The sequence below is a fragment of the Apteryx mantelli genome, chromosome 12 (genome assembly GCF_036417845.1).
Source record: "Apteryx mantelli isolate bAptMan1 chromosome 12, bAptMan1.hap1, whole genome shotgun sequence".
NCBI lineage: Eukaryota > Metazoa > Chordata > Aves > Apterygiformes > Apterygidae > Apteryx > Apteryx mantelli.
The window spans coordinates 6,864,683-7,008,861 of NC_089989.1; the positions used below are offsets into that span (position 1 = coordinate 6,864,683).

General features: G+C 43.0%; 1 protein-coding gene across 4 annotated transcripts; it reads left to right on the plus strand.

Moving 5' to 3' along the window:
• The first annotated feature begins 9,166 nt into the window (after positions 1-9,166).
• PHF2 (PHD finger protein 2) lies at positions 9,167-115,059 on the plus strand. Of its 4 annotated transcripts, none has more exons than XM_067303804.1 (22): positions 9,167-9,697; positions 64,059-64,144; positions 69,185-69,299; positions 75,403-75,563; positions 77,666-77,807; positions 80,485-80,671; positions 81,244-81,406; positions 82,890-82,977; positions 83,590-83,696; positions 84,999-85,090; positions 87,843-87,932; positions 90,631-91,002; positions 91,974-92,093; positions 93,378-93,496; positions 94,176-94,354; positions 94,574-94,647; positions 96,560-96,717; positions 105,980-106,257; positions 108,807-108,902; positions 109,882-109,991; positions 111,215-111,476; positions 114,677-115,059. In XM_067303804.1, the coding sequence occupies exons 1-22, from the start codon at positions 9,600-9,602 to the stop codon at positions 114,763-114,765; spliced, it is 3,186 nt and encodes a 1,061-aa protein (XP_067159905.1). In that variant the 5' UTR covers positions 9,167-9,599; the 3' UTR covers positions 114,766-115,059. The 4 variants fall into 4 exon arrangements, with proteins under 4 accessions (XP_067159905.1, XP_067159907.1, XP_067159909.1 ...); XM_067303806.1 differs by having other exon boundaries at positions 105,980-106,155; positions 108,828-108,902; XM_067303805.1 differs by lacking the exon at positions 9,167-9,697 and adding an exon at positions 62,912-62,979.
• Positions 115,060-144,179: the final 29,120 nt, after the last annotated feature.

Consider the following 144,179-nt stretch of genomic DNA (forward strand, 5'->3'; position numbering starts at 1 on the left):
CAGCAGGTGCCGGCTCAGCCGGGCGCTGCCCCTCTCCCTGCCAAAACGCGAGGGCGAAGCAGCACGCGAGAGCTTGGGGCCGTTTCTCCTCGTTTAACACAAAAGTAGGGGGTGTTAATGCCATGGAGACCTCGGGGGGTTTTGGCAGGAAAAGGTGCATTTCTGGAGGCATCGCGGGGTCGCAGTGGGCCCTGGTTTGGGGGTAGAGGCTCCCCGTGTATTTCGCAGGTAAATGGCGAAGGGGGCACCCCGGCTCCCGGCCGCAACGGCAGCCCGTCGCGCGCAGCTGCGCAGGCCAACACGGCGGCTTAAAAAAGCGTGACTGAATGATGGAAACGAAATACTAACCACAAATTGCGGGAGGCGCTACAGAAAGGCAGGAACGCTAGGAACAACCGACAGCGCCGAGTTTAACTCAAACCCGTTTCAGTATGGCATTCTTAATAAAATCTAACGTTTTGTGGCAGGCTACGCGACATACCAAGTGCCTGCCGTAACCGTAGGGTGGCAGCTGAAGCTCGCGGAGTGGCTCTGCAGGGGCCGGGGGAGTTTGCCCGTAAACGGTCACGTTGTCCTTGCTCCGCTCCCTGGTGCCACGGTGGCCGCTGGGTTCCCCGGCGTCTCCAGAGAGGCACCCGGCAGGACGGCCTTTTCTTTCCTTTTTTTTTCCTTCTTTCCCACAGGCCCCTCACTTGCCTTGTGTATCGGGGTAAAATTTTGGCTGTGCTGCAGTCAAAGGCAGTTTTGCCATTTGTTTCCAGGAAAGCAAAGTATTCCCTGAAAAGCTCCAAGTGTATCCCTATGTGTCACTTCTAATAAATCTTGTCAATGCAAAGGTCCTTTTGCTTTCTGTTTCCTTGCAGAAATCATATTTCTCTAATGTTTAATAATCACTTATGCATACGCTATCTTCTGCTCTGTAACAGACCCTCAGCAAAGAGAAACAGGAAAGTTATAAATATTTTGAAATTCTCTTTTACTTGGTGAAGTCCCGACTTCCTTTGCTTCACAACAAATGATCCGTCCCAGGAACCCCTAATAAAAAAGTGGGGAGGGCTCCATAAATGTGAATCACGCAGATGACAGTGATGGGATTGCTCTTATCTTTCTCCTTTATTCAGTTTTAGATCAGAAAAAAATCACAGGGATCATGATTTTAGTTGAGTTCAAATCCCAAATAACCTTTTTGCTTTATCTGATGCTTTTGTTTTTAAGAGGAACAGTGTTCGAGTAAGGCCTCGTTCTTGGCCCTTTTCCATGCTAGCAAAGTGCCTGTTTGGGTCAGGTGGTTGTTGATGGCACCTATCTAACCGGGGTTACACTGAGTTGTCAAATCTTGGCGTTTCGTTGAGAGCTTTGTAACTTTTTTTTTCCTCTTCCAACCCCCTTTCGTTCAGCCGCGTTGCTATATTCGGACTGCAGTTCGCTCACGGAGGAGCGCGTTGCTGGCTCTCCTGCTCCTGGAGGACGGCTCAGCCGTGTGAGGACGGCTTTGGGCAGGCCGGTCTTGGCGTTTCCAGGCCTCCGACCCGCGGCTGTCGGTTACAGTGTCGGACCTGCGGAGCTGCTACGGTTCCTTGAGACTCGGGGAAGTGACAAAAACGTTGGTGTTTTCTTTGCTTTTTAGCGTTAAGAGCGTGGGTCCTAGGGGGGGTCTGCTGAACCGTTCCCGTCACCAGCCGCTACGGTCCATAACCCTGTTCACCCCAAAATTTGGGAAAGTCGTGCTTGTGCCGCCGCCCCGCTGGCGGCGCGGGAAGCCACCGAGCGTGGCGGGGTCTCTCCGCCGCTGGGACGAGCGGACCCGGACGGCGCCCGGGTGCCCGTGTGCCTGTGCCAGCTCTGCCGCTGGCTTGCGCTGGCTGCGGCGCTGCAGCTGATTCCACCGGACAGCCCCGTTCAGGCAATCATGTAGCCGGTAAAGCCACCAGGCAAATGCATCTGTGCGTAAAACCAGGATTGTACCTAGACCTAGCTGCAGCTTACCTTTCTGGATAAATTGTGTCATGCAGCTGTCCCAAATGATCCTTACCAGGGCAGGTAAAATACTGCAAAGCGAAATGCAGAAAGAGCTTCATTCCCCACGTTCTCCCCCTGCTCTGCGACGCTGTAGCAGACTGCGACAGACGGCAGCTCGCGGCACGGCAGTGCGCTCTGGGTGAAAACAGCAAAACTGAGTCCAACTGCCAAGTTATGAAACCTCGTTTTCAAATGTTTATAAAAAACACTTTGCGTGAGGCCCCGCTGTGGCCTCATTACTTGTGTAACCGTGGCCAAAATCACTTTTAAAAAGAGCTTTTGGAAGCTGTCACCCAGCGTGGCAGGCAGTGTCGGCATGGGAGATGCTCCCAGTCCTGGAGCTGTGCCAGAAGGAGCCAGGGGCGCGCGGCTGGGGCAGGAGGCGGGGGCCTGTCCTTCCAGGAATCTGGCTTTTCCCCCCAAAAGGCAGCAGAGGAGCCTAGGAGCGAGCCTCCCCCAGGAGCCTCCACGGGGAGGCTCTGGCCCGGGCTGCTCCCAGCTCCGCGCGGTTGGCGCCTGGCACTGCCGCCGGGACACCGCAGCCCCTCGCTCCCGCTGGCTTGGCCGCAGCACTAGCCGGGATCGGGGGATTTGCCAGGGGGTCGCCGGATCTGCCCATCCGGAGTCACAGCCGTCGCATGTCCCCTGCCGGAGCCGCCTGTCGCTGCAGCAGGTGGAAGCCGGTTTCGTCAGGGCTTGAGAAAGCGGTGATGACCGGGGGATGCCCGGAGGAGGAGGGATGCGCTGGAACAGCCAGCCAGAGGTTTCCACTTTCAAACCTGGATGAACGCGGCCGGCGGCACCCGGGAGGCGACGTTCGCTCGCGGAGCCTGAAGAGGGCCGCCTCGGCCAGCCGGAGCGCGCCGGGAGGAGCCGGCGGCACAGCGCGCGGAGACCCCGGCCAAAGACACCAGCGGTCCCGGAGGAGGGGAGCTGCACGCCTTCCCCGTTCTCCGACAGCCGCTCCAAGAACAAGTCCCAAGCACCGGGGATCGCTGCTGCTGCATGCGAAACTCAGGCACTGAGCACATCATGAAAATAGTATTTTACATACATATATATATATATAGGGAAACAGCATAATTCCTGGACTGTTTATGCTCATGTTTATGTTCGGAGCACCTTGCATAAAGCAAAATTCACCTGATAATGCCCCTGCATTGGAAGGATATCCCAAGCGGCAGCTGTGGGCAAAATACAGGTGTTTTGTGTGACTGTAAGTGATTACTGACAAGTGGATGTCTCCCATCCAATGCCACTTAGCTCGGCTGCTCAGGGCTAGCGCAAGCTGGGTCAGAGGCGGAGGCGGAGAGGGGCCGTGCCGACGGGTCGGAGGAAACGCGGCAGAGCTCCCTCCTCGGCGGCCACTCGGCGCCGTGATGGCCCTGCAGGTTTGACGCTGAAGACGATGGTGAGTCCCACCTCACCGCTCCAGGGCCTGCTCCCCATCTTACCCCATCCCGTGGGGGGCCGCGGAGGGGAAAATCCTGCACCAAATCAGCCACGGCTGTGTTAGGGTCACTGGCCCCGTGGCGGGGCAACGGGCGAGCCATGAGCGCAGTAGCTGGGGGTCCCACGCTGCTGGGGCTCCCCCAGGCCACCACCAAAACCCACCTAGCCGCCTCCTCGTTACTGCTCCTCCGAGGGAGACTTGGGCCCGTTTCACTCCCTCGGCACGGCCGGGAGGCGCGCGGGATTCCCTCTGCCCTTGGCGCTGCGATCCCCGCCGTCCCCCCGCCGTCCTTGGGCGCCGGCGTGCAGCCTCCCCTGCTCCCGGGGGAAAGAGCTTGGTTAGCTGGTGGTTTGTGTTTGCTCGCTTGTTTGTAGGGGGCGAAGATGGGTTTTGCCTGCCTGCGTGAGAATCACGGAGCGAAAGCTAAGGTGAGCAGATGGGTTTTAAATATAGTATTGAGAGCAGCGAGGGCCGCGGCCCTTCTCCATCCTCGGCTGGCGGCGCCGGAGCTGCAGCTGGCTCCAGCCTTCCCGCGCAGTGCCGCTTCCCTGCGCCGTGCGCGGGAGCCCGTGGGAAAAGCCAGCAGCGGGAAAGCGGCCCGGGACGCTCAGGTGGGGAGGGGTACGGAGGACCTGCGTGGCGATGGCTGGGACGGCGGCGTGGGCCCCAACGCGGGGTCGGGGTCCCGGTCGGCGGGTCGCCCGCATTTTCTTTGCATTAAAATCATTCTGCTGACGGTTAAACGCGATGCAGTGTTACACACGCAACGTGAACGACGAGCTCGATACGCAGATAAGGGATGTGACTGGCTTGAAAGACGATGACCAGAATTACTACATTCAAAGAAATTTCAGAGTTTTTCCTAACGTTTATAAGCTGGTAGTTAAGATGAAGTACCTTTGTCTTGCCTCCACTACGCATCTCAAGACTAGCAGTTGCTTCTTACTCTACAGCATCATAGCAAAAACCTCCCTATTTTATTCCCTAGCGTTAACAACCATTTTTTATCTGCATGACCCGGCCTACCAACCCCTTAGCAGAAAGGGTCCCCCCTCCAGCAAACCGCCTCAAAGCTCCGCCAGGAAAATCGAACCGGCCCCTCGTCCAGCAGCGAAGCCTGGGCCCCGCTTCGCCGCTCCCCCCGAGATCCCAACGTTCACCCGCGGCTCTCCTTGGCAAAAGACGCCTAGCCAGCACGATACTTTGTGCCACGTGGGCTTTAAACTTCAGGAACACATTTAACGGAAATATTTTTATTGCTGAAATAAACATTTGCTCCTGTCACTGAGCTTAGTAAAATGTGACAGTCGTTTCACTACTTTACATCCTGCTGTAAAACGCAGACGGTAAACACTTGGAAAAAAATTTCTGTACCCAGTGTTCATTAAATTGTAGGAGGCTTTGGCTAATAAATGTATATACTTAAATGAACAACCATATTTTTCAACAGCTTGAACACAAGCAGCAAAATAAAACGTAGCCTCCTGCGCGCCTGCGGGGCCGGCGTCTCCAGGCCACGGCCCCGAGTGCGGCAGGACCCCACCGCCGCAGCTCCCGGCCTATCGCAACCAAAATCCTCTGTTTTCCGAGGCAATAAATTTACTGAATTACAGGAACTTTGTTTCCCCCAAAAAAATGCATCTGAAAATTTAATCTTTTATAGGAAAAGCCGCTAAACCCTCAGTGACATCGAATAGGAAGGGCAAAGTTCAGATTTTGTCTGTATACCCTGACAGATTCTAGCAACCTGCGATAAATACGGAAGTTTAATGTCAATATGACACCGAAGCCCAGCGAAGTAGCGTCCCCATGTCAGTGTCCTGTGTAACGGTAGATCGTGTGCTGAAATATAAGGCAGAAGAGAAGTGTTTAAGTGAGAAGCTACAGGTATGGACTGATAAACGCAAATTGTGTTTAACTGTTATGAACACGAAGTAAATTCTTAAACTTTTTAAAGAGGTAACTAATTCGCTATGCGAAAGGCCCTTTTAAACCGGTCTGCTTTTACAATTTTAACCATTTTACATTACAAATGCTGTTTACATTTTTGAACACCTTGCTTCAAACCGTGCACCTCGTTATTCCCGCTGCTGCGCTGGGCTGGCGTCCGGGGCGCTCTGCTCCGGGCCAGCGGGGAGCCGAGGGACCGCGGCAGCCGCAGCACGCGCCTTCCTGCTCCGCTTTCTTAGCTGAACCGTGTGTTTTTAGAAACCAAGCAGCAGTGTTCTGTGCTGGGGCAAATGGATCTAACCGACAAATATAATAAGGAAATGCGGTGTCAGAGGGGAAAACCGGGAAAGGAGTTCAGCTAACACCTCTCTTGTTCAGGCTGTTGAAGCTCACTGATCCCTGTGTCCAAGAGCATGTTTCGAGGTTGATTTCACAGACGGTTTCTCTGCAAACGTTTACTTAAAGAACAGATATGGTTGGGGGGGGGAGAAAGATAACTCAGCTTAGTTCTCTAACTGGTATAGAAAAAACTATGGGAAAAATGCCTCTAAAACTATAGAGCATCATAAAGGACCTTTTAGGACCACTACAGAGGAAATCTATAGGAAGAACACTAGAAAATAATAAGAAAAACCAGAAAAATCAATGAACGATAGCTAATCCTTCCCTCTGTGATGAGGACCAAGTCCAAGCTTTCCCTGTGCACGCCGGACTCGGGACCTAAGCCGTGGGTACTGTGAGCCTTCACCGCTTACGCTGGAGGAGCAGGTGGTGTTTCTTTCAGAAGCGCCTAAGTAATTCAGGAAGTCACAGGCAGGCAGCTCGGTGCTGCTAGGTCACTTCAACGCTTCGGAGAAATCCCGTCCCGCGGCGTGAGCTCCGGGGGTGCAGCCGCTGCCTGGCCCCTGGCACGCGAGGCACCCGCCGGGCTCCTTGCGCCGCGTTAGCGTCGCCTACCGCTAGGCCTGTGGGAAAGTCCTGCTCCTTCCTGCCCGCAACGTCTGAAATCACCACCAAGATGTTTTCCAGGTATCTGTTTGGGCCTTTGCTGCTGATTTTTCCAATTGGTTTAGAAATATATATTAAAAACTTGCTTCAAAATTTCAAAAAAGGTGACTCAGTGATCAAATCTATGTTACGTTAAGGCATCTCAGTTTAACTCCACCAACTCGCTCCTCCGTGACCGAGAGCAGCCAAGCGCCCTCCTGGCACGGCGTCTACACCTAACTGCTCGTGGAAAAGTTTGAACCATGAGACCAGCCCCAGCAGCTAGTTGCTGAACCTGCTAGCCCCTAGCAAAACGATGAACAAACCGAGCTGCCAGAAGAGAGCATCTGAGTCTTCCCGAATTCGCCTCAGTGCAGCGTATTGGCAGCGTTAGTCCTAGGAGCCGCCGGCACAGCTGAAGATACCCCGGCTGCCTTTGCAGGGGAGTCGGAGGCGTCCGGCCGCACCAGCAGCGGAGCAGCCTGCCGCTGCGCCAGCCGCCCTTGCAGGGGAGCGCCTGGCTACGCGCCGGCCGGCACAGCCACCCGTCGGTGCGGCCGTCAAAACCCCGCGGCGTCACGAGGCTTCAGCTCGCCCGTGGCCCAGCGGAGAGCTGCCGACACCTGGACTCTACGCTGCGCTCCGGAAAAGCGGCTCTTTGCAGGGAGATGCTCGTGGAGCTGGAAGGAAGGCCACGAGGATATAATTTCTCACAGATCATACGGGTTTGGCGTCAGCAGACCATAAAGCAATTGGGGGATGGAGAAAAGCACGGAACCCAGCGCGATGAGCTGCTACATTTGTAAGTGTTTCCATATCCTTTAAAATTAAAATACTGACTTTACATACGGAAGAAGGCACGCCAGGTTGCAGATACACGTCAGCAAACATACATTTATAGTGTGCAGAGAAGAAGCCAACTTCTGCAGGACTGTCCTATGCCAAAATGTATCGAAATATATGAATGTTCTGCATAAATCCATCCTGCAAAGCTGTGAGGATTTGACAGATACACTACGTTGCAGGGTAGTGAAGAACAGACTCTAGAAAGGTGTGTGTGACTTTTGTAATGGTTTCCTAGGCCTTTTCTCCTCCTCTTGCTCCACCCCCTAGACTTGCTCTTCTGCTTTTCGGGTTGGAACTCAAATCCAATAGATCAATTTAAACCTAAAAGAGGTCTAATTTTTGGAGAGTAGATGTCATTCCACTCAGCACGATGAAGAAAATAGGTTCCTTTGGGCTGTCTCAATATGTCACCCAAAACACCTGAGTCATTAGCTAAAACATAGGCCGATATTCTTATCCCTGCATTACCATGCCTTCAGCTGCCTATGTTGGAAGCTTAATTTTGCCCTCATAAGCATTCATTGGGACCAGAGAATGCCATTTCTGACACGAGCTCAAACGTACTTCTTGTAGCAGTGACCAAAGTCATTTCTATGGCATGGAAATTCAGTGGGCTACGTAAATAATTTGAATCTCTCTTCAATCATCCAAACAGATTCTGCTTATGCTGACAACAGCCTTATCTCAGTAGAAAAACTTAGCATTAAAGTTACGTGGACACCTGGGTTTCCCTTGTCCTCTACAGGTGGCTTCTCAGGATTTTTGCAGACCGCTGCAACAAAGCAGAGAAGTATCCATTTTTTCTTTTAGATTTAAGATAACAGAAGATGGTTTTTCCCTCTCAGATGCGCATCATTCAGAACACTTTATCCATCTGAACTGGCAGCCCCACACCAGCGGCGTCTCCCTCCGGGGCGGCTTTCTCAGCAGTTCCCCCACTCCCAAGGGGAGTGCGCGAGCGGTTATTGAACATGCTCGGGACGTACATCCCACCAAACTGCCCCAACGTGCTCCTGCTTTTCCGGCATCTTGGTGCTGAGTGGGAGGGAGGTTGTCCATGCGCAATCTCAGCGCAAGCTCGAGGGCTCCTCTTTTACCTTCGCTGCTGCTGTTCACTCGCCGCTGCCCAAGAGGAGGACGCCTGCGTCTGTGCCTATTTGCCCTCCTGGGCTACGCGGATGTCACGCTCCTAAGCAGCACTTTGCGTGTACGTCCAGTGCCCTATGGCTCTGATCTGGTACTTCGCAGACCCCCGGTATTTACTGGCATCTCTTTGGTGTAGTAGCCCTGTTTCTGTGGTTGATGCAGGTGGAGTTTGGTAACTTTAAAGGCAATGATACAATTGCATTGAAGAAAAAGGTATTTTTTCCTATGTTAATACGACTCAAAATACGTGCATTTTGTGCGTGTTCACACGCGCGTACCCCCTTCACCGCCTGTGCGCTGGGCGCGGGGGCGCTTAGTGCCGCGCGGGGGGCAGCGCAGCGCCCGCAGGCCGCGGCGCCGCTGCCGCGGGGGGGCCACGCGCGGCCGCCCCCACGGGCGCCCCCCCCCCCCACGCGCGGCCCCGCGCCGCGCCGCCGGGCCCCCTCGCCCGGGGGCAGCCGAGCGCGCCTGCAGGCCACTCTCTTTAAAAAGTCTCTCTTGGCGGCGAGGCAAAAAAAAAAAAAAAAAAAATTATATTAAAAAAAATATATCTATCTTGCAGGGAGTTCCCTCAGGAGCGGCTGCAAACCCCGCAAAAGCGGCCCCGGCGGCGCCGCGCCCCGCGCCCCGGCGCGCCGTGCCCAGCCCGCGGCCGCCCTCGCCTCCCCCTCCGCGGCCGCCCTCGGCCCCGGCCCCGGCCCCGGCCCCGGCCCCGGCCCCAGCCCCAGCCGAGGAAATATTACAATGTTGCAAGCTGACGTAAGGACATTACAAGGAAAGGGCTACATTTCGGAGTGTTTATGAAAAGCCTCGGTACTGTACTGTCACCAGGGGGCATGCAATATAATGCATTTCGCCAAACATTTTGAATAATAATCATTTAACAACAACAACAACAAAAAAAGCCCCAGTCCGGTCGGAGCTCGCAGAGCCAGAGGTACCATGCAGCCAAACTTTGGGAAGCCCTTTATTATTTTTCTGACATTGCTAGCTCGCCCTTGAGGAGCCGTAATTGCATTATCTGATTTTTTCCCCCCTTCTTTTCTTCCCCCTTCCCCCCCTCCCCGCTCCGTCTCTCGACATTGCAAATTTGCGTGCATTTTGGAAGGAGAAGCCGCAAAAGCTACCTAGCGGCAGGAGCCGCAGCGAGCCCTGCGTGCTTGCCTGGGAGTCCAGTGTTGTTTTGAAGGGAGCTAACATGGCGACGGTGCCCGTCTATTGCATCTGTAGGCTGCCCTACGACGTAACCCGCTTCATGATTGAATGCGATGCCTGCAAGGACTGGTTTCACGGCAGGTAACACAAAGAGATCGGGCCTTTTCCCCCCTTTCGCCGCGGTCCCCCCCTCTCGCTCGGTGCCTTTCGCCTCCTTTTCTCTCCCGGGCAGAGAGAGGGAGATGGTGCTGTTGGAGCCGCTGCTGTGTGCAGTTTTCCAACAGGCCTTTTTGGAGAGGAGGAGGAGGAGCCACTCTGCCCCCGTCTCCCTCTCTCTCCCTCTGTTGTATTTTTTTTTGTTTTGTTTTGTAAATTTTGCTCAATTCTCGGCACAAAGCTCTCCCCCCGGCCGGGGCTCCGGTGTCAGCGGGGTGGGGGGCTATTGTGCCTCCGGCGGGGCGGGGAGGCGCGGGCGCGGGCTTGCGCTCGCCGCGCTCCGGGCGGCTGCACCGCGCCGCGGCCGGGGCCGGGGCCGGGGTCGGGGCCGGGGCTCCGCGCGGGCGGGCGGCGCGTGTTTTGTGCCCCCCGGGCCCGGCCGCCGCTCCCCAGCTCTCCCCCTGGGCGCGGGGCCGAGCCGCGGCGGGCCGAGGGCCGGCGCTGGCCGCGGCGCGCCCGGGAGGGCCGGGGCGGCTGGGGCTGGGGCTGGGGCAGCGGCGGCGGCGGCGGGGCGCGGCGAGCCCGGGCCCCGGCAGGCGGCGGCGGCGGCAGACGCGGCTCCGCCGCCCTGTCACGGCGCTCCGACACCCGGAGCCGCGGCCCGGCGCGGGCGGGCGGGCGGCGCTGCCGCCTCGCTGGCGGGGTATCGCCCCCTTGCCCCCCCGGGCCCTCGCGGTGGCGGCGGCGGGGAGCCGCGGGGCGGGGGAGCCCGGGTGTTTCCCGTGTGACAGGGCTGCCATCGCCGGGCGAGCCGGCGCCTTAACCCTTGGCGGGCGGCGCGGCGCGGGGAGCGGGCGGGGCCGGGCCGGGGCCGGGGAGCCCGCCGCCCCGGCGGAGGGGGGGCGCCGCGCGGGCCTGGCCCGGCTCGGCGCGCCGCCGGCGGGGCCGGGGGAAGCCCCTGCGGGCCGCGGCGCCGGCGGAGCGCCTGCCCCGAGGCGGGGCGGCGGGGCCGGCGGAGCGGGGAAGACCCGCGCGCCGAGAGCCCGCCCCTGCGCCGGGCAGGGCAGGGCAGGGCAGGGCAGGGCAGGGATCCCCTCGCGCGGCCCCCGCGCCCTGCCGCCTCCTCGCGCGCGCGGGGCTCGCGCCCGGCCGGACAACGCGCGGCGGGCTTTCAAACCGCCCCAACGGCCGCCAACGGCCGCGCGGAGCCCCCCCCGCGCCCGCGGCCTCTGTGCGGGGCGCCGCGGCCGCCCGCCTGCCCGCCCGCCCCCGCGTCGCCGCCTCCGCGGGCCCGGGGCTGCCGTGCCGCCGCCGGCCGCTGGGCGCCGGCCGCCTGGGCGGGGGGAGGCGGCGGGACGCGGGCGCCGGGCGGTTCCGGGGGCGGCGGCGCGGGAGTTTGTTCGGGGTGGACAAAGGCGCGCTGCCGGGTTTCGTTCGTTTCTCCCTGAACCATTGTTATGGAAAGCAAGTGCGGGCGAGCTTTTGTGCGGGAGACAATAGGGGAGTGATCGCACTTGAGTTAATGCTGCGAAACTGAACTTCAAGAACACTTTTTTTTTTTTTTTTCCCTCTGTGAGAAATGGGAAAGTGAGTTCAAGCAGCGTGAGTGGAAAGCTGAGAATATTGCAATTACACAGAATTACCTGGGAAGCCGCTTTTAAACGTAAGCCTGCGAGAAGGCTGCGTGTCCCGGTGCCCCTGCTGTGTCCCGGCTAGGAGTCCAGGGAAGCCTCTGGTGCGGGAACTGGAAGGTGCCGAAGCCCAGAAGGGCGGCAGCGGCCTTGAAATACTCGTGAAAGGTGACGGCAAAGGAGGGGTCTTTGAGACTAGTAAGTCAGGGGAGGTTGGAAGAGTTAATAACCAGAGCTCTGATAACCTCGTGTCACTGCAACTCTCCGGAAAGGTGATACTGAGGGGTCACCTGTGGCTGAAGAGGAACACGAAAGGGGAAGCGACCTGTGCAGAGAAGTTTTCTTTGCATCTGGTGTTATGAAAGAGGACGAGGGAGCGTTACTGGCTTTGCAGCGGTTCTCCATGAGTGGTAAAGATCAGGTACTGTGAGGGATAAAAGTATAAAAGGTGAAATTAAAATCCAGTAAGCCACCTAGGTGAGTGCTATTTATGATTGGTATTCAGTGAGGTTAAACTGTAGCTCTTTCCTTTTAACCAGCTTGAATAAGTGCCTCAAAATAGTTGGTGGATGGAGGAGATGAATGCAAGGAGGCAGTCTGCTGTCGTTGCCGTTTGCCGATACCAGAGCAGGCCTGATATGGATTACTTACTTTCCCAAAAACTAATTGTATGCACAAAAAGCTGTTACAGAAACCTAACTGTAACATTAGGGTTGATATTCCAACTTTTTTAATAAAAGCTATTTAGAAATATGAAGCAAAATATTGAAATAAATAGTTCCGGAGAAAATGCTGGTAGAGGGGTAGTCTACACTTACGGTTCTAGACATATGTCTTAAAGGATGCACAGTTGCTCATATTTATTAAGACTTAGGTACAGGTAACAGGATGAGACTGATTTAGAGGCTTAAAAGAAGCTTGAATTATTTTACAGAATTTGAAAAATTAAGATTTTTATACAAAATGGTGGTAGAGTGGATTCATTCACGAAAAGCTGAGCAAAAAAAAAGGAGTTCAGCTTTCCATATACAGTGGTGACTTTTGATTAAAACTGATCAGAACTGGTTAGGCATAACTGGTCAGGAAATGATCTCTGCATTGTATGGACAGCTCAGTGACAATATCTCATGAACACACAACGAAAGGTATTTTATTTTGTGTTAAGAAGGGTCGGCATAGAATTGTAAATCTGTCACAGTATCTTAAAAACTGAGGGGGTGCCCTTTCTGCTTAGTTACAGAGAAGTTTCTGCTTAGTTCTTACAGAGAAGAATTGTGAAGAAAAATGAGAAGGATGAGACTTGTCATCAAGCCAAAAGTTAAAATAATTGTATCTGAGAAGTATGTTAAGTGATGTAGTAGAAAATGCCTTATACATGCCCCTATTTGATTTTCTTTGTATTATGGGAACTAAAAAATATTCAACAATAAATATAAATCAGGATTTGGTTATAGACTCAAAGCTCTGATGGTATTAATGTTTATGTAGATACTATACTGCAACCAAAAGATAAACAAATGTGCAAGACTAAACACTATCAAGGAGGCTAATCCAAATTTTAACCTTGTAATCATAATTAGGTCTTTTTAACATGCTATACACTGTGCTTTTCAGAAAAAAAAAAGTCATTCCTGTTTTATTTTTGTAGATGTGGGTCAAATGTTTACATGCTTCCTTTCTGACAGTAATTTCCAGATCTGTAAAGAGAAGTATTTCATGGGCTTCTTTACATATCAGTCACAATCTCTCTCACATCTGATGTTAGGTAACATTTCTGTGGCAGCTTCAACAGTTGCAAAGGTAAATTAATATTAGAAAAATATTCAAATTATGTTAAACATTTAATTTAATTTATGCACTTTAGAAGCTGGAAACAGGGAGATGGAGCTATCACCACATGACTGGTTAATGCTTTCCAGACTTTATTAAGTCTTAACTTTTAACTTAGCTTATTAAGTCTTAACTTTTATTATCTTTTTCAGGGAAGATTTCTTTTGTAAAGCAGTGTTAGATCTTTCTGTAGAAATCATTACTTAATCCTGAAAAACTTCCCAGTGATCACTCATTACTAGATCTAAAACTTTGTGTAGCACAGAAGATTATCCATCAGTGGGCTTTCTTCTGTTTCTTGGATGCCTCTCATCATTCTGGTTTTAGGACTGCACACGGTGATGTTACTGCATTAGAGTACATGAACTGATACATGGCTGATAAGTTTCTTCTGATAGACAAAGATCTGGCATCCATGTTGATTTTTTTAGGTCAGTAGCCTTTGGTAATCTTGCCCAAGTAGTGTTGCTGATACAAAGTGAGAAAGAAGCGGATGGAGTTTTTCCACTGTTAGCTCCATTCCTTTCTTTCTGGAAGTTTTTGGAGAGCCATGCTGCTATGATGCCATATGTTACCCAGGCATAAGAGACCCTTAGGCACTGCTGAACGATGGAGCCACCAGTAGGTTCAGAGAATGCCATTTTTGTGACTTCTTATTAGACTGAGTTTGAATCATTTCCATGCTTTCCTGGTGCCTGAGCAGCAAGAGGAGAGCAGCTTCAAGATGTCTGGAAAGGGTGGAGGTGATCTCATAGGGAAAATGAAAAAATGCTGAGGCAGATGATAGAGAGATTGACTCCTCTGTTAGTGAAGACTATACGTTCTTTGCCAAAGAGATTCATAGAGTTGGGACACTGTAGTGCAGCATTCCCAGGTTTTTCTGTTGCAGTGATTGTGGTGGGTTCTTCATCCTCCATAAACCTGATGAATGGTAATAAAGGGAAAATGTCATTTAGTTCACACAGGAGGTCTTAAAGCCTGTATTTACAGGATCGCAGTGGTCCCCACTAGTCTCAGTCTCTGAGTTTACTGTAGCCTGTTCTCACTAGGGATATTGCTGAGGACTACCTGAAATTTTAGATTAAGGTCTGGAACTCAAATGAGTGGATAAACCATTCAAGACTGACTTTTCTTTGCTGAGCTGATCATATATTCACTGCAGTAAACCCAGCTGCCCACTCTCGTGTTCACTGTCTGCTGCATATCCTACTGTGACCCCATCTCAACAACCCCATGTCTCCTAATATACTCATGAAGATCAGATGGCAGCTCTTCCTGATGAGCTGCGCAGAACCTGCCTCTGAACAACTGACTCATATCAACTTTAGGGTGCAAAATCTTAATTTTTCCCATGTTTGGTAGAGGTGAAAACCTGTATAATGCAGATACTGCACATCATTTTATGGATGGCCATTCGATGCTAGATGTTGTGTATTGCATGTCATTTAATGTATGCTGTTTGATGCGGATGTTTGGTCTAATGAAGTCCCACATAGCACCATTGCTTCTAGTCTCTTTCTTTCCTGCAAAACCCTAATGTTACTGCTCCCAGCTTTCCTAGCTCTTCCATCTTTCTGTTGTAATGCCTGTATGTTATGTGCTCGCCTCTTGGGCCCCTTGCCTGATTAGGAGTTCCTGGAGTTGTTCTGCATGTTATCCAGCGACAGGATTACGGGCAGTAGCAACAGTTGGGAGTCATAGGTGCCTCTCAGCTCTCCAGCCTATTGGTATGGGATGCCTGTTTGGATTTGGGGAGGGGAAGGAGAGGAAAGGAGGGAGTTGCATTATGTGCTCTGCGATGCAGAATCTGAGAATCGGCAGCTGCCCAGCCAGTCACTCTGCTATGTCATCTGTAGGCCTGGCCAGACAACTTGCTCCGTGCAGGCAGTGCTGCAGGCTAAAGGAAGTGTTTTCCAGGCCATGTACTGTGCAGGCTTGCTTTAGATTACATGAGACAAGATGGTTCACCAACTGGGTAAAATTGTTTGGCTAAAGCATGGTACACTTGCGCTTTTTGAATGGTACTGCCTTCTCATCTGCTTCTAGGTAATGGTGTTGGTCATGATCTGTGAAGTTTCATGTGGTTTAGATTTTGCCTGTTTCAGGGACACCCTCTTTTCCTATGGACCTTTGCTGCAGTTGAAAGCAGCTAGGGTAGTTTTGCTGACGGTTCATGAATGTAAACTCTTATATGTTGGAAAAAGTCATATTTACTGGCAAGTCTCTAACTAATAAACTCATTTATTATGGGAGTGTTACAGAGCCTAATATTCATGGCAAGACAAGCCCTTTTGTCCAAGCTGGTTCAACCAGAAATCAGTTCTCGATTATTTATTATAGCTGTAGGTTCAGAAAGGTAAATTATTTATTTTCTCTACAGTGAATATTTCATTAACAGTAGGTATAAGATGCAGCTGGTGTCATAGGATGGGATCATACAATCACTCACTAAACAAAATAAGAAGTATATTTATTTTTCCACCCCATGTATATTTAAACTGTGGAACGCATTGCCACAGGCACAGGTGACGTAAATAGCTTAGTAAAGTGTAAAAGGTTTAGTTATCTAAAAGTAGTTCATGCAGTTACCATAGCAGCATGAAATTATGGTGGCTGATAGTCAAGGTGCCTTGATGGACAAATGAACTCCAGCTGGATTAAGAAATGCACTTGTCCATTACGTTGCAAAACTAAAAACATTGTGTATGGGGGAGATGCTGGGATGTTCAGCATTTTCTTAAATACATCTGTTTTTGCATGGCAATGTCTAGTTCCTGTGTTTTATGTAGGCTTCTATCTTATCACCATCTTTGGCCAAATAAGAAAATTTGGTTAAAATTTTAGGATTAGGATAATCCTAAAAATGCAGTGCTGTTTGCCCTAGTATTATCTCATTGGAGGGAGCTACTAAGGTTTAACTGTACATTGCACAACCAGGAGTTCATTTAGCATGAGGAGTTTTGATAGGAAAAAGGTATTTAACTTTTAAAGATAAGTAAATATTTAAGTTTCAAAATTATTTCAAGATATCCTGAAGAAATACTCAACATTACAGTCTCGGTTATACTGGAAGCATCAGTTATACAGCGCACCTATTGTGAATAAGCCATGTTAATACAAATTAATACATATTACAATAATAAGTTAATGCATATGCCAGAATGCTTTTCCTTATGGATACTCTATTCCAGGAAAAAAAAAGCCATGCTGTTTAGGAATGATTTCATAGAACTCCTAAAACACACTAATTATTCTGGAATAAAGTATCTGTATGGACACCGAGTTGTAAGTTTGGAAGGTGAAGAAGTTCTGCAATTACAACAAAACTGTTACAGAATTTCTTCTGCTCAGGTTGAAATTCATGCCATTTTAGTTTTCCTTACAATAATGTTGCATGTGTAAGTTGAAAGCAGTTCAGAGAATTTAAGAACCTTTTCTCAGTTCAAATCCATTTGCTATCTTTTTTTTTTTTTTAAAACATCCAGAACTGCATAGAGATGGAAATACGTGGCATACATGTCCCAGGACTGGCGCTGGGTTTGTTGTCTTATATTATTGTATGGTCTCACAGAAATAATTAACACCAACTTCCAGAGTATTGGGAACCTGGCCAGATGGTAAAGCAAGTCAGTTTTGTGTGACCAGTCAGCGTTGTCATCTTGGTCCTCTGGCATGGCTAAATAAACTGCTGTTTCTACCATTTCATATCCTTTTGTGCTCTATAGAGAAACTAGCTTCATAGTGGAAAATATATGAGAGCTTTAGAATGCCATAGGAAACTTTCAGCTGACCTCCGCATCTCCTGGGCCATTACAATATCAACTGCAAGATTACTTTTCAGCTGTTTGTTAAAGTATATTCTCATTTTTTTATAGCAGGTTCTCAAATATGCAAGCATGCAGTTTTATCTTGCAGAGAAAAAATGCTAGTGTTCAAAACTTGCATTTTAACTTGTAAATTAAAAAGATGGATTGAATGCTTATCCCTAAAAGTTAAGTTTACTTGGAACCTGAGATTCACCCTTAACTCGGGCATGCTGGAGCTCTAGTGGTGACATCCCCAGGAAATGCACTTGGCACAGCACTCTGTCGTTAAGCTGTAGGCTTCATGTTCAGGTAAGGGTGCAAGGAGAAGTGGATCAGCTTCCTCGTAGTCGAATATTTTCATTTTTGAGTCTTCCTTTCTCTTCTGGAACCCTGCCCACGTACCAAACTGGTATTAAGTGGATGTTAATACAGGATCTAGGTCTACAAAGCTGGCTTTGAAGCAGACTGGATTTTTCACTCCTGATAAGCTCTGTGCTGTAGGACTCAACATGACTATTAGACAGATCTAGGTTTGCAATGCCTAAGTGTCTTGTATTTAAATTTGCTACTTAGAAGACCCCGAGGTTCCAGTTTGAAAAGGTGTTTAACTGAGACACTTTGAGTCTAGTTTTCAAAAGCACCGATTACTCCATTTGTTGCAAATAGGAATTTAGGGATAATGAGTGCTTAGCTGCTCTGAACATCAATGTTTTGATGTGTCAGCCCAGAAATCATGGAACCCCAAATTAATGGATGCTTTAGAAAATATGAGCCTAGGTAATGCTGAGTGTGGACAGGAATGTGAGAAGAACCGGCCTGCAAGTATGTTGTCTGACAAACTAGCAGCAGGCAGTAAGTATAGTCACAGAAGAGTGTTGTATATAAAGATTCTTTTAATATCAAAGGATTTTACAAGAGAAGGGATAAAATGTTATGAATATTAAGCACAATTCAGGTATAATTAAAAAGAAACATTTGAAAAAGAGTATAAATTAATGAGTGCTCTCCAGCAGCCTAAACCTGTAGCTAGACTGTATTTAGTGAGCAGTCCTGCACTCACCCAGGTGCCTGTTAAGATCGGTAAGAACAGGACAGCACCCTTAGGAGGTGTTAGGTTTTATTCAGAGAAGTTAAAATAATGTCATTCTTCAGGCAACAAAAATCAGTTCTGCATGCGAAGAGGGGCTAGTAACTGACCCACTGCTTTTTCCTTATTCCTAAATAGCTCCATAGTGAAGAAAATAGATTAAAAAAAATTATTGAAAAAATATCAAAGCAGTTTAACTACACATGGAGAAAAAGTGCTGAGCAGAAGAAGTATTCCAGGATCATTATGAGACTAAAAGCCATTATTTTTAACATTGCCTTAATATATTTTCTTCTCTTTCTAATCAATATGTGTTTTCCTATGAATGTATCTAGCTAAGTGTTTTGATTGTTATGTGAATGGAGTTGTTACAGTTCTGCTGTTCTCCCAGCTGCTGCAATTGTTTTATACGGGGGATACCTGCCTCAAGAGGTTAATAATGGGTGTACAGAACCTTTCATCAATAGAGTAGGTTCAGATCTGGCTACGTTTCTAGAGGTTCGGTGGCTAACGGCTGCTCTGGGGCCTTTGTGAGGTAAGCTGGCAGGCTAAGTCTTCTCATGGCTTGCAGAACAAATATACTTGCCAAAAAGCACCCTCAGTGAAGCCTACATTTACTGAATTCAGTAACAAAAGTCTGATTCAGAGCAACAGGGTCAGGACTGCACGTTGTTCTGAAAGCCTTGGCAAAGAGGCACCATGTTGACTAAGAAATGGGATGTGACTCCTTGACACTCATGGACAAGATAAGTGGTATGAAGGAAAGTTAGTGTAAGAAGTGTTTGCTTCAGTTCTCAGTATATCTACACTGAAAACTAATGACTGTGTTGGATATAACAGCTTGTAATAGCAGAAACGTAGGCTTCAGCATGGATTGTACAACTGCACAAGGACTCTGGGTAAAAACTTGGTGCCTGAAGCTGTGCAGCTGCCACAGTTTAAAGTTAGCTTTGGTCTGCCTTCATGAATTTTGGTCACACTCTTGGATTGCACTGCAGGCATATGCAGAGGCTGCTACAAGTCATGTTCTGTGCGTGAGTGGTTTGCTAAGGCTGTCAGTCTTTTGTGTCTTGCATGAACAGAACGTACTTTCACTTTCACAAGCAAATTATCTTTTTGCTTAAAGCTTTATTAGCAAAATTTTGTTGCACTTCAAAAATATATTCAAATTGTGTGTCACAGCAAATATAAAATCCCACTACTAGTTTTTTACTACTACTAGATATTTTACTACTACTAGATATTTTTATTACAGTATCATTCCAGTGAAAAAAAGTCCATCAGCTAAATGGCAGTAACTCCAGTTGTAATGACTTATTTTCCTGTTCAGCAGAAATTATTTGTATCTGCAATATTTTACAGTTCCTCAAAACATTTTATTAAATGTGGCTGTGTGACATTAAAAGCACGGTATAAAGATGCACGGTGGCAGTGCTAGAGACATTGCTGTGATATAGGTGTGCTAAGTCTCTTTGAAATCAACTGGATTTTTAACAGTAGCCATTTTTTGTGTCTGATCTGTGACATGGAACACAGTAATGCGTTTATATTAGAAATTCTTAGAATTGCTGGATCTGAACAGTAGTTCCTTTCTAATTGTTTTATCTGAAAACAGTAAGACTGTGCACAATCTATTTTAGGATATCATCTAGCCATTCACCTCCATTGTGTCTAAACACCTTCCATATAAAATATATTGGCAATAACAAGGTTTTCAGCAAATCTCATGAAATCTCTGACATTCTACTCTTTTTTTTTTCAGAGTATCAAAAAAACCCTGGTTAATTACTGTTAGGTAAACTGTGTATAATTTTATTTGCAAAGATGTAAGTGCTGAATTTGTGAAAAATATTGTAGACATTAACTGACATCAGCCGCAGATTCGTGAAAATAATACTTTAAAACAATACTTCCTAAACTAAGAACATGTGCAGTTCAGTCCTGTGTAATCTGGACAGTCAAATTCAGTCTAGGTTCCTTTGCAGATACACTGTACACAATTGTTGCTACACCTGTAGTTATGATGGTAATGTCATAATAACAGGAGATGCAATAAGCCTGCCTGTCTTGTTGTACCTGAAATCGTTCCTATTTGTTCAAAGGAAGTGATTTATCAACCACTCCAAATAATGGCTGAATAGTTTAGCTACTTATGAAAAAAATTCACTGAGGGACAGTGGTGTCCACTGTCTTCATGCTCATAGAGAAAGTGATTTGATCACCCTGCAACAGTTCGTCATTTATTCTGGTATTTTGCACTATCCATAGCTGGAATTCCAGCCTGGGGGTGTATTCAGAACACTAGTGGGTAATTTTCTCATGGCCTCAGAGAGTGAAAAACCCTTCCTATTGAGCTCTCACAGGCAGTCGATAGAGTTGATGTCAGAGGCTGAAAATGTGTGAAAGATACCCAGCAGCAGGCGTAAGTGGGGTTCCTCTCTTTGCTTCCTCTCAGACTGATCCTGAAAAAACATGGGTACCCACTTCTCCTAATTAGGCCATGACTTAGTAATGCACTTATGGGTGTGAACAGATTTGAGGGCAGTGAGTTTCAGCATGCAGTTATATGCTGAAAGTTGCTCAAGTAACAGGTGTAGGCCCTTAATGTATGGTAGTCAGCAGTTTTCAGTACTTTTACCCATTATTTTTAGTACACAGTCAAGACAAGCAGAAAATTAGTCAAGAATATACGCCAACATAAAAAGATAAGAACTTTAAAAAATAAAAATGTTCTGAAATTTCATATCACTGGTCACAACTGTTAAAATGATTTCTTAGAGCTAGGTAAGAGCACTTGTAGTTTTGGTTGCCTTCATGTTTCTCATGAATTGCTTGTGGTTTTCATTGCATTTTCCCCTTTTAGCAAAAAATGCAGTACGTTTGCTCTCAGGGATAGCAATTTTTCCTAAAGTTTTCATCTGGCAGACTGAATGGATGTAACAAGTGAAAAAAAATGTGGGATATTTCTGCTAAGAATCATTAGTTGTGTGGGGGTTTTTTTCTTTTTTGTTAAACCTCCTTTTTATGCTGTTAACGTCTCAATGGAAGGTGATGGAAAATTGGCAGGAACATTGTTCCTATGTCATACGTGCCATTCATTGGTCTGGAAAAGCTGGATATGGCCAAATTATAATGATTTTTAAAATACTTAGTTAATACATACCCATTATTTAAAAATACTGATAATCTTCCAGTGTTCCTTTGGCACAATTACTCCATGTTATGTGTGAATTGAATTGTAATTTCACTTGACTAGATGATGTCTCTGGATTTTATGGCTTTTGCACATGTAGTACAAATGATTATAGTATGCATTTGTGATTGTTCATGTGTATAGAAATATACTCATTAAATGTGAGCCATGTGGTTATGATTTACCCCTTTAGCTCAATTCTTTATTATTACTAATATGGTATAAAACAGTATCTCATTGTAGATTTCTAGCAGTGGGTACTGCAAAGTCTTCAGCATTCTGATGCCAGATACAACAAAGAATGCAAATGTTTTTCATTATGTTTTTGGATGAACGCAGAATAACATAGGACTACACGAAACAGTCAGTGATCATTATTCAGGCATACAATCCCCATAGCCAGAATCTAAGCAATATTGAATCCCTTCTTTTGAACACCTCACCAGAGTCTCTAGATAAAGGCAGGAGGGGGAAGCAGAAGGGCCTAAAATTCCGTTATTGTATAGACTGTATCTGAACACTGAGAATAGATATTCTGGACCATTTACTATATCCATTTATGATTCTCTGTGTTCAAGATCACTAAACATCCTTAAGTGCAATTGCAGCAGTTGCTAAGGAATATAAAATTAGAAGTGTATCTAGTGTATTTTTAATTTTTTATATAAAAATGCAGTTTACTAGCTGGAATTGACTGGGAGCAGGACCACTTGAACATCCAGGTCATTACAGACTACCATAGGTCCTTACAGACTACCACCAAATACTTCTGTCCCTGAAGTATTTTGCATGGAAATAAAGAATGCTGTTGTGGTAAGGAATACTGCTGGATACCTGAATGAATGCTAATTGAGAGCAGAATGGTAAACCTGTAGGACTATTAAGTATTATTTCCATTGTCACATCAGAAAAACTAAGTCACAGAAGTACCATCAAAAACAGTAAGACCGTCAGGATGACCAGATAACCTAAGACTGCTTTTCCCACTGTGGGTAATGTACCTAGAAAAGACAGCCATTGGCAATTTCTCAGCAATCTCATCTCGCTCATCCCTACCTGTTATGTATGAAACACTAAAGCTTATACTCTACCTTTAGTTGGTGACTAGGGATTAGTCATTCTAAAGACTTCATTAATTCCTGTTGAGGAGACAAGGCGTCTCAGTTAAGCTTTATTACTGAAAGTCATAGAGATGGTAGAGAGTGTTAGGGAAGATCTCCTGAAAAAGATGAGAATGCCATTTCCTTAAAACTCAACGCAGGACATTTTGTTCTAAAATGGGTGGCCTTATTCTTGCTTAGATAGTTGAGGAGAACTTGAAACACTGAGATTTGTTCTGAAAAGATCCTCTAAATTCAAAGCTTTTAATGCCAAAATAGTACTTAACAGTATTCTGGTCTGAACTCTTACACAGAATATTAACCAACTTTTCTTGCATCAAAAGAAATATGTCAGCTGAATTAAAGCACATCTAGTCTTGAGGAAAAGTCAACAAATCCTTTAGTGAGTTGTTCTAATGAGTTATTGTTCTTATTATTGAAAAAAATCACATTTAATTCCTGTCTAAGTTAGTTTAGCTTCAGTTTCCAGGCATTAGATCTTATTATTTTGTTGGTGGAGTTGAAGAGCCCTCTTTCTCACACAGATGCTTTCTAACATATTGGTGTCCTCCTGCTAAGAAGGAGACTCACCTTACTTCTTTAATTGCAAGATGATATAACTGTGAGTTCTGCTGAAGAAGTAGTTGAACATTCCTCCTACAGCCCAAGAAAAAAAATATGCTTAATTTTCCATTTCTCATACATAGACCTTTTTTTGACCATATTTCACTGAACATCTTCACATATCTTCCACTCAGAAATAATATTTCCCTTTTGCTTTGTTTTTTTTGCAGAATTTATCAGTCATAAGCAGCAAATGTTTGTTACGTGCATTTATCTTGTAAAGCAGCCAAATAGGGGTTTATTGGTTATTTTTAAACAACATAGTTCTGAAATTGTTTTTCTACCTTTTGAAATAATTTGTGAATAATAGCAGCAGACTGTGCTCTGAGTTTGTAGAAAGAAAAACCCTCTCCAATGTGGTAAACTAGCACTGATAATGTCAGGGTAAAAATATTTAGGAAAAGTGAAATCACTTGAAAGTAGGGGCTCATGATGTATTTAATCACAGCTACAACCTAGTAACTTTCAACAAATGTCAGCTGTGGAGAACATTTTATCATCGACTGCAGGAAAGTATTTTATATTTCTGGGTCAGTTTGAGTAGGTGTCCTGACTCTGAAGCCATACTCCATCTCTCAAAAACTGTCTGTCTTTTGGAGGTATAAAATATTGTGGTAGTTGGGGAAACTTATTTACTGTTACTGTTGTAATGGTTCACGTTTTCTAGTCAGTCTGTCCTCATGCTTAGAAGAAGGTAAAACTTTATTGTAAAACTTCAAAATACAGCAGGACACTCTAACAGTACTGTAGGAGAATAATCTTTCCTGAGCTCTACAAGAAGCATAACAGAACTATGAAGATGAGGTGCCCCTGAAATACTTTTTTAGTTTGTAAGAGGCCTGTGTAAGCAATTCTCTGGATTTCCAAAGAATTAAGAATAATAATGTAATTGCCTTCTTTAGAATCTTCTTTATTTATTCAGAAAAGAACGTGTGTCCGGATGTATAAAAATATGCAGCCCATTCCTTTCTGTATTGACTTTGTCCTCAAGTTGTGTTTTTAACACATTACAGACCACATCAGAAATAGTAACATTTTTTTTCATCCACAGTAGCATTTCACCCAATAATTTTATTCATAGTCTCCTATAGTTTCATTCATGTGTCTTCAAGCTTTTTTTTTTTTTTTTGAAAACTGTGTTATCCTAGATTACTAATGAAATCGATATATTTGTTGAAACTTAGGTTGTCTTTCCGTAGTAACTCCAGCTGTGGCCTTAAAAGATCTCGTAGACTAAGAAATGAAAGCTGAGCAGTACTCGGATGAGAGGCCCACAGTGTTGATAAAAATAGTAATGAGGATTCAGTAAATAACATGGTGCCTTTTGAGTCTGCATTGAACCAATTAGCCAGTGTTGTGCTAGAAGGAACTGTACTGTTGGAGGAGATTCCTCCGACTTAAACAGGAAGCCAGTGTTCTGACCACCTGTGGTCATTCGAGAACTTTCTGATGATTTGACCAGACTGAGTTTCGGAATGTTAAGTTCTGTTCAGTGGAGTATCCTAAAAGTTGTTTTTTTTTTGGGGGGGGGGGGCGGGGAGGACAAGCTATGCTTTTCTGTCTGTTCTCCTTGGTTCTTCAACATTCTCTTTGTGTTTCACACAACTGTGGAGCTTAAAGATATCCTGGAATTAAAATTGCTATGTAAATTATTATAGTCAGAACTCTGTGTTAAATACTTCAGCAGTACGAAGACATTTATATTTTTAGACATACTTGTTAAACACAGAGTTTAGTGCAGAGAACAAGGAGATGGGACTGCAAGATTTATTACTGGCTTTGCTCTTGATTTCCTCCTGATTTTCTGTCAAATCAGTTAACCTCTCTGTGGTTTGGTTTAACTCTCTGTCATGGATGCAATATAGGATATAACAGTGTTAAACAGTTATGTAAACGAGTCATAACACTGACTCATCTTACCCATAGGTTTGTAGCAAGTCCTGACTGGTTAAAACTTAGAAAGTGCTTTGAGCTCTGTGGGTAAAATGTCATTTGTACTTTTCATTAATATTTTAATTGGAATATATGACTTCATGAAGAAAATGAATAGCTTATATCTGGAAACGAAAGGGGAATGAAAGTTGTTCTGGAAGACATAGTCAGAAGAACAGAATCAAGAATTTGTTAGGAAGATCCGATAGAAGTGCAATGGTCTGCTTTTTGCTGGTTTTCATTTCCCTATGGTTGGTTGACCATCTGGAGTATTTCTGATTCTGAATTATACAGTCACTATTATAGCCATCTTCTTAGTCCTTCTTCTGTCTTGCATTGACTTGTACTGTGTGGCAAGTATGTCAGTGAACTTTGCAGTATTTTAATTTTGTAGAAGCCTGGCAAACTTGTCGTTGAATGAAATCTTCCTCTGTTATTTGGTATCTTTAAGGTAGAATGTGTGTCTTGAACATACTGTGCTACTTTGCAGCTTGGCAGTGATATGGCATAGCAGATAAGTGACAATCTACTGTGATTTTTCTGAGTATGTGTCAGAATAGTTAGCTCTCGTTATATATGCTATTTGAATCAACAAATCTGTGTACAAGTTATAGTTTCTAGAATGCTGCTATCATAATCTTGGGTAATATCATTTGCCTTCTCTTCTGTTTTTTTTTTGGTTTTCATTTTGAATTTCATTTTCACTCAGAAGTTACCTGATTTCACTTTATACATAACTCAAAGGTTTGTTTCTGATCAGCGTTGTTTTTCCTACTGCATATCCACTACTTGCTGTAACTGGGGAAAAATATATGAATTGGTTCTCTGGTCACGTGAAGCAATATTTTCAAGCTGAATGTGGTTAATTGTCCTGATTGGACACTGTAGGTATTGCTGTAAGATGGATGTTATTGTGTCAAATTCAGTTTTGATGTTTGCAAGCTATATCAAGTGGGGAGTTGTAAGAAAATTGGTGTCAGTATGGTGGTTATGCTACACACTCAGCAGAAGCCATGAGTTAAAATGCACAGAACAGCTTGAGGAAATGCTGTAAAGCTCAGTTTTGCACCAAGTTTATTTACTGGTAGTGTGCTCTGGTCCCATTTACAAATTAGGGCTGCTCTTAACTTGCATCACCTGCCCACAACAGTCAAGGACTGACTGAGCACTGGGACACGGAAGCTCTGTGCGCCTCACTGGAGGTGCCCTGAAGTGGTCTCTGAGGCCAGATCCTCTCACTGTTTGGCCAGGATCCACCAGCAGCATTGCACTAAGCAGCCTCTTCCTATGAGAGGTGCCTGTGATTTAGAAAAGGGGAAGGAGAGGCAGCGTAGCAGAACAAGCAGCCCGAAGATATAAATAAAGCTGTTACACTGTGTTTATAACTAATCTGCAAGATAACTATGAGGCTGCACACTGACTCTCCAACTACTTATGTCCCATATACAATTTATATCACTTTTTATAATACTGCTGGATTTTTCCATGTCAAAAATGTATCAATATTGCTGAAATTAATTTACTTTGATACTATTGGCAAAATTCTCCAAAGACAGTAATAAGCAGTAATTGTAATTGTTCCTTCATACTTCAAAAATGAAGGACAATTGGAAATTATCAATCCAGCATATCATTTGTAGTAAGGGATGCTCTTACCCATTATATTAACGAAAAGACAAGCTAAGCCTTGAAGTTTTTACTTGTTCAACCCTATGTTTTTTCCTGGGAAGCTTCCCTGAGGAAGGGGCTGACAGATAATGTTGTTGTTGTTGTTGTTGTTGTTGTTGTTGTTTACTAGTGGTAGTAGCCCAATGGGAGGCAGAAATGAGGCAGAACGAGCAAAGTTATCGTTTTATGCTTTAGTAACGGGAGATTTTTCAAAGATATTGGTAGTAAGTATAAATGCTGTTTAGAATAATTTTTTCTGCATTTTCAAGGAGAGAAAGTTAGAGAATCATGTTAGAAAGAAAGGTAGGCTTCAAGACTGTGTTGCCTGACAGTGCTTAAACTGAATTTAGTAGCAAGCAAGAATATATTATCTTTTCAGAGTCCCTCTGACTGCTGACAATCACAGTCCAAAGCTGCTGTCTGCTTCCTCTTTTTATTTGATTTTTTTGTTCTTTTTGAATTTTACTTTTCATTGCATTCCTGGAACTACTAAATTCTGCACAAAGCAGAACTGTTTACTTTAAATGCAAAACACGGCTAACATACTTACTGCAAGTGAGGGTCAGCTCCACTGGCCCACTTGTGTTCCCACGGAAGCCAGTGGCAAAATGCCTGCTGACTGCAACTGCAACAGATTCTGTCCTAAGTCCTGCTTATGCCACAGTTCTTCAAGGGAACAGGAATAGTGAGATTTAAACATCAGTGGCCAGTACGTGTGCAGATGTTTACGTCTGATTCCCTTGGAGATTACTGAGAGCTAAACATCTACTCAAGAACAGAGTTGGCTCAAGGAAAGTTGCCTACTCACAAATCTGCTATTATCTGCTAGTGTTCTGGAAAGGGCAGGACTACAAAAAAGCTGGAGTATTCCACAGTAGCTTTGGTTTAAAAGCTTGTCATATTGCAGCTTTTCAGGTCACTGCTGTAAGCAGACACCCAGAGCAAAGTAATTTTTCCACTACTGAGGGAGTTAGTCACTCTGTAGCTGGCTTCTTATTATGAAGATCAGCAAGAGTGTTTGTGTTAAAATACGATGCTTTTATTTTTGGAAAGTGGGCATACAGAGTAAACCTGCCTTCCAGCAAGAACCGTCCTGAACATTTTCATTTAATGAACTATAGAATTATCTAAGGGGAAAACCAAGCTGCGTGTGCTTGAAACATTCACTCTTTAGGTGTAAGGATTTTCCCTTTCAAGGAGAGGAAGGCTGAACTCTAATTTTGTATTGATAAGCCACAGGCAGGAAAAAGATATCAACACTTCATGTTGTGTTTGTAAAATGACATAAGAACTGTTTGGAGAAAAAGAGAAAATGTATTACTTCCCATCTAATAACTTAATAGCTTGGGAAATAAATGCCCTGGTAACATCTTCTTTTCATCTTCCTGCTATTGTTATATATGAATTCAAGTAAATATGCCATCTTGAAACATGCAATATAATTTTTAAATGTTAATTTTAAATGTAATTTTAAACATAAATAGAATTTTAATTGTGCATAGGTTTATGTATCAGAATGAAAACAGAATGTTTCATCTAAGACGTTGCAGAAAAATATCGGAACTTAAGTCACGTGGTAAGTGTTGTAGACTGAAAGAACCAGAGACTCCAGGTGTATGAACAACCAAATCCATTCAGTGTGTTTGTGGAGACATTTAATCCATGTCTCAAAATGTAACACAATTACATTTTTTACAGTTCTTTGGTAAATGGAAATCTGCTTCATAAATTGTGTGCAGTAAGTGTCAATTTGCAGACATCTGAATCAGTTGAAGCAAATAGCAATTTACTACAGCATAATAAAACATACATAACAATGTGTAATTTCAAGAGCGTTATTCAATTACTAATGACAGTGAATGTTATTGGCATTTTTAGGTCCTGTTACTTGTCTGTGCTCCTCTGCAGTTCAAAATAATGTGTTATTAAGAAATATTTAGGTGTTTCCATATCAGTTTGGAACAAATTAGTTGCATAGATGTGAGGCTAGCAGTTGCTAACACATTTGGAGTAATTTGTAAGTAGACTAAAAATTATAGGCAGCTGCCACTTGTGTTTCGTATTGAAAACAAATTAATATTTCTATTATTATTCACTAGTAATGGAATCATATGGACTTAAGGAAAGGGTTTTTTTGGAGGAAAAGAATCATTTTTAGGTAGTTAATTTTGAATTTTATTGATAAAATTCCATTTCAAATTTACTTTTTAAACTTCTACACCTTTTGTACTCTTAAATGACACAAACCCACATGAAAGACGTGATAAGGAAAGAGAAGAAAGAAAAACAGTATCTTAAATACTTCTAGCTGACTGCAGGATTAAGACTATTATGTTAAATGAATGCAACGTAATAGACACTTTTGAAGCTTTTCTTTTGCTTTCTCTCAAACTACAGAAAGTATCACCAGATTATATCTGTTCTGGCTGGCCAAGACAGACTTTTTAGCAGCAATGTCAAAAAGGGAGCGAAGAAAGGGAGGAAAAAAAAGCAGATATAGGAATATATTGACACACTAGGGAATGAAGAATAGGAAGTTTCTATTTTAAGAATTGCTTAGAACTTCATTTGGATAGTGATTGTCCATTTTAACTTAGGTTTTTGTTTTTGTTTTGTTTTAAGAAAGAGAAATGTTAATAGTGTAACTCGCTAATTACTGGTAGTGGCAAATGCTAGGAGTAATGATGGTCTGGCTGTCGTGGTCTTAGCTGATAGGCAGGTCTGTTAGTGCCGTGGGGCTGGTTTTGTCATCCTAGGCAAGTTGCCATGTATTTCCCAGAAAAGGGACTGCTACGTTGCTCTGTTTAAAATGCCTGGTTAAATCAAATTCTGATACTTACTTAATACATGGATTCTTTCTTCTGTGTAATCAAAGGAGGGCTCTGTCTGTTAGGTGTCTTGCCCAGAACCTTGAAAACCCCTAGGCAAACTTAACCCCTCGGCAAACTAACTTGCAGAATATTTGTATGTTACTGTGGACATTTGTTTAAACTTCAGCTTTACATGATGTTTAAGTCTTTCAAAAGTGTTTGGCATTGCCCTACTTCTCTATCAACTGCTACGAAAGTGGAAACTCCTGACATTTTTTTGGATCATTGCATGCTAAACCGTTTTGCAAATCCCATCCCGTGTGTTCATAGGTTAAATGACTGTGAACCTCTTTTCCCTCCTTGGGAAATTGAAATGCCAGTTGTTGCAGTCACTTTTACAGTCAAACAGCCTTTCTCACATGAGTAAGCTCCAGTTCACCTCAGTGTCATGTGAGTAGTAACACTGTACGTTTGCTGATTCAGGCTTTAAGATCTTATCCCAAAATAGCCCTTAAAAGAACAGTTTTGTAAAAAATAATGTAAGGTTAATTTATAGCAAATTAATTTTCTAAGAATCATTTATCAAATCCCTGAGAGCTTGCACTATTACAGTGTCTAATAGGCTACTTTTTTTTGCAAAGCATGATGTCTTTGGATGAGCTGCTGTTCAGGAAGCTGTAACGATTAACTTACTAGAATGCATTTTAATATGGTGTGTTGATATGTGCTCTAAAATTGTTGATAGACACAAAATAATGCAATACACAGAAGGCATTTGTTCAGCAGTGACTCTTTGGGACCTGTTTCAGTAAATAGAGATTCTGCTGAAGTCAGGAGGGAGAAAAGGGGTTCCAGAATCAAGCCCTGTAGTTTAGTGTAGTAATTATTATTTAAATATGCATGTGGGTTTGACTAGCTTTACCACATTGTTTACCACATATATTGTCAGTTGGGTATCACCAATAGACATGTCATTAGCGAGACATTTTTGTAGGCATGAATTTGTTGGCATGAGTACATCTGTTACATTGTCTTGTGTGTGAGAAAAATCCCCTTTTTTACTGTTTGTAGAACACAAAGCTGTTGTGAAAGAGCTTGTTGTGTTTTCACCTGTTGTCATGTTAAGCTGGGCCTTAGGTTGATAAGGGATTTACAGAGACAACATATTATTTATCACAACTTGTAAAAGTTAAACCTGTATCTTGTCAGCCCAGGAGAGAGACTAGGAGTACCAGTTAATCAAAGAAATATGTACATTCAGGAATGAGTTATCAAGTGGAGTAAATCATTATGACTTTACAGACATAAAAGATACCACTTTATACCCATTTGATGATTAATTTAAGTGCCTGATCCTCTGAAACCTGTTGGCTTTATACCTCTGGGCAGGGCAAATATTACTCGCATGTTTTTCTTTGTAAAGGTGCAGTTTTGCATAATTTTCTCTATCCCATATGGTATCTATCACACTGAAGTATATGTCCTATCTGCCGTATCAAAGGAGAAAAGATACCATCTCCGTAACAGATAGCTTCAGCAGTGTGTGGGCAGAACGATCATATGTTGCCATTCTAATTAGTAACTTTTGAGGTGAGTCTGCCAAAGGTGCAGAAAACTATACATGAAAGACATTCAGAGAGCTGCACAGATGTATGTGTACACATATAAAGCCAATTTACCATCTTGAAATAGGAATAAAACATGATAAATCTGTAATTAAATTATTTGAAACTGGATATTAATTTTTGGAAAAATGTGTTTGAAGTTCTGGAGGCTAATGGGATTCAGATACAAAAGCAGGTTATGCTACTGAACAAGAGAAAAGAGTCAAGAATGGTATGGGAGATTTCTGTTAATAAATTATTCAAAAGGACATTCTTAAATTGTATTGTTGATGGTTTGAATATAATCAGTTCTTCATAAACAGGAAAGTGAAAATCATTCCCTTTCTTTCTTCCCTCCTTGGTATACCATTGGTTCATTGTTAGTGTTTCCCATGTGGGCAGCACAGTTGGCTCAGATCATTTGCCATGCAAAATAGAGCATGAAAAAAGCAATGTCAGTCAAGACTACAGTGATTTATATATATATATGTACACATATCAAAATATTTATATAAAATTATTATAAAATTATATAAAGCTTTATATACATAAAAATACAAAAAGGGGTACTGTAGATGAAAATGAGAAACCAACAAAATGTTGATGTATATTTTTAAAGTAAGATCTTAGCATAATAATGCCTGTGGAAATTACAATTATCAGTTAACTCACATTGAAAAATAAGTAATATAAATGGTCTTTGCAATTAAAGTAAATCAAACATATATAGTACTAGAAATTTTATTCATGTATATTTTAGTACAGTGGTTATTGTTGAACAAAGTTAAATGATGTTGCCTGGGGCTTTGTTGTTGTTTAGTTTAGTTGTAGTGTGCTTATTTGCATTTATTTGTAGTTTAGTTGTACATGTATATCACACATCTTCAGTGTGCTCTTTCAGTATGTATGGCTTTGTAGATGATATGCAGAATAACTGGATTCTTGATTTGGTGGATAGATGGTTTGAATGAATATGGCAAACTTTATATTCCTAAAGTGATAGTTCTCTCTGCATATTACAGTGCAGAAAGGCTGCTGGATAAATTAGCACTTGTTTAAAGAGTGGTGACGTGGTGATATGGATGGCAAAGTGAAATGCTCCCTTTTGTGGTACCAGATTTGTGCACAAACACTTGAGGAAGTAGTACTCTGATCTCTGAATTGAAGAAGTGTTTTCTGAGGCTTTTAAACAGTTTCTTCAACCAGAGGGCAGAACAGCTATGATAATCATCAATAGTTTTATTCTGAACTGCTTGTGAAGCCTCAGTAACTCAAGTACCAAATCTTAGACTTGATGGACTCCTGTGTAGATATTTAATCCAGAAGAGCATATACTAGCATAACTTTAGCAGTAAAATTGCTCATACATTTCTCTGTATAAATGAGCTCTCAGACTGGTGTGCAGGGTTTTACAGAAAGAGGCTAAGAAATCATTTAATCCTGAGCCTCCCCTCAGTGAGATAAACACATTTGATTCAAACACATGTCCACTTTTCGGAGCTTGGTTATTTGTAAATCTACCTTTTCACGTTGTAAAAGGTATCCTCCCTGAATGCAAATGCAGATGAGGTTTACTCAGTTTGAAATCCAAACCAATTTTGTTATCTGTGCACAGGAAAATTATATGAATTCTTTTTTGGCATTGGGGAAAAAATCCTGTTTCTTCTCATGTTATTGACTCAAACAGCATGGAGGTTTTCTTTTAAACTGTCCATAGAAACTAAAACTTATTCCCCAGAAGAAAACAAAAGTGAGGAAGATCAGCCTGAAGCAAAGCTTTATGCTACTGAAAACGTGGGTGTTAAAATCACAGATAAGCAGGGTAGTTTGTCATAAAGCAAAATTTGTTGAAAATTTTATAACTGTACTATGGAGCAAGGATGTGCATAGCCATGCATACAGTCATGTAGGAAAGACCTTTCTCTTTCCTTCCTCCTCCTTTTACGTACATGTAGCTCACAATCCAGAAAGAGTGAGATGTACTTTAAAATTTGGTAAATACTTTTGTATACGGCTAGAGTTTAAATCATGGCGCTCCACGGGGGCTATGTATGCGAGACGGCTGTTTGTTTTACAGCGAGCACACCTTGCTGCCGAGCCAAAAGCAGCATTTCTGTCTGCTTCAGAAGCAGCTGTTGGCTCGTTTCTGAGCCAGTGAAACGAAGCTAGAAGGGCTTATGTGCATGCAGGAGGACTGTGGGTAGGAAATGAAACAAGGTAAAAGGAAAAAGATGTGGACCAAGTTTTTAATGAACTTAAATTACTACAGCTGGCTTCAGTGCAGCCAGGCCAATTTACATTTGCTGAAGGTGTGATCCGTGGGTATTTCAAATGAAGCTGGTGTTTAGAGCAGAGAAAGAATGCATGTTTTCAGTGAAAACAGTTAGATTTCTTTATCAGGCAGTCTTCCTAAACTTTTTTTGTTGAGATGCTTCTCTTGTTTTTTGGAATGTGTAGTTACTTGCTAACAGCTGATCAAGTCAGAGGGCTGGCAGAATGTAGAGGTGCATGAGTGAGGGCATTACTGGAAAGGTAGGGATGCAATATAGCTTTTGCACATAGGAATGATCTTCTTGTTAGTAATTCCAAAATACTTGATTTACATACTGTTTTTATAATTGTTTTTGTAAATAGCACTGCCTTATGGTTCAGTGTTTTGGCTGGAGAGTATCATAATGTATGTTTTCCTAATTCTGTTTTCAGCTGTGTGGAGTTTCCCTTTAAATTCATGTTGGTCTCATAATCACTAGGCAGAGCTGATCAACTGGAAATTTTCCTGCTGTTTCCTAAAGCTAGCAAGTTACTTTGAGACCCATCACAGAGTACTAATGGATGCCTTCCAGATACTGTGATTGCCTGTTATCTGCTAAGATCTAATGCCTGTATACTCTGAGAAACTGGCAGTATGTCAGCTGAAAGCGGAAATAAATGCTAACCTGATGACCAGTGAAACAGGTATCTCCAACAATAGCGTGTGCAATCTGCCTGTTGTTATCATCCAGCTGAACTGTGTCATGGGCTATTCGCATGATTTAGAACCAGGACAGCCACAGTGAAAGGGAACAGGGTTGCTCTGAGTACTGGTACTGATAAAGTGCAAGTTATAAAATGAAAATTACTAAGGAATAGACCAAACTGCTGATGTGAGTTTATAATAGGCCAATGTTATGGAGAATTTAGTAAGTCATAGATATTGCATGGCTAGTCTTACTTAGTCATTTTACTGTGGTGACAGGAGATTGTCGCAGTGATGTTTGCAATATGTAACGTTCATTTTGTAAGAAGAAACAAAATTAAAGGGTCATGGAAAGATTGCAGTCAATTTGTAAGGCTTTTACTTAATGGTTTATTTCCTGATGTTAATGTGTTTGTCTTTTAAAGTTAATCCCTAGAATCACAGAGGGCAAGAAATTCTCAATAAGGAATATGTTTTACAAGGTGGTGTTGAAATTGCTTTATGTTGCAGTACTGCATTAAAGGAAAAAAAATGATTAGTTCAGTCAGCTGTGTTGCACACAGCTCCCACTCCTCAGTTCTTGCTTTTAGGCCCTGCTTTTTGTAGTCTTCCTCCCTGATGTAGTTCAGCGCAACATCAGGGCTCTCCTAGGCAGCACTAGTGGTGAAGGCTGGCCTGCCTGACTCGTTCACAAAACTTCCCAGCCAGTACAGCACTCATTTTTTTCCTAGCCCAAAGCAGGGAAGGCAGAAGTGCAGTGTCTTCCTTCTCTCTCCTTAGACAGCTTTTGTGTTACTCAGCAATTTGCGAGATGGCATCCCTATTTATTTTTCATTTTTGAATGCTTGGGATGGCAAAGAAAGTCTGAGGTGCAATCAAGCTTTTTTTTTTTTTTTGATACTGTATTCTCTCAATGGCTGATTGGTATCTTACAGCCCCAGTTCAGACCAAACTTCTGAAGTCAGCTGCGGTACTCTGCACAGCTTTTGGGTACATTGAGGCTAGAGCTCTGGATGTGTCCGTCCTCCTTTTCCATCGTGGTTTGTAGCCAAAGTAAAAGTGGTGAACTTCAGTCCGTCATAAATAAAGTCTTTGCCTGTTAGCAGTGCGTGTCAGATTAAATTCTTGTGAAAACAAACTATGAAATGTTGTGTTAGACTTGTTCGTTGAGGCTGTGACCTTGAACTGTGGGGTTTCAAGAAGCAGAACAGTGCATTATTGCTGAATTTGACTTTCTGACTTTTGGCTTTTGGAAAATATATTTTTCTCTGGTGTGTACCTGTTCTAGGCAGGCCACTTAGCAGTATGATGCTGGCAGAAATTTTGATTGCACAATAACTTTAACTACTGTGATCCAGAAACCTTATTTATTTCTGTTTGATTGATTTACATTTTTTCAGAATATGTAATATTTATATGACAGTAATGTTTTGTTTCTGCTGAGGAACAAAAGGTGCTTGCTAATAATAGACACTTTTCTAAAGTAGTTTTGACCTGTACTCACTTAGTAAGCACTGTATTAATGAGAACAAATGAAGGCTAAATCGCAGTGCTTCCTTGTAAAGAACAGTTTATGCTATTTTTGTTACATCATTGTAATACAAGAATATTTTGACATTATTTTTCATAAGGCTGCATTGTCAAGCTTTTTAAGGAGGTACTGTAAATAGCACAGTTGACAAGTTAAATATCGATCAGAAGATGTATTGATAGGTGAACAGTGATTTTAGATGAGCTGGTTTAGTATGTAGAGAGAGACAAAAAAGTTGGTCCTGACCTCTTCGAAGAGTCAGCTCTGGTACCAGTGGTGTTTCACAGTATGAAACAGCGATTTCTCTTGTTGGTTATTTTAGTCATACAGTTATACATTCCTCTTAAAACCAGGTGTTAAGTATTGTGATACCTGCTTTGGGACAAGGACCTTCCTTCTGTTCTGTTTGTAGAGTGCCTAGCATAACAGGCCCCTGTCTTGTTCTGCTTGCTGTGCAGGAGGGCTAAGTTTATACAAGGAAAAGTGTTGAGCCACTAATACCATGGAAGTTTGATCCTATAGTAAAGCAAGAATGTATTTTTTCCAAAGACAGATTCCAGCGTGCCCATTGTGAACACTGCCACAGAATTACTATTGTTGCTAAGGCATTGTAACTAATAATAATTTAACAATAATGCTGAGCGTTCCTGTGATAGGACATAGTGACTGACAGTACACAGAGCATTCTTGACTATGGCCCATCAGATTGAGAAGCTGACATGCAGTTTGTGTCACATCACTTGCTATACAGCGTACAGGGAATGTGAGTTTGCGAGTACCTCTGCAGGCTAGCACTGACTCAGTGCATGCCATGGATATCAGCTTCTCAGGCTGTTCTTAATGCTGCTGTAAGAAAGAGCGAGTTAGGCTCTCAAACTGCATTCTCAAGGCACAGTGCCTTGTGACTGCTGTCTGCAGGCTCCAGTACTTTAAAGACCCACTAATACTACTTGCTGGAGTCTTGTCTTACTGAAGCAATTTGATTTTAATTTTAATTTAATTTCCTTTCCTATCCCATTCTGCACTAGGCAGAATTTAGCCTAAGGTTTTGAACATGTACATGAAAATGTGTAAATTGCTATTATTTTTTGTTTTCTGTTGCACTTGACTCTCAGCATTTATTACAAAGAGCACTTCATCACTTAATTATTAGCAGCTAGTAAATAGTGGCTTGTTTTGATCAACCCAACACCTAATTTCATGTAAAAGTCTTGAAATGTGTGTGCAGTTACATAGGGGATTTGTAGCTATCTGGACGTTGCCTACACAGCCGGTGGCAGGCTGGGAGCCTGAAGGAGGAAAGGGTGAAGGACAATTCTATGTGTGAGTCCAGTTTTGATTTATAGCCACTAAAATGGCAGAGTTTAAATCCAGATCAAGTCCAAAGACCAGTACTCAGCTTGCAGTTGGTATTTATTCACGTAAATCTCTCAATGACTTCAGTGGGAGTTTTGCTGAGGCAATTTAGTATTTGCCCCATTTGTTTGTGAGATCTCGGCCGTCAAGGAACTTTGTATGAGGAGTTACTATGCTGACAGAAATCTTATTAGGAGTATCCAGATCCCTGAGATCAGAATCTGCTCTTCATCAGTGCTGAGTGCAGTTTGGTGTCCAGATTAATTTGATCTGCCTTTCTATGTCAGTCCTAAAGGGAAAGGAATAGCTCAGTGTTGGAGACTGATGGATCAGACCAAGCAAAATGGTGGGGGGGCCATGCTGACTTGAAGAGGTCAAGGAGTTGCTGGCAAATGAGCGTTTGACTCAAGATAGAGGAGGCAAAATCCTTCCATGGCAAACAAAATCTTTATGTGAGGATCACAGGGTTGAAGACATTGTGCCTGCAAGGTGAATGTAAGACTGGGCCGGGTGGCACACTGATTACAACAACCAAAACTACATGGTTAAAGAATGTGAATCTGCTGCTTTGTTTAGGACAAAGTAAAATGGGTTAACTGCTGTTTAAAATGGCTGTCATTACATGAAATCACCCTTCACTGAAATACGCCAAGTTTCTCTTTCTCCCTACAGAACAGAAACACTCCTCAGATTCCAGGGCAAAATACTTCAAGCATATTTACTCTTTCAAAAGTATTTTCTCAAATGGCTTCCCGTGCTCCTTTCTGTTTCATCATTCTTGGGAGCTGAGTTGTTTTTGCTCAAACTCAGCTTGCATAGCACTATATAGTTTAAAGTCTTACATTGCAAAGATCTATGGTTTCTGGTGATTACTGGTCACAAATGTTAAAATAAACCCTAAAGTTGATGGACTGTAGAAGACCCAGATTGGCAAAGATATTTACTTACATGTGCTCTCAAATAAAGGAGAGAGCTGAGGAATCTGTACTGAAATGTGAGAATAGCTTTATGAGACCTTACAAATACATGTATTTACTTTTTACCATTTTACATCAAGTGTCCTACTGAGGTTAGGTCTATTGTGCTGAATGTTGTATGAGCAACTGGTAGAAGAGATTGTTTCCTCAACAGTCCCTATCGCCCAGAAGATGGTACCAAAGCAGAAGACGTTAATGTCATTTTTATGAAAATGATTTATGCACATGAATGCGGAAAGCGAATCCAGATCTCCAGAGTAGCTGGCCATTTCCTTATGATGAGACCATTTTTCTTTTCTGTAGTGTTCCCCTTTCCATGTTTCCTTAAAGAGTATATGCATCACAGATGCAAACAGGAGCCATTTGGCCAATGTGTAGGACACAAAGCCAAAAATGTTTTGGTTTTATATGTGTAGATACAAAACCTAAATTCAAACAGTGTCTATAATCATGTGTATAAACAAGTAGGCTGGGAATATTTAGAAACAATTTTCTTTGTGCTCACACAGGAGATGCAACTAGTGGAATAAAGAGAAACGCTTCAGTGCTTTCAGAGATTCCAGACTGGAAGAGCATTTTCATTACACAGGATGCTAATGAGCAAGCATTAAGCTCTTCTACCTGAACAAACTGTAATATGTTTCAGAGATAGACATCGGAATCAAGTTTCTTACTGCTCTTATCCAAAGTCTCTCAATGGTTTGTGGCCTCATCTCTAAGATCTTGATCAAGACTCTAAGGGATGAATTTAAGTGGAGGGGAGGACTCTTTCCATTAAGGATTTGGAAGCTGAGTTAGTGACTGTGAATACAAGTTTGATTATTAAAACTTGTACTTCACTACCACTTCTCAATGGTCTAGAATAAGTACATTTGCAGAGATGTCAGACTTTTTTCACTATTATAGATATGAGTATGTGTGCGGTTTTCATAGTATATTTCTCTGTATTGTCTAACATACCATATTTTAAAAGAGATGAATAGTGGCATCTAGGTGTTTGTTCTGTTGATGACCTGTGGGCCTGTTATCTTTGACTTTAGGTAATATTGACCTGTTTAGATTTAATGGAATTTGGATAAGGCCACTTTTGCTTATTTAAAAGCTAGTTCAGATTTTCCTTATTGGTCCTTCATGTCACAGTGCTATTATTGAGATTATTGCATCTGTGTCATGGCTAACTGGTAATCACATATGGTGAATGCTGTATCTTCTTTGCCATTAGTCACAGAACTGTGTGCAGCCAGGATGGAGAGGAGAGTTTGATGGAAAGGACTGTGTATTGCACCTGGATTTTAATGCAGTGTGTGTGGAAAGAGAGGTAGGTGTGCAGCCCACTAGCGCTCTTACCAGCCTTTTGAGAAATCCAGCCTTGAGTTTCACTCTTTTAAAAATACTGTGCTAAGAAAGGATTAGATTGAAAGATCTACACAGACACGCTTGAAACACTTTCTGCTGAGCAGTGTACCTGACTGAAGCTTTCGTGCAACACACTTGCACAAATATTTCTTTAGATGATATCAAAACACCATTTCTTTTGACAGTTCTGAAGAGATAGGATGGAAGATGATATGGCTGGAGTAGTCCAAATGCGAGAACTTCAACAAGGTCTTTAGACAAGAGATTGTTCTTAAACCCATAGTCATACAGTCCGTGAGCTCCTTCAAGACTCTGGCACTAAAAATGTTTAATAGCCACAAGCCAGTGGATCAAGCTTCTGATCTCTTCTATTCCTGGTACATAGCTTTACTTCAAATTCTTGGCACTATAGAGTGCCAAAAATGGTCTATCCAAGTATTCATTTTTAATATTATATCGCCTTTGTATTTTGTAGCAAAATAACATAGATGCTGTCACACTGAGACAGACCACTGACTAGGTTGGTAACTGTTTTGTTGGCATTAGCTAACACCTGGTGCAACAGTTGAAGATGAAATGGAAAAATGTGCATAAAGAACAGAAGGTAACTGGAGAAAGAGGAGCAGGGAGAGAAAGAAAAAGATAGAGAAGAAACACGTGTGCATATAAATTCTTTTTTCACACCTGCAGGCTATCAGCTTACATCTTACAGCACAAAGCTTTGTTGCCCTCATCAAAATCTTTTGTTGCATAGCTAAGATACAATGCAATGCTTTTGAATGCTTGTATAATGGTGCAGTCTGACAACCAGCATGTTTGTCTTTGTAACCTTCCACAGCTACCAGGTCATAATGAGCACTTCTAGGCTCCCTGCAATTTCCTTATGTCAAAGTAGCCCGTAAAAAATGGAAGTTTTATTACTACGTGTGGCCAGATCCTTTTGTGGACTAATGCCATTTCTTTCAGTTGAGTTACACAAAAAATAAATTGCCAAATAAGAGGATGATTTGGAGAGATGGGTTATTTTTATATTATTTGTTTAAATTACTTCTTGCCTCTTTGTTTTTAGTTCACTCTAGCTTTGCATTTTTTCCTTAAGTTTTGTTTATTTCTACTTTTTATCATTGCCTGTTTCTCTGTTCTTCCTCTTCTGGCTTATTTACCATATGCTTTTGGAAAATCCAGGAAGGACAAGGGGTGGAACAAGAATCACAACAGCTGTAAACACACAGGGCTGAGCAGCTTCTCCGCCAAGCAGGCTGCATTTGGCAGAGCCCCGTTTTCAGTGATGAATCCTTGGCACACTAACAGGTGTCTCCACATATGTCCTGCACTGAATGCAAAAAATGTGTGTGGCATATGGTTGAGAGTTTGACCCAGGCTGGAACTGCCAGAAGATGAGAGGGCAGTAATCAAGCAAAGAAACTCAAGGATAAACTTCTGAACTACTGTGCAGATTTGGGAAAGAAACTGAAATAATAAGGTCTAAATTCTAAGTGCGGCTGTATTTAGATGAGTCCCTTGATTTCCATTAGCACGGTCCTACATGACAGCCTGGTGTGACTGAGAACAAAATCAGACTCTGATTATCAAGTTGTCACAGGAAGATGATGAATTTTGGATATAGGTAGTAATAAGTTGCTGTGCAACAAAATGCATAACCAATTCTCTCCATGTTGTCTCTGGTAAAGGTGACCTTTACAAGGTATTGCCTTTGGTGTCAGCCAGATGACAGACATTACAGTCAGCTGGAATTGTATGACTAAACACTGGGGTCAGTTTTTAAGCCTTTAATTATTTTAAATTATATGAGAGTGAGATGAAATGGTATTTTTATTTCATATAAAATAACAAGGAGTCTCGTCTGGCACTTTTAACCCCCAGCTCTCCACCACCCCATTTAGAAACCTTCTTTTCAACCTAAACTTATTTGTGGCTGATCTGTTCTTATGACAGCATTGTCTTTTAGCGGTAGGAATTGAGAGAGCTGGGCTTGCTTCCGAAGTCTGCCACAGATTTTCTGCATAATTTACAGCAAATCGTTTTAACTTCCTGTGCCTCATTTCTCTGTCTAGGAGAAGGGGCTAATGCCAGCTCCTACCTCACTAGGATGCTGTGAGGATAAATGGACTGGTGATGATAAGGCATTAAGTAATGTGATGCACTGTGTCTCGTGACAGCAGATATTTCCTGAGCACAGCACAGTGTGGGCTCTTTCCTGCTCTGAGATGCCTTATACTAGATATGACCAAGCAATGTCATCTGATATTACAGTACAGAGCTGGAGAGTGCTACATTACCAATGCTCTATTGTGGTGACAAGGAAGCCAAGTGAGTCTCACTGAGCAACTTTTATATTCAAAGACTAAAATTTGACTAGTCTGCAACAGGGTTGCAGGGTTGTGATCAGCAGCATGATGTCCAGCTGGAGGCCAATCACTAGTGGTGTCACCCAGAGTCAATACTGGATCCAGTACTGTTTATCATCTTCATTAATGATCTGGATGATGGGACCGAATGCACCCTCAAGTGCATTCTGCATCTGCAAGTTTGCAGTGCATCTGCAAGTTTGCAGGTGATACAAAGCTGGTGCAGTAGCTGATACACCAGGTGGTTGTGCTGCCATTCAGAGGGACCTTGACAGGCTGGAGAGATGGACAGAGAGAAAGTTCAATAAATGGAAGTGCAAAGTGCTGCACCTGGGAAGGGATAACCGCATGCACCAGTACAGGCTGGATAGCAGCTTTGCTGAGAAGAACCCGGGGATCCTGGTGAACAACAAGCTGAACATGAGTCAGTAATGTGCCCTTGTGGCAAAGATGGCCAAAGGTATCCTGGGCTGCTTTAGGAGGAGCATTGCCAGCAGTTTGAGGGAGGTGATCCTTCCTCTCTGCTCGGCACTGGTGAGGCCACACCTGGAGTGCTAGGTCCAGTGCTGGGCTCCCCAGTACCAGAGAGAGATGCACCTGCTGGAGCGAGTCCAGCGAAAGGCCACAAAGATGATTTAAGGGACTGGAGCATCTGACATACGAGGAGAGGCTGAGAGCACTGGGCCTGTTCAGCCTGGAGAAGACAAGGCTCAGGGGGGATCTCATCCATGTGTATAAATATCTGAAGGGAGGGAGTAGAGAGGATGGGGCCAGACTCTTTTCAGTGGTGCCCAGTGACAGGATAGAGGCAATGGGCACAAACTGAAGTACAGGAAGTTCTGTCAACATAAGAAAACACTTCTTCACTGTGAGGGTGGTTGAACACAAACAGGTTGCCCAGAGAGGTTGTGCGTTCTCCATCCCTGGAGATATTCAAAACCCACCTGGACATGGTCCTGGGCAACATGCTCTAGGTGACCCTGCTTGAACAGGGGGTTGGATCAGATGACCTGCAGAGGTGTCTTCCAAACCCAACTATTCTGTGATTCTGTGAACTGCAGACAGCCAGGCCTTAAATGAAAAACAGTGCATTGTTGAGGTATCTCCACTGGAGAACACTGAGAATGCTATAGGAATGAATCTGGCCCTTGGCTTGAAGTTGTAATATCTCTGGTGTATTTACATTTATCTTAGTTAATACCTCCTCAAGGGTGCTTGTGTCTGACTAATGTGTCCTCAATGAGCCTCTGTCCCTAGTGGAATAAACCACGAGTGCTGTAACCTGGGCAACATCTCATCAAAGTTGTGACATCACATTTTCCTTCCCTAAATCAGCACTGTTTAGTTATATGCGACCCACTATTTTGTGTTTCTTTGTTTACCTTCCTTCCTCTATTGCTAGCAGCAGCAGAAAATTACACAGCAAACTCTGTGTTCTTCTTTAAGTATTAATATAATAGCTAGTGAGAGACGTGATACCCAAAGCATATGGAAAAATGTCAACTAGAAGGAGCCAGTTTGTGGTGTTTCCTTGGTCTGTACATTGCCTTAATGGGAAGAGATAGTTGGAAAATAACGTTCATTTTAAACTAAGCAGTAAGCCTCCTTCAAATTATATCTTAACAAAAAAGAGAACATCTTGGGTAGTCTTTGATTTAGATGCGCTGCATTTTAAATGTGTCCTAATTATAGTGCTCATCACTTAACATTAATTTAATGAACATCCTCATTTATAAGGACAAGTTTGGCAAATAGAAATTAATGCCTTTAAAGCCCACAAGTTTCCCAAAGGAAAAAATCAAAAGATCTGTGAAGAAAATGTAACCTTATTATTTATGACAAGGCAAAATACAAAATCACCTGCCATAGGTTTTTCTAAGTGGCTCAGGGACCCTTAACATATGCAGTTTCAAAAGCACTGATATGTGCTGCCAGCAGACTGTGATGCAGTTGCTGTTCTCAGCCCAGTAGCTAACTGGCAGGTGTCTGCACACAGGAATCGCTATCGTGGTGGGCGCTAATTGGTAGCCTCAGCTAGCGACAAATGCAAAATAGAGAAAGCAGCCAAGGTGGTTCTGGTAGGTCAAGACAGAAAACTGTGGGTTTTTTGTTTTTTTGTTTTGTTTTGTGTGTGGACAAAGGATTTTAACTTTGAGGTCTGTCAATCCAGCACCTTGTCAGAGCACTAAAACTATCATATAAAACTACCATTTGTTTCCTTTGCCCATACAAGATAGCTGATTTGTTGCTTCTCTGAATTATAATGGTTGTGTTTGGGTGTACTGTATTATTCAACTGTTTTTCATTCATGTCTAGTGGGGATTCTCTCTTTAAGATCCCTTGGGAACCTGGCAGAGCCTGAGTGGGCAATAGCAAATAGCGCACTGGCAAATGTGGTGTAAGAGGCCGGGTGTTCTTATTGCTCCATGTAGAAGTCTGCTGAATGGTAACTGTTGAAGTAGAACTTGTTTTGAGTAATGTTTAGTTTAAGGATCCAATCTTGCTTGGCACTGATTTGGTCTCAGTTGTCTGGATGCAATGTCAAGACCAGGACTTAGCTAATCAGCTCAGGAAGTTATGACAGTGGTTTATAAAGGCCTTATAAAGATAAGGACTGAAGGAAGACATAGTTGTTTTCTTGGTGGATCTTATGAAGTGTTTATAATGCATATCTCTGCTTTTATCATTTAGTTGCATGCTGATATCAGAACTGCTTATTTTTAAGAAACACAAGCTGTCAGATTGTATCCTGAAGCATTGATTTTGATATGCATGAAAGTTGGGTGCTCTGCTTACACCTTAAAACCCCCCTTTTGTCCTGAAATGTGTTCCTCTGAAGTTACAGGAAATCAAGTGATGGCCATAACAGTTATTTTATGAACCAGAGTGGAATAAGGGTAGATGATGGTAAAAATGAAGGGGTAGCATAGACTATACACATCCCTGCAACCCTCACAAATCATTCTGTTACAGAAGGCTTAGGGTATAGTATGGATCACAGCCTGCTCTTTATGTAGACTTCACTGGTGTGTAGTTGGATACCACAATGGCCATGCTTTCTGCCTAGTCCAGCTTGACTGAATTACTGTATTGCAGGCTCATTTTTCTCCCTAAATATGATCTGCAATATTTAGCCCCTTCTTATAGACTGAGCAACGTGAGGAGAATTTTCATCCTCATCATCCAAATCCCACCGTACAGTTATCCAAAGGGTGGAGAGCACAGCTGAGCTTTACACAAAGACATAAGCTTTGCCCTTTGGAGGGTTATGCCTCATACAAGTGCAACTCAGTAGAAAAATGCTGTGATTTAAGGCTTAGGTTATGCAAAGTTTCTTACAGCACTGCCTTTGAAGTTCTGTTTGAAATCAGTGATGAGTACAGTCAAGGGCTGCTTGAGTTTGGGACTGAGTCAATATCGGACAATAACTGATGTATCTGATGCTTTATCCTTGGATCTCGTCCGGCTTCCACTTTTACTGTGTCAGTCTCGGTACCCCCAGAGAGCTGGCTAGCTTGCAGGTTCCAACTGGAAAACTGTGTAATTAGCCAATCACATGGTCAGCTTGAATCCTTTAGTACAGGAGACAGTTACAGTGTCTGGAACAGTTTTAAGGTGTGAATCTACATTTTTATATCTTTCTGAAATACACAAACATAGAAATCTAAGCTGGAGGCAGCTTTTCTAAAAATTACCATTACCATCTAGATTTTGTCAGGAAATGCCCAGACTTGAAGGCAATTCCAACAAGAGAACAAAAATGTAGATCATTATTTACCTTTCACTTCTGCATGGCTTTGGGCATCTTTCAGTCATTGTACATCTAGAACAGCAGGTACTTCCCACAAGTAGCTCTTGTGAGCATAAGCATTTTGTGGCATTTTTTTCTTATTTTTCATGCATGAAATAGAGTTGTTTTCAGTTGGACAGAAATGTGATATTTGATCATCACAGGTTTTTTTTTTACATTTATGGCTAAACTTATTCTCAAACTAGGTCCAACTGACAGAACTGGGATAATGCAGCACAGCTGTTTCTTTGTTCTTAATTTGATGTCAGTGAGGAGGGGTGAGTCTGCCCTGTGGTATGACACTGTGGTGTTCAGATATATGTGGTTACATATGCCCGAGACGGTTACAAACAGTGCAATTAGAGGCACGGGCTGCTTTGCTGCACAGTTGCTGAAGCCATTTGCTCTGCTACACGCTGTGCGTCCCTTCTCCTGCCCTCGCCGCCCTGCTGCCGCTGTGGACTCCTGCTCTGCTGGCGCTGGTGCCTCCTGCCTCCCCTCTTCCCTGGCACGCTCAGCTCGTTGCCCGTGCACTGGTACATCGGCGCGCTTTTCATAACCCCTGGGGTATGCGTGTTAGTGCAGCAGCTGGGAGCAGCTGGGCAGGGAACCTTTCTCACATAGATGAACCTACTCTGTTTAATTGCTTCCATCTCTGTCATTCTTCAGTGTATTAGAATATTTTTGGTTTGTTTGCTTTGCTGTGTCTTGGTTTACAGACCAGCTACTGATAAGATTGTGGAAATTCTCCATTTCCAATGACAGACCTCCTTAGGGATTAGGTTATATTTTAAGGCCCTTTATTTTTATTTTTTTTACTCTCTGTGCAGACAAAATGGCAAAAGTCTTCATTTTTGCTTCTGATGAAAAGACATACCTTCTCTTGTCACCCAGGCCTAAGTATCAGCTCATCAGAGATAATGAGTGATTGCATTTCTAGTATTTACAATCTTGCTGACTAAAAATGAAAGATTAATCAATTAATCTTTTATCTTTTGCCTCTAAGCCTTGTCAGCAGTTCAAGTCAGTAAATATTGGAGTGAATGTGAGTCGGAGCTGGCCCTAGATGAGTCACAGTAAGCAGCTGAATCTGTCTGTCATCTAAATATATTATCTTAGACTTTTACACTACTTTCAAACACTGTAGCCTCTGAGCATCTCCCAAATAAAATCAAGAGCAGTTCTGTGGTAGACTTCATAGACTCTAGTTAGGGTCAAAACAGTGGCCATAGGAAAAATCTTTTGTGTCTGTCTACGTATGTTTATACGCATATGGCTATATTTGTGTCTCGGTAGGTCTCTTCTTTTTTGTTTTTTTGTTTGTTTTTTTGGTTTGGTTTTTTGTTTGTTCATTTCCTATCCTGAAGGGCCAGGTGATAAATCTGACAGATTCTGCTGTTGACTTCAGAGGATACAGATCTAGGGTATTTTATTCTGGAAACTAAAAGTGCCTTATAGTGAAATCAAAAAAGAAAAGATAAAATGATACAACTTAATCAGAAGCTAAACCAAAGGGAAAAGTTGTTTTGAATATTAATTTGACGGGAAGTAAGTGTAAGAACTTTCTCTGAAACTCAGGAAAAAGGTATTTTATATAGAATAAAGTATCCAGTTATGAGAAGACCTGGGACAGATCTGTTGACAACTGAAAAACAGTCTTATAATTGCTATTATTCTTTTAACTTGTCTCAGTACAGGAGTTCTTCCCTTTTTTATTTCATTATTCATATTTAGGTTTCTTTCTATTAATAAAACTTAAGCGGATACAATTTCAGCTCCCACATGCATAGAAAAGCATGGATTCGAAGAGCAGAAATTGACTCCAATGATTAATTTTTTTGTGTGTGAATTTACATTTTGCAAGGCGGTGTAAAATTTTTTCAATGAAAATTTTTACATTTAACTTACCTCCTTTTTGGAAGTTGCAATTGTCTTGTTTCTACAGTACCATGAATCTGGTGTCAGCCCCCAGAAAATAGGGCACAATAGGAAATGCACTTCTCGGAGTCTAATGCAAATTGCTATTTACATTACTGGATGAGGAAACTCTCATGTACAGTAAGCATGTTTCACAGTTTATGTTAATATTTTGTCGTCTTTGTCAGCTTCCTGTCTCCTTGGTACTGTTTTCATTTTTTAAATTTACCTGTTTTGCTTAAAGCAAAAGTGAGAGAGAAGATTACATCTCTGCTTGTCTCATGACCTATTTATTATTGCTTAAAAAAAAAAAAGGCAACAGAATTGTATTTCTTTGCTTCTTAGCTTCTCATGAAGTAGGAAACTAAGAAACTGCTCAGGTATTTGGTGGCAGGGAACAACTGCCAAAGCCCTGTCTCAGTCCCTTGCTACCCATTGCTAATATCAAAGTCAGGTTCACTGAAAAAAGTGCCTGAATCAAAACTGAGTTAGGACTTCAGAATCAGCATGGGCTATGCAGTGAAATGATTTACTGTCATGTACGCCTAAGCAAAGACCGCCACCTTTTACTCAGTGAATTTCTTGCCTTTTTGCAAGGGAATGGATCTTTTGAAAGTTAGAGCAATAATCAGTGACCTGTAGCAGGTTGAAATGAGCACGGAGACCCTTGCAACAGGATATTGAACTCTGTATTTAATAGATGGCTTTCTGCACTGCTCGTGAAAAGGACTGTTGTTTCTCTTGAAGGGCATCCACAGTGTTTGAATTGCTGCCTCAAATTGTGGTGAACATCTGACTTTAAAACACTGTTTTTTCCTGATGAAAAACTGGCATTCTTGGGTACTCTGGGGAAGGGAATGGGCCTTTGGAAGTCTAGAAACTTACCTCTGTCTCAAAGAGTACAAGCTTTTCTGACTGTAGACCCCAGGAGTGACTTCATCTATACTGCAGCCATGCTGAAGTGTAATGTAAGTTCATCACCAGCAGTAGTTTTAAATTAGCCAGCTTAAGTATGCATATAAGTACCACAGACTTCATCGCAGACTAGAGGCCTGTGTAAGTGCCCAGGGTCCTAGGCTGATTTCCATAGTTCATATGACCATCCGTGCTGTAGTAATTTCACCTTTTTTCAGTACCCGCTTGCAGTGGAGTCCTATCCTCTGTTATTGTCAACACCACGATAGCTGAGCTTAGCCTTTTTGCTGAATATCTAAAAATTCTCTGAGTGCCTTCATTTCCAGAATAACTTAAAAATCTGAAGTTGATGGATTTTGAAAAGTTATGTTGAGCGCATTCAGTATTCAAAGTTAAAAGTATTTTGGTTGGTTTGACCAATGTAACAGATGAGAAATGACTATGAATTGATTTATTAATAATTACACCTAAGCATGGTATGAATAAGTAAGAAGTTGTTATTGGATTATCATAATTTTTCAGCAGCTGTACTAATTTGGCTTCAGGGAAGGCTGTGGAAGAACCCAGGACACCTGACACACCCCAACGCACCCTTGAAAAATAAGAGGCAAGCTGTTAGCTTAAAGGATCCTCTTTCAGGCCATGTTTTGCCAGCTGAGGGCTTAGAGATAAACAGAGCTTTAACCCATGAAAATGCCTTCCTGAGAGCAGAAAGGAGGTGACTTCCAGGAGCTGCACAGAGAGAAGCTGACAGGGAGAAAGTTTCTTGGAGACTAGGGGTCTAACTGTCTGTTCCTTGATCCAGGGATAGAAACAGTTAAGGGAAAGATAGGCCTGCAGTCAGTTCTGAGGGAGGTTTATTTTAAATAAATACTTGCTTTCAGGAGGTTGTTTGGCCACTGCTTACTGTTTGTCATTGCTCCTGGAGGGAACAGAATTGCAGGTCTGAGCTTGCGTGAGGCTAGCTGAGCTAATGCTGGTTTGCAGGGCACAGCAGCCAAAGCACCAGGTCTGAGCACAGTGCCAAGCTGCTTAGAGATACCAGTGCTAGCTTGGGTGCTGGGAGTGCTACGGCTGCAGGCTGCAGAAGTGCCAGGTGCAGTTTTACTGAAGAGATAAAGAGGCTGTGGTTTCCCCCCTTCCCTTCTGGCTGGGGTGTGCACTCCGGTGTCACGATGCACTAGCAACCCTGTAAGCTGTTCTGCCTCCCCAAAGCTTGCACTTTGGGGCAGAGTTTGCCCCCGGATGCAGCGTTCCACAAGTGCAATCAGTCGTGTGGAGGAGGTTATATTAGCCTGGGCAGAGCATTTGCTAATGAAGCTATATTGTTCAAGTACTTGAACAAGCTGCATTGTGTCCTGTAAATATACTCTGAGAGAGTCATTTGATTCCAGCTCCTACAGAGAAGCAGTAGTTGGAGCTCCTGTTTTGAAATACAGCGTTCTCAGAAGAGGTCAGGAAGGCCTCCAGGTAAACTACACCTGCTAATTACATCACGAAGACATTCTGCAGGTCATAAAGTATGTGTGTGTGTGTGTGAATCATGATTGCACAAATATAAGCTTTAGGTTTAGGCAAATCCCTTAGATTCAGGTTGTTCAAAACCTCTAGTTCACAAGTTAAAATGTCTTTCTGGGGATAGTCTCTAACATATATCTAGAATCTGCTTTTCCCCTGAGTTTCCCTGACACTAAACACATTCATGTAAAGATTTGTTGTTCCTCGACACAATGGGAGTTTAAATACAGAACCAGGAAAATTGAAATTTTATGCAAGTCGATGTTTGTAAAATATTCTCTTAGCTCTTCCTCAAGGCCTTCTTGCTAACTGGGTGAGAACAGTGATATTGGCTGACTCCTGCAATGAGAAAGAATTTGGCATGTAAAGGAGAAAGAGCAGGGCCAGCAGCAAGGCGTGGACTGCGGGGTGACTTGTATTCAAATGCCAGACAGCTGCTGCAACGAAGAAACAATCTTGGACTGTACCAGGAAAACACTGTGAAATAAAGCTAATACAGCACAATTGTTAACTTCAAATCTTGATGGTTTCTTAGGGGAGAAAATGGTATTACGATGTCAAATGTAAATGTGACAGATTGTTGATAAATACAAAGTCTGCATTTTGTTAGGCAAACTTTATTCTACAGCTGTCATGGGGCCATGTAGTACCACTGTGAACATCCAGATTGAGTAGCTGAGGGCATATTTACACAGTTATGTTAAAAAATAGGGCACCATAATGTCATGTTTAGCTATGTTTGTGCCTTAACAGAAGTGCCAGTATTGTTGGAAGCATTGGTGGCTTTTTTAAGTTAGAGTTTTAAGTTTTGAGTTGCTTCTGCTGTCTTAGAATTTTGGCTGTCCGAAAACTAGATTGTTTCAAGAGACTGCAAAAGTTTCCTCATATCTTTTTGTGCCAGGTGTCTGAAAAAATAGTCTCCTAATTCAGAATGTTCGAGGGACCCCCCTGAAGTCATTATCTCTTTTTAATAGATTTTTGATTTAAGAAAAACAAGCCTGATGTCAGTAGGCTTAAATTTGCTCTAGGAAGGTCTGCAGGAAAATATATAGGACTCCACAGATTGGCAAACCACTTTTAAATAATTACATTAGTTAAACATGGTATTAAAAGAGATAAAAGTCATTTTCGTAACAGCTCACAGGGACTCCAGTCCTCTTTCCATACATTAAATATGTGAAGATGATGATTCTCTGCATTACTCCAACTGGGAGAATTGTACATTTGTTAAGAAAGGAAAATTAAATTAGTCTTGTGTTTGGTGCATTATTGAGTACTTTTTTTCCTTCCTGGGAAGTTAGGTTATGCAGGCTGGTTCTGTGGCACCCCGGAATGCCCCTGTGCTGGGTTAATTCCCAGCTGAGCTGTTAGGGCCATTTTTCAGCCCTTTGTGCCCCAGGAGGAATCCAGAGAGACCAGAACAGGATCCAGAATCTCACAATCAAAGAAAAGAAAAATGAAGCCAAACCTGTATAGTGCTTTATAAGGAACTTGGCTCTTGACCTGTGTGTTGCTGATCAGGTGAATAATTGTTTGTGGAGCAGTGCCCATGTCCCTGGGACACCATGCAGGGGGCTGCAGGGCTGCATCCCACAACACTGCTGGGATGAAGTAAGAAAACAGATGAATTGAGGCCCTCGTTATGATCAGAATAGACCCTTTCTGTTTCACTCCATTCTTAACTATGGGGTTTAGAGGAAGGTAGCTGCTTGTGAAAACAGGCCTGACCTTTAAAAAGGTTTTGTAAAAAAAAAAAAAAAAAAAAAAAAAAAATCTAGAGAGACTGGCATTGTCCATCTCCGGTGGAATGGAGATGTTTGAAAGATCTTTTAGTGCTGCTGCCAGGCATTTGCTGGGAAGCTTGCATCAGGCAAAACTACGAAAACTTTTTTTAGAACTTGGAATCAAGAAAAATGCCCCCTACTTCCTCCCGCCCCCCACGGGCTGGGTTAGCAGGAACTACTGGGCTTCTCCCCCTGCGGCAGCCATGGACATGATCTGCTGCCTAGGATCAGCCAAGGGCCTCAGTGACCATGTTCTGTGCTAGAACAGCAGTCCAGGACCTCACTGGGATCGCTTCTAGGCTTCTGTGGTGTTCCTTGCTGTGGCTTTCAGGCCTTCACTGTAAGTCTGCTTTTGTATATTTGGAATTACCTTGGCTTTTCTTTCTGCTCATAAAACAACTAGGAGGCTGCTCACAGACTGAAAGGTGTCAGGAGCAAGACTGATATATGCAAAGTTTGTTTTTCACCTGGTTGGTTGGCTGCATTGCAAAACTCACGGTCTCTGCATGTAAGTGGGATCAGCAATTTAGTAAGAATCAAACAGAAATCATTTGAAGAATATATAAAACCTAACACTACGGATTACAAGCTTCTGAGTTTAAATATCGCTAATGAAAATCAGACCTAGGCTTCCAAGTGGCTTCTGAGACGCTTTAAAAATTACACCCTTTATCTCAGTTTCACTCAGCTGCCTGCTTCAAGAGGAAAAGAAAATCCCTTCTTTTTTATATAGATTTTTACCATTTCTTTTGGGGTGAAAAATAACTATTTTTCTTCTAATATGTTATTTTTTAAGATAAAGTAGTGGTGTAGCATGTAATGCAATCTATTTTAAGGACTTGTCTACTTCCTGTAAATTTAAAAGAATCTCAGTTATGGTATTTTGAATGTAAGTAGTGGCTGAAAATGGGTTTTATGCATCTAAGCCACTGGAGTAGTTTAACAATTTATATCTATGTATAGCAGAAATCCAACCATTTACAAATAGTAACTCTTTGCAGAATGAACTAAACTTCTGTTTCCTTTGTAATGTCTTGATATTACGGAAATCACTGGGGAGTTCAGTGAATGGATCAGATATTTAGTGCTAAAAAAACAGGAAGTCTTTTTCAGCAACAAGTAACCTGCTAACAAAAATAACAACTGAGGACAGATTATCATTAATACTATTCAGTGTGATAGAGATGAAATTATTATACCTTAGAGCAACATATTCTATAATAGTCTCAGAGACGTAGTCTCAGTTGCTAAATATGATTTGTTTATGGTGTTTTAAAATTTGTTTTATGACTCAGGCTTGAACAATCTGGATATTGTTGATTGCATAAAATCTGTAATCCCATGAATGTAATTTAAGTTCTCAATGTCTGCTTTTGTTCCCATACCTACTTTTATTTTAACTCTCCTTGCAATTTGGAGTGCTCCCTCTGAAAAATGTTAACCCATGTTTTTAAAACTTTGATGATGATTTTTGCTCTCCAGAGAGTTCAGTGTGGGTTGGCACTTTCAGCAGGTCAGTAAGAGCAGCAAGCCACTATTTCAAGCAGCTTGGTATTTCACCTTGCTGGGGTTTGAAAGATTTATGTATGGACCTTTGCAACTATGTCTCTGTGATAAACAGGTAGATAGAACATAAACTTTAATGGCCATGCACTGCAGCGATAAGGTCTTCACACCAGAAATAGAGCAGATTTTTATCTCTTAATTCAGGAGGTGCTGAGCACCTGCCATAGCTAGTGATATCCATGCAGTCACTCAGTCATTTGCAATTAAAAAAAATATTATACACCTAGTTTAGTTGGCTGTAACACTTGTTTTTCAGGGAGGTCATGATTTCACTTACTTTTACAAATAGTTTTATAGAGGTCAAGTAATTCATGCTTTCTCCCAAAGGGCTAATTCTCTGATGCATACCACAACTGCAAACAAGTTTGGAGAAAAAATTGCAAAACATGTGGCTCAGTCAACCAAAGAGCAAAGTTTATCCAAGACACAAAACCTGTACAACTGGCTGAAGTGCAGGGATGAAGAAGCCGTGAGAGCAGCCCCTTGCTGTAATACAATCCAGTTTGCATTTCTGTACTGGACTGTAACACGGGTTTAGTCTGTTCTTCTTTTTAAAAAGGATGCCTACTTTATAAGCAAGCAATTAACTTCCAGTACAATGTGAACATCAAAAGGAGCAGGCAACACCCCCCACACCCCAGGAATTCCCAAGCAGTAAATAAAGTAAAAATGGATACATGTGCCACCCACAAGCCTCAGAGATGGCATTTCCCTCTCTGGGTGCTTTAAGGGGCAATAGGCTCAGGCTTTTCAAATCAACGGAGAAGCGTGTTTCAAGAGGAAGAACATTACTCGCCGTCCCTCTTGATCTCAACAGAGCGGTCCAGTTCATGCACTTTTCCTCATCAGAGCTTTGATACGAGTCTCGGAGGAAGCTGGTTCTGGGCTCTTCTGGGGTGCTGGCTGGACCCTACATCCCGCCTGGACGCCCCTTGCCAGTCAGTGCTTGTGCCTGATGCCCTTCTTATCAGGCGACTGAAGCATATTACGCTGCCTTTCCAGTCTGTGCATACTTTGTAGCAACACACGGCCGGGAGGAAGCTGCAGTAGCAGTGACAGGCAGTAATGTTTGCCTTTCTGCTGGGATAAAGCCTTTTATAGCATATGCTGTTGGCAAAACTTTCCTAATGTCATGCCTCCAGCCCCCAAGTACTTGAACGATTTTGTGGTTTTAATGGGCATGGCAAGTACTCAGAACTGTGGACGTTGTTAGAGTTACTTGAATACATGTCCTGTGTTGGTGGAGTATTCCTGGTGTATGCTGTATGTGCTTGTTTGTACCCTGGTGGCAATATTTGTTTGGACATTTCTCCTCTGAGGCACAGTCAAAGTTTGCCTGACCATAGTTTACATTCCCTTAGACACTACGAAATAACAAAGAGTCAGGCCCTGCTGCCCATACTGCTTGAAGCTTATCCTGGTCTTCTCTCCAACCTCTTGAATTTTAGGAACATTGTCAAATTTTGTAGAAGAGAAAAGAACTCCCTTAAAGATTAATAATCTTAGAGGTTAATCCTTCTTGTTTCAAATACACTGTATGTTTGGTTTAAAGTTGTTTTTATTGCCAGGAGGTTAGAGGATACAAACAGGGGCATTTTTTTGTTCGGTTCGCAAAAATAAAACATGCCAATGTTTGCTGCTCAGTGTGCTGCTCACACAGCACCACTCCTGGGCAGTGCAGGGAAATGCTGACATTGCCTGATGGGGCTGACAGGCAGCTGAAGTGTTCTTGGCCCTGCAGAAACCACCAACTGCACCAAGCTTTTGCTCCATAGAGGATAATCCCAGTCTGGTCACTTTGAGTTCCAAGAGGCACCTTAGTTTTGGGCCCACAATTTTAGAAATCCTAGTGTAAATTTTAGTTTGATTTAGTACCTGTGAAAGCATGTGGATTTGTGAAATGGTAAAGGATAATGTCACAAGGAAAACATTTATTTGTAAATTCTCCCAAGAGAACTTACAAGCGGTAGAGACTAACCTCTATAGCAAAAGATCTATGTGTAGGTAGCACTGCCAAGCACTACAACACAGATTCTCATCTTCAAAGTGCAGAGCAAATGTTAGTTAGTTATACTTACAGCAGCCTTTGAGGATATCAGGCAGGTATTAATATTACTGGTTTTTAGGTGGAGAAATTGAGTCAAAGAAGTTACATAATTTACCTGGGATTAAAGAGAATCATAACAACACGTAGAATACAAGATTCTGGTTCCTACTTCTGCTCTCATTTCATGGTACAGCATCCTGTTATCTCCGCGTTGCCATGGTGCGCTGCTGTGATCCCATCAGTGTCCCACTGACAGAAGCAGCCTGTCAGGCGTCCCCCTGGGTGCCCCCAGAACCATCTGACAAATAGGCGTAAGGTGGGGTGTGCTGCAGGCTCAGGCTGGGTGCAGGAAGACAGGTCAGCAGATGGCAATGTCACTACAGTCTAGAGGCATCAGATACTGCAGGGCACCGGGACGCTGAACCCATTAAGCTAAATCCTCCTCCTGGTTTGTTTTTAATTAATACATGGGAGACTAGAATATTGCAGATTTTCCTGTGCTTTGCGTGCCTTTATGTTTGCATGACGCTGAAGCTGCTGTCTAGTGTTATTCCTACCGGGGACTCCACAGATGCGCTTGTGTTTTGAAATGAGTTCTTTTCCTCTAAATTTATGCTTTCAGTGCACTAAAGGTGAGTATCTGTAAGAGGAACCACTTCTGCCTCCTGACACAAAATACTAGCTATCCAGTATATCTAGGATTCTCTCTCATTTAGGTCCTGATTCAACAAGGCACTTGTATTAGACATTTTGTCAGTTAGACCTTGTCTGACTCAACATGCATTGCTCTTCTACCATTGCTTGCTGTTGCATTTTCAAGTGAAATGATGCTTATATGTGTCTCTGATCCCCGAAATGACTTTTCAGCTCACTGTTTTACCTTTAACTGCATCTGACTGCAGGCTTGAGGTCTCAAAAATTTCTGTGTTTCATGAAAATAGATGGCTGACTACCTGAGCCAAATCCTCCTACTTATGGAAAGTCTTGTCTGTTTTCTCATTAGACGCCAGAGAATGTATATGGAAGAGCTCTGGTAAGAGTTCACCCAGTAACAACCACTGGAAAGACAATACATGAGACTAAGATCCATAGGACAATCCTTTTCACTAGTTTCACTGCTCTTGGAACTACTTGTTTCTTTTCCTTCTCTTCTTTTCTTAACATAGCTTGCCTCCACAATATTGGCTGTTACATTTCCAGATGCTATAATTTGAACACAAGAAACTACTGTCATTTAACACTGGCCCGTCTGCTAACTACTGTGTTAATTACCGTTCACTTGTCCTTAGATAATACCATCATTGTGTTTTTCATATTGTATTTTTCTTAGTTTGGCCTACTAATGACATAATTTGGCAAACAGAATATAACCTCCAGTATCAAAGTGTATGTTCAGAGCCTAGGATCATCTACTCTTTCATAGCTACCTCATCCCCCTGGTTCCTACTAGACCCTTCACCTTCTCAGACTTATCTTTATATCTCACGTGGTCTGAGCTCTCGGATTGGTGTTCTTTGCAGACAAATATGATCTAAATCTGCAGGAGCAAGGCCTATCTCACTGTGTGGATTTCCTTGATGACAGGTATTTAAAATAGAAACACAGTGAACTGAAATTACTGAAAATTTTGAAATTATCTTCTATAACCTGTTCTCCTTATGAAGATCTGTGCTGCCAAAAATGTATATGATGTTTCTTTTCTGAATCTGTAGCCTGGGAAATTGTTACAGAATCTTCCAGAGGAGTTGAAAAGTCCTGATTTTCCCACATTACCTACAGTTTGTTCAGATGGTGAAGGCTTTTGAAACTGGATAGATAAGTTAGGGGAAGAGCATCCAATCTTTCCTATAAATGACACTGTTGTTAAGGAAAAGTATTACTGTGCAACACATGATAAATGACTCATCAAGAAATTGCACCATTAGATGCCCTGTTGTTAAGAAATGGGGATGAGTTCAGGTTAACTACTAATTACTACCTTTATTGCCTATAAAAATGCCATGAATGCCTCTTCTGCTCTGTGATAACTGCCCACCTGGGTGTTTGATTCTATGTCCTCATCTGCTGAGGCTGAGCAGCCCTCTTGCTGCTCGAGAGCCAGCACCGGGCCCCAAGCGCTCCTGCTGCCTGCACCCCTGCCAGGCCCAGAGCAGACTGGAAAAGGGGCCCATCAGCAGAACCACTGACATTACCTCCAGCTTCTGAGAGGGTAGAGGAGGAATGTGAAATCTATCATTTCCTGAGACTTGATGATTCTTATTTAAAGCTGCAAGAGACATAGAGAGGTCGTCTAGTCTGTACCCCCTACCCAAAGGTACAGTTAATCTGAATTGATCTTGATAGGTATTTGCTTAAGCTGTACTCGGAGACCTTGAGGGGAGGTGATTCCACAGTCTTATTATGAGAATATTGCAGTGCCTTACCCTGTTTAGGAGTCCCTTGGGACTCTTGCAGAATGAGGCACAGGAAACGAATGATGAATGATACAGAAGAGTAAACTATTGAATGGCAGAGGAAAGGTAAGCAGGCAGCAAGAAAGGAGCATTGAGGATAAGAAGAGCTGCATTCTTAGGCTTCCACCTTGCCTCTGCTCATCGATTGTTTAACACACAACAAACTTTAGGAAAAGTGTTGACAGCCATTGCAGCCTTTCTCCTGTAGACTAGTATGGTTTAGTGCTCAGGTGTTTTGCAAGTCAGGAGGCTTTCCTAATGACGTAGAGCCCAAGCCTCTTCTAATTGATATTGGTGGAAAAAGCAACACTGACTTCATGGGAGAACATGGCAGAGGTGGGCCCACACTTTTTCCTGTTGGGTCTTCACATGCCTGAAAGACTGTATATACCTTGTGTACAAAGCTGTTCTTGTGTGTCTAAATTCATTTTCATGAAATAGTTAGGTGAAAGCTGTTACTAAAGTGTGAAGAACTTACTCATCCATGCAATGCAGTTCCCAGGTTTGTGGCTGGTACTAAGTGTTATTTGGATTTGGACTGATTCAGGGAGAGAAGGAGAAGCAAATATGTATGTAATTGTGTGAAATAAGAATTGAGGTGTCACTTTTTGCTAGTGTTAACATTTTCTAAGCCTTCAACATTCTTCTAGTTAAGTGTCAAAGATTGAAAATGGAATTTAAAATAAATGCACAAAATGTAAAAACTAATCCAGTGATCTATTTGCTAGTCAAAATTAAAAATTTCTGAACAATGTACTCGACAATGGTTGCAATCGATACTACTGTACTCAGCAATGAGCTCTGAAGACCTGTGTTCTGTGTTAAACTCTACTGCTGGCCTCCTGGGTAATCTGAGCAAATCCCTCCAATCCTGTTACTGACAAATTCCTTATCTTCAGAAAGGTACAATTGTACTGACTTTCTTTGTAGATAAAGAGAGAGCATATTTTAGGATCTACTTAGTGAGAAAGGTGTAATCCTATAGCAGAGTTTCTTATACTTGTCAGGGAGAAGTGGATAAATGATGACATCAAACAAAAGTTAATAGGTTAATTCTGTAATAATACATTATCCTTCTGTTTTATTTGTGTATTACTATCTTTTGATTTCTTTCCCTACAAATTGCTTTTTGTTTGCATGTTTTATTTTTTGATATATTTCTATACTTGTCTTCTGGTTGGTAGTGGGTATTAAATGGTTTTAATGCAACAGATATTACATGGGTTAATTTTCTCCTAAAATTACTTGAAACATTATCTCATTGAAGATTACAAATTGAGGTCCTCATAAACATTCATACTATGGGAACAGTTCAATTTACAGATCTTTTATTATTGCTGCCTATATTAAAAAAATGTCACCAACTTTGTCAAAATATTGAAACCTGAACATCGCTCAACTGTGAACACAGAAGCAATTTTGCTTTAAAGTGGCAAAAGGCAAAGTTTCTAATAATGTAATTCGTATCCTCTGATTGCTAATGCTTCTGTTTGCACTAATTCTCCTTTAAGTTACTGTAAAATGTGTGATATATCAGTTAAAATAGCTACAACATCAAAGGCTTTACTTTTCATTGTTTTTTTTTTGCCTGTAACAGTTTTGGTAAAATTCAAATACATCAGTAGTACTGTTTCACTTTTATCTGATTATCAAATTAGTTTTACACTGTCTCAACCTGAGTCAAATCATTTTAATAACATTTTAAAATCAGCTATTCAGTTGCTTTAAATCATTCCAACAAGATATGCTTTGATACACAATGATCTTTACTGCATTTGGGCAAAAATGTGGAACAGGCTTTCTACAGGTTGGGCAAAAAAGTAGAATAGTATTTGTCAGCTGCATTAGTGAGTCTCTGTCTCTCTCCCATCTGTATTGTCTTGTTGTCTTACATGTCTTGCATCATAACCTTCAGCACCAGATGTTTCCCTGATTCCCAGCTGACATGTTATTGCTCTAGCCTCTCACATGTTAATACTGATTCACAGTGAATGAAAATCTTTGCGGGACATCTTGGGAGCATTTTCTTTCCTCTCCTCTTTACCCTTCACCAATTAGAAGTTTTCTCTTTCAAATTTGCTTTGGGCACCTGATGTTTTCCCCCAAGAAGGACATGTTTGGCCCTGCAAAACTTCTTGTCACACAGTTAAAAAGTAGTAGCTAGAGATAATTCGTAGACAGTGAGAACTGTCAGGGAGATCTGTAGATACTTTATTAGAGGACACCAAGTTTGCACCTGCATACACATTTGAGTACCAAATTGCAGGCATCAGTGAGTTGACCTTGCTGTGCAAACAGGACCACATGTTCAGCAGTCTCTTTCAACAGACTGCTGTAGGGTGAATACTATGCTCCTTGATTTGTGAGCTTTTGCAGCAGAATGGGATTTTGCTGGGACGGCAGCATACTGTTTTGTGGTGTCTACAGGCTTTCTGACACTGTTTCTCGGACCGCTGACACAAATGGACCAAATCTGCTCCTGCTGTTGCTCGGAAGGCTGCTTCTGCTTCTGCTTCCTGGTGCTTGGCCCTCTGCTCCCTGCCTGTCCTTCCCTCTCAGGAGCAGCTCTCCATAGCTTTTCCCCTCCAGGCCTATGAAACAGCAATGTCTCTTGTGCTGTCTTCTCCATCTTCTCGTGATCGGTGTGAGCCTTCCTCCCAGCATCCTTCTAGCCATTCCTGACCTCTTCTCGCCTCCCCTGCAGTGGAAGGAGAGTAGGGCTCAGAGAGGCCAGCTCCTGGTGTGTGCGCCCCTCGCAGTTGTTCCCTCTGGAAGTGGGGAACAGATTGTGAGGAGGCAGGCAGCTGTTTCAGTCCTGTGATGCTGGCTGGGATTCCAGTTCCCCAAGCCTATTTCCAGCTCAGACTGTGCTTTTGTAAGCTCTGCCTCAGTACTAGATTTGCAGTTCCTTTGCAGAACTTCTTATGTCCATTTTTATCTCATCAGCAGATCTGAATAATTGCACAGAAGTGCTTTGGAGAGCTTTTTCCAGTTCTTCTCTGTTGATGGTGACACATTCAGGGTTCATATTGACAGATTAATGTGTGAATCTCTGCAGCAGGGCCTGTAGCTGGAGGCTGCTCCCGAGCACGCTGCATGTGATCCTGCATTGTCTAACTCTGAACCCGTTTGATCGTCGTAGGGGGTCAAATGTTTGACTCAAGCCCTTTCTGTGTTTGTGTTTTGCTCAGGCAAATGGGACTGAAGAAAGAAACTGTAGGGTCAAAGTGGAGCATTCTCACGAAAAAAATAGATACAAAATACAAAGCACCATTTGTGCTGGAATTTGGGGGGGTTGAGGGAGAGAACAGCGCTGTTGATATAGATGAGATGATTTTCTTCAGCTGGAGAAATTTTTTTTTTTTTTTTTTTTTTTTTACTGTTAATTAAATCACCTTGAGGAAAAGATGCATTTGTAATTTGCCTCGGAGACCACTCCAGGACTTTACACTACTTCTGCCAAAGGCTTGCAATCTCCATGTGTTTCTCATCCACAGGCACAAATTTGCTGTGGAAACTGATGGCAGCCCAGCAGGAAATTCCTTGTTCCTATTCTGGTAGGAATATTCTTTAGGAATAGTCTATATCAGTGTGTCTTTATGGAAATTCAAATTTTTATGCCTATATTCACGTGGAAGCCTGCAAACAGTTCTGCTGATGGAAATACCCTGTGAGTCAAGCTCTATTCATTGAGGAAATGGGGCACAAGGTGATTCACACTTAGGTTTAAGATCAGCTAAGGCATTTCAATAGAGTGATCACTTGAAAGCCAGTGCATGTAATTTCAATCTACAGTGAAGATAGCAGTTTGGGGCTACTACTAGCTGTAAACGGTCACACCTTATTTAAAATCCTTGTTGTAGTTGGAAAAGTTGACTGCATCTTTTAGAGGACAGTTTGAGTATGAGGTCAGTTATTTTTACTTTCCCATTTTGTTCTAGTTAAATATTTTTACTTGCTCTCAGAACAATAGCTCCCACCACACTGAAGCCTTTGCCTATTGCAGTAGCTTTTCATACCTCCTTCTGTAGCAATGTATGCAGTGCCCAAGGGTCTCATCTGCTTAGTTTAGCTAAATATAGACTTTTCAAGCCCTTGTATAAAGCCTAATCCATACCTTTACTAAGCTTGACAAGCTGAATCCAGTGGCATAAGCAGCTGATGCAGCTTTATGCATAAAGGAATCCTCTACAGTCTATTTTGCTTGTTCTAATCTGCCAGGGTTTGTTTAAGTTTTCTAGGGCTTAATCTGATATTTTACTGCCTGTACATTCTTGACTCTGAGGACTGGATTGTTTTGATGATTTTCCTATCTGTAAATTTATTCTTCAGTTTTCCATGCCGTCTGTTTAGGGAGACCCAATACTTTTGTATTTTCTCAAGAAACTGTTTAATACAGAAAACAACAGCCAAATCTGCAGTTCCTTTTACATGATTCAGAAATAGTATCCTGTTTACCAGCAATGCTACTGCTGCAGCTCTCTTTGCAACTTAGACTCAGAAAAATATGAATTTCTCTGGTTTTGGTTGCAAAGCTTCTTTCAACTTGTCCAATTCAATTTGGAGTGAGCTGAATCCTATACTCTCACTAGTGTGAGTACAGGCTGCAACAATATGAAAATGTCCACAAAGTATCTGGCAGAACCTTTTTTTGACAAAGCATTTACAGTGGTTGTAAAAAGATTTGTTTCCATATCTTGGCTTTTTCTAGCTTGGTTGCAGACTCTCTATGCGTTATGTTATTGCTGGTTTTTTATCCTTAGAGTTACACATCACTGTGTAACTTTGATTCAGAAGTGGTTTCACACCCGTCTTTGTAAACAGAGCGTCATAGTAAATTTTAAGAGTTATGTATTTCTCCTCTCAGTTTTTCTAAGAAACTCCTCTGGCCCCGATCTTGCAAATGTGTTTGCACGCGCACACAAGAAAAGTCTTAAATAGAGGTCTGTTTAGCCAGGTAGATGGTTTTTACAACAGTGTTGAGTAGCAATGCTTAGATAAGCATAGAGGAACTAGGCAAGTATGATCACACATAATCGTTCCTTTAATGCACCCTCCTATCTTCCAACAGCCAGCAGTTTAGGGCCTTCCTGCACCTAGATCATCATGTTTAGTAATTACTGAGGTACTCAGCCCACATTAATTTGTCTAATTACTTATTTATAATTTTGGACACCAAGCAACAGCTTGAACCCAGCGCTTTGAGAATGCTTCTGTCACTTGACAGAATTGACCCACCCTCTTGCCTTGTCTGTGGGAGAAAACCAAACATACTCCCATGCTTTCCGTGGTTCAGAATTAGCCACTGAGAACTGTGCATTGGAGTCCTCCTGTACTAATTACCACTCTGCACTGCCGGTGGGATATGAGGAGGCTGAATGCTGCCGCATGTATGAAGATGGCATCTCCATGACGTGTGTCCAGACCCTTCCTCTGGCAGAAGCCAGGTATACTGGAGTTTTTTGCTAACCAAGGAGTGCTGCAAAGGCATTTTAGAGTGTAGAGAAACTCCAAGATTGTTCGTGCCATGGTGTGATCTAGCCTTGTCTGTGCAGATGATTAAGGGGAAGCTGTCTTTGTTGCTTCCCTTGGACCCTTTTGCCAAGTTGATCTCTCATGGAGCCATGCCTCGAGAGCTGCATTGCAGAGCACGCAGCTTTCTGTAAGGCAGCTGAAACTTCTTCTGTGCTGCAAATGTGCCTTGCAGTCTGGGCCATTTCAGACAGAACAAGCAGGAACAGAGCCCTGTTTGCTCTGCTCCCTCTGAAGGAACAGTGCCATTCTGCAGTTGGATTATTTGGCCGGCTGCTCAGTACTTTGACTGTGCAACAGCTTCTTATCTTGGATACTTCATTCCTTTGCAATTTAGTTTGTTTTTCCCCAGCGCTGTGTTCTGCCATTGGATTGCATTCACACAGCATGCCCGCAGGCTGCGCTGTATTGTTACGTATGTTGTGCCATCCGCAGTAATCTCCGTGGGTGTTCTAAGCAGCTGCCATGATACAACGCATCTTCTTGGCAGCCAGAAGTGCTGTGAGCTATGCGTCTTCTTTTCCTCCTCATCTTCGTATATTGTAATAGAGATGGAACCTACAGAAGTCTGGCATATGGTATAGCTTGCCAAGATTACTCTAGGACCTAGCAGCTGTCCGTACATGCTTGGTAAAGAAGATGTTTTGTTAATTAGGTTATGCTGGATGGTGTTTGAAGAAATCCATGTATAAAATAGTCTCTTTGATTGGGAAAAAGAAAATCTTTGGGACTTTCTGCCACATTTTAACGGAGGTCCACAGTAAGCTGGTAGCTTCTGAATGACACCTCTTTTAGCACTGCATCAGGAATGCAGGCTGCAAAAAATTCAGTCTGACTGTATGTGTGTGAAAAGCACCTAAGCTTTGCTTTGGTATAGCCCTTAGCAGTCAACATAGCTGCATACTAAATGCACAGCTTGATGGATTTTTTTGTTATTAATTGTGTGCTTGCATGTTTGGAAATGGGCTCAAGCTAATGTCTTTAAATATTCCAGCTGTGTGGGTGTGGAAGAAGAAGAGGCACCAGATATTGACATCTATCATTGTCCTAATTGTGAGAAAACCCATGGAAAGTCTACCTGTAAGTATACTTGCTTGGCTGCTCCTCATATAGATAATAGATTCTTTATGTTTAAGCAAAAGAAATCTTTTTTCCTTTTTTAATAAAGACACATTTAAATAGCTTATATCTTAAAAATTGGAATTCAAACATGAGGCAAAAAAGGTATTGGGGGTGGGGGGAGAAAAACATGGACTGGGATTCTGGAGATCTGAATTCATCTCTCTGCCTAGCCTAGCTCCAGGCAGTATATGTGAGCTACAGCAAGTCACCTTACCTGTCCTACTGCAGTCCTCAATCTGTGAGATGATAATAACACTTTCTTTCTCACAAGGAATTAAAAGTTGTGAGACACTTAGTACTGTGGACTATAAAAATTTCTGCAGTGATAGTTACTTCTAATACAGTGGCTTTTAGAAACTACATAATGTTTTTTATCTTCTGATAAGAAGAATAAGAAACAGTATGTTATGTTTGGCCTAGATATAGAACTGCAATTTCAGTGGCAGTCAAAATTGTAGGATGCACTGAGAGTGCCAATTCTTGTAGTTCTTTCACAGGCAAAAGTTCTCCTGAGTAAAAGTGACAGTTGATCTCAGTGGGAGTTTTGTCTGGGAAAAAACTGTAGGATGTGTTTGCTGAGGTCAGATTAATTCACAAATTCTTTTTATTACACAATGGAAAAAAAAAGAAACCTATCACTGTAAAAAAATAAATGCTTTACTGGAAAGCCATTTATTATAAATAAGCAACAATGATGCAGAGGTTTTCACTGTTTTGCTATATTATGGCAACATACAGAGGGAAGGATACTGTACTCATCTGTGCCAGTAGTTGAAAGAATCATAATGTTTAATTTTCAGTGAGAAATAAGGGATGGCTAGAAACAGATTTCTATTGCATTAAAATTCAATAATTTTAAAAACAAGCAATTATTTCTGCGCTGCATTGAAAATTCAAGTTTAAGAAATTTCTGGTAGCAAAGGGGAGGAATGTGAAAAGTTCATTTTGAGGCAAAAATTAGAATCACTTTTCCACTTGAACTTTCTCAAAATGAAGTCTGACTTAGAAACCTGAATGAGTAGCAGTTGTTCCTGTCTGCCAGGTGGTTGTCTGCTAACAACTTTGGTGCAAACCAAGGCACCCACAGATTGGGCAAGCTGGCAAAAAAAACTCTTGAGAGGCTTGTCATGAAAGACTTAACAAAATCAATACATTCCCACAAAATGTTTTGATTTAAATGAATCAGTCTTTCTAATGTTTTGTTGGAAGTTTTCTGACAAATGGACTGGAAATCGGTCAAACAAATAACCACAAATCATCTTAAAATGAACAATTTGCCAGTAGAATGGCTTGTGTTGAAAAGGGAGGTATGACTGCAGATACTCTGAGGCTATTATTGACCCAGCGTGGAAGAAAAAGCACAGGGTTTCTAGCCTCTGAGAGTCTTGTATAACATTGAAATGTGTCTGATGCTTTGATTTCTTCCACTTTTCTTTGAATTATGAATGATGAAAGGCACCTACTTTTCAGTGCGAGGGGAAAAAAAAAATCAAATCAGACAGACATAGCAACAGTCTATAATCAGGAATTAAATATAAATTCTATAAAAAAACAGTGGTGCATAACGTTAGAATTCAAGCAGTGGTTGTTTTGATAAGAAGACTGCAAGTTTCATATACGAACTATGACAAGGAGAGTTGAACCATCAACTAACTTTTAATATTATAAGTGGATTTGGCTATTAACTTCTTTTTATTCCAAATAAGATCTGACTTTGGCAGTACGTCCCTCCCAATCTGCATTGTACAGCACTGTCACTATTATACTCTTATCAATATATGAGGCTATCAGTGTGATAGAAATACAGAAAATTGTATCATTTTGCAGTTCAACAATATGATTTTTTTTCTTCTGACAAATGCATTACAGAAAGTTTAATTATGTATAAGACCAATCATTAAAGTAGTTGAGTGTAAAAATTTGCAGGAACATTTAAACATTGGTTCTAGATTACCTTACCTTGAATTTTGCTGAGTTGTAAGATCAGAGGTTCTCAAGATGTATAATAGTTTTCACCATTAACTAACAGAATCATAGATCCTCTTGAAAAATTAGGCTGTTATCCTGTAGCCCCTCCTTGCGGAGTGCGATAGGCTAGAAAACTTAAAAGACCAATTAAATGAAGGGAGGAACAGCCTGGCTTAATGCATTCATTCTGCCAAGCTTTGTATGCAGTGCGTTCTGCGTACGCTGCACTTGCACCCTACTGGGACTTCTGTGAGATGATCAGTTTCATTGGTTTATTAACTGTTACAATATATGTTCAGACTAGTTATCTAGCAGTATCAATTTTGTAATAAATGAGTAAGTGTTATTCGAGAGCCAGTAATTCACTAGTATGATTTAATTATTGCAAGATTAGCAAAGGAAAGCACAGACACCAATTGTCTGTTATGCAACTTGTCTGGATTTAAAAATATATGTGTATTTCTGGAGCACACATTCCACAATATATGTTTTCCAGATGTCAAATTTAAAAATCATTTTCCTCTTCTTACATTTTTCCACTTCACCAGTGTGGCTTGGTGGCTACTATTTCAGAAGATTGTTTCCTGTCACGTGACATTCTAAGCCATTTCAGTTTAATGAAATTTGTAGGGACTTCTCTTTGGGAAAAATTATACACATTCACAAAAAATTTTCTGACATCATTTAAATAAAATGTAAGCGCTCTGTTTAGGCAGACTTGAGTCATTTACATAACACAATCTGAAATGTTTGATTTGATTGCTCTCATTTAGAGCAGAGAAAATTGGGAGAAATTCCCTTGGAATCAGTGAAGTTACATAAACATGAACAAAATAAAATCAGGCTGAAACTGTTTTTAAATAAATAAATCAATAAAAACAAATAAAGAACTAACAGGATGCTTCTAGGTATCGTTTCTTTGTAAATGCATTTAAAAATGTGAGTATATATTTGAAGACTAGAATTACTCGTTTTGAGATTTTGTTTTCATAAAAATGTGTTCCCTTTTTCCTCTGGAGGGTTGTCTGTTGGAGAAGAGGGTTATGCTTTTGAAAGGTCAAATTTTGATCAGAGAGTTCTGCAAAAAGAAATAAGAAATCTGAAATCATTTAAGAAAAAGTGCTCCTTTTTGTCCAGAGCTAGTATTTCTTACACATGTGAATGGCCGTTAATCCTTACTGTGGTGTTCGTGGTAAAGATGAAACATAACGAGAACGGCTGAAAAGGGGCCAAATGCCGGTTGTTTGATGTAGTATAATGGGCTGCAGCAGCCCGTTGCTGCGATCCACGAGATCGCTCCTCCCGGGGGCAGCTGCAGAGGCAGATGTGTATCTGTTGCCTCGCTGTGAGAGGTGGACGCCTACCGGCCCTTAGTGCCTACAGAAGTAATTCCCTGTGCTTTTTGAAGAGTTGCAGTGAATTGCTGAAAAACACACTGATTTGCTTTTTTTTTTTTTTTTGACGTTCCATGCTGTCTTAAGTACAATAAAAGAGTATGCTTATATGGTGAACTCTCTACTTTGTGCTATGGCAAGGAACACACCTGTTTTACCAGGACTTGTGCTAAGAATCCCAGTACTAGATCAGATCTGTTGAGGGGGGAGGGGACAGTCACTGGAAAGGAAAGGAGGAAGATTTGGTATTCATGTAGGGCTTGTTTCCTTTGTTACCAGGAGCATTGAATTAATACGCTAAGCCTGAGAGTCATTAAGATAAAGAACTAGCAGCTTTAATGAATATATCCAGCTAGGCTGGAGAGCTGCATGGAACTAATAAAACCAACATGCTTTGTGCAAAACCTGGGATGGATTCGTTGGTAGATGTCTTTACTTGAATTATTCCAGGGTTGTGGTCAAGAAAACAAAGTTAACATTTTCCGGACCTTATGTGTTATAGCTGTGGCCTCCACATTTGCTTCTTAATAAAAAAGCATGTGGATATGTGTTTGCATTGCAAAGACTGGGGAAAGGGTGCTGTCCATGCATGGTTACTGAGGAGTCTGGTTCCTTCCCCAATTGTTTTGAGCAGTAAGAAGATCATAAGACATCTTGACTGTGGAGTAAAATTTTGAGTTTCACAATGTAAAAGAAGGGTAAAAAATAAAAGAAAGTTGTGACATATGAAAATTCTGCTATATTATATTTAAAATACTATGAATATGTACTTGGGACAAAAACAATTTACTAAAAAAATGAGCATGTCCAAACAGAATCTGAAAGTAGGAACAGCTGAGAGAGATAAAGCTAACTAAAATAAAAAGCTGATCAGTTTTTCTTGCTCAGTGTTATCAGGCTGTCAAAAAGGCAAGGCAGAACCACACTGACATTTGACTTACTTATTTGTGCTTATTCCAGCTGACCCTTTTTTCATGACGAACTTGCCTGTACGTCTGTCATCCGCTAGGAACATTGTTCAGGGGCCTTCTTGGTCCTGTCAACTTAAGGCCTAAGCTTGGCTTGTGTAGCAAAACCTAGGAATAAAAGGAGTTCTAAAAATTGTGTTTACAGTGTCCTTGCACTTTTTTTTTTTCCTTTTATGTGCATGTTGTACTCGGCATAATTCAAAGCCCATCAAAATCAATGTTAAATCTGCTACTTACTTTTGAACAGACCTTTAGATTAAGGTAATTCAGGATAAATATGTTCATAAAGAACTATAGTACACATTGAAAAAGCAGAAAAGTGGCTTTCTAAGAGTTTTATGATAAAAACTGTGTAGTCTGGCAAGTGCAAAATGTCCAGAGCCCGTGTTTGCATGAAGCCTGTGGTAGCTGTGCAGCTCAGTAATTATCCGTCTGGTTGCCCTTGTGTTACAAAACGAACACTGTTCTGTATATAATAGATCTTCAGGCTACAGTATAATTGTCTAATGGAGAATCAAGAGCAATATTAAAATTTGCAATGCAGCATAGTGGGGGTTCCCTCTTCTCTGCTCACATAAAAAGTGCTATGAAGATCTGTCCTTCCATCAAATGTCTTAATAATTATCTTCTACTTAGCATATGGTGCTGTCCAATTCGTTCTTTTTCAGTGAAAAAGAAAAGAAATTGGCATAAACACGATACTGGACAGACTACAGAGGTCAAACCTGTACAGAACGGGAGTCAAGTCTTTATAAAGGAACTTCGAAGTCGTACTTTTCCAAGGTAGGTTGTTCAGCTGCATAAGTAAACAGTGCTGTTGTTGTAAAGCATATGGCCGGTTTCGCAGGAAGCTGATCATGATCCTTGCTGAAAGCGCTCTACAGTACAGGGACATGGAGTTTAAGTGAACACTGTTCTGTTGCTAATGTCTCAAGCTCTTTCCTTTTTTGTATTTGTGCAACCGTATTAAAGTCTACTGTTGATTGAGCCCGATTCCCATGGACTTCAGCAGAAGCGAATATTATGAACGCAAGAGCAAGGACGTGTTTGACCCCTACAACATATGCTTGAATAAGAAACTAACAAATTATGGCAAAGAATTATCCAGTTCTCAAAAATTCCAGGGGTATTTCTGAAGTCTGTCTCCATCTTGAACAGAACAGTGACATCCTCAGTTACTATGGGGACAAAGGCCCTCTTATTTGGGGTAATGAATAGTGCTGATTGTTAGGTGACATCTTCCACGCTTTATTAGGCTGCTTCGCAGCCATTTCTAAAAAGAATGATTCTCCTCTGGTTCTTTAAGGTAGGTCTAAGCCAAATAAATCCTTAGTTATTAATGACTAATTATTTTTAAAGAATCCTTGGAAACTTGTACTTGGTAAACACAAAACTTCTTTATTTCATGGAGAATTTAATTTCACTTTTAATTTCAGATGTTGGTCCTAGGCTGTTTAAGGAGAAGGCTGAAAATACCTCTGCAGAGTGTTTGCAGCACTTACAGATGTATTTCACTTAATTCAGGACCCAGTCTTTTTATTTGCTTGGCTACAGTCTTTGGACCTCTTTAAGTTTTGGCTTAGACTTTTTTCTTTTTCCTATTTTCTTTCTTTTTTTCCTCTCATTTTTCCTTTTTTCTTTCTTTTTTTCCTTCTCTTTCTTTTTTCCTTTTTTCCTTCTTCCATTTTTCTCTTCCTTTTTCCTCTCTTCTTCCTTTTTCCTCTCTTCTTCCTTTTTCCTCTCTTCTTCCTTTTTCCTCTCTTCTTCCTTTTTCCTCTCTTCTTCCTTTTTCCTCTCTTCTTCCTTTTTCCTCTCTTCTTCCTTTTTCCTCTCTTCTTCCTTTTTCCTCTCTTCTTCCTTTTTCCTCTCTTCTTCCTTTTTCCTCTCTTCTTCCTTTTTCTTTTTTTTTCTATACAGAGCAACTTTACAGGTTGCAAAGCTAATTTCATAAAAAAGGAATAAGTTCTAGACAGAATGATTTCAGTAATCTAGGATGGCCTCCTAAATTGCAGGTTCTAAGGGCTTCTGAATCCAAAAACCTAAGCTTTTGCACAAAGTCCAAACCAGCGATGTGATTTAAAATTAAATGATCACATTTAAACTAACAAATTTCTTTCAGAAAAGATTGCAGTTCTGGTTTTTAGTGAATGTCTTCACTTTCCCAATCACTCCAGTGATATGTGTTCTCAATTAATGCTTTCAGCACCTTAGTAAAAGATAGATATGCAAGACTGTATGGGATTCCTCCTCCTTTCTAACTGAAAAGAAACAGGAATCTGACGTTCACCCAGTATATGTACTGCGCTTGCATGTCTGGGAGGTCTGCACGTAACTGGAAGATCTGCACTCACATATTCAATATCTCTGTCACTCCCAAATTTTGAAAAATGTGGACCTCCATTTATTTTGTTTGCTTCCCACTTACATATGCACATAAGAAAATCCCTGCTGCCAGAATGAAGCTTCTGAGAAGGAATGGTGTGGTGTGGAAAGGATTCCTGGCAATAGTCAGACCTGAGACCTCTACTTTTGTGGCATTAGTAAAACAAAGTCCTTTTGAGAAATTTTCTCTTTTAAGAGAAAATAAATGAAATCTGCAGATATTCACAGACCAAAACCCAAAACTCAGCAGTCAGAATCTGATGAACCCGAAAAGGGGATCTTGCTTTAAAGACAGAAGCCTCATTACTGATTCACAGAACACCATAGGAAATTATAACTTAGATCAAAAGGAACAGCAAAGAGAGCAAAAGAGAAAAAAAGTAAAGGTGATTTGTAAGATGTCTGCTTTATGAACCTGTTTTCATCAAAGTCCTGTGTCACATACCTTAAGTCACTTAAATCCATCAACTTTTATCCTTGATTTTTAAATGTTTACCCAGATCTTGGGGGGGTTTTGGTGTCCTGTGTTTGGTATATGAACAAACAAGTAAACAGAGCAACTGGAAAACAGTTAAAATAACATTTTAAACCCAGTCTCTTTGAAAACATCAAGACTTAAATACCATGTGAGGAGGTAATAGTAAGTTCTGGAAAGTTTCAATGTTGAACATCTCTGTAGAGAACAGATAGGATGTAGAGCTAGTAGCAGAGATCAGTAAATGGTGGGTGAAAACATTTGGTGCCTATTTAACACTCAGTGAGGTATTCGGGGAAAAGAGTGACAAGAGACATTTTTTCCACAGAGTTCAATAGAATATGTGACATTGTTTAACATGTGGTTCAATTCCTGAATTTTTAATATCAAAATAGCATTAGAGTAGTAATAGTAGTAGTACTAGTACTAGTAGTAGTAATAAAATTAAATTGTTTGTTCAGGTGCTTCAGTGTAGGTGTCAGACTTGCCATTTTGGCATGATCTTTACTAGGTGCTCTGATACTGATCTTCCCTTACTGCTGTGAGTACGTTTTTGTGGCACATACAGAAGGAAATCAGACTTGAACAAGTATGTGAGACATATTTTGGCACTGTAAAGTAAGTGCAGAGGTTTAGTGGTAAATCAATATTTGCACAAATTGAGAATTCATTGAAAGACTAGACTGAATGTAATATATTCACCAGAATAGCAGAGGAAGGTGTAACAGGAAAAGTGACAACAGTAGGATTTACAAAAGGGATAAAATAAAGCAGCCAACACTTTTGTTAACTGCAGCTTCCTATTAGTTGCTGCTCGATCCCCTGCCCTTCGCTACCTTAGCTTATACAGTGCCTTCATTTCCTGTGCTTATTCAAAGAAAGATCAGTGCCAGATACATTAGACATATCTCTAATAACCTGTCAGATGCCATTTTACACTGAAGAGGTAACTGAAATTCATGAATGTGCTCTAGAGCTTTCCATCAGACAGATGAATTTGATTCATTCAGTCTTATGCTCTCCTCTCTCACTCTATGTAGTTCTAATCTGTGCTCCTTGTTCCCAAGTTAAATGTTCCCCTCCTCTTCTTTATCAGTTCACAAGATTGCTTGTAGTTTAAGAGGAGCTTAGCTTCAGTTAATTAGTATCTACTTTGTCAAGAGGTATCCTAGTTCTCTAGGGCAGGAAACCCTCCATGAACTAATATGCAGACTATGGGGCAGCAAAGAAGTGTCAAGCCCTAAGAGCGCATGGCAAGGACTTAGTTTTCCAGAATGCCACCTTCTTCTGAGATTTTCCCCGTAGTTTACTTCTTGTTCTTCAAAATTTCCACCCTTATTCTTTGCACACTGTTGGTATACAGTACTGGTGCTTACATAAATAAAGAACATTATAATCCTTGCCATGGCTCAGAACATACCTGCCAGGCACCAGGATCAGCACCATGAGCCCTGGATCGGTGGTATACCCCATAATTCTCAGTGTTTCGTGCTGCTACCCACCTGTCTGACTCTCTGGGTGTCTTTGCTCAGCTTTGCCAGCAATCTGCACAGATAATTTTGTGGTCGCCTTGAACCGCTGTGCTCATGTATGCCCACACTGCAGCACAGCAGCGTGGAGTATGGAGCAGGCTGCCAAGCACTCTGGGAAGCTTGGTAGGTGCTGGGGTGGCCGGCCTGTGCTGGTCTGCACCCTGCCACCGCTGTCCTGCTGGCAGCACCCAGGCTAGCCTGCTGTTTGCAGTGCAGACATATGCTCTCCCGGATCCAGTGATTCATTTTGCCTCCTGATCAGCCATTACTGATTCACTGTGGCTGGGATGATCCAAAAATATGCTGTTGTCTACATCTCATCCCTTTTTGCATCCAGCCATCTTGTTCTCTCTGGGAGGCTCTACCACATGGCTTTCTAGTTAAAGAATGCATTTAATATACTTCTCACTTCCTCTAGCTTAACTCCCACCTGCCTAATGCAGTTCATGAATACTGGGGAAGACAGGTAATTACAGACCCTCGCAGAGGCATTTATGCGAGCTACCCAAGCAGAACCAAAACAAGAGATTTTCTTGGCTTGGTGGGGTTGAAGGAGGAGCCCCCTCGGTAGAGTGTATCTGAGGCTATACTGTAGTTTAGGCTTTAATGGACTGCAAATGTGGTGACAGCTGAGTGGGCTGTGCTGGTCCTTAGCAGAGCAAAGCTTTCAGTCTCATCACCTTTCTTGCCTGGCTCCTGGTTTTGGTAACCGTACAAAAACATGAGCTGTAATTCAGAGCTAACGCAGAAGAGGGCAGTCATGTATTAGTCTTAAAGGTTCCTGGAGTTGATGCTTTTTGGGGTCAACATTCAAAGGTTTGGTATTTTCTCTCTCTCTCCAGCAAGTGTGTGACTCCCCTGTCTGCCTGTGTCGGGGGCTGCCTGTGCAGCAGGCAGGAGGAGTGGAGAGGTCTCTCCACACGTGACACTGAAGGCCTAAAATATTTTCACAGAGTCCAAATATTTACTTGGCTACCAAAGTCGGTTCAAAGAGAGAGAAGCAACAAACAACAACTTCTTTGCTGAAGCACTTTTAGGACTGGTAATCATTTAGAGTACAGTTATTTTTCACTTTGAATTTTAAACATTTTACTCTTGAAAAAGATCTAGAAATTCAATTTGAAATTCTGTTAAGAATTGCTGGTTTAAAGAACTGATCATCTGATAAACCTGCTCTTTTATTAGTCACTTTGAAGCCCTCTCAGCTACCTGAAAGGGATTTGCAGAATATTTCCCAAACAATTTATTTGAGATTATGTAACATTTTTAATAGTGCCTTGTTTAAATTGGAATATTTAACACTAATTTCTTTGACATTGATCACTGATAAGTTGACAGATTCTTATACTTGAGGAAAATGGTCTTTCACCATAAATTGCTATTTTAGAAGTTTCCAGTAGTTGGTGCATTTGAATTGAGTGAATTGATTCCAGAAGATTTTAGTATACTTCACATACTTGGTAATAAATCGTTTTATGGCTTTTGCCTTTTACACCTACTTTGGAAATAACTGAAGTTTTGCAATTAACTGTGATCCTTAGCATAGTTCATAAGAATGCAGTTAGCCATCTAGCACAAAGAGATCTGATTCTCCATAGCTTTCCATTCTGCGTAGTCGCTCCAAACTGTTTAAAAAGAGCTCAAAATGCTGCTAAAACGTTGTTTGACACTTGATCTGAGCAGGTCTGAGTGAGAGCATAAAACACCACGTAGCCTAATAACATCAGACAGACTACTGATTTTTAGCTCTGATGAGTGAATTTCCCAAGACTTTAGGATTTAGTTTTGTTTCTAGTATTGTCTTATTCGAAGACCAGCTTTTTGACTGATTCTTAGAGATGCTTTGCATATGCGGTGCTTATTCAAGTTAGTGGAAATTTGTTTATTTGAGGGCTGTCAAAAGAAATGTTAAAAAATTTTTGCTATTATGAATTTATACACTTAGTGACCAATAGATGTCTTTGTCTACAGTCGCTGGCATTATATGTTTCTGTGTATCTCAAAACTGCTATTTTTAAAATACTTTTGGTAGACTTTGCATAAATGTATATCATTTCTATGTATGTGAAATCAAATGTTAAACAGGAAGGGGTACAAGTCAGAGTACAGAGTTCATGTGTATTTAGTACTTACCTCAGTACACCCACTGATAGCAACATGCAAAAATCATAGCAAAGCTGGCATTTGTAAAGAAGTTAAGAATTAGGTGCCCAGAATCCATTGCACTTCAGAAAGTTTGGGGCTTCTTTTAAAAATTAGTGGTTTTAACATTCAAATGACAGAATAGAGGTCTAAGCACATTCTAGATGTTTCAAAAAAGTTGAGGGACCCACTGAACAAAACATGCAGCATACAGCATCAGCAAGTAGTGACCTCTTATGGCTGACGTCGACTTACGCTTGCTTATTCGTAACTTTTTCCTTTCAGTAGTGAAATGCAGAAGATGCCAACTAGGTATGGAAATACCTTGTCATTGAAACTGTGTTTGCTTTTTTAGTGCTGAAGATATAGTAGCGAAAGTGCCAGGCAGCCAACTGACAGCAGAGTATTTGGAAGAAAATGGCTTCACAGAACCCATCCTCGTTCCAAAGAAAGATGGCCTGGGTTTGTCTGTACCTGCACCCACGTTCTACGTCAGCGATGTTGAAAATTATGTCGGTGCGTATGTGGCAAGCAAGTGGCGTTGTATTGTTTAGAGCTCAGTTGCTGCTTTTAAACTTGTCCCTGTGTTGGGAAAACTGCACCCCTGCCTGGAGTAGCTCTCAACTCATTCCTAGGGCCAGGTGGGCCTGCCCAGCCAACTCCTTGAGCTAGTTCAAAATCATGTTAGGAATGAAGGAATAAAGGAGAAAGGGATGAAGGAGAGGAATGGGAGGGGATCTTGGGGCTGTCCTTTGTGTAAAAATCTGTTTGGTTCCCTCTATAAAAAAGGAAGACAGCTCAGGAGTAATTCAGTGTTTGTTTGCTTCTGTTGATACTTGTTTAAATCAGGCTCCTGACAAGTGCATGGGAGAACTCTTTCAGCCACTCACTCACTTCAGCTCCAGGCTGGGAGAGCTCTTACTTCTCGTCTTCTGATGCTCCCAGGGAAGATTGTATTTGGTAAACCCAGGCTCATCGGCAAGCACTCAGTGGCATTCTAGTGCAGGCTGGCTGCGGAGCAGGGAGACAGTTAGCTAGATGTTAAATAACAAAAATATTTCAGACTTTATATATTTGAAGGCTTTAGAAAGATGGAGAAGACAACCCAACGCCTCACCTGTCCTGTATATATCCCATATGTGTGTGGGCTGGTCTATAGCTGTTAAAGAGAAAGCCTTGAGGAGGCAGAGATAGGGACTGCATACCCTGTACAAACTCCTCCATTCTCCAGGTCGGCTGAGGCCCAGTCTGGCATTTGGTGCGAGTCAGAGTAATCCTAGGGTTAAGATTTTTCCTGCAGCTAGTGTGGTCCTAGTGAGCTGTGGCTCTGAGAGGAGAGGGAGTGAAAGGCAGCGTGCTCTGGCATTGCCAGCAGGTGCTAGGCCAGCGGAAAGGTGCTCTGTGCACAAGCAGTCCCATCAGGAGTAACGCTCCTGTCCTCCAGCCCAGTTCTAACCGCCTTGCACTTCCTGCAGGAGTGCCTGCTTCTGCAAAGAGGTGTGGGATGCTGCTGCTTGGATTTGCTCATGTTTTACACGTTCTTTGCTTATGCTTTTTGCAGATTATTAAATGAAGGTTGTCAGGTATCTGAGCCTAGCTATATTAGGACATTTTCTGTAAAACTGTGATGTTTGCCCTGGCTGGCTGTTACCTTCTAGCTCAGAACTGGTAGCACTTTATTCATGAGAATTTGCAGAGAGCATTCATGAGGGGGGAGCAGTGCAGTGTATGTGTGTTTTATGGCCAAATTAGGAAGGAGGCTATATTATTGTAAAATATTGTCATCACCCCTTGAGCTATGAAGATTTCAAGCTTCATTATGTAGTGGTAAATTGTAATTAGCAATTAATTTACTCTTATACCAACTTGCGTTTCTTACAGTTAGCCTGAGCCAGGCTGCATTGTACTCCAGAGTACTCCATTAAAAGAAACAGTCATTGTGGTATCCAAAAAATGTTTCTTCAGGCCAGGTCTTAATTGATTACTGCCATCTTGCTTTGTGTTGAAGGAATTATTAGACTGAGATTCCCATTCTGCAAAGGCAGACCATTTTAACACTTGGTGTCAGTCCACAGAAGGAAGCTTTTTTCATTGCTACTGGTCATTTGGATTCATTTTGTGACATGCTCCTGTCTGTAACCTGGGCAGGGCATTGCATCGCGTCTTCTCTCGGTCATCATGTCATCCCACCTTGGAAGACACGTTGGCCAGGAGCCATGTAACTGCTATGAAATCACTTGCCTTGTGTGTGATCTTGTCTGTTGTTCTTTCTCACGCCTCTTCTGTGTCACTTTCTGTCAGGTTCTCTCTCCTTCCAGTCAACAAATGAAATCTGTGATGAAATTAATAGATTCAAAGTAACATTAATCCTTTTCATATAAAAACTACAGAAATAAATGTCATGGGGCATAATACAGAAGTGTTATATAGTTATGTATCTATATATGCGTGTATATACAGACAGACGAACAGACAGACACACACGCCCGCATACACTAAGAAGATCAGAAAATAAAAAAACTGATGTGTTTCTCGAAATGTTAACTTACCCGTACTATATAAAATGGGTCAAATAAGGCTGCCCTTTAATCTCTCTTTTTCATTGAATTAATTTTTAGGACCAGAGAGAAGTGTTGATGTCACTGATGTCACGAAACAGAAAGACTGCAAGATGAAGCTAAAGGAATTTGTTGATTACTACTACAGTACGAACAGGAAAAGGGTCCTCAACGTGACTAACTTGGAGTTCTCGGACACTAGGTAAGATGGTCCAGCTTGCTGCACTGTGCAGTGGCCTGGATACTTCACTGGGTTTGACTGATGGAGTTTGAACAGCATCTTCCTTCTCCACTGGCATTCTCTCTTTAGGAAATACTGGTTTAAGCTTGGAATATTGGTTTCTTGTTGTTCTAACTCTCCACTGCATTGTCTATATGTAGCCATTTTAGGCAAAATGTGGAAATGAAAGTGCTATTAACTATACCAAGAGAATGGTATGTAGTGGACAACATGGGCTGGTATTTATGTTGGTACTTCAGACTTGCGTATTATCAGCATTCATACATCAGAATAGAACATTTTGGCACCTCTCAGGTTTATATTAACTCTAGTAGTAAAGGTATAGTTAGTTCAGTACCACTGTATACTAGAGAGATACAACTAGGTACTGCAGTAGATCAATTCTGTCCTGTCCTGGTAGCAAATGATAATGTAGGATGTTTCTAGTATAATTTTAGATATTTATATGCAACAAGACAAATACTGATAAGACCGAAGAAAAAGGACAAAGATGACCACAGAGGTATCATAAAACTGTGTGTAAGTTTGTAGGAAAACATGGATTTAAGAGGTCTTATTTTTTAATGGTGGGATGAGATGGGAATCTTCATGTAAAGCAACAAAAGCCCTTTCTCAGCTTAAGGTGATCTTTTAACATGGTAATCTCCTCAGAGCATTCTTTTTTAAAATGTGTTGTGCAGCAGTGAGCTTGCTAATTATATAACGCTGGTAATAACTAATGGTAATTTTGATTGCATCATATATTGCTTATTGAAATCCATTTCCATTTAATGTTACGGAGACCACGTAAGTAGATGATGTAGGGCTCTAGGTGTGGCATAACACATCACCGGATGTCCTTTAATGAGAGTAAGTTTGGAATAATTATAATCCTGTACTATCTGTAGAAGTTTTAATTTAAGTGGTTTTACAAGTTAACCTGTAATCTGTATGACAACAGTTCAGAACTAGAGTGATGCTAATACACACACCCGACAACTTTCTGTTGTGCTCTGTGTGTGTGTGTGTGTGTGTGTGTGTGTAAAACTATATCCACATTAGCTCTGAATTTGAAGCTGAGGTGCTTTAGTGATGCAGTGAGCTAAATGTAGTGTTATTGGCTATGTGAATTTTATCTATTGTCCATGATAGGAAATCTACTCTTCTCCTCATATTTTATATTGGATTCTTCGCATAAGACAATTAGCTAGTGAAAATGCCTAAGAATAAAAATGACTGCTTTTTTGCAACGTGCTTTATTTATCACTTGAGCTGAGCAGATGCAGCTATAATGTACTGAACTTCATGCAACTATGTGAATCCTTTTTACAATTCTTGTAGTCCTTCTGGGTAACTAGTACTTCTAGAAAGGAAACATACTACAGGACGAAGTTCCTTTATACAAACACTACACAAAAAATGATGATTGTCCACACAAAAATGAAGAATGGTTGTTTGGGAGAGCATTCCATTTTAGCAGGATGACATTAGGCTTAAGTTAGTCTAAAAAAGAAGGCTGATGGATAATAACATGCTCATTTCTTTTTAAAGCCATAACCTTTAGCCTTGTAGTTAGTGTTTTAGTAGTTTACACCCATTTCTGCAGAAAGCATCTATAGTAATCACAGGCTTCAAAGATTACCAGTATTTTCAGTAGAGATTTTTTAGCTTTCTGCTATTATTGCAGAATAATGGGAGGTCTTTTGTTCTTAAGGACTGCTGGAGCTGTCACTCATATGCTGCTGATTTAGACATTAACTAGCAAATATTTTATTTCTTAACATAGACAGTGACATTTTAATTGAAAGCACAGCTTAATCTTTCCTTGCCTTTTTAATGGAGCTATTGTTATCAGTATTTGACAGTGAGCATAAAAGACACGTGGGAGCATTTAATTTTAGACTGAAGTGCAGATATTCTCACTGAAGTGAGATTTTAAAGTTTCCAACATTAAACCTTCACTCTCTGCAAGTATCAGTCCAAATTTTGGACTAGTTAAATATAAAGCTTATTGCATTTTGGGATGAAATACTTTTATTACCTTTTCATTATGCCAGTACATTGTCTTAGCTGCGATTTGAATATATTCAAATGATCAACCCAAATTACACTTTTTCCTGCTTTAGAGTTTTTCATGAAGTGTAATCAATCTAAAAAAAAGATCACTGTGATTCTCAGCATCAGATAAAAACTTACTTAGTTCTTAAGTCTTAAATATTAAGATTGCAGGTTAACTTGCAAATTTTTAAGATTTAACAGACCATTTTTATAAGAATGAGCACATTTCAATTGTTCTTCTGAAGGTGCTTGGAAAAGCGGCTGTGATACAGCGCTGTTGATAACTGAGCCCACATAGCACTAGGTAGGAACTAGAAAAATGCGAACAGCAAATACTTTATCGTAAATATTGCTACTGTGGTAAATCAATGGATCATTGCCAAATCATCATCCTTGACAAAAAGTTTCATTTCTATCTGAAAATTTTTCACAAATTTTCTGAATTGCTGCAGTCTAAATGAAGAGCAACTCCACTGATACTTATGGAGTTACTTCAGATTGTCATATGAATATTAGAATCAGACTCCACTTTTCATTGTATCAGGCTTATTGCATTCTTTCTTAAAAAGCTGCATATTTTTTTTTAATTTTCTCTGTAAAGGATGTCCAGTTTTGTAGAGCCTCCAGATATAGTTAAGAAGTTGTCATGGGTGGAAAACTATTGGCCTGATGATGCTCTTCTGGCTAAACCAAAAGTTACCAAGTACTGCCTGATCTGTGTGAAGGACAGCTATACAGATTTCCACATAGATTCTGGAGGAGCATCTGCATGGTACCATGTGCTGAAGGTGAGGATTCATGTTTTTGCAGTATATCTAGTAATTTACTAAATTTTATATCCTAAGACCTTCCTAAAATTCTCTCAAAGATTCAGATCTCTTCTCAGTATTTTTCCCCAAGATCTGATGGTAGCCCGGAGAAATATGTAGAGCCTCAAGTGCTGTAGGTGGGTATAGGCTCAGTCATGCTAGTTTCTGTTGAGCAAAGAGGCATCTTGGCATGTGAAGTTGTCTGTGTATTCTCACTGTATTAGAATATTAATATTTCTTCAGTGTCTTCCACACAAACATCTTTTTAAGACCTGGCAGATATTAAGTCCTGCAATTGTAGGGTAATGAAATTTAATACTGTAGACATCTGTCCAACAAATCTGAGCAAGCGTGATCAGCTAGTGAATTAGTTATTTCAATAGTTCTGTACAAAACTGACTAGCAAATTTTATTTAAATAGTATTAAAATATGTAATGCTATACATTTAGTTATATACATGTGTGTATTTTTGTGTGTGTATGTTTAACTGTGTCAGTGCAGTGTTGCTTGGTTCGGCTGCTCGTTGCTAATTGCATCTCTTCTAATTCAGGGAGAAAAAATATTTTATCTTATCAAACCAGCCTCTGCAAATATTTCTCTTTATGAACGCTGGCAATCAGCAGCAAACCACAGTGAAATGTTTTTTGCAGACCAAGTAGATAAATGTTACAAATGCACAGTTAAACAAGGACAGACACTCTTCATTCCATCAGGTGAGTAGGCTGTTAAAGGTGAGGTTTTGTTTTTTGTTTATTTTAGAAATACTGAAATGGCATCTCTAAACTAATGAGACTGTGATTTGACCACACATCCTTTCTCTGACAACGTCTAGTTCTCAGTAGAAGTTTCATTTCATATGCTTACAAAAAAATTCAAAACTTTTTTCTGTTTTCTCTCAATATTTCAGCAGTCTTTAAAAAATACAACTAATACAGTGTTCCACTCTTCATCTAGCTGGCTTGAAGTAACTCACGAATCCTGTCTTTTTATGTCCAAGCATGACATTGGTACTTTTTGCCACAGCATCCAACAGAGAACTCATGTTGAATTGCTTGCTTGCTATGACGCCCACAAAATCCTTTTCACAGTCATTGATTCCCTATGACACTAAGGGACTATAGGTGCCTGTATGAGTGTGAGTGTGCATTACTGTTTTACATGAGGCTGAAGATGTGACTGTCACAGATTCATTTGTATTGCTTGATAGATTCAGACTGTCATTGAAACTTAGAGATTTTGTTTTTCTCAGCTTCTGGGAGGATCTTCATGCAGACAGGGAGTTGATTAGCAGAAAGCACAGTTTTAGGTGAACTAAGTTCTACTCATTCCTCTTGTCCCTCGCTTTCCTGTGATCTTGGCCAATTATTTCTTCATTTACATTTCTGTTTCCATCATTCCCCTGTATCTGTTTAAACTGTAATCTCTTCGCAGCAGGGATGGTTTCTCCCTCTGTGTGCCTTTAAACAATGTACTGCCTGCTGGATTCTTAATCTGAGTTGAGACTTCCAGGCAGCCCAAGTAATTATTAACAGCAGTGGCATTTGTGTTTTAGAGGAAGCCTGCAGTAGCGCCATTTTGCTGTGTGAGTGTATTCTTACACAGAACAATTACACATCTGAACATTGCTTTGACCATAAAAAGTGGAAAGTGGGTATTTCTCTCGTGACCATATGTGAAGCAGATGGTGGAATAAACACTGAAAAATTTATAGAGATTCACCAATTTAAGTAGATTTTTCTTATGAAAGTAAGTATTTGGAAAACACCTGTTCCTGGCACTGCAGTAAAGTCAGTGTCAAGAGATGTCACAGATTTTTATGGTGATGTGAAAGCAGCTATCATTACGTCGCTGCTGCTGCTGCGGCCTTTTACAATAACGAGGAAGCAACAGCACTGTGAGCAATATGTCACCTTCACTTTCTGTCTGTTTGATCTTGCCACACTTGAAGGTAGTCCTGGAACTGGGAGACAAAGGTACTTAGCACCTTCCTGGACTACATCTTTATTGTGCAAAATAAACAAGGGGACAAATTCAACCTTGTTTTAAGTGTATGCAGTTGTAGTGCTGAATCGGACTGAGGAGCCCCATTGGTATCTAGGAAGTAAGTTACTAAGTGTGGTGCAAACATCTTGCTGTGAAAAAATTTTTGTTATTATGAATCCAGTTTTTATTCTCAAGACTCTCTTTCTCTTTTAGGTTGGATTTATGCAACTCTAACGCCTGTAGACTGCCTAGCCTTTGCAGGACATTTTCTACATAGTCTAAGTGTTGAAATGCAGATGAGGTAATCTGTCTCTAAAACTTAAAGTTAGGTTGAGGTTCAGTTTTTAATAAATTGGCCATTTTCTTGCCTAATAATTAGCTGACATTTGCAGTCATGTTTTTGGTGTAGCCCTATTGGGCACTTTTGGAAAGTGTACCCACGTTTTTCCCCTTCGACTGTGTTCTCCCATGCTGAGATATTCTTAGGCAGTCCTTACACTTATTGCATAGAGCATAGAAGGACATGTGAGGTGTTTGGATTGATGTGGCCAAATCCCAAAGGAAGAGCAGTTAAAAACTGTCAGGAGATCTAGCTTAGAACATGCTATTCACCTTCTCAGTAAGTCCTCACCTGCTCAGCTGGCCTCTTTGCCCAGTGTAAGGCAGTAGTAGTAGTTCTTTACTGTTGCTGGACAAAGAGTACAATAAAACTATCTTACATCTATATCTTACAGTTTCTTACTAGTGTTGTTTTATGTTACACTTTTGGCCTGATGCCAGAATACTTGGTAAGCAGCACAAAGAAATGAAGCACTGCAAAATGAACCTCTAAGGTATTTATGAGCAGTGCTTTTCACTCTGCAATGTGCTTGTGACCTGCTATGCTTTAAGTTCATTTTGCTTTGTATTGCAGGGCATATGAAGTAGAAAGACGATTGAAAATTGTCAGTCTGACCCAGTTTCCAAACTTTGAAACTGCATGTTGGTATATGGGAAAGCATCTACTAGAGACATTCAAAGGTAAAATGGCATTTTTTTTGCCTGCCTTGTTTGCTTAGCTTTGGGGACATGAAAATAGTTACTCTTAATTTCTGCTGATGTGCCATGTAGAAGATGGAAAAAGGCCAAAATCATTCTTGTTAGAATTTTAAAATTTTACTTTTAACATATCAGCCAGGAGAAATATAACTGGAAAGCTTAAAAAGTATTTCTTGAATTAGAGTCTGTCTGCCGTACTGCTATGATGTGACAGGATGTGCCCGTCTGGTCCAGCTATCCCCTGAATCAGGGGATATATGCCATCTTACTCTAGTAAAGATCTTAACTGTCCTTCTTATCTATGCCGAAGTGAAGGTTTCATCTTATAAAATGTATTTAAGTTGCCTCAGAAGCAAATAATGTTGTAACCAACCATCTAGGCTTGGTAGTGCAAGTCTTCAGTTGCCTGTCAGGCTTGGATTCATTCCCTATTTTCAACCTAATGTCCTACACAATGTGTCAGCCCAAGGCATATTGAGTAGTATCTCCTTTTGACATAATTCTGCTGATTTTGGTGGAAATATATGGGCCAGTCATATATACATGAGTTCATGTTGACATCAGTGACGTGACCAGCAGGAGTACCAAGAATTAAAGCAAAGTTCTCTGTGAAACTCAAGATCTTCTAAATCAGATTCCTTCAGAGTTGATCTAAACGACCACATGTCTATGTTTTTTAAAGTTGCAGGATGGCTTTGCTTTTTGCCTCTATTTGTTGTTACAGAACTTGTCTACAGAAACCTTCCAGATTCTTTTATAACAAGTAAAATGCAGCTAATTAGTAAGTAAGGTTGTGGACTCCTCTGAGCTTAGCCTGGAAGGGGGCCCCCTTGTGACCAACTCTGAACAAAAATACTGAAAAGCAGAAAAGTTTATATAAGCTTGTACTCACAAAGGAGAAGAGGAATATTTTGCCCAATATAATCTTTGTTCCCACATATTGATGCTTGTTTTTTTTAGGCAGAAGGAAAGAACCATTGACAGTGCCTTTTTATTCGCTCAATCTAGGATGTATGAACACAGAAGCTAGTTTGAGTACGTGACCAATAAAGCAACTTGAATGATTTCCAGTGTAGACATAACTTGTAGGAACACAATGTAGAAAAGCCAAGTTGGATTTATGACACAGTAAATATACACCTTATTACCATTAAGTTATAACAGAGATTCCTTTGTGGTGATCACCTTCCAAAGAGCACAGCTAAACTTCTTCAAATTAAAGAATTTATGTAAAACAACTGTATCTCCCAATGTTTGAATAGCACTGTTTTTTCCTCTACTTAGGTTTGCACAAAGCTGGGCAACAGCCTCCTGCTCATTTACTCCAAGGAGCAAAAATTCTCAATGGTGCTTTCAGGTCATGGACTAAAAAACAGGTAGGAAAAGACCCTGCTTTAATATTGTATTTGTTAGGTTTGTCGGTCACTGAAATAGAGAACAAACACTAGAACAAATAATATCTCCATAGCAAAACAAGTTAACTCTAGAATCCCAGAGAGAAAGGACCAGGAGAAAGGGGAAGGAGGAAGACGGTTGGGGGTTCGTAGTGCTACATGAGGAGTCAGCAGAAAAAAAAGGTACTCTCGGAGTTTTAAAAAAGTCAATTCTGCACATGACCAAAAGCATCCTGAATGAACATTCTCCATAACTGAACATTTTCATGTGCCAAAGCAATTCGGCAGAGGTAGTGTATGCAAGTGAGACATAGAATGATGCCTGCATTTTTGTGTGTACAAGGTGCCCAGTTCCTGCAAATTGATATGTTGGCTGAGCCAGGCAATACCTATTGGTTAGAAAGAAGGCTTAAAGAAATTTGCAGCTTGAATCATTTCAGCAGAGTTCCTTGTGCATGTGTTGTTCTAATGTTGTAGTGAATTAGCTGTAAGAGACAGACTGTTCAATCATAAAACGTGAACAGGAGAGCTAACATTGCTGGTTTCCTCAGGTACTGTGGCCTACCTATCTAGAAAAAAGCAGTCCTGCTTCTGTACGGCCGTTTGCAGAGAAGAAAGAACTTCTCAATCTATCTCTTTGTTTCATCCTTGCCAAGACTGACACTGACGCATCATTCATAATGTTGGGTTTGGGGATCAAGTCTTCTGAGCTGAGCCAAAGTTTTTGCAGATGGGCCATCGAACCATGGTCACATTGAAACTGCTGTGATTAATTACTGGCCTGCTGTAAATTTAAACTGTGATGTAGAGGGGAAGATACTATACCCCATGAGCAGCATCACGAGGAGCATCATGAGCAGCGTGGTTCTCATGGGGCAGGAGAGCTCTGCTGTACATAGCCTGTGTAGTTGTGTTTTCCTAGTATGCTTCCTTCACTTGCCGTACCTGTTTTTCCTCAGTTTATGATTTGTGTATATCTATTCATTTAGTTTCCAATATGGAAATACTGTATTACAAGAAGTTTAAATGTTAAAGTGATTTGACAGTTTTTAACATCTTTCTTCAGCCAGTGTAAATCAGAGCAGCACTTTTCAATTCATTGGTAATTCCCTGATTTATTCCAGCTGAAAAACCACTCTGATAGTGTTTCCTCCTACCCTAAAAGAGTCAGTGTAGTCAGCTGAAGGGTTTGTGATGGGCTGGTAACAAATATAAAATTCATGCTGAAGATAAAATGTTTTTCAAACAGCTCTTACAAAATGATCCTGTCAGGGAGACTCTTCCCACCAGCAGAGACTTCTGAAATGCAGGTTCTTCCTGCAGTCAGCTGAAAGCTGTACACATCCTATTCCCATTTCACCAGGATAAGGAGATAGAGAAATCACCAGGGAAAAAAGGTGTAGCTTCAGTAAATTTTTACTCCTCTTGGATTTTGTGTTTAAAAGAAAGTCCAGATTCCTGAGGAATAATAAAAATTTTAATCAGAAAGATATATACATAGCAGCTGTTGTTTCTGTCAGGTAGTGCAAAGTGCAATTGTTAAACAAATGTATAAGGATTTTGTGGATTCAGATTTCACCATTCGGATAACTTTTCCATTTCTAGATCCTTTGTAAAGGGTTCATGAACGATTGATGTGGGTTATGAGTATAATCTGAGAAGAATGCGTGCAGTAGGGTGGTTATATGTAGGTCATACCACACAGCGTCAAAAAATGTTCTGTATGGGTCCAACCTGCTGTTATAAGCATAGCTTACAACAATAATGTGGTAGAATACCAGTCATTCAGCATCCTTTTATGGACTGCTGAGTAATGATGTGTTAGATGTGACCATTTCATGGTTGCACATATGAGATTAATTTGCTTGCCAATTTGCTTGCTCCCTTCCCTAGGTTGAGCTGTTGAATTTTCAGACACATCACAGCATAGCTGGAGCATCCCAATATACAACAAGAGCTGTGCAGCTTTAGGATTTTCAGATGTTTTAAGAAGAGATAAGCAGCCAAGTTCACAATGTTACATACACAGTTTAGACCAATTAGGTGGCTGTCCCAGATTTAAATATAGTTAGGGACTTGGCTGCTGCCTACAGCAAAAAGGTAGTGCTTGAGCCTGAACTCAGAACTGTTCCCTGGTTTCCTTTAGTAAAGTTATCACTGTCAGACTGTTGTGTCACAAAAAACAACTGGCATGGAAGCTGCTCTTTCCATGTCACCCTGTTTATTTTTCTACCTGCTAAGCACGTGTTAAATACTGAGTCAAAGGAAGTCAGACTGTGTTGGCAGTTGGATAACCTTAAACTTTGAATATTATAACATGGCATGTAATGCAAATGTTGCTAGTCCTGCCAGGGAGCTCTCAAACCACTCTGCTGATAAGGTTTATGCCTATTGTACTCACTGAGGACTCCATCCTGAGACAATCCCTCCTTACAGAGGTAGAGAATAAATTTCTCACAGAATCTCATATAGGGGGGTAAGCAGAGTGATGTCACAGTTGTGAAAACATGGTAATATCTGAAAAAGGCTATTGACTTTGTAAGTAGTTGTCCTGAGGGAGCAGCAAAACACCCAGAAGAGGGGAAAAGTATATTTTTTCTTTATTTGGACTACTGATGTAGTCAGTATTGATTTGAGTACATAGGAGAAATACTGATGTGTCACTTAATGAGTCTTTTTGTATTTTTGCAAAAAGCATGCACAGAAACAACACCTTGGCTTTGTTCTGTTTTAGGCTTTAGCAGAGCATGAAGATGAACTACCAGAAAACTTCAAACCAGCACAACTTATCAAGGATCTTGCCAAAGAAATAAGATTAAGTGAGGTTTGTGCTCTTTTCATAATATTAACTACCTTATGCATTTTTAATACGCTAGGCTATAAAATGGAAGACTTGAAATAAATGAATCTTTTTTTTCACTCTGTTCCTAACAGAACTCCTGTGAGGTTTAGCAGTGGGGTTACTGCTCAGGACTCGTCTGTGGTTGACTGGCCACGTTCTGGGCGCCTGTTCACCCCCTGCCTGCCCTGCCTCCTTCCTCTCACACTTTCTTGTAGCTGGGCTGGCCACACTCCCCCCTCCATCCTTACTTTGGCTTTCTCTTTAGCTAATCCCTACCCAGAAAAACAGTAGAACTACAAGAATGCTGTTGCCACCCCCTTGATGACGCTCACTGTATAGTGACTCCTGTTCATCAGTCTTGTCTATGACATTGTTTATTGTCCGAGCTTGGGGCTATCGATCATTCTGTACAGTGTCCCAACAGGAGGCCTAGCTCTTGACTGGTTTCTAGGCAGAGTTGTTGTAGCAAACATGATAATAATTATAAATAAAGAGGCTGCGTGGCGATATTGCCCAATAAGTGCAGTATCGCACTGCACTTAGTGCATGTGTGTGACAGTGAAAGATGACAATAGCTAGCTCAGTCGTGTTTTGGGAAGACACTGTGTTGCATTCCAACCCTTTTCTAACTATATCCAAAGACTTGGAAACTGAAATCTCTCTCATCCTTTTATCCTCTTCAGTGTAAACTATACTTTTTTTGATGGTCAGAATGGCAAGTTAAACAGAAAATAATTTCTCTTTAATTAGTCAGACGCTGCTAATTTTAACTGAGCAGCTATTTTACTGTTTATTTTACCTGGAGGCATGAAACTTGATTCTACTGCATTTATCACATCTGAATTAACTTGAAATGGGTTGTGTTCAAACTGATTAGCATTTTAAACAAAAGATCATTGCTTTTATGTGTTTGTATGGGATGTCTTGAGGAACAAAAATCTACAGCCCAAACTATGCAAGTATGAACTCTTTACATATGCTTGATTAAAGTTTGTGTTTTGGACACATCATGACTTCTCTGCATATAGAGTATAGCTTATTGTTTGATTGGCTGTTGCTTCCTACCTGGACAAATGTCATCCTGCAAATATGCTATTTTAGGAAAAGCAAATGTTTTATATTATACAAATAACAGCATTGAGTATTTCTATTCAGCTTGGTGGGAAATAGCACTGTGTAAGTTTCTGGGGTACCAGATTCTTTTTTGTAATTTTTAAGAGACCTTTTAATTAAGAGACCTTTCCCCTGCGAAATGCTTCTATAATTATAAGTTATTTTTAAAGCCAGGAGGCACAGTTATGATCATTTTGTTCAACTTCCTGTACACCACAGCCCCTAGGACTTCCTGGATTTAATTCCTTTTTGCAGTTGAGCATATCTTTTATGGAAGCATCTTATCTTGGCTTTAAAATTTCCAATGTTAAATCACCACAAGTCTCATTCCAGTGGTTAACAACATCACTGTTAAAAGGCCATGTCTTGTCTAAATTCACTTCCAAGCTGTTCTTGCAACCCTTTAGCATCAGTTGTTCTCTAACAGCAATAAAAGCAGCTTGAAAGTGTAATCTGTGCTGGGTTAGCTGTCTTTAGAGGAGCTGAAGGAGCCAGCCAGATGCCGTGAGAAAATATGGGGTCACCTGAGGATTCCTCTGTAGAGGAGGAACCTTTGTCCACTCCAGCTTCCAGCATTTTCTTTGCTTTATTGCACTAAAACAGGACCAGCATAAAAAGAGAGAGCAAAAGAAACAGGAATGTCTCCTGTGGGCTGTTGGTCAGAGCGCCACGGGTGCTCTTCCAGGTGATGTGGGCCTGCTGGATAGCATGGGGCAGAGCTGACCTGTGCAGAAATGATGTGGATTAGTCACTTTGTACCAGTGACCCATGATGGTCTGTTGGTGTGTAGAGGGTTCCTGGCAAGGGTGGGATTTTTTTCCAAAAAAAAGTTCAGCTTTGGCTTAATGTTATCCGAGCGGAACCTCAGCGGTCTCAGGGTTAGGCTAGCACATGCCTAGAGCGGCTCGGCCTTGCGCTCCCGCTAGATAAGCTGTCAGCGCAGCTGTGGCAGCACGAGCCCGGAGCCCGGCCTCAAAGGGCATGGTGCAGGCCGCTCCAAGGCCCTCGCGGCCCCGGGTGCCCTGCGGCAGATCCTCTCCCCAGAGCCCGGCTCCAGAGACACACGCAGAGCCAACGGGCCAGCCAGCGGTCTGCTGGGTTGGACACCGATAAACGAGGCTGGGTCTTTCTGACTGTGTCACCCATGACCTACAGTGTTGACATAGCTGCAGCCTATAAAATCTCTGGGACGGGAGCCACCTTATGTGTATGTTTTTGTGTAGCACCAAAACTAATCTAGCACCTAGGGCGGTCCGTTTGACAGTCCTACCTGATGACATAACCTGATGACAGTTAAGTTCCTTACCAAGCCAGGGGAGTTTGTCTAGGCCAGATTTGTGCTTGAGCAATTGGGGGCGGGGGGAAATCAGTGGCGAGCAAAGTGTAACTGCAACACGTTGCTGCATGTTCTTCGTTCCCTGGCAAGTCCGATGCGTGAATGCACAGTTACCCTGCACTGGAGGGGGGATGTTTGGGGTTTACTTCTGCGCAGAAGCAGGGTGCCGTAGAATATCCGAGTGTGAGACAGAGGGGTCTGAATGCCTTCCCGTCTTCTGCCGATTTACAGAATGCTTCGAAAGCCAGCAAAGCAGACACGAGTGCCAACGCAAACGCCGAGGAGATTTGTCCTGTGGAGAAGGAGGAGGCGCCATCACCCGTCCAAGTGACGCCTCCACCCCCACCTGTAGAAAAAGTCCCCAAAAAAAAGACTCCAAAAACTGTGAAGACCCCCAAACAACTTAAGCCATCCAAACCCCCCAAACCTCCCAAGCCACCTAAACCCCCCAAGCCTCCCAAAACGCCAAAAGTCAAGGGAGAAGGAAAGAAAAAAGGAAAGAAGGCAAAAGAGAGCCCACCGCCAGCCATCCCAAATCTCGACCTGCTGGAGGCACACACGAAGGAGGCTTTGACAAAGATCGAGACACCAAAGAAGGGCAAGGTGGGTCGTGTTTTAACCTCTCCCTGTTCTCTCACCAAAGTGGCGGTAAAGTCTCTCTTTAGGTCTTGGGGAAATAAAAAGGAAGCAACACAGTGTGCAACCGTGGCTCCGCTGAAGTAAATGAGAGTTTTGTAACTACTAGCTTGTCTTTTTTTTTTTTTTTTTTTACCTGTTCAATTTGATTTGACTGTGTGCATAGTTACTCATTTAATATGGCGCCTCCAAGAAACTTATTGATTCAAGCTGAGTTTGGCAAACTACTGCCAGTTTCCTCTCCAAAATAAGGTGAGGTGAAAATTAGAAGAAATTTTCTTTAAAGGGCCTTTTGTTGCCCTTGGACGATTGTTTTCATACTTCAAGTGTTATTAGCACTCTTGTGTGCGTTTCCGTAATCAGTTATCAGAGACAAGATGAAGGGATTCATTTCTGAGGCATCTTATTCGAGTGAGATTCTGCTCTGGAATGACTGAACGAAGGTAAAACAATAGTTTGTTTCCATTTTTACACATGTAGGGCTTGTGTCATTTTGACTTTAATTCAGTGTGAATTTTGCTGCTGCCTTCAACAGGGCCAGGATTTCACTGACATACTGACAGAGTAATCTAATGTACAGAGTTTGTTAAGAAGTATCCATACGAGTTTTCTATAAAGCACCTGAATTTCCTAGTAGTTTGTATGCAGTTTGTGAAACCCATCCATGGAGCGATAGGCAGGGAGATGAGCATGTTTTTATAGTAACTTTGTATGTTATGAGAAGGAGATATGACAAGGAGAAATGCCTTTTCTGCATTTCTGAAGCAGCAATATTTGATTGAATCTCATATTTTGGGTCAAAAAGAATGAGTCAGAAGAGCAGTTTTCAAAAAATGTCATGCTATATTCTGGATAAAGCAGATGTATTTCTGTAAAATGCTGGTAACATGCCAGCGCTTCTTCCTCGTTAACAGTACACGCTGACTTTTTTTTCCCAGGCCGCAAAGAATGTTTTAAGTGTTCCCAGTAAGGAAGCCGCTAGTAAGCAGAATGAGGTGGAGAAGTTTGAAATTCGAGAACAGAATAAAAGCAAAACAGAAGCCAAATGGAAATACAAGGTAAAGTCTCCTATTAAATTCTGCTGCTAATTCTGCCACATAGAGATATGTTAAGGATGGAGAAATATTCATGGGTCTAGCTAAGCACAGAGTACAATCCACTGATTTTCAGCTCCCAAAGAAAAAAATTTGAGCAGAAAATAATCAAATACTTGTTGATAAAGGAGGTGTGGCTTTTTTTTTCTTTAAAAGCATGTGCAGAATTGTCCATCCTCATCCTTGGTGAAGCCACTGGGAACAGAGTTAGGAATGAGATTTTTCAGTGGTGATCTGGTTTGTAGTCCTTATTCTTACCTAATTACACTACTTTAAATCTGGAGTAGTTCCAGAGAAATCAATAAGTAACGATAGTGTAAAAATAGAGTTAATGAAATCTGAATTATGCCATATGAAATAAAAGCTTGCCTCCCTGGAGAGCTAACGTAAGGTTAGTAAAATTCATGACTGGAATAAAACAGTTTTCTTCCAAGCCCCATTTAGAACAAGGTGACACTTATTTCTCACAGAAATAACTGCTGCCTGGATTTTGCCTATATTTGAAAATAAATTCCCTAAAACAAAACAAAAACACATGCTGTTTTTTGTGGGAAAAGCTAATACGAATCCTGACTTCCCCTCCTCAACAGAGAGGTCTAAATTTTTTGTGATAAAAACAGTCACAGTTAATGTGATCAGATCAATATGTACTGATTAATACCCCAGCCAGTACTGCTTAGGAAAGTATTAGGGCAATGCTTAAAAAATAATCAAAGACTTGCTTTGCACTGAATGACTGATATTAAATTGTTAAATTTATAATTCAAGCTCTTCTGAAAGTGTGAAAGAAGCAAGCAGGGCTTGGACATGTAAGTGCAGTCACATTTGCGAGATCACAGGCACAGTGCTTGATTTTGTCCTTAGCTGCACGGGCACGATGTTGATCAGCAGCGTACTTACCCTGTGCGCTGATTCACTCAAATGCTTTAGTATTTTACCTAAATCTGTACCAATTTAAGAGACCAGCACTTAAATTTGGCATCAGGTACTGCTTAAAGTTAAGCTGGTGCTGAAGTGCTTCTTGAATGGGGACAAGTCCGTGAATTGGAACCCATGTAGTCTAAGGATATAAACCTCTCTCTCAATTACCACATTTGGAGGGTGCATTTTTCTCTGTATGTAGACCAGTAGATTCTCTGTATGCCAGCCGTTTAGAAGTAAGTGCTTGAGGTCACATAGGAATCTGAAATACTAACAATTCATTTGCCTAATTTTATTGTATTCTTTGGGGGGTTTTTTGCTTTTCAGAACAGTAAACCTGATTCCCTACTAAAAATGGAAGAGGAACACAAATTGGAAAAGACACCTTTATCAGGAAATAAGGACAATAAATTTACATTCTCTTTCTCTAATAAGAAGCTGCTTGGGTAAGTAAAAATATAACAATACACATCAACTAAAAAAGCAGATAAAAACATCTTGTGACTATTTGTTTTTTAGACAAGCAGGTTAAAATCTGCCTTTCTGGTCAAAGTAAAAAAAAAAAGTGCTTATCCAGAAAGTTCTTGCCTCTAGAACTTGATTTACCTAGAATCCAGCTTTTCTGGCCCTAACAGCAAAGATTTGTCTTTGAGGCTAGGAGTTTGCTTGAGAATAATGCCTTCAATATACAGGCTGCATCTAATTTTTAGCAATTTGGGTTCTTATTAGTTTGAATTTTCCCATTTTATATTTATTTTTTTTTTTTTTGTGCAGCTATTATTCAGGGAACATTTTAAATAAACTGTTAAATAACCCCTGCATGCCAGAATTCCATGTTGTGTGTGCATTACATATATCATGTTATACTTTGAGACAGCTTTAAATAAGATAGTGCTTATTTTAAGCCAGTAGAGCTACTCTAGTCTGCTTCATATTTTGAGGTATAAATGGTAGGTACAGAAGTGTGTTTATAAAATGATTTGAATTGCTGTGACATTTCTGAAAGCGTTCGAGTTGACTGAGATTTCTGTGTAAAGAAAGATCCGCAGTGTCTTTCTGTCTATTCTCAAAATGTTTTCCACTGAGAAAGGCTGTTGTTTCTAATTTGTAACTTTTTTTTTTCAGTTCCAAGGGAGTCAAAACCCAGCTGAATACTAGTGTGTTTGGATCCCTGCAGAATTTTAAAGAAGATAAAGCAAAACCTGTACGAGATGAGTATGAATATGTGTCAGATGATGGCGAACTAAAAATTGATGAGTTTCCAATCAGAAGAAAGAAAAACACTACAAAAAGAGAACTGCCCTGTAAGAATATTTCCTATTTTGTCTGTATCTGTACAACTAAGTCATGTATTGGTTGTCCAAAACTAGTTTTCGTATTATGTAACACACACTAAAGAAAACTGTGTTTTACTTGTCAGACAAATATAAGTGTATTTAAGTTGCTTCCAAAGTTGCAGCTTAAGAGCACTGTTTTTTGAAGAGAAAGGGGAGTCCTTCCATTACTTTAATTTTTTTTTCCAGTTTTATCAGATAAAAAAGACACTCTGCAGCACACTCCTGTTAAGAAGCCAAAGGTGGAGTCGGTATCATATAAGGTATGGTTATTTTTTTTTACCTATCATAAGCAAGTACCCATTGTAAGTCTCTAATAATATGTGGGGCCTTATCTGAAAAGTGCCTGGCAAATGCTGTCCCAGATCTGCTAAGCCTTGCTTAATGGTAGGTGTGCAGTATGCCCCGGTGTAGTCACCAGTGAATTTCATTCACAAACTAGAAGTGTCTTTATCCTGTCCAGATAAGGTGACAGTGCAGTACTGTAAATGCCAGTAGCCAAGACTTTGTACAGGCTGTTGTCACATCCTCTCCTTCATTCTGCAGTCGCAACCTGCCCAGAACAGATAGCATTCAAATACTGCAACAGCTAAGCATAATTTTGTACTGTGGCTTGAACTGCTTGTACATGATCAAGTCTGGTGGGAAGTATGCGCAGGGACCATGACAGTTGTACAACAACACAAGAACAGGAGCAAACTATAAGAATGGATGGGAAAGGTCAGAAGGAGATTTCTGTCGTGCCTGCCTTGACGTTACATTGCTGACAGGCACAGGGGTCTCTCCCAGGCCATGATCCCAATAGGTGTCTGTCCCCCACCTTTCCTTCAACACTGCCTTCAACGCTGATCATTAAAAATTTACATTTTCATGGCTGACAGATGAAACTCAGAGCAATGCTAATAAAAACTGGAGTCACATTATTTGGTGTTTCATGTTACTGGAAGCCCTTAATACCTGTTAATGTAGCAATTAAAGGCTTTATCTGCTAGCATTTAGCAGAGTCCTCTTCCACCTATTATGGGCTCACATCTAGAATGCCCTTGGTTCAGCATGATACTTATACATGTCCCTTACTTAAAATACTGGAAGAGCCTTTGCAGTGTTACTGTGCCTGTTGATAGCTTACCTCTAAGAAGCTTAAAAACACAGGCTTAATTTTGCTCTTAGCTCTTATTTGCATTAGCATTGAAGCTTAGTGCTGGAAATTAAACAACATGCTAAAATGTGTTGCCCAGCTGTGGTTAATATAAATCCATGTTATAGTATCTGAGTTGCTCATAAAAAGCAAAATAGATTGTTAACACAGAACTGCAGGTGCCTAAAATGTTTGGCCCTAAGAGCTAAGGAATCTGTGTCATCCTGGTTTGGCTCAGGGATATTCAGGAGCACGTGCAGAGCTGCTTGCCTCAGTCAGTAGTTAAAGTCTGGAGAACAGTGCACCGAGAGCAGTACAAAACATACTGATACCCCTTTGAACAGAAGTTTAAGGAAGGGGACCAGTTCCTGCACTGAGCAGTAATTGGCAGTCTAAGCAATAATGGCTAGGACTTTATAAGCCTAAAAGCAGGGCAGGAATGGGGAAGAAAATTGTTCCACTATACTTTAGACTACATAAGGTAGTCTCATAAAGATACCAGCTCCAGGAAGATAGTTGGACGAAGCTAGCTTCAGTATTTTCACATGTTTCTGTTTATATGTGTCTATCCAATTCCTCTGTCAGATGTTCCTGTCCTCTTGCAGCAGGAGTGGTGAAGTGGATCTGTGTCCAAGTTGGCTAAGTTAAGACTCTAGCAAGATGCAGACCTGTGCTGACAGACATATGGCCGCACGTTCACTTATTTTGCTTACAGCGTCATGATCTCAAGAGCAGGAGGAGTGGCTGGGGAGGGATCCTGTGCAGAGAATCAGATCTTAAAGCTGCTTCTTCTTGGTTGGAGGGGGACAGGAAAACCTGCTATGCCTACAGACTGCAAGGAAACTGATTTCCACTGTGTACCTGATTGTCTTTTTTTCTTTCTTTCTTTTTTTTCCCCCTTTCTTTTTTTTTAACCAGAGCAAATTAGAGAGGCCAGCCCTGTATCTATGGGAGAACAGTAGGCTGCAAAAACTATTGTGTTGTTCTGGCTAACTTAGTCAGTTTTCCTTTTTTGACCCTTTTCCTTGCTTTTGCAGAGTGATGATTCATCCGATGAAGATTTACTTCACATTGACACAGAGGCAAAGCCGGGGCGTAATTCCAAAGTAAAGAAAGAGAGTGGAAGTTCAGCAGGAATTCTAGATCTTTTGCAGGCAAGCAAGGAAGTTGGTGGTTTAGAGTATAACACCAACAGGTATGCACAAAGGAATGTTTTTTCCTCCTACCTTTAAAGAACAATTGCTCTTTTATGGGTAAAGGGAGGCAGGATGCATGTGAGCATGTGTGAGTGAGAGACAGAATGAATTTTGCAGCTTAGTAACTGCTCTTTCTCCAGTGAGCAGATTCTTCCTTTGTCCTGTGATCTGGAGGGAAAGGTGGTGGTGGTATAATTTAATAAATAAATTTCCCATCTGTAAATGCTGAACATCCATTTTAGCAATAATACTATAATAGATAAATCATTCAAAATGAAGAGATAGCTCAGTGAATGCAGCTTGAGGGCATGAATAACGTATGCGTTAAATGACTAGTATTCCTTCCATAAGGCATTGTAAGGTGCCACATAGTTGCCCGATTATTGACTGTTTGAAAGAAGAAAATAGGAAACCATCAACCCTACCTCACATCCGTGTTCATCATTCTTTCCCCCACCAAAACACATGGCTTGAAAAAAGCAACCTCTCTTACGGGTACTTCCATACCTAAAATGGAAACACTTGCCTGGGGCATGGTTGTGTTTCATATGGGACTACTGCAGATGGGCACTGAAATGACGCTGGATGCTCTGGAATCTGGTTAATAAGGTACAACACTAGATCATTTATTAATCAAAACAGCTGGGAGCAATGAGCAGTGAAAAGAAATACTTTAATTGCAAAATTTGTTTCCCAGACTCAAATGATGCAATTCAGTCTGGAACAAGGACTTTGTTTGGTCCCATCTCAAAACAAATGTATGGGTTCATTGCCTCCATTCTTTACAGGCCAAGTTTGATCTTCAACTACTGATAGTGGAATTAGTCATAGAAGTATGTGTGTCACTCAAAAGAAGCTAGTGGGACTCTTCACATATGGGAATGTCTTGCTTAGCTCAGATCTTGGGAACAAAGCCCAGGGAAGAATTTTTGGGAACACCAACTGAATTTATGACTAATATGCACAGAATGGCACAGCAGATGTGAACTGTTATATCCCATGCCCTGTGCTCCCAAGCAGTCTACTGACTAAGTACATCTTTGCTGCTATGCTTTTAAGTGGGTGATTTGTCCCCCATCTGTAGAAAACCAGAGGAATTCACATAAGGAGTCTCCACTGCTTCACAGAGGACCACAGGCTTGATACTTGTGCTGCGAATAAATTGTTGACATTGAAAGGGCCCTGTTTCTAGCCTCTAAACATGCCTGTTGTGCAAATGAAGGAGTTGAGCTGGGTGGTGATGTGGGGAATGCTCTGAAACACAGCAGAGGCTGTTCTCGTTAGGCACTTAAATAGTCCAGTTCCATCTCCACTCTGCCTCCGTTTGGAAACCATCTTCACCAAGCAGGCAGGGCATGTTGATTCTCCAGGTTGGCTGCTTGAAGCAGCATTTATCCTACTCTTGGTTCATATAGCAGATGTTGCATGGAAGCAAGCGGTGTCTCACACCATTTTATACATGCAAAGCAGCAAAACCAATCTGCTTTGAGTGGCAAAGCCAAATCTTGTATTCAGCAGTTGCTGAGATGCCACATCAGCATCTTTTTCCTCTCTCCTTTCTCTAGTCCTGCCCTTGTTACACCAAGGCACAGAACCTGTGCAGGGAATAGAAATGACTATGAGAGTGGATCTAGGAGTTGAGAACAAACTGAACAAATGGAGATTAGTGCCGTCCTTTTCACCCATACTATGCTCTAGCTAAGTGTTGTGGTATGCGTGACCCAGGAAAAGTGCAGCTTGCAAATTTGAAAGGACCTGTTAAAGTGGAATGAGCAGTTCCCTTTGGAGAGTTAGAGAGGAAGATGTTATCTAAACCTGGGAAAGACTGGAAGTTAAAAGCCGTAACTGAGAATTCCAAAAGATACGCCGCGTGGTCAAAAGGGAACATATGGAATAAGTTACCAAGGGAAACCATAGAAGCAAATTGTAACAGAGAGTTTAAAAAAAAAGAAGGGAAGAGAGAGAGAGAGAGAGGGAGGGTTTTTTATATTGCGAGAGAAGATGGAATTTGTTCAAGGCTGCATTGTAGTGACAGAGCTACAGAGAAATCTAAAGGAGGGAGTGTTGTGGAACCAGATGTTTCAACCCTCCTCACTTTATTTGGCAATTGTGTCTTTCATGATTTAGATAGTTGCAGGAGATTAAAGAAGATCATAAAGACTGTGTTAATGCAGGGTACATCAGCTGTGAAGTACCAAGCAGCTCTGTGAAAGACAGGCTTGCCTTTGCACATCAACATTTAGAGTTTATCACTTTTTGCAGCACAGCAATGGGGAACCTCATCTCTGTGTTGAATGGAGTTGTACATGCAAAGTCTCTTGTAAGAGTTTTCTGTCCATTCCTAATGCGCTCTCATTGTACTCGTCTCAGTGGCATATCACGCAGCAGGACTGCAGGTGAAAAAATGCCAATGATTTTAAAATCAAGTAACATAGTAACTATGTGTCCTTAGAAGGCTTATCCTGACAAGACTGGTATTTCTATGGAATTGGTTTAGTGCTAATCTTGGTTTAGTGCTATTTTTCCTCCATTACTGCATTCCCTCTAGCAAGTGGTTCTTCAAAACAGCCTCCACCTCTGTATTGCAGAGGGTATGGGGAGAGGTACCAGTGTCTGCAGCTCCCAGGAAATGTAGTATTTTTCAGTGTCTGGGCCCAAATAGGGCTGTGATTCTAGATTTTCCTGATCTCTTGAAATCTGGCCCTATCTCTGCCTCTGCCCTTCAAAAACCACTGAAATACTGCATTGGCATTTGTTATCTATTTGACTGCTCCTGTGAATTCCTTTTCCATTCCACATAATGGTGCATAAGGGAACCAGCGTTTATGTCAAATTTACACTTACATTTCAGCAGGTGGTTAGACATTTTGGCAGGTAGCTAGATGTATCTAACTGTGCAAATAAAGTTGTCAGTCTAATACAACTCCCCTATGTGAAGTACAGTACAAAAGAAGAAAATCTGTCAACCATTTTAAGAATTAAAGAAATCTGCTTCAGCCATGTTTACATTACTAAGCATTTGATGTAAAATGTGGTTGGCTGGCTGCTTGTGATGTGCAGAAATACAGAGGTAAGCTGAAAAGACAGACAGGTTAAAGAAACAGTTCTCAAAGATTCTCTTTCTAGCCTGGGTGGTGTCTTTCGCTGCCTGCAATGGGTTAAAACTGCCATTCAGTAATAGAGTAGGATTCAGCCCTTTCATTTTACCTCCCTTCAGCCTGGGCTTTGTATCCAATGTATTGGTAGACTCTGTGGTTTTTGAAATCAAAGTTGTAAATGCAGTCACATAACTAAACTGCCTGAATTACTACACTGTGTGTGGTAGTTTAGTGGGAATGTGTCATATCAATTTTGGCTCTTGTATAAACAATTAGGTTTTGGCAGTGTGTGTTGCAGCTTGATTGAAAAAAGCTCCCAATAAATGAAATCACTGTTTCATTTCATAATTATACTAGGCTTTTTAAATGGTCATAACATGCTTTTTTTAAAAAAAATGGAAGAAACGTGATATGCAAACATACTGTGTCGCAACATAATGCTGATGTGATCCTGCCTGACTCTCCTGCTGTATATTAACAATTTCCATCTTTCTCTAGCTTGTTTTGCTACTTGTAAGGCAGATAAAGAGTAGCTGGACATACATATTTATATGCATACGGTATGCATGTCTTGGATACTCAATGTAGCAGCACTGCAAGTCAGTCTATGTGGAATGTTCTCTGCTTGCATGCTGATCTGTGCATCTGAGAGCCAGCCCTGAAGTGGGAGACTTGTAGCCATGTCACACCAGTCCCGAAACTGCTAAGCTCCAGTAGTAATTGAGGAAGCAGGTCAGGGCTTTTTGTGTCAACTACCTCATCTGAATTGCCCAACTGAGTTTTAAATATATCCAGGGATGGCAATTCTACAGCCTCTATGGGTGAGTTGTTCCAGGGTTCGGCCACCCTCATTATGGACCTTTTCTTTCTTGTGTCTAGTTGGAATTTCCTCTGCTGCAACTTGTGACCATTGCTTCTCATCCTTTCGCTGTGCATCTCTAAGAAGGATCTGGCTCTGTCTTCTCTGTAACCATCGTGAGATGGTTCTTATTTCAAGTTAGTTCTTATTTCCATTTAGAAAGTGTTAAGTAGCTCCTGTGACTTTCCTTTGCCCTTATTTTTTTTTCCTAATTTTAGGATGAGCTCGGGTGATTGTTATACAGAGGCAAGGTGAACCATTAGCAAGTTTATCCTCATCTCGCCTTTGCCCTTCAGAACTGCTGGCCACTGTGTAGGCAGCATGGCGAATGCAGAAGAGGCCAGCCCTCAGTGAATTATATTCTGCCAGAATTAATAAATTAGATTTCTAAATGTGAAAAAATAGGTGACAGGTTCACTAGTGGCAGATCATCTCTTTCCTTTCATAAGCAAACTAATGCTGAACCCTCAAGACAGCTGGCAGTAGTAGAGTTGGTTGTGAAAAGTGAGGCATTGGCTCCCTGCATTATATCCTCTCCTAGCTTCAAGGTTTTGGGATAGTTCCTGTGCCCAGACAGTGCAGGGTCCAGCCTCGGCTAAGGAGGTGCAACCTTAGCCTGTCAGTGCTGAATTGTGTATATTCTTGCCCCAATCACAGCTGCTTGCGTATTGCCTCCTGCTGTGGAACATGCTGTCAGGGAAAGGATGCTTCTGTTGAGGCTAGGAGTAATGTAGGCAATGTGAAAGCCCCAAAACCTAAGCTGAACAGATGCTCTATACGTTCCTTCCTAATGAAGATGCTGCTAGCCATGGCAGGCTACTCTGGGGCTCTGAGGCCCCTAGGCTTAAACCCAGCATAGGCAAATAGTTGCAAACAGCACTGTGTGTATGGCGCAAAGCTGTCCTACATAAATCAATGTGTTATTCCTTGGGTTACCACTAAGATGAGTTGTCTTCCATGTTCCTCATCACACTGTCCAGACTGGACCTGCTGCAGGCTGATCACCCCTGTGGGAGATTTTACTTCGGGTGAGTTTTAACAGCAAATTTTCCCTTCTGTTATGGTGCTTCTCTCTGTTAATAATGTGAAAGTGCCCTGCTGTTTTCAACTCTCAGGAGCAGCAGCAGAAAGGCAGATGCTGGTGATGATGCTGCAGGGCATGTTAGCAGGCTTGAGAGCTCAGGATGCTCAGAGCCTGTGCAAGGTCGATTGGGCTTTGAACCAGGTCAGCTGCAGTTCTGGCAGACCTTGGGCTGGTCCTCAAGAACCCAGTGGTCTGGGTCGCTGAAGCTTGCCGCTTTGTTAATGCCCTTTTGGCCATCTGAATATTTCTTTTGCCTGTGGAGCATGCAGCAGCTGAGCTGAGGTTTACTAAATTGTATTATGTGTTGCAGATAAAGCTGGTAGTTTTCAGTGTGGACCTCTTTCGGTTCCTGAGCTCTAGTATCTGAAAATCACCAGATACTTGCTAGTCATATTGCAGTAAACTAATCCCCCTAAGGTGTCCCTTAGAGCAATGATACCCCAATCCTTCCCACAGTTTCTTTTCAAGAGTGAAAGGAAAAAATAAGATCCCCAAAAGGAAAACCATGCACAATGCTGAAGTGGAGCTCACTGCAAAAGGCACAGACTGGTATCAATCAGTTTATTAAAGTGTCCTTTTCTCCATTCTTCCACCAAATTATTTTTTAGCTTGAGGGAAAGAAAGCAAGACTGCCAGGATTTGCTCAGGGGCAGAGCAGCTGCAGGGTCTATGCTATTACCAAATGCCATCTTGGTGTGTGTTTCAAGGGCGCTTGTCAGCTAGCTGCTTCGGAAGGACCATGGGAGCAGAAGCACGCCAGCTGCTTTGCTCCTGCTCCCATTTTAAAAGCTTTTAAAGTCATTATTGTAACTCATAGATAGTTTACTTTCATAAATGTTTTTTTTTAAACATCACTAGAGCTACAGAAAGAGGATATGGCCTTCCAGAGCTTAAAAATTGCTTCATGTTTCTTCTTGAACTTTTCTTCAGCTTAGAAGGCAGAGCTCAAATACTTATGGAAGCACACGCAAGCGCGCTCTCTAATGAGAAACACTTTGCCCCATGTGCAGCTCTGTCTCTTTAAGACGTTTTACCCACACGTTCACGTTGCGGTTTGATTCTCAGACTCATTGGTTTTGATCATATTCCATAATTTATTTGTTAAAGCTTGTGTTGCTTAAGGCAATTCCTCTCCGATTTTCCCATTTAGTGGTCAGTTTTTGATGGTCTGTTTGCACTGTTTTGAGAGTCCAGCGTTTGCGAAAACTATTGGGAAAGAAAAGGGGAAGAAAATATGTTAATTTCTTATAGATGGTGCAAAATATGCATTTGATAGGGAGAAGGCTAAGGCATGAAAATGAGAGGATTAAAATGTCTCTTCACTAAATAAGTATTTTGATGTCCTTTTATTCCTTGAGTTGCTAGCTGCTAACACCAGCCTAACTCATTTTCAGGATTATTTATAAACGCAATTAGTGCCCAGAAACTCCCTTTATGTCTTGTGCATTACTCTATCCAGAGTCCTGTGATGGTTTAAAGTGGATTAAATTAAGATCAAATCAGAGAAAGTGATGTGGTACTGCTAATTTATTTGGAAATGCTGTATGTTAGCAGTCTCTATTGCATAACTGTTTTAAAAAATCATTATCACTGCAAAGTTTTTTTGCATTTCACTGTTTGCTCAAACTCCAAAGCATTGGAAATACTTGATGGTGTATGTTTTGCCTTTTGCAGCATTAATGTATGGTATTCTGTGAAGAGATTAACATTCTTCTATATTGTGGGGAATGTGCTTTCCCACCTCGCTAAGTGTACATGCCAGTCAGAGTTTACACATCCTTTGACCTCAGCCTACTCTGGAGGAATATATTATTTTCTATAATAGATGCAAACACAAAATGCTAGTTGCCAAAAGGCAAGCTCTGTTTAAGCAAGGTTTTCACCCCCTTGTAATCCGCCCATCCAGTCCATATCTCATGAGTCTGGCTTCAAGGATACTATGGGAGATTGCTTTGAATCTCTGAATAAAATCAGGATAAACAACATCCACCACTCTACCTTTGTCTGCTGAGGTAGTCATCTCACCACAGGAGGCAGTGATGTTGATAGGACATGGTTTGTCCTTAGTTAATCCATGCTGACTGTTCCCAGTCACCTGCTTGTCCTTCATTTCCCTAGAAATGGAGTATTTGCTCTCCTTCTTTGCTGTCTAGAAGGTGGGCTTGAAATTTGGCTTTTTCCAGTCTTATGAACATCATCTGCTCACCATGACCTTTCAAAGGCAATAGAGAGTGACTTTGCAGTGATGTTGCAGCCTTCAGCGCTCTGGGATGTATCCTGTCCAGTCCCATAGACCTGTGCAAGTCCAGCTTGTTTAAGTGGACCGTAGCTCAATTTTCCTCTACCTTGGGTAGTATTTTTCTCCCCAGACTTTGCTATTAGGCACAGAGACATAGGAGACCTCAAAGCAGATCTTGCCAGGAAAGGAAGAGCAGAGAAGATACCAAGTATCTCAGTCTTTCCTATGTCTTTTGTCATGAGGTCACCTGCCCCATTCAGCATCAGTCACATATTGTCCTGGGTCTTCCTCTTGCTGCTGATATGAAGCCGTTCTTGTTGCTTTTCACATCCCTTGACATCATCTTCAGCTCCAGCTTTGACTTTCCTAATGACAGCCCTGCATGCCTAAGTGGTGCTCTGTTTTTCTCTCACGTCATTTGTTTCTGCTTTCACCACTCATAAGCTTCCTTTTTTGCTTTTGAGCTCCATCAAGAGTTCCTTGTTCTGGCAAGCTGGCTTTTTGCCATGCTTGCTCAGCTTCCTGCACATGAGGGTCGTCTGTTCTGATCCTCTCAGCAGGTTGCCCTTGATGATCAACAAGTTGTCCTGGGCCGGCCTGTCTGCCCTTCAGAGCAGCCTCCCATGGGATCCCACCTATCAGTGCCCTGAACAAGCTGATGTTCACTCTCTTGAAGTCCAGGGTTGTGTTTCTGCTACTTGCCCTCCTCACCTCCCTCAGGATCTTAAACTTCACCATCTCATGGTCCCTGCAACCAAGGTTGTCATCATCCGTCACATCCCTGATCGGTTTTTCCTTATGTGTGAATAGCAGATCCAGCCAAGCATCCCCTATAATCAGCCCATCCAGCATCCACATCAGAAAATCCTCCCAATGTATGGAAGAAATCTCATGAATTGCTTGTGCCCCACCATGTTGCCTTTCCAGCAGATCTCAGGGTTGTGAAAGTCCCCAGTGAGAACTGTGGCCTGTGATCATGAGGTTTCTTTCAGTTGTTCAAATACTTCCTCTACTTGCTTGGCAGTGTGTGACAGGAGCCCACCACAACATTCACTTCCAGTGCTGGCCCATAAGCTCTTGACAGGACTTGCTTGTTTGTTTCACGGCAAAGCTCAATGCACTGAAGCCATTTATTTGCACAGAGTGCAACCTCCTTTCCTCCAGTGCGTACCCACCCATTACAGCACTCCAGCTGTGTGAGCTATCCCACCCCATATGTGTAATCACGGTGACATCATTGCTCTGCAACTACCAACAGACTTCTCATTCTCACGTTTCTTTCCCATGCTGCTTGCGTTATTGGACAGGCACTTGAGCTGGGTCCCCTAGTTGCATCACTTTCTCAAGGGGCGTGTGAGAGCCTGCCCACTGTGGTCACCTGTGACTGGTTCCCTCCAGCTACCATTTCCTGCATCTCTTCAGGCTTTGGTTTCATGTGTGGTCATATGAAAGAAAGGATGGAGGAATCTGAAACGAGTTTGGAAATGTGTTGGTCAAAAGCAAAGGTCTCATCATTCAGGCCAAAGTAATTCAGTTTTCACCAGGTGTAGCTACATTACAGGAAGATGAGGGATTTGAGGGATTTGTGTAAGGGGGTGGGAGAGATACCTTCATAGATGAGTAGTAGAAACTGCATTGCAGAGAATGCTGTTGCGGATTTTGGAAAGGGTTACCTGACCTCTGTTCTCATATACCAGTGACACAGCCTCCAAAGAGCAGTGCGTTACACGCACAGTCAAGTGACAGACAGCTTGCTGACTTCTGAAGCAGTAACCTGAAATATAATGTGCTGTGTGTGTGATGATGATGTTAACTTTAAAATAACTAGTGTCACATGTGGCATGCCCAGCAGTTCAAAGGGCAGTAATCAGGAAATCTGTTCTAGCAATGCTGTGCAGTGAAAAGAGTCAACTGTTTGTGACATGTTTGTGTTTTCCTGGAATTGCTAATAGCTCTTGTATTTCTCAATGTTTTCCTGCAGTCAGCCACCCGCCTCACCCAGCACGCAAGAAGCAATCCAGGGGATGCTATCGATGGCAAATCTCCAGTCATCAGATTCCTGCCTCCAGACATCATGGGGTACGAATCAAGCGAAGAATAACTCCATCTCCACGCAAAACTCCAAAAAAACAGGCAGCGGTAGCAACAAAAATGCAGGCAAGCGGTTACTAAAGAAAAGCACGAAAAACAATGTTGACATTGAAGATTACGATGAAGATCAGGACCACTTAGATGCCTGTTTTAAAGATTCTGATTATGGTAAGCACAAAAAAAGCAGTCTGTGTGCGTGCAACCTGGTATGTATGTACGTATTTGCATGTTTGTGAATCTCCCCCATGTTTCTCATGAGACATTTTTTCACTTTTTTTGTGGTCACTGACAGTGAAATCAACTGAGTATTTTGTTAAGGAAGAGTGCAAATAGCAAGAGATCTGCACTACAAAATTAAGGGAACACTGTATGATGGGTAGACTGACTGTAGAACTGGTAGAGATATGGCCATCCAGGTAGGATGTATTTGGGGCATGTCACAATCAGAAGGGCTTAACAAGCACGGAAGCCCGCTGATGACACAGCAGTCCACCAGGGAGCATAGAAAGCAGTTCCAGAAACATGTGTCAGGTCACAGTACGTATAATAAGAATGTCCTTGTCTGCACAATAGCAGACATGATGAGAAACTGAATGTGTACTTGGAAAAGGGATCCAATGGTGTTTGGCAGAGAATACCAGCGTCTGAAACAGAAATGTGCGCAAAGCAAGTTTGCACCAGTTATATCAGCTCCATCGTCATAATCTGCAGAAGCAGTTTTGAAGAGTATAAAAAATGAACAAATGAAAAAGTAATAATGTGAAGATTAATAGGAATTGGAAAGCCTGGAGTCCCAAAGGGGGCAAAAGTGGGTAGTTTGTGCTGCATCAGAGTGTATTTGTTTGTTAAATGTTCCTGGCAATCATGGCCATCAGAAATAATCTGTTACGTCTGGAAAAGTGACATATGTTTTCACTCTCTCAGACATCAAGGCAAAATGGTGCTGCTGTGACACTTTGCAGAAGAAAGCACCCTAGGTGCCCTGTGTGTGCTGGCATGCAGCGGTAGTGCTGGAAAGTGCTTTGGAGAAAGGACAGCTCCATGAACGATTTTGCAGTGGTGTAGTTTACAGACAAGTGCCACATGTGCACAGGGCTCTGCTCTACTGAGGGGCGTTTTTGGTCGTTACGTATCTGTGCTGCCACTGAATGGGTAGTCTTTATTTTGAGTGGGCTTGGTTTCCAACAGCTCTGCTTGTGCCACATCTGATCAGCAGACACCAGTGTCAGTGGCCAAACGCCATAGTAATGGTAAAATCACCTAGCAATGTAACAACAGGCAAGAAAATCAAACTCATGTAGAACAAACTTGACAGAAAAGTCTGGGACAAAATTTAGACAAGTCAGGTGGTGTTTGTCCCAGAGGCCTCTAAAGGGTCCTTTGGTAGAAGGGTTCAGGTCCATCTCTTGGATACTCATAAACCAAGAACAGTTTTCAAGGTCTGCATAAACAGCATTATGCCTCATTTCTCTCTACCTGCCTAACTATGCTGGAGTCATAGGGTCAGGAAGGTATGGTGTTGAATGAAGCAGTTAGCTTCCCTAGCTCTGTGAACCTGATGGGCTTTCCTCACGCGAGGCAGGCTTGCAGTGAAGATTGTTCCCTGCTCTTGGGAGGGGACAAAGGAATATGGAGGTGAAGGAGGCTGTCCTGGTCTGTCCTGTGCATGAAGGCAACCATGAGTTGTCCTAATGTGAGTTGCCACTTGCTGGTATCACCCCACAATGAGGATATGGTTCAGACAGCCATGCATATGGGCAAGCCCCACAGGCACATAGGAGAGCATAAAGGAAGCGTGGGAGCCAACGTGTGTTGTGATCTCTCCTGTGTGTCTCCTTCCTATGACCGTTGTCCGTGCCAGGTAATATGAAAAGGCCATACCTGTGCTGATTCATAAGAACGACCAGTGCTACTGTGATAGATATTCATGGCAGATCACACATATCTTAGTCAAGTTGTTGTGGGTGGGAGTGTATGGAAGGTCTGTAGGATTTTTAGGAGTGTATCAGGTAATCAGAGTATTAATTTGCAAGCTGTGCTAGCACTAGGCAAAAAGTACTGCATGTGCCAGAGGGGCTCCTATTAAAATTGCAGCAAGGTTTGCTTGCAGCCGGCAGAAGCTGAATCCACAGCTACAGAACAGATCTGAGACATGGCACTGTCCTTCCCTAATGTCCATTCTCTCTTGTCCAAAGAACAGTGCCTTTTCAAGGAGGTGGCTGTCAATGCATAGAGTGGCTCACTTCCAGACCCTTTGAAGAACGGATTAACCTCATCCTAGTGGCAGGAGTACCTACACACCTGCATGTGCTTCTTTGACATCTTGTCATGCAAGGGGTCCTGAGATTTGCACAGAAGTGTCTTCAGTATCAGTCTAGCTTGGGATAAAGATCCCTAGCCATGCCTCTTCCCACTGTGCTGCTACTCCATAGACAAGAGGAAGACTGTTGGTTCCTGTCTGTGTAGTTTCACTGTGTATCCTAAAAATAGTTGGTCACAGTCTAATGACAGCAGCTCCTAAATACAGTCTGTGGATGAGAATAAGAGAATGTCCTCCGTTTGTGGGAGCTGCATCGCTGTTCAGCAGTACCTCTGGGGGACCTCACTATTCTGGCTGTGGTGCCGGTAGTCACCATACCTGAATAAAGCAAGTGTGCCTCTGCGCAGTGCAGACCTGTTTCTTGCACTGAAACTATTGTCTTTGTTTCTTGCTGTAGTTTACCCTTCTCTCGAATCAGATGAAGATAATCCAGTATTCAAATCCCGATCAAAGAAAAGGAAGAGTTCAGATGATGCCCCGTACAGTCCGACAGGTAAGTCCATACAGTCTGTGCTGTCCAGACTCAGGCTAAGCCATGCAGGTCGCTAAGGAACCAGCCATTTTTCAAGCACTGTGGAATCTCTAAGACCACAACTAGCAATTTCTCTCTATAATGCAAAGGATTAATCTTTTCCAGTGCAGTGGGAGTTGATTTCAAGTGCTCAGACTCAGCAGTGTCAGCCTTCCTCCATCAGTTAGCAGGGGAAAGTCATTCCTGGTTGGGTTATTGGTTTGTTTTTCTTCATGCTATTGGTGAAGGAATGATTGGCGGCCACCTTAGCAATGATGTAATAGTGAAACCCCAAACAGCTTAGTAGCCATTGCTTTTACATGGGAACTGTATAAACAGAAATGAGAAGAGAGCATAGAAACTGTCTCCTCCCATTTCAGCCAAAGTTGATGGTCTGGAGGATGTCTTTGTCACGGCTCATCAGAGGCAGTGACAGGCCAGGGGTCCCTAGAACCCCTTTTGCTGTCGCCTAGTGACAGAGGGGAGTCTCAGCAGCTTGCTGCGTGTGTGACAAAGAAGCCCCACATCTCACTGGCTTGTGGCACTGCATGTCCACCCACAGTGGATGGGACGGTGAACACTGTCATGTGAAAATGATGTTGGGAGACACTGATATCCTTAGTGTGGGCAGAAATCTCCCATGGCTTTGGCTTCAGGAGTGGAAGCAGTTTGTAAGCAGGCCAACGAATGTTAAAGTCAGGTAGCTGCAGGGTTACATTTGTCAGTGAAGTTATTTGACTGTGTTATGTCTTTATTGGCAGTTTCTCCCCAAAAGTCTGTAACTGGGTGGAGTTTGTCAGCACCTCCTGCCTTTGCACACATCCTGAGGAAGGAAGAGCAGAGGCTGCTGCATCCCTGGCTCTCCCTGCTCAGGAGGGCAGAGCTGTGCTGCCCAGTACGTGGTTAAGCTGCTCACGTGGGCACATTCTGCACGTCTCACCTCCATCTTCTTTCATTGTAGCGAGAGTCGGCCCCTCGGTGCCTCGACAAGATAGGCCAGTGCGAGAGGGCACAAGAGTCGCCTCCATTGAAACAGGACTTGCTGCTGCTGCTGCAAAGTTGTCACAGCAGGTGAGGTTGCTTGAGAAGTAGCTGTCAGTAAATTAAAGCCCTCCTATTCCCCAGCAACAGTCATGCCCAAATAGCAGTGCAGTGCCAGTCCTTACCTTACGCAAGGCTCAGCAGTCTCAAGGGAAATAAATGGGATGAAAGTCCAATAGTGTTGCAGCATATCTGACAATGCCACAGCACAGAGCAGGCAATGTATCAAAAGTGTATAGAAGTATGAGAGAGAAAGTATATCTACAGGGTTCTTGTGGGCTAGAAGGTCTAAGTGAATAACAAAAGGGGGCGCCCTGAAAGGAGTGTGCATGAACCATATATTGACATGTATGTGACAGTCTGACTGGTGTGACTGCTTTGCCTGTGAAAATCAGCTGCTAGGAAGCCTAAGGATTTACTCCTGTAGAGTTTTGGTGAACTGTGAGTATCTATGGGTCAGTTCAGCAAAGATATTGAGGCACTCCTGGGTGTTGATAAGTATCCTTCAGTGTCCGAACGGGTCAGATAGATGGTAGGTGCCTCATGCAAGTAGGCCCCACAAACGTAACACTCTGCAAGGTGCTAAGGTGACGAGGTCTGCTGGAGCAAGGTTGGCAAGACGGCTTGGGGAGTTGATGGGGACGCAGCCTTTGGTGGTGTAGGGCTTTTGTGATGGGTACTGTGAGTAGAAGAGCTCTAAGAGTGTGATAGCAGGTTTTCATCAAGAAGTGGGTGGAAGGTATACAAGGGAAACAGGATGGTGACAGATCAATTTTTCTCTCAGTGTGCATGTGAAAGTGCAGTTATAGGTGGAAAGATAATGTATGTGTCCATCAAAGGGATGTTTAATATCCTCCATGCTATTGCAAAAGAGCATGAAGATACCTGAAGATAGGAGGTGCCAGTTTATGTGGAGCATCATAAGGTTTGTACATACAAAAATCATGCTGGTCTCCCAAGGCAGGGTCATTTTGGTCCTGGCCAGCTCCCACTCACCGCAGTGTACACAGAGTAAAAAAAGAAAGAGGCTCTGCACAAAGTGCATACATAGATGCAAGAAAGGCAGCGTGTGCGTGCAGCAAAGAAAGAGAGCTGTGAGCGAGATGGTATCGGAACAGACCCTCAGCAATTTTTACATGGCAAACTTCGTTGCTTTTTTCATTGTGTCAGGACCCTAAGCAACGCTGCTGGCCCTTGCCATAGCTAAAGGTCTGCTGGGGATTAATATGAGCTTCATGTTTGTCATTTTAAAGGAGGAACAAAAAGGCAAGAAGAAAAAAAATACCAAAAAGAAGCTGTCAACCAACAACGCGAACAAACCCGCTCAGGAAGGCAGCTCTCCAGAGCCAAAGCTGGAGTCACATGCCAGCAGCCTCACAGATCACGAGTACACCGCAGGGGCCAGCACCTTTGGGGTCGCCCAGCCTAACAGGGGATCGCAGCCGATGGCGCCTGGTGTTTTCCTCACACAGAGGCGACCTTCATCATCCTCACAGAACAACGCCTCCGCCAAAGGTACCAGGAAATGCCTGGGGTTATGGTACAGGAGTGGGGAAGGGTGATTCAGTCATGTAATCCATGCACTTTGCAGGGCCCTCAAATGTTGTGTCTGCCATGGGTCTGTAAAAGTGTTTTGGCAGATCAAATCTGTTAGAGATCTGGCCCATGGCCTTCATTGTTCTGGCACTTTGTACCCAAATATGCATATTGCTGCTGGGCTGCTTGTTGCAGGACGTGAGGCATCCTATGCTAGGAAATATTCCCGAGTATGCCCGAGGTAACTAGAGCAGATAGGTGCTGTTCTTAAGGAAGATGTGCAGTTGTCACGTCACAGTCCAGCCTGTCTGATGAAGCCTTGAGATGAATCCATCATGGCTGTTTTGCCCAGAGTGAGGTCAGGAACTGTTGTGGTTGTGTAGTGTTTGTATACCAATACCTATGCACACATGTAAATGAGGAGATCCTACCCAGTGAGTGTAGAACAGTGTGAATCTGAAAACCCATCTTGAGAGCTGCCACAAGGGAGCAGAGGAATGTCAAACCTTGGGAGTAACACAACCACACAACCAAAACCAAGAGAGAGGAAGAGGTCGCTTGTCTGCTACAGGGAAAGCATTGTACAGCTGAGGCAGTCTTCGAGTCTGGGCTAGGTCCTCCTATTCTCTGCTTGAATTTTGCAGAAAAAATGTGGTAAAGGCAGGTGTGTGGGACAGGCAAAAAAGTCAGTCCGGTGCACTGTGTACTGTGAAAATTAAGTGTGCAGTCCCACTGGGAGAGGCCTTGATGTAAAAAGTGAGGTGATGTGGCAGATGATTTCCCCTATATTTGAGTGGAGCAAGTTAGAGGTAGTGCAAGATGTCCTGCAGACCTCTGAGAAGTGCCAAGCAGTAAAACGTCAGGGCACCTGAATGGGCCATGAAGTGGTGTGAACAAGAGGACATGTACAGCCAGTGAGGAATAGGGCCCTGCTAGGAGCTGGCCACGCCTGTGCCTATCTGCAGAACCAGACTGAAAAGGAAACACTTGCCTGGAATTGTGTCTTAGTGGTGAAATGGTGACATTAGTAAATCGCTCCAAGCAAGTGGAAGATGTGATGGGAAGAGGAGTGCTGAACAGAGCCGAACCCCAGAATCCCAGCCAGTGAGTGGGGCAGCCCAGTCAGGGCATCGTGAAGGCAAACTGAACAGGCATGTGGATCACACCTTGTCCATGATAGCTGAGTTCCCAAAGGAGGGAAGGAACCATGTGCCAAGAAAGTGAGTGGCTGACCTCTCAGGGCAAGGAGCATTTTCAGGACCTCCTGTGCTGGGCCCTGGGACAGTTGGGGGTACAAAGGGGACTTCAAAGCATCTCTCTGCATGGAGCACAGGAAAGTTCTGGGCCTGGGGACTACAAGATTGGGCATCACTGGGAAGGAGGGGAATGTGGAAGGAGATGGTGGGATGAAGCAGAGTTAGAGCTCTGGGGCCACTTTGTCATCAGGGAAGGGAGAGGACCCAGTCTTGAAGAGTGAGGTGAGACAATGAGAAATGAGGTTTTCCTTAACGTACTGCCATGCTCTTTATGGTTATAGAAGCACATGTCTTGTTGAGAAAAGGTATGATGTGGAGGCTCACAGCCTGCCATTTGGTCTGGAGTAGTCTGGTAGAAGGTGTCACCCATACTGTCATGGCCTTTAAAGCTGAGGCTCTTAATGCAGATTGGAAAACTGAAGAGGAGCCGACTCTGCAGGTATTGCACATGAGTACACCAGTAGCTGCGTGATGGAAAGGGGTGAAGATGTGCAAGTTCCTGTTGCGCCAGATAGTCCTCGGTATCTTGGAGGCCAGTGGAGTTTCTGGCTGTGAGTTACATGGTAGCTGGTGAGAGGTGGGGCAGAGATCAGCTGTGATACTTCCAGAAGTAATGGAGAAGACAAGTATGTGGGGAACACAGACCTTACTGTACTGCACAGCACATGAGCACAGGCCTGGACTTGTGGTCGTGTTTTCCTTTCATGCATGTGGGGACAGGGAAGGTTTCCCACTCCAGATGCTTGGTAATGCCTTGGTGCTAGCTTGACTATGTAGGAAGTATGTGTTTGCATGTGTGTGTGTGTGTGCACGCCTTTTCATTGGCCTTCTGACTAGGCTGGATGCAGGTGGTCTTTAGTGCTGGTAGAAAAGAGGGAAAGAGGAAATGTTGCAGAGCCCGGAATAGAAGCTATGATGCTGTGTGGATTGCTCTCAGTGAGGTGCGTGAGGGACCAGGCTTCCTCTGGCCAGTGCTTGGCCTGAGATTCACCATGTATTTGTGAGCTCAGCTCCCCTGTGCTGCTGGTCCCCCTTCCAGGCTGTGGAGAACTGTAGGAGAGGTGCCTGAGAGCCTTGGGGAGTGCACATGTGCATGGTGAAAGCAGGCACTATTTACAGGCCTGCTGTGTGTGCTGCTGGGTGGAGGAGCTGTGGGGGTGCCCGTGGGGGGGGGGAAGCTCTCCTGTGAGGCACTGAGGTATAGGGCAGCTTTGGAGTGTGGAGGTTGGACTGTCACTCTGTGGGGAAACAGGTTACCCATGAGCAATGCCTGATGTGTAATGAACCAGGGCACGTGGAGCCTTGGCGTCTGGCATGGTGAGGGTGCAGCACAGGGGGTCTCAGTGTGGAGGCAGTAGGTGCCCAGCAGATGCCCAGCAGAGGAGGGGAATGAGTTGTGTCTATACTGTGAGCACAGTGTGTTGAAAGGCATGTGTCCCTGGTAGACAGGTAAGTGACAGGAGATGCCCCAGTGATAATCTGTTATGTCCCACACACTGGGCTTTCCTGTGACGTGTTGTAACGCTGGTTGGTGGTTTGGCAGAGGCTGTCCCCTCTGAGGTGTGCGTGACATGATGCAGGGTGGTGGTGGAGGAACCTGCATGCGTAAGGGGTGATGGTGGCAGCCGTGGCGGTGGAGGTGCTGGAAGGGCCTGGGAAGGGCCTGCAGGGCTGGCTGGTATGTCCTGATGGGCTGGTGTGGGTCTGTAGCGTGGGAGTGGGGTAGGGATGGTCGTGGGGCTGCCTGGAAAGTGCCCTGGAGCCCAGGGCAGCCGGTGTGAGGCTGGAGGGGGGAACGGAGAGGCGCTTCTGGGGCTGCGTGGGGTGGGAGCGGCGGCGCTGCCCGGTGCGTGTGGCCCTCTGCCCTGCCGTGCCTCCAGTGGCGTGCTGGGCCCTTCACCCGCTCCTCTGGTCTCCTTCCAGGGAAACGCACGAAAAAGGGGATGGCCACGGCCAAGCAGCGGCTCGGGAAGATCCTGAAGATCCACCGGAACGGGAAGCTGCTCCTCTAGCCGCCAGCGCCGCGAGGCTGCGGCCGGGGGAGCCGGGCAGCGCAGCGCCCCCGGGACGCCGCCACTTAACTGATTGCCACCACGATAATAATCCCTTAACTTTCAGCGGTCGGAGTGTACAGAATCCTGCTATAAATATTTTTTAATATAGATGTCCTTTCTCAGAGTGCTGAGAGTGACTAGTCCGCAAAAAGTTAATACTAATCCGGACCGCGGAGGAGCACGCCGGCCCCGCCCGCCGGCGGAGACGCCGCGTCGCGGAGCGCCGAGCCGCAGCGCGCCGAGAGGCGGCCGCCGCCGGCGCCGCCGCCGCGCCTCTTCCCGCCCAGCGACGGGGTAAGGAGGGGCGGCGGGGGGCGGGGAAGGCCGGGCGGCCTGGGGCGGAGGCGGGCGGCCCTGCTCGGCGGGCCGGGGGCGGGGCCGCGGCGGCCGTTGCGGGCGGTGGAGGCGGTGGGGGCTGGGCGGCCGTTGGGGCGTGGCCCGCGGCCGGCGGGGGCTGGGCGGCCGTTGGGAGTGGCGGTGTTTGGCTGTGAGGCGGCGCTCGAGGCGTTCGGTGCGTTTCTCAGGCAATCCCGTGTCGTACTTTGTAGATGCGTTTCCCGAGGCATCCTTTTCCTAGAATGTAGCTTGTACATAGCTTTTGGAATAACAACTTGTTTTTTATAAGGGGAAAGTCTCTTCGGAGCTTCGTTTGTACGGGCGCCGCCGCGGCCGCGGCCCGGGCGGGGGCGGGGGGGCCCGGCGGGCCCGCGCCGCCGCCGATACCAGCTCTTTGTGTAACTTCTTGTACGAGGAGGGAGACAGTTATTTTACTAGCACCTTGTGGAGTGTTTCCGTGTTTTGTGACGATGTAATTTATTAATGTTTGTAGCTTTTTATATTTGTACATTTCTTATGGGCTTTGTTTATATACACACATTACCGGGGCGCGGCGCCCGCGGGGAACCAGAGCCACCCGCAGCCGCGGCCGGGACGGGTGAGGGCCGCGAGGGCCGCGCCGGCCTGGGCGTCGCGCCGGCTTTTTTTATTATGATTATTATTAGTATTATTATTTTTTCGCGACATGTACATTTCTAACAAAGTTTATCGTGGCTATCTATCTATGACGGTGTTTTATTTACCGATTCATATCAAATGCTCTTGTATCGAGTTCACGAAATCTAAGTAAGCCTAGAGCAAAGTTTAAAAAAAAAAAGCAAAGTAAACTATTTCAGGTTTTGTATACAATCGCTTGGGCCTGGCCTTTTTGTGGGGTCGGGGATGGGCAGGGTGCGGGTGGAGGTGCAGAGGGAGGTGGGGTGGGGGGCAGAGGCACCACGTGTCCCTCGGTGTCCTGTTTGGGTGGGAGGGACAGACGGGGGCAGGCAGCAGGCAGGGGAGGGCAAACAGGCCAAACCCCTGTCTGCCCTGTTCACTCTGCCCCCTCAGCACCACTGGTAGGAGCAGCAGGTGGGGAGCACCGCTGCTCTTTCACAACCACACTGCTGAGGCAGCACCCCATCTGCTACGCAGGACACCTGTGCCACTTCTCTCTGCTTGCCATACCACCAAAAGAAGCTCTGGCTTCTCCGACATGGCCTTGACTCCGCTCCCTTACTATGCACCCTAGAAAGGCTGTTCCTCAGTTTGTGTACGGGTAACATACCCCATCACGCACCCGCGTGTCTGCCCAGGAGTGCTCTCATCACTCAGTCTCCCCAGGACAGGCACACACACTCGTTTCCCTCTGCTTCTTCCCTGCCTCTTGGAGGCTACCAGCTGCTACAGGCTTCTCCTTCTCGCTCACTGAAACTTCACCTAAGTCACCATTTCCTTTGTGCCATTTTTCCACATTGACCCTCTTGTCCCTGGGTCCATTTTCCAAACGTTTCTTCATTATCACAAGAGAAACTGAACATGATATGAACAGATACGTGCAGCCACTGCTGCTCCTGCAGTCCTCTTTCCTGACACAGGGGTGTTCACATCTCTCACATCTAGGCTGCTACCTGATACTTGGCAATATTATGCTGGCAGCAACACAAGCAGAGACAGCTGACCCAGCCTGCACACAATTACCATGAATAACAAAAGCAATGAGGTTTGTCTGTTACTCCTTTTGATAGCCCTGACAGGCTCAAGGTTAGCATTGCAGAGTCCTCTACCTAGAGGTAAGCAAGATGTGGCTTCAAGCCCCTGTCATGTTGTATGTGCATGTACTACTGAGATAATAGATGATGATGGTAGGGTGGGATAACATGAATCGCTTCACTGACCACGTCTCTTCAAACAGGTGCCTTTTCATGAAGCTTCATCCAAAATAATTCCTTAAGAAGCACAGACAGCAAGCCAGGCCTGCTGCTGAGGGTTTGCTTTCCTTTGGGGAGGTTTTGTCTCTGAAATATGCTTTGTGTCTGTCCCAGGCCAGAATGATACACACCAGGGAAAAGCAAAGGCCACATGTGCACAGGAGAGGTGGTTACCTGATACCACCTGCAGTAGAAGGCATCGCAGAATGGGTCCCAGTTAGATGTGTCACCTTTCAAACCAGGCAACCAGTGATGACACATAAGCAGTGGATGAAGACAGTGTTTCCTGGCAAGGCTCTGAGAACCCGTTTGGACTGAGTGAGCTGAAAGAAGGTTGAGAAATTACTTTCAGCCAAGGATAAGCATGACTTTTGGCCAAGGACTAAGGTCCACCTCACTGTCTGCTTATCTGGTTCGTCTATGAGGATGTCATGGGAGACAGTGTCAAAAGCCTTACTAAAATGGAGATTAAAGAACATCCACTGCTCCCCCCTCATACACCATGCCAATCATCTTGTTGTAGAAGGCTACCAGGTTGCTTAAGCCTGATTTCCCCTTCATAAAGGAAGGCGAAATGCTGACTACTCCCAATCACTTTCCTGTCCTTCACATGTCTGGAAATGATATCCAGGATGAGTTGCTCCATCACCTTCCCATTGATGGAGGTGAAGCTGAGCAGCCTTTAGTTCCCCAGATCCTTCTTGCCCTTCTTGAAGATAGGGGTGACATTTGCTGTCTTCCAGTCCTCAGGAACCTCTCCTAATCGCCATGACCTTTCAAAGATAAAATAAGAATCGCTTTGCAATGACATTGACCAGCTCCTGCAGCACTTGTGGGTGTATCCCGTCATGGCCCATGGACTTCTGCATGTCCAGTTTGTTTAAATGTTTCCTAACCTGATTCTCCTCCACCAAGGGTAAGTCTTTCTTGCCCCAGACTTCCCCTTTGGTCTCAGGGGCCTGGGATTCCTGAGGGCCAGTCTTACCAGTAAAGACTGAGGTGAAGAAGGCATTCAGTACCTCTGCTTTTTTCATGTCCTTTGTCACCAGGGCCCCTGCCCCATTCAGCAGCAAGCCCAAATTTTCCCTAGCCTTCCCTTTGCTGCTTATGTACTTGTAGAAGCCTTTCTTGTTGCCCTTCACATTCCTGACCAGATTCAACTTCAGGTGGGCTTTAGCTTCCCTAACCCCATCCCTGCACACTCAGTGTCTTGCTATTCCTCCTGGATCACCTGCCCCTGCTTTCACTGCTTGTACTTCCTTTTTATGTTTGAGCTTAGGAGCTCCTTGTTCATCCATGCAGGCCTCCTGCTGCCTTTCCTTGATTTCCTGCTTGTTGGGATGGACATTCTTGAGCTTGGAAGAGGTGATCCATGAACATCAACCAGCGCTCTTGGACCCCTCATCCCTCCAGGACTGTATCCCATAGGATTCTTCCAAGCAGGTCCCTGAACAGGCCACAGTCTGCTCTCCTGAAGTCCAGGACTGCGATCCCACTCTTTGACCTGTTCCCTTCTCACATCCATCTCCTGGTTGCTGCAGTCAAGATTGCCCCTGACTTTCACATCTCCAACCAGTCCGTCCTCTTTTTTGTAAGTATGGGGTCCAGCAGAGTGCCTCTCCTTGTTGGCTCCTTGATCACCTGTGTGAGGAAGTTGTCATCAATGCACACCATAAACTTCCTGGATTGCTGTGTTGTCCCTCCAGCAGAAATCAAAGTGGTTGAAGTCCCACAGGAGGACTGGGGCATGCAAACGTGAGACTTCTTCCAGTTGTCTGAAGATGGTCTCACCTTCTTCCTGAGAAGGCAGTGTATAGCAGACACCCACTATGCTGTCACCCATGTTGGTCTGCCTGCTAACCCTGACCCATCAACTCTCAGCTGGCCCCTCACCTGTCCCCACTCAGAGCACCATGCATTCCCGCTGCCCTCTCACATGAAGGATAACTCCCGCTCCTCACATTCCTGGCCCGTCCTTCCCGAAGAGCCTGTATCCATCCACACAGCACTCCAGTCATGTGAGCTATTCCACCACGTCTCTGATCCCAGTGAGACTGTAGCCCTGGAACTGCACATGGACTTCTAATTCCTCCTGTTCATCAGGCACTTCTTCAGAGAGGCATCCTGGCATCCTGATTTCACAGAAAGGGTACGAGAGTTTTCCCATAATGCAGTACCATAGGCACTTCCTTATTAACACGCATACGCTTGGGGTGACTCCACCTTTGCTCTGTTTTGTTGATGAAGAAGTCGCTCTTCTGTTTACATCCCCCCAGACCCTTTGCTCATCAGCCCTGTCCACCCCTTCCTCACTTGATCGTTGGTCATTCTCTCTCTCTCTCTCTCTCTCTCTCTCTCCCCCCATCATTCTTAGTTTAAACCTCTCCTTACCAGGTTGGCCAGCTGTTGGCAAAGATACTTTTGCTCCATGTTACCAGGTGGAGCAACACCCCTCCTCAGGCCCTTTGCCCTCACCGGCAGGATTGAGGAGATGTATGTAGTCCTGCTTGATACTTTCCAGGCAGTATCATTGGTACCCACATGGAAGAGCAGCTGGGGGGGGTGGGTGGGAGGGGTGTCATAGTTCAAGGACTGGACAAGCCTCAGCAGCTTCTCCACAACATCCCAAATGTGAGCCCCTGGCAAGCAGCAACCTTCCCTAGATGACAGGTCAGCTTGGCAGAGGGAGGCCTCCATCCCCCACAGCAGGGAGTCTCCCACCAGTAACACTCACTGCTTTCTCCTGGTGCTCCTGTGTGCCGGGGGCTGAGCCAGCACAGCTGCTTCATTTGACAATGGTCCCAGCGCCTCATCAGCCACGAGGGCAGTGAACCTATTCTGAACTTGCAAGTCTTCAAGTGGAGCAGGAGCTTTCCTCCTGGTGCCAGAAGTTACCAGCTTCCAGCCTTCGCTATCATGGGAGTTTCCACCTTCTGATCATCAGTGACCTGTTATCTATAGAACCTCTTACGTACAAAGCCCCAAAGAATATGCAAATGACCTGATAAGTGTGGCATGGGCCAGGTTTTGTGGCTATGTTCTCAGAAGTCCCTTCATGGGCGAATAGAGCATTGATAGAGAGACAACTCTGCTTGCAGCTGCTGGGGGTTCGGCTCTTCCTGTATTCTAGTCCAGTGCCACACAGTGCTTGGACTTTATGAAACAGACAAACCCCACCAATGTATGACCTTTTTAAACACATGCTGACCTTGTTCTCCCTTCACAAATGACAGATGGGACAGAACATGCTACTACACTGCTCACTTCGGTAGGCTACATTAGCACATACTCCTGCAGATGTGCGCTACTGAGATTTCCCCTCTGCCTCAGGATTTGGACTGAATGCCCTACGTTGCTGGTGAGTTTTTGGGGGTCCATCTTGCAGTATGTCCTCACAGACACACGTTGGACTGGAGGTAAGGTGGCTCATGGTAATAGCAGACGTTCACCAGCTGGGGGAGTTCACAGTTCAAAAACAACCACAACCTATAAAATAGAACCTGTTGTAATAAAATGCCTAGCACCTCTTATGGCTTGGTGACACATTACAGCCTTTGTGTACCAGGTTTATTGCAGTGCAGTTGAGGATGCCCTGTGACTCATTCCAAGCATACAGCCACCAGGAGCCCAAGGAGGCCACTGCCACGCTCTGATCCAGTCTGTGCAGAGAACACCCTCAGAAATAAGCAATGACGGAGCTTAGCTGCTGCAGTCCAAATGAGACCATGCACTGGCATGCGCACACTGCAGCACAGTGCTGCAGCTCTCCTCCAGTAACAAAAAGTACCAGTTGCCATTCCAGCTCCCCTTTGCAATAGCCTGGGGCTGGCATGTGACAGTGTAGTGCAAGACCTCACTGTCCACATCCCTGAGACTTGGCTAGGCGGAGCCTTACTTTCACAAAGTCCCTTTTGGACACCATTAGAAAGCATGGACAGGAAAGCCCAAACACTTCCTTCCAAGAACTCAACTGGGCATCATTTACAAGCACAGAGGCTTTTCCAGTGACGCCGGCCCAAGGCTATTCACAGGCAACACAGGTTATATGCATTCCTGCTGACGGGGCTGGTCAGCCAGTTCTGCTTCCTAGTCTGGTGTGATAGACGCACCTGCAAATGACAGCAATATGGGCAAATTTAACTGTTGGACAATGTGGTTTCACATATGTGCAGCGTGGCTGTCAGAAGTGAACAGTTTGAACAATGTCTTTACACTTTCCAAAGCATTTCTTACCCTTTCTTGACAATAGCTAATAGAAAAGTTTGAGGCTAGCACTGAAAATGTTCTTCACATGCTTCTTCTCAGGTAATTCCATGATGACATTTTCAGAATGGACTGCCTTGCTGGGACTGCTAGGGGCTTCTTGCCATTCTTGACCTGGTTTATCTTTGCTTTTTCAGTCCTCTCTCTAAGAGGAACACATAATGGCTTGTTACAAATCATTACTCTTCTCCTTTCTTTCCAGTGGATGATTCCTTCATTGGACAATCATTTCAAATCTCTTGCCTGTTTCCTTAATCATTATCACTTCCTTTGCCTGCACAATTTCTGCCCTTCATCTATGTCCCCAAATAGTCATTTTCCTGCTGTTGTATTCTTATGCACCAGCTGATGTGGTGTGTCACTCAGGCCTGGCATTCACTATGAACATCTTGATAAAGTGTAATAGAGTCTTTGTCTCCACAGTTGTGCTGCTGATCCCTTCTTGGACAGACTCCAGAAGGTTCTGCATTTGACAAGTTCTTCTCCTACACAAACGCAGTACGAAAACTACAACATGCACTGGAAAATGAAGGGCCAGGCCACTTCACCCTCTGGCTGGCGTGATGCTTTTCCCTCCACGTAGCAGCCTCATGCTGACAACAGAGCCAAAGGGCACCTGGCACAGGTCCCATCATTCTCCAGCTCCTCAGCAGGGCTCTGTGGCAGGCCTCTGAGAAAGCATGAGTAGAAGCTGTTTGGGTGCCAGTGAGACAGAAGAGTCACGTGTTTTCATCCTTACACTATCTCATTCCTAAAAATACAGCCTGTACAACTGCTGTCTGCACATGATACCTCCAGCACCCCTGCCCCAGTTCCCCTGCCTTGCTGCCTGTGCTTGGCAAATGCTGCCGCAAACCTACAGTCCGAGACCAAATGTGTAGCGATCCTGCTCCCTTCCATCATGCCAGCTCTGCAGACAGTAAGAGTATGTATGTTTTGAGTTCACCACACATATTTTAGGCCACAGTGTGCTCCTGCAAGCCCCTATTTATGCTTATGGGGAAAAGCTCCTGTGGCTAATGCCCCTTCCCACCCACCCCTCTTCACAGGCACATGATTTTATTGCTTTGTGACTATGAACGCAAGAATGAGAACAAAACACCACTGGCTGAGTTGGTTGAGGACACTGACTCAATTGGCTTCACACATCTAACACCCTAGTGGAGTCTCACTGCCTTTAATGGTTACCCTTGCTTGGTGTTTTTGCAGACTCATCTGAAATACTTCCTAATTTTTTTTTGCCAATGTGGAGCTGTCTGCAGGAGGGACAACAAGTGAACTTTACTTTTATAGTGACTGCCAATTAGAAATTCCTACATCTACTGCCCGATATACAAAGAATGTCGTTACCAGGAGGGTAATTTTTGTACAGATATAGTCAGGGAAGCCATTGGCTGCTCCTGATAAATGATTACTAATAATATTTGGGTTTCTGCTGTTTCTGTCTTTAAACTTACAAGTCAGTCAAAAAAAATGACACTTGGCACAGCCCCACATTAATCTCGTGGACCCTGCATTCATCTCTGATCATGGCAGAGTTTGACTGCACTACAGAAAGCATGTTTGTTACTTAAAATAGTGGCACGTTGCCATTTTGCAATACAAACGCTATTCTTTCCATTAACATCTGACATGGATTTGTAGTACCCACCCAGCAGAATTCACAGCATTTGTGTAAACAGTTTTGAAGTTGTTCTCTGTATGTTATGAAAGAAAGCCTGCTTCTCCTCTTCTCTTAAAAGTGTAATAATTTATAATTAATTAGATTTCCTTCTGTTTTCAGTATGCTGCAAAGACACACTTTGAGGCCCATTTTTAGGTCACTGTTCTATCAAACTTTACATACTTCTTTCCCCCAGTTAACTGTATTTACTAAACATTTAGATGCATGGCACACTTCTCTGAGAAAGGCATGTAACAAAGCTTTAATTGCCAACCAATCCTCAACTAATATTTCCTTGACTGTCCCATTAGCACACTGTGGTGTGCGTTTGCAGACCGTATGTGAAGGGGACCTGCTCCTAAAAAGAAGGCCCTGCAGTCTTCCTCTCATATTCAACTCCATCAAATTAATAATTAGCACTCACTTACATGACAAGGAGATACCTCTTAAAAGGATTTGTGTTTACACTACTCCTTCATTTACTGTTTAAAAAGCTTTCTTCGGCAGCCCAAGGAAAACACGATGCACCTTTTTGTCATGAGGTCACTAGGGCATCTTTGGTTCAGTTCCCCGCACCTCAAGGCCCGTACGCTAGCAGTATCATCACTCACGTCCAGCCATTAGTTGAGAGGGCAGTTGGCACCATGGGCCAGACCTCTCCTGGGACCACAGCACCTTTGCAGACATTGCTTCATGGTCACACAAAACCTGTCCTCACTCCACGACTCTGCACTTGTGCTGGGGAACTCCATGAGGGGTGCACAGGCATACAGGCCAGTTTGACCGTGGCAGCGGTAAAACCACATCCCCCGCACTGCTGCATGTCTCCTTCCAGTCGCATGCGTCTCGCTCTTACCTGGCTGTAGCGGCACTTTCTTCAAGAGGCGCTTTGATTGGGGATGTAGCGCAACATCTGTGTGTTGCTTTGTTTCACGGCAAAGATGCAGATTACAGCATTTTGAAACTGCTGCACGTGCAGTTCCCCAGTGTACCATGAGGAACAGATGCGTTGCCCCAGCACTCTCTGCAGAGGGGTGGGACGGTCGCTGGACTGAGCACCACACAAAGCTGACCTCCCAGTGGTCTCTGCAGAGAGAGGCGCGCACCAACAGCCAGCACGTAGCACCTCAGTTTGTCTTTAGGCTGTTGCTGCTTTCACCAACCTTGGGGTCAATCCACTGCCTGGCTACAGTAGAGATGTATTTCTAGAGCACGAGTTAGGCACAGATCAATTCCTGGCCAGCAGGGCTAAGGTGACATCCCACAGGGTGCAGAAAGAGCACTTACTATGAGAAGGTAACAAGATTTTTCCATCTTACGTTTCAAATTACATTTTTGTTCCCAACTGTAGGACTCTCACTTCCAAATGTGATGGCTGGGGCTAGCGCCATGAGTCCCCAACTAGCGCCCCCTCCCCCCAAAGTGCCCAGCCTTTGTACCCAGAAGCCCTGGCAAGTCTGGGATTCAGACCACCTTTCTGGAAGTACACAAGTGAGGATTAAGGCTGCTGCCATCAGACATGTGTCTTCAAATATTCTGGGCATCAGCAACTTCTGTGCTTCCAGTTTGATGTCCCAGCTCTGGTCACAAAAAATAGGAGACATTTTCTTATACATAACAGGAGAATCTCGAGTACAAGGCCATTCATGTATTCCCTCCCACACATCTTGTTCATTCTTGATCCTCTATACAGTGCGGGGATAATCTAACTCAGAAGGGATTTGTTTTCCCTGCATTTATGGTGTGTAACAAATGACCCTTTTCCTAAAGTCACCTCCCCTTTTAATCTGATGCTACTCACAGACCTAAGAGAAGTCACTGACCCAAAAACTTCCTTTCTGCTCTTTCTTCTGTAGTACCATGATATGCCTTCAGCCCTAGCCAGACCTAGTCCCCCTCAATTACTGGCAGGCTGAACCAACAAGATGCTGCTGTGCAGGGACCGTTGCTCAAAGCAGAAGGTACAGTGTTACGCAGCACACAGAGGTGAGCCACTTTATGCAAGCAAGGCACACCACTGCAGTATGATGGGCAAGTGATGTGAGCAGTGCTCCTCACACAAGGACATCCGTACAGGATCAGGGCTTTGCTTTGGTGCACTGACAATGTTAATTTAGCCACTTTCCCCCAGGATACCACAATATCCCTTCTAACCTAGGTGTTACAGTGGCCGGAACATGCTGGGATAATGTAATGCTGTGATGCATGAGCAGAATGCTCAAGAGGTCTTAACACAGCCATGAAAAACATGGTGTCTCAGGGTCATGGGAGCGATTAGATGGATTAAGTGCCTATCATCATCTCTCTCTCTGCACAGCCAGGGAGGGCTTTATTTAAATTGCATGTGATAAGCTTATAGGTAAAGCACTCAACACATACTGGCATCATTTGTCTTACTGTTCCTCCAGTTTGCAAGACTGAGATCAGTAATTACTTCTCTCCCTCTCTCTTGAGCAAGCTGTATCCTGAGGAACGACAGCTGGATTAAGAGTCTGCTGCCTAGCAATATCCCATGGCAAAGAGAACTAGAAAGGACAGGAGGGAGTAGCTCATCTTATTATACAGTGTTGTAGCCTTGTGATGGCTTCAACAAACGTAGGCTTGCACTGCCAAAGTTTCTTTCTCAGCTCTGAGGAGAAACGTCCCTCCATAGACTGCGCATTTTCTGCCTGGCCAGGTCCTTGGCCTGACTCTAGCAGGGCCAGCTGGGTGCTGACGCAAGGGAAAGGATGGGAGCGTGTGGCTGGGTAGTCTGGCTCTGAGCAGCTTGTGCTGTCCCAGGCTGGCAGGCTGAAAGCTGGATGATATTCCCAGGTTGGCCAGTGACTTGCTGTGGAAATTCAGAGCAATCACTTCTGGCTGTTGTACCAGTAAGTAGCCTTTGTTTTTCCTGTTTCTTTGGACTGAGAACTCCCAGGATGAGGCTGGTGATGAGTGACACAGTTCCATAATTATTTAGCTACTTTTAGTGATTATGATCCTGCCAATAATGACTTTGATGTGATTCTTTTGTTGCAGTGCCCAATTTGCCACATCTGTAAGGGTATACAGTAAAACACCCAGTTTCTGTGAACTATGTGTCATACAGCTCGTCACCACGAAGGCTTGATGACCCATCAGCCTGCTTTATCTAGGCTCATCCCACTTGCTGGCAGCAGAAACTCTCTTCTAGAGGCCATTTTTACACCTTCTCTGCTGAGCTCAGCAGTTCCAACCACATAGCCACTTTATTTTATTGCTGTCATAAAATATATTTGGTGGGTTGGTTTGGAAAACAAACACCTTCACAGAATATGAAATATCAGACAGCCCAGTCCAGAGGAGGTAGAAAGGGAAGAAGGGGTGAATGCTTCCTAGCAGCATTATGGATAAATTTATTGAAGCAGACCATAAAATAGGACATAGAACAAGTTATACAATAATAAAAAAAAAAAGCACTAATACTGTATGTTTTACATGTCCCTCACCCAAGGTTAAAGGCTGTAACAGCTCCTTTCAACATACTTTCTAATACAAGCTCACCAGCCTCATTACTTTTCCTCAAAATGTGCAAACCTTTAACTTCTCTCAAGGGATAACTTGAAACTCACTCTGGGAATGAAATATTAATTAAAGAAACTCACCGTATGTTTCGTCACTGTGTGGCCTCCAGGAAGCGAGAGGAACCCAGGCACGTTCCAGACCTAAAATGCTTCCTTTGTGTGGGGCCTTTGTTCACGACATTCCACCCATTCTGCCCTGTCACGTCTGATAATAACTCCCAAGTCCACTGAAAGAAAACTGTCACAGCTAAATGTACCTTGGCTGCTTACAGAGAATATAAGCTATTAACAAGCTTGTTATCCTGAGGAGGTTTTACACAAATTGTTCCCTGTCCAGCATTTGGCATAAGCAGCAATGACAACCTTTCGACAGATGCTAGTGAGAAGAGAATAAAGATGCTGTGGCTTCAGAGTATCTGCAGGGATTAAACCTTCATCACATGAGGTGACTTTTCTGCTCTTGAGACAAAGGGAACTTTTCTTTTTCTCCAGCTAAACACCTCAATTTCTCCAAGACACTGTTTCATTGCCAAATGCTTTCATCATAGCTTGTCTATCACAGAGTCATTCAAAAACCACTGTAAATGGATTTTTTTTCCCCTAACATTCAGAGAAATCTAATCCATGATGCCTATTAATACTTTTTTTAATCTCTGGCTACAGCTTTCTGCCAGTTGATCCTGGGCTGTTTCAGGAAAGTTCTGGTTGCTGCTTAGGCCACCAGCTGCCAACTCCGGTGAAGGTGTGAACTAGCCACAGATTTCCAGAGGACTTTCATACTGGATTGTGCTTTCTGCAATATGCCACTGTCCGATGCTTTGCATCCCACTCTGGCACATCTGCTAGGTATACATTCATGCCAGATACTATGCTGGTGCCTTCCACTGCACTGTCCGAGGAGCAGACTTAGAATTGACTGGTTTGTATGAGTTAATTGACAATAGTAAAACCAGGATTTGCACATCAGTAGTTTCTTCCTCAAGAGAAGTCTACATTAGTAATGGTTTTGGAGCCCAGGCAGTTCAACCAAACCCACTGGCTGATGTGGAACTAGAGCCAGGGATCCAGAAGACAAAGTCAGGTAAGTGTAATTACTTGCTTGAAGATATGAAGGCATTTGCAGGGATCCAGAGTGTTTTCACGGGGTTTTTCTGCACAGGATACTGATCGCTGAGTTTTCTGAGAGCTTTCCTGAGGAGCTCAAAAGGGGGTTGGAGTTCTTCCCTTTCTCTAGGTGCCTAATAATTGCCTGCCTCCCACCAAATGCCTTCTTAGGGCAGTATGAGAAGGATGAGAAGCATTCCTGCAGAGTCCCAGGTCAGTGCAGACTTGGGGATCTGCCTTTCAGCAGCATGGCAGGATTTTGCCTCCCTGAGAGAAAGCTGCTGAGCCCAGTCATGGCCCAGTTAGTTACTGATCGCAGAGCTCCCTGAGGACCATGATCAATGAACAATTTCCAGTCTTTCACGGAGAGGCCAGATACCACACTTCATCTGATCAGTGGTTCCTGCACCTTGAGACACGGCTGCCTCTGGGTCGCAGCTGCCGCAGGAGGAAGCATGTTGCATTCCTGTGTATTGGGTCCTCTTGGCTACTGACAAGCTCAGCAGTTTGTCCTGCTGGCTGTAGTCTACTCACTCAAGACTTATCAGGGAAACAAAATGCTCCCAGTCAGCTCTTTGTGGTATTGCACAGCCATGTGAAGTAGCGGCTCCTGAACCAGTCTGATTACAGGGGGAGCCACTACGGTCACCTTCGCAGAATTACAAGTGTCACAGTGGGATCTGCCTGCTTATTGACTTGCTTTGAGCACTACCTATCTGCAGGCTTGAGGTTTATGACAGAAGTGACACGCTCAGGCTAGGATAAGGAATGCCAACAGTTTTGCAACTCCAGTTGTTCCAGTCTGAAAGTCAGAGAAGTTTGGTTTATATTGTTCATCCACCAGTCTGTCACATACAGAAGAGCCCTGGGCTGGCTCAAGAAATCTGGACTCTAGTGCAGGATTAGCTACTACACTGATCTGTCATTGTGACCAGCACATTCTCCCTTGCTTTGTCAATGCTAGGGGTGCAATCCAGCTTCAGTGACTGGCTAGAAAGCAGCTTTGCAGAAAGAGACCTGGCGGTCCTGGTGGACAAGCTGAATGTCAACACTGTGCTCTTGTAGAGCTGTAGGCTGCCCACATACTAGGCTGCATTAGTAAAAGCAGAGCCAGTAGGCTGAGGGAAGTGATTATTCCACTCCAGTCAACTCGTGGGGCTGCCTCTGGAGCACTGTGCCCGGTTTTGGGTCCCCCAGTACAGGACAGACAGACAGACATACTCAATCAAGTCTAGTGGAGGGCTGCCAGTATGTTCAGGGTGCCAGAGTACATGATGTGCAATGAGAGGCTAAGGAAGCTGGCTTTGTTTAGCATGAAGACACCTGAACAGGAATCTAATTGCTATCTTCAGTGGCCTCATGGGGAATTACAGAGAAGATGGAGCCGTACTGTTCTTGGTGATGATACACTACAAAAGGATGAGAAGCAATGGACATAGGATGAGGTAGTGGAAATTCTCACAATTACCGCTGGATATGAGGAAAAACAAAATTCATGAGAGTGACTAAGTGCTGGAACAGGCCACATAGAGAGGCTGTGGCATTTCCATCCGTGGAGATATTCAGAAGTTGACTGGAAAAGGCACTGATCAGGTTGATGTAGCTTTGAAGTTGGGAGCTGGACTAGATGACCTCCAGCAGCCCCTTCTAACCTGCACTATTTTGTGATTCTGTTACAACTGACAGAACACCATTACTGGTAGTCGGAGTGGCCCTGGCACTTCTTTTGGCCTACTTCTACATGCTGAAGACTGCGATGGTTTGGGGTTCGTAGAGCTTTTCCCTTTCACAAGGACATGAGTCCAGTTATATGAAGAGCACTGTGGGCTACTTGCAAAATTCAGAAAATAACCCTGCTCATTGGTTTGTTATGGATGTTCAAAGTGACCTTAAGAGTCACAGCTTTTTTTATAAGCTTCTTAGCTATGTCCAAAGAAAAAAAAAAAGTAAATCACCATGAACATTATGATCCTCTGTTATGTGCACAGTGTCACAAATAAGACTAGAGGAATAGAAAGGACCATTCGCTATGAAAAAAGGAAGGGTTAACTCTAGAGTTCATTCATCCAATGCTTAAAATTGATTAGCAAATGAAATAAATACATCCAAAGCAATTAACTTCAATTAAGAAACTCTACTATTTGTTTCAGTATGCGTTAGCTGGATACTGTAGCATATGAAGAGGAAACAACATCAGATGGGTCTTGTTTATATGGTGATTTATCTCACAAAAATGACTCAGTCCTAGTGTCTAATGCTTCTCAAAAAAAGACAGCCTCCCTTCCCCCCCACCAAATCCTACTTCTGAAAATTGCAGTCTTATTTTCTTTTAACTTCCAGTTATCAGCTTGCATTTTTATCCCTTCCAAAACCCTACTGGATATTTTTCAGGCAGGACTACAGTGTGCGCAACTGGATTTCCACAGATTTCAACCACTTACGTAGCAAGACCACGCAGGAAGTATGATCATGTGTTGTTACTGACCAAAGTGCATGTCCTGTTTTTGACATGCTGGACAAACACTTATCCTTCATACTCATAGTAGCTCAGACAGCGTGCCCGAACAAACGCAAGACCTGAATCTGGGTCTTTGGAGGATGACCCAAAAAAAATTCCATCAACCTCAATGGACTTTAGATCAAGGAAGCTCCCAGCTGTGAGCTTCTTGGCATCCAGAGGTCAGCTCTGTTCATAGTACATCTCCCCACAGCACAGGGAGAATCTCAGAAATTATCCAGCTTCTACCACACACTGGACATTTTTTCTATGTGTTAATGCCACCTATAATGAATTCACACTGAATTCACACTAATTCATCTTTCCAACAGGAATGTTCTTATTATTAATTGCAGGCCTCCCAGCAATACTCAGAATGCTCTAGAGACCACCCACATCCATTGTAAGGGGCTGATGCCATCACCCCAGACGGTTAACCTGCTACTGCACAAAAAGAGAGAGAGAGAGGAGAGATACAAAAGAAACACCTAAAAATCTCACACTGATAAAGCCTACATGTAATAGATGGTGTGCTGGCTGTTTTAATGTAATTTACAAAAAGCCCACAAAAGTCTTTCCTGCCCTTTCTATCATGAAGTGGCCAATACTTTGCCAACGTCAAACAGAGCTTTCAGAGAGAGGGACACAGCCACCCCCATGACTGTCATGCAAACATTATTCCATGCACAGAGGGGAGCTTGCAAGAATAAAAGCAAAGATTGTTTTGGGAGAAGCAAACAAAAGGATAGTATAGACTCATCTTTAGCAGAATGGGATTACAAGAGAGGAGAGGCTGTTGGGATATGGAGTAAGACTGAACACATGAGGAAAGTCATAGGTTTGGGGGTCATCATTGAAGGTAAATTAGCCTGTTACAGCTGTTGAAATTACTGGCACTTGGGGACCTTGGCATCCTGCAGGGCCTGGCAAAAAGTTCAGTGCCTTCATCAGTTCTTCTGGCAGGCCAGCGCTGTTGAGACTAGAGACCAGCAAGACTGCATGAAGGATGACATTTATACAATATATTCTTGCATATATGAAAATATGGCGCATTCCTCTGAACACATTCCTTGTTACGCAGAATATCAACTAGCCTGTAATAAATTAAACAAGCAAGTAAACCAAAAGCCCTCATTATTGTGGTGCCCAGACCAGATTCTTTGCTTCTACAGGTTTCAGGTTCACTGTCAAAAGAAACTTAGTGTTTGCATAGTGTTATTGACATTGTAGCTCTGTACAGAGCTAGCTCCAAAAACCACACACTATTCTCTCAGCAATACATTAAGGAACTGTAGCCCCGAGCCAGACGACTATTGACAAAGACCACATTTAACGCCCTTTGGCAGGGCTAGATAACCTGTATCACACACAGCTAGATGTCAAAACAGCTCTACCCTTCCTACACCATTTCTAACTTCCCTCATCTATCATTTTTATTAAAGAGCAACGACAACCCAATCATTACTCAGCAAGAGCCTCATAACATATTTTCCTGACTTTTAACAATCTTAGTTTGCTAAATGAGGAGCAGGGGGAGAAATAAATCTGTACAAATTGTGCAAGTGGTTTTTGATTCGTGCTTACCTTGCACTAGACGAAAAGGCTTGTGAACTGTTATGAAGGGCAGTGTTAGTATACCTCTTTCTGTCTCTGCAAGTGAATATCCTTGACCTTTGGTGGACAGATTATGAGCCAAAGATCATCTGCTTCCAGCTGGTCTTGGCAAGGCTTTTGTCCTGGTAATATCAGAGCATGACACTACAATGTTATCTTTCCACCTTGGGACTGACTTACTTGCTTCTTGCAAGGTGTGTTGTGATTTTTGCACTGTAGATTTACAAACAAGATATTTGGGTTGAAGTCCCCAAACTGATCTGTTAACATACACAATCATTTCTTGAGATGGCAATTTTGGAAGAGTGAAAAATACTTCATATAAATGTTTTCCAGCATAAGCAACTATGCCAGCCACGGCAGAGGCAGCCCACTCATACCTTCACAGTATCTCCTATGTAACAGTTCTTTTCAGGAATGAGAAGTGCTCCGGGGAGGTCTGCTGAGGAGTCAAGGAGGTGTGTACCAGGCTGCAGCGACATTTTCAGTACATGCAACTGTTTTCTGGTTGGAAGGGACCTCTGCAGATCATCTAGCCCAACCCCCCTGCTCAAACAGGGTCACCTACAGCACGTTGCCCAGGATTGTGTCCAGATGGCTTTTGGATATCTCCAAGGAAGGGGACTCCACAACCTCTCTAGGCAAAGTGCTTCACCCTCACAGTAAAGACGTTTTTCCTTATGTTCAGACAGAATTTCTTGTGCTTCAGTTTGTGCCCATTGCCTCTCATCCTATCACTGTGCACCACTGAAAAGAGGCAACTCCCACATCTTGCCTTCCCGGTCTGTCCTTCCTAAAGAGCTTGTATCCAGCCATGGCAGCATTCCAGTCATGCGAGCTATCCTACCATGTGCAAGATGATTCCCCATAGTCTTGTCTTGTAGGCACTTCCTTAGCTGCATGCAATTGCTGGAGGTATCTCCACTTGAGCCTGTTTTGCTGACTGAATGGTCTCTATAACTCTCCCCTTTCCCCATCTTTCCTAGTTTAAAGCCCTCCTTACCAGGTTGGCCAACCTGTTGGCAAAGATGCGTGTGCCCCATTTAGTGAGGTGGATTCCATCTCTTCCAGTCAGCCGTCCATCTTCAGACAGGGTCCCATGGTCATAGAAACCAAAATCCTGTTGCCAACCCCAGTGGCACAGCCAGTTGTTTACTTGGAGTATCCATCTACTCCTCCTTCCATCCTTCCCCCTCACTGACAGGATCAAGGAGAAAATGACCTGGGCTCCCAGACCCCTGACCACCGTCCCCAGAGCTCTGAAATCCCATTTGATACTTTCCAAGTTGCCTGTGGTATCATTGGTACCCATGTGGAAGAGCAGCAGGGGGTAATAGTCAGAGGGGTGGACAAGCCTCAGCAGTCTTTCCATGGCATCTTAGATTCAAGGCCCCGGCAGGCAGCAAACCTCTTTAGATAAGAGGTCAGGTCGGCAGATAGGTGCCTCTGTCCCCTGCAGCAGGGAGTCACCCACAACAATCACTCGCTGCTTCTTCCTGCATGGCACAGGTTCCATCAGCTCAGTTGCTTCCCTTGAGGCTGTGCCCAGCTCCTCCTCAGTTTGGAGGGCACTGAACCCGTTCAACTGCAAGTTTTCAGGAGGAGCAAGAGCCTTTCTCCTTGTACGAGAAGCGACCACCTTCATCTTCTACAGAGTTATGACTTACTGTTCCACATGGCACAGAGCCCACCTGCATCGCCACTGCTGTGGGGGGGGTTGAGACACCTGAAGCTGTAGGGTCTCTGAGAATATCCTATCTATCTCTCGCTAGTCTTCTCAGGTACTATGCAGCCTGCTTACATCCTCATATAACTCCTTTACCTAGCGACACAACTTGTCAACAACAGCACACCTTCTGCAGAAAAGTTGACTGTCAGCCCCAGCCTCATGAGGAGGCCCCAGGCAGTTCCTGGAGCCTGAGACCTGCAGGGCTGCATCCGCTGTCAGAAGGTCTGTCTGGGTGGAAGCCTCTGACATGGCTGAAGCAGCAACTCCAACAGTTACTGGGGAATGCACTCTGCAGCAGGTCATAACCGTATCTGAAGAAGTGTACAATACTATGACTGGAGATGAAGGCCCCTTCTTTGCATCCTGCTGTGCAAACTGCTGCATCTGTTTGCTGCCTCTGGGAGCTGTGCTCTAGGCCTGGCGACTTCTAGGTGGATGGGGATGCTCAAGGGGCCACCAGGGCAGTGCAAGTTTCACTGACGGAGTTAGCAGAATAGCTGCTCAAGGTGGTCTCCGGCCAGCCCACATCACAACTGCCACAGACATGTCTTTCCTACTTCTGCGCCTTTGCCTAAAGAGTGTGTTGGTTATGCTTCTATAGCATGTGCTCCTTTGCAGCAGTAGTGTATTGCAATAGCTAATGGGGGGAAGGAGTTGAGGAGGGGGGTTCAGCCTAACTGTACACCAAGGAGGAAGAAACTGGAAGAAGATGCATTTCATCAAAATCCTTAATTGTTGATTGCTAATTAAAGAAATAATAACCTGTAACAGGTGGAGGCCACATGTTCCTCCATTGCCATGAAATGGCATACACCTGCTGGCACAAGGGTGCTCAACACCCTGTTTGGCTTCTAAACCTTATTTAACTTAATGCCCTTTCAGACGCTTGAGTTGTCCTCTGCGTGCAAGTAGGAATACAGTACTAAATATGCACCTAAGGGACTATGTGAGGAGCCAGGCTTTGGCCTGAACCCCAGGACCTCCCTCCATATGATGGACATGATGCTTTCCAAGGAGTTACTACCCAACAGTTGGCTTCATTCGTTACCCTGCTGTGGGTCAGCTCGCTATAGCAGCACTCACAATTGTGTTCACTTGGCATGTAGTGTCTCTGCAGTGTGTGAAATGCGTTGTTGGGAACATGACCTCAGAGAGAGCAGCAAGAGGTATGCTCAAGATATTATGAGCAGATCCTTTTGTTTTCTTGTAGCTCACAACTTGTGCTCGATTACATACATGTCAAATACTGCAAATAAAAACTCCAGCCACAACCACCCAATCTCTGACAAACCTCTGAAAATGGGTATGTCATGGAATATCACCACAAGGTCAACAAATTGACACTGAATTTCTTTTTTTAATATATTTCATTTGCCAGCAGTGTGCTCTTTGCTTCATAATACATTCTACTACACAACCCAGTCTCCTTTTATAACAGAATAACAGAGTTTGAAAGAAAACATGACTTCTAAGATTAAGAGGTGGAATCAGAAGTAAGCCACCTGTCAGACAGGATAAGAACCCAGGATTTTTTTTTCCTTTGGATTTAACCAGTCATTAAAAACATAATAGTCGTATGTTTTAGTATTCTTTATATGTTCTAATTTTACGGTATTTGTACAAAAAAAAGGTGCCTCACATTTAAAGCTGTATTTTCAGCTATTATCAGCTTCTTTGCTCTGGCCAGTAACAACAAGGAACCAGACCCAGTTATAGTTACTTCTTGCCAGCAGCAATTTATTTATGTGCAGAAGTCGGGTGGGGGGGGATTTTTTTCTCCAAACTATCTTCACTCTGGCCTTGTATCATCAGTAACTCCTTAGCCAGGTGAGGCACTTCATTCGTGCACATCTGTCTCCTGGAATTTACATTAATCTTGCTACCTATGCATACGATGGATTTGCATAGATGCAAATAAATAGACTACTCTGAGTCTACAGTTCTCAAATACATCCGTCATTCTGCCTGGTGAGATAAATGTTGGCCCAAGTCCCTTTTCCAAGGCTGTGACTTACATGACAGACCTGTGCAAGGACAGCAGAAGCCCCACCAGCGTCTCCCGCAGGACACTCATTTCTCCAGGCTGGGTGCCCAGCTATAAGCGGGCTGCCAGTCACAGCAGTGCAGCAGCATCACAGGCCAAAGGCAGAAGGGGGGGGTGGTTCACAGCCTCTTTTCTTATTACTTACCAGCTGGGATGGGAAGACACAGCACTATACCGCACATTATTCCTCTCAAGGAACAAGATCTGAGCAGAGACAGAAATATGAATCTTTGCTATGCACTGATTCCAATGGAGAGAAGTATCGTTGCTGTTGCTAGTAAAAGATTTGCTATTTCTTACAGTGCTGTTACTGTTAGCATTTGATGAACAGGCAGCCATGTCTGTGCACCAAAGGCAGACTGGCAAGACACTATATAAAAGGCATTTCTCTTGGAAAAAAATTGCTTAGTTTTGCTTTCAGCCAATGCACTTGTGGCTGGATGGACCTACATGTAAGTAAGTTGGCTCCTGACACAGCCCTACTGCACAGCTCCAGGTGGGAGTCCCAAGCAACCTGGAGCTCAGGTCTACTTACAGATTTACAGGTTGCATTACACTGCATCTTTATCTTCAGTAATGAGCAACTAGGATGAAAAATCTAGAAAAGCTATATTTTTTATTGGAAAAGACATCACTTTGCACTTGGGTATATTCATCATAAATACATACACACACATATATATATATTTATATATATGTGTGTGTGTGTATGTATTTATATATATAAAAACAAACTAACCTTAGACATAACAATAGCTAAAAGCCATACTTCACATTGGTATTCATTGTTATTGCTATCAAACGGCTGTTATTCAAAACACAGCCCTACAGTACTTTGGATCTTAATCTCCTTTTGTGGTGTAAAATGGTCCAAACAGCTGCTAAATGGAACAAAAGCGTAATCCATCAGTATCAATTTGAACAAACATAAACATCCCATTTCCTTGCAGACAAACATGGCATAGCCCGAGCAGCTTGCTTTGACCATCAGTATGACAGTCCCAAAGTTTTAACACTATGGAAAACTGTGGTACTTACCTGAGCCTTGCACGTGGCATGTGGCACAGCCAAATGTTTTTTTTGGGAATTTGGTGGATGTGAAAGGTTGGAATAAAGTTTGTACCTAACATTGCTTTGCACAAACATGCCCCCTGTTTGTGTGTGTGCTTTTGGGGGGTTGGAGGTTCAGAAAAGATTTTCTGAGCTTTTCAGACTGATTCCAGCTGGCAGGTCCCAGGCACAGCCGCTGGTTGTCACTGCTGATGTAGGTAGTGTTGTTTCATAGTGACAGTGCTGTCTCCTTGGCATGCCCAACCTCAGTTTGGGGTTCGGGTGCTCAGGCCTGGTCAGAAGAGCACTTTTCGTCTATCAAAATATGAGAAAAAAGTGTCTTAGATGCTGTAAGAGTATGAAAACTGCAGCAGAAAACAGCACTCCTTGCGTTTGCTGTACAACAAACCACGCTTTAGCCAGTTTTTTACTTGAGGGCTAGCAGAAACCATCTGCCAAAGGGCGGAACCCTTGAGCCTTCTCACAGCACGGAAAGACATTGTCACCTAGACAGTTTCTATCCTTGGAGCTTTCAGAAATGGAACAAGAGTAGATTCCCCAGGGCATAGCACGCCCACTGTCTCTTTGGTGTGTCCCAGCACGGTCTCTGAGCCAAAGTCGAGGGGGGAGGCACCTCCCTCAGGGGTCCCTGCTGACCGGCTGGGCACCAGACCACAGGTCAGACAAGCTTTATGGGTTTGGGGGGATCTTATATCCCCATTCCATGACATGGCTCGCCCGGTCCCGGCCCTCACCAGCACCAGGTAATATCTGTATCTGGGATAGCCAAAATATTTCAAAAGACTGCCAGAAAAGGTACCCTTTTAGGGAATAAAAATTAAAACCATAAGTTATTGGCATGAGGCTCCTCTTGAGACCACATTGCCGAGTACTTTTCAGACCTCCTACTCTATAGCAGCACTTGCCAGCATGCTCCTGGCGGCTTGGAAGTGACCACGGAGGAAGAGGATGATCAGAAAAGTCTGGTTTTAAGAAACAAAACTGCTTTCTTTGATTTAATTCAGAACTTATAAACCTGAAACTAATCAGAAAAATGTTTCTCCTTTTTGAAAAGCATGGCTGTTTTGAACACATTCACATTTCTGTGCATCTCAGGTTCAAAGGAAAACAGGTACTCACCATTCAAATGCAGCATGGACAGCAGGCTGGGATAGGCTGGGATGAGGTCATGCTTGTCAGCCTAATCCCAGTACACCTCCTGTGTGCTGAATCTCCTATCTATGCTGAATGAATGGAAAGAGATTCTAGAGAAGCACAGAAAAAAACAGAATCAAATGCATAGAAGGTAACTTACACTGACATGAGGCACATAGTAGCGGGCAGCATAGTCAGAGACACATGCCTGCTTTCTCCACAGAAAGGTAAAGTTTGTAGTGGGAGAAAATCCTCTCCAAAAAGTGAGTCAAAATGAAGTCCTGTTAGGCAGATCATAAAGACAGAAGAGCCTTTGGCTCCTTTCTCGAGGCCTACAGGCCAGCATGGCTCAAGCCATCGCTCAAGGGGAGAACGAAGGGGAGGAGGAGAAAATAATATATTACAGATCTGGAAAAGCCCATGTCATCTTCACCCTCAGCTGCTACTCTCCACCTGCTGGCCCAAGTCACTGCTTTGACATCTTCTGCAAGTGCGTAGGTATTGATGGACATGACCATCACAGGCTTTCTCCAGAGCTCAAGGTTGTTGAGCGACTACAGAAACAAGGGAAACATTGCTCCACCACAGCAAATGCCTGACACACTGAGGGCTCCTTGCAGACTGCCCAGGTGACCTGCACTTTGCCATGAGTTTCAAATGAGGTAGTAGATGGCACTTTATCTAATCTGGCTGGTCTGGGAAATGCACGTCAGATCTTCGCTTTCACTGCATCTCAGTCAAGTAATAGCAGTATTAGCACTGATTGCTGTTGAGGCAGGCTACTGTGCCATCTAGGAGAAATCAGCCCTTATATACAGCAAAGGAAATATTATGGCTTTGAGTCTAGGACTATATGGGAGTTCCTCTTTTATCTAAACACTCAGGCTTCTAAATCTTCCCTTGCAAAAGAAAATTATCAACAACATGGCTTTGTTAATAAGTAAAAGATTTTAGCATATTGCAAGTGCGTGCAAAAAGTCCATGTGCTTTTAGCTACCATCAGTCCAGACTCAGAGTCCTGTTCAAATGTGATCTGCTGTGTGATAGTAATTGGAAAAATATGGCCAAATATGTGTGTATATACATGCACATAAGAGAGGCAGCTTTCATTAAACAGCATTATAACAGAGAAACATATGCCAAAGATTTAAATCACAAATGTTTCTTCTGATTTCCTACAATGATGAAATAACACTGGGTATATAGAATGGTACTTGCTACACTTGATAGCATGCAACACTGACACCTCCAAGCAAAAAGAGTAAAAGAAAAGAGAGGTGCAAGAGTGGGCTGGAAGTTTGGAGACTGACAATTGTGAACCTCATGGATCTTCATTGTTCAAGTAGAAATTAGTGCCAAGTCGCTAGGAGACAGATCACTGCGAAAAAACACAAGACCTCTAAGAGTGAGACCTCTTCATTTGCTTGCAGCAACTGTCAATACAGTATCTACTGCATGATGAGGGTATAAGCCAGTTCTTATAATAAACATGCAACTACACAAGTAAGCACATATTTGCTTTCCTCTCAATTTTCTTCATAATGCTGTTTGCTCCTATGTACATCTGGAGTCAGGTTGTCATTAGAAAAGCACCTGAAAGCGAAGAAAAACTCTAGCAAAGATCAGAGGGCTGCAAGAGTGGCCTGGGCTGCCCTCCCTGGTCAGAAGCATACGGCAAGAGTATTCCCATTGCCAACAGTGCTCTCAGCTACCTGAGCTTGCCAAAGGCCTGGTAACTGCGAGGAGGGGGCAGGAGCCCAGGCTAAGGCTATCCTGCAGGACAGCTGCCCGCCGAGGTTATTGTCACCTCTTCTGCCACAGGAAAACAGCTCCAGGCCAAAGCGCTCAACTACCCACAGGCCAGGTCCGAGCCTCCAGGAGAAACAGAACTGCTGACTTCTGGCTCTCTGTCCATTTCTAGTTACTAGGAGTCCACGAGTGGGATGAGCACTACATCAAGCTGGAAGAAGTGGAGCGCAAGACCCAGAATGTGTTCGTGCTTCCTTTCCATCATTGTTCCTTCGCTATTAGGACCTCATTTCAGAAAGGTTCAGATTCATATTTACATAGTAGAGCACTTTGCAAATGTATCAGAACATAGGAATTCCTTTCTCTGCTTCTCAAATAAGAAACACGTAACTAAGAGTTATTACAGCAATATGCAGAACACTCCACCGCAATACAGTAACCTGGATGTTGGTTGTGTAAAAGCATATAGCGACCATTGCTGAACTTAGTAGAGATGTACAAATACCATAGGGAGCATGGGCAAATCAACTGCTGCACACGCAGCTGTTTTCAAACCCCAACTTGTGCATGCACTGCTACAAATCTGGCAATCAACTTAACCCCACGTAAGTGATTAAACTGTGTCTAATCCCATCTGTTTACTTTCAGTGAGTATACACTCCCCCTCCCGACCCAATACTGGCCTGCTGAACTGTGCTTATTCAAAAGCAGAGGTGCCATGCCATTCTGCAATGCAATGTATCCTGTTTACAGTACAGGAGAATTAGCCAATCTGTGTGTTTACGCATGATGTTAGCTGGCCTGCTGCTGTAATAGGAGTGCAAAGATCATGGTTTTAGTTTGTAATGTGTTTAACTTGTTTGTTTTGAGGCTAAATTACCAGACCTTTCTGTTAGGGAAAAAGAGAATCGTTTTTTAAGGGGCCTCTGTAACATGAACCCAAAAGTTAGACATGTCCTTTAAACATATCCCGGGACTAGTCTAGGTACAAGTGTGACACTTGAAAGAGAATTTGTAGTGGCCGCCAAAAAAACAGTTAATATGACAAAGGAGATTTTAATTAAAAGATATTCATTCATTACATCACTCACAAACAACAAGCTCCATGCACCATGCTCTCTGCACGCGTGTGACAGGAAACAACTACACTTTCAGAGCTTTTGGCTTGGGCTGTATATACAAACTTCAGTTTCATGTTGGCCAGATGACATTTCCAAAGGATACAATCAAGGTAAACTGCCGCAGTGCTGCAGGACCCCAGGGGTGCTGAATCTTGTATTTCTCCAAGAAACACACACAAAAAGCAAAAGATTTCCCCTGAATGACTTTGGCATTGGCCTCCATTTCATAGTCAACCTTTCCCGAAGCCTTCCAGATAACCTTCCTGGTTATCTGAAGGTTTACAACCTTTGTTCCTTTTTTTTTTTCCTCCCACCATTTGCATTACTGGACAGTTGTTTCTGTGAACAGTGCCATTACGTGCAGCGAGATCTCTTGTAGCACACAGTGCAAGCAGGTGAAAGGAAAGGTTTTCAGCAACTTCTCTTTTTGTGCAAGAGGACTGGGCTGGGTGGGAAGCTCTATGGGAAACGCCAGCCAGAGCGAGGGCTGGTGAGCTGGCTCGTGCACACCAATGTCTTCAACACACTCAGTCTCAAGCACTGTGAAAGCAAATTGCTTCAGAGAAAATCACTTTCAAAACAGTGTCAAAAAGATGTGGGCCTGCAAAAAAGCTGTAGATTGCTCTGTGGGATCATAACGACATAAGTGAAATGAACAGGCCATGTGAATAACTGCAAAAAAGAAAGAGTGGAACATATGATCTTTGGAGGAAAAAAATATGCATTTCATATAATGGCCCTACAATGTATAATGTTTAGAAATATGAACCCAACAGAGCCAGTAGGTTTTTTAATTGGGAGTGTAGAGTTTTATTATTTAAAAGGTTTTATAAAGGAGTTTTAAATAGACCATGCAATTGCTATAGCAATTTTTTTGTGCTGGAAATTACCCAGCCATTTGGTTTCTATTTTTGCAAAAAACGCAAGCTTTTTGAACAATCATTTGATATGCTTGTTGATGCATCACAAAAAGGAGATATGCTTTGAATTCTCCTTAAAAACCCCATGTAAACACAAGGCTTATGTATAATTGCAACAAAATACCATCTCCTTATTGAGTGCTTTCACATGTAATTTCCTCTCTGACTACTGCATGTAAACACACTTATTGTATTTGGTAAACTCCCAAATCTCAGGCACAATCAGGATCAATAGCTCAACAAAGGCAAATTATAGTTTAAAATATCCATGTTTTGCAACAAGATGCCTAGATGGTAAAAGAAAAGGACGAAAGAAACATTTTAAAATAGACGGGTGATTGGGTGGCTCCATTCTCCACCCACTTGTGTCCCGGGTTTTCACTTCCACATCAGCCACAGTCCTCTGCGTCCAGGGACTGGTCCCCAGACCAAAGAACAGACATCCAGCCACAGAAGTGCAATTTCACACAGATGAAAAGGATGCCTCCCTGAAATTTCTATAATGATTTTGGTTAGAAAAAGACCACTTCTTCCCACCCATGAGGTTGTGTGCATTTTCTCCCTAATGGCGTGGCCTGATGCAGCAGCAGCCACCTAGCCACTGCCTGTCCCCGTGGGCACCGCAGGCGCCAGCCTGGGCTGAGGCATGAAGGGCTCCCGGGAGACCTCTTGTGCCTTTGTATTGGGAACACCATAAAGAAATAAGCAATATTACCATGATCGTCTTCCCTATAGCAATACTGTTTATGCATATGAGAAGAAATAGCAACTAATGTAAAAGTGCAACATAACAGGAGACTGTAAGAAGGTTATTAATTACCACTGAACAAGAGAATCGTCTTGCTTTCCAGTTGGGAATATATTGTTTTCTGTGCAGATAACCTATCATTGTGCAGTTTCTTTTTGTTTCCTCACAAATGATACACAAAATGCCGTATGCATTTTCCATTTCTTTATCTTCAGAGTCTCTGGGAAGACTTTCAAGGCCTTTTTAGTTTATCACTTAAGCCATTGTCACCTTCTTCCCTGCTGCTGAGCCTTCTGGATAACTTGCAGAACATCCAAATCCTATTTATTTGTAGATGAATAGCTATGAAATCCTCTTAGGAAATTTCAAGGTGCTGTTTGTATCTCTAAGGGCATACCACATTGCTTAACGTTGGAGGGAACCTGTGCAATTTTGCTTGTGATGTTCAACAAAATGCCTACCAGTTGCAAGCAGCAGCTCACCAGTTAACAAAATTGGGAGTAAAAATCTCCTTGGTGTATACTGACAGCCAGTTAAACTCTCTTGCCCAATATCAGGCCTGCATGCACTGTGTTCACTTGCATTTATCCTATCATCAACAGCACAGAGACTCCAAAAACAACTAACGTGCTTGTAGCCAAAGAACAAGAGTGACCACGACAGTATTTGCCACTAGTGTATCCTAGCACCTATTTGATCCCTGCTCTGTGCTATTGCTAGGACAAATGTGAGTAAAAACCGTGCATCCAGGTCTGGGGATGATAGGAGCTCTTCTGTTTATCTCAGACTTGAATAAAGGTGCTTAATAATGGTAATCAAACTTCAATTTTCCTGCACTAAAATTTATATTAAAATAGATACAATTCCTTTCATAACCCAAGACAGCACAGATTCGGTATCTGCTTCTTCAAAGTCCATATGCTGAATTACATTGCTCTCATTTTGGGCTGAGCACAACATGGGATTAGTGTAACTTTGACTCTGCAAGTGTTGCAGTATGGCAGAGCGTTCAATTATTTAGCTTTATTCACACACAGGCAAGCACATCAGTGCAGTATACAATATTACTGTCAAGCAAAAGAACTATGTAATATGAGTATCCTGTAAAAATGTCATGATTACAAAGCTGAAACACTTTTTCCTGCAATTCTATGTATATTTTTTGTTTTCAAATTTGTTTCTGCTATGCCCTGATTTATCAAAGCACTAAAACACATGCTTGACTTCAAATGCCTCACTGCAGCTAAAACTAATTGCATACTTAGTCTTTGATGGCTCAAGGTCATAAAGAAATCACTAGCTTTTCAAAACAAATACTTCAATACGTTAATTGCTAGCAAACCAAACACCACAACCTCTTCAGTTATGGAGGTAGGCTTGCATGAGCTTGACTAGAGGGTTAACATGTTTCTGCCTGGGATTTCCCGACACAAATGCAGGCACCACACAGTTACTCAGAGCATAGCAGGCCCAATGCTTCCCAAAAGGATCAGGCTACATGCATGGCTGTGGCCCAGGCAAATAGCGCATATGCCACACATTTACCTGAAAATGCCTGACCAAATGTATAGAGCATGACAACTGTGCAAACCTTCTGCTTCCCAAGGGCTTGTTTGCAACATGTGCAATAAAGCACTGGGCAAAAATGCAGTTCTGACCCTGCTGCCACATGTCTGGGTCAAAGATACCTAACCTGTTAGGATTACCTGAACACATCTGTAAAGTCTTCAGCATCCCTTCGTAAAACATTTCCCATCTGGCTGTGGCTATACGATAGCCCTCTCCCAATCACATAGTTCATGCGATCTGTTTTTTGCCTAAAAAAGTGAAGATGGGGAGGCAGGGGAGAGAACATAAAGCACAAATGTAAGATGTGGATGGAGAGATGACAGATGGACTCAAGCACTTTGCTTCTTAAGGACAGATC

What these genes read in the sequence shown, in the direction of transcription:
- PHF2 (XM_067303804.1), top strand. Translation starts at nt 9,600, where the DNA reads ATGGCGACGGTGCCCGTCTATTGCATCTGTAGGCTGCCCTACGACGTA. An exon ending in AAGGACTGGTTTCACGGCAG is followed by an intron (nt 9,698 to 64,058) that starts GTAACACAAAGA and finishes TAAATATTCCAG; the next exon opens with CTGTGTGGGTGTGGAAGAAG. An exon ending in CGAAGTCGTACTTTTCCAAG is followed by an intron (nt 69,300 to 75,402) that starts GTAGGTTGTTCA and finishes TTGCTTTTTTAG; the next exon opens with TGCTGAAGATATAGTAGCGA.